The sequence below is a fragment of the Pyrus communis genome, chromosome 8 (genome assembly GCF_963583255.1).
Source record: "Pyrus communis chromosome 8, drPyrComm1.1, whole genome shotgun sequence".
NCBI classification, from domain to species: domain Eukaryota; kingdom Viridiplantae; phylum Streptophyta; class Magnoliopsida; order Rosales; family Rosaceae; genus Pyrus; species Pyrus communis.
This window is the reverse complement of record NC_084810.1, coordinates 14,711,694-14,855,872: the sequence shown is the minus strand read 5'-3', so window position 1 is coordinate 14,855,872 and position 144,179 is coordinate 14,711,694. Positions and strand designations below refer to the sequence as shown.

Genomic DNA, 144,179 nt, shown 5'->3' with positions numbered 1-144,179 from the left:
AGCCAACGATGGGCTTGCTCTTAAAGAGATATTAATTCTTGAATAAAAAATAATATGGGTGTAGAAAGTAAATTGGGTATAGAAAAAAGTTACATGGGTTCAAATAAAATTTCTTTTCTTATAATTCAAAGTTGAAAGAATTCATGTGGGTGTAGAATGTTTATTCACTACCAAAAAAAAAAAACCTCTTTCCCGATGAAAGCCTTTCATCGGGCCAAATAAACTTTCGTTGCCAAACATTTAGCCCGACTGAACTTTGTCGAACAAAATTAGTTGCCCAAACAATGTTAATCCAAGTTTGGGCCAATGAATTTTAGAAGTTGTGTTTGCCCAACAAAACTACCAACGAAAATTCCATTGAGCAAAACGTGTTGACCAACTTGGCCAGATGAAGATAACATGATCGACAAAAGGTTTTCGTTAGTCAACATTGTATTTTATGCACATAAAAAAAATTAAAAGAAGGTTTGCTTGACGTCTTTTCGTTGAGCAAGTAATATAAAGAAAATAAATAAATAATCACAAAATACATTCTCGATGAATGTATTGGTTGGGCAAAATATTTAATTTTTTAAAAATTAATAACATTAATTAATTAAAACTTAAAAGATATCACAATAAAAAAATATTTAATTATATTAAAACTGAAATGTTCAAACAATAATATTAAAACTGAAGAAAAAAAATTACTCTAAGTGGCACATTGGGTCCATGTGGAACTACTTCAATTTAGAAGACATCCATCTTCAGAAATTACAAGCTTTGAAAATGATTGCAGAGTCAATGCTACTCGTCCATCCTTTCCACATAATCTAGAGGGATGGATCAGAGCTTCATCATGAGATGAAAATGTCTCGTGGTAGTTGTGCAGCTTATGCATCCGCTTCTTGAACCGATAAGTCCACAGCCAGGACATGCATGACTAGGACATGTCAATCTTGAAGTTGTCCTCAAATAGACAAAATACAAGTGTTAGTTTAAAAAATACATTGAATAAGTAAAACTAATTAAATATTAATTATAAAAAAATACAAAAACTTACCGAGAACAATGCCATCATTGCCTCCTTCACCTCAAGGGGCAAGCTTCTTCCATTTAGAGGCTTTCATGGGGTACTTGGTGCAGATGATGGCTTCCATCTCGCAACTCAACCGCAAGTTACTTCGATGTCTGCACGCATATGTCGTGGGCCATAAACAACTTGATCATGCCTTGCCTTATGTGGACAGTGCGTGACGACGACATTTGTGGAAAAAATGGCAAATATTTTTAAAAATTCTAATATTCCTAAAATATAAATGATTTCTACAAATTTCTGATATTTAAAAAAAATTATAATATTCCCTAAAAAATTTCTAATATTTTCTTAAATTTTTTAATATATCTAATATTTCATAAAAATTCCTAATATTTCTGAAATTTCCTAATATATCTAATATTTCCTAATTTTTTTTTAATATTTCCAAACTTTTCTAATATTTCAAATATTTCCTACAAATTTTTAATATATCAAATATTTCATAAAATTTCCTAATATTTCTAAAAATTTCATTATTTTTAAATTTCTAATTATTGTAAAAGTACAAAAAATTATAATATTTCATAAGAAAAATTAGAAAAACAATCGAGCCCACCCATCCCACCACTCACCTCATCCCCAAATGTCACTGTACAATTACCATACCTCGCAATTTCGTGAAAATATTTTAATTTCATTAATTTTGGATTTTTGGTTTCTTAGTTAAAGTTTAATTTTTCGTAATTAGTCATTAAAAATTCATAGTCCTTTTGGGAACAATGTTAGTATTTTCGAATAACTTGATCCTACAAATATGTAGACGAAAACCGTGTTTAAAGTTAAATCGATGAAGAAATTAATAAGCAAAGGCAAGGGAAAAAATGTGAATTGCACATCTCTCCATATATGGACCTGATGGCCAAACCGGGCAACTCAATTCCCTGTTCATTTGACCCGACAATCTGCAATAAATTTTCGACACCTTTCCGGCATTCTCTGGCCATTGCAGTTGACATCACCACTTGGGTTCGACTCCCCTCGACCTCCAAATCAAAAATCATCCAAGGTTCGCCCTAATTGATCACCGTATGTGGCTAATTGACGACATGAAAATCCTGAACTCAAGCGATCGATGTTGTCGTCGTTCCAGTTATCTGTCCACCACCACCATCATTTGACAGCCATTGGTTCCAGTAACAAAACCCTAACCTCAGTATGGGCGTTAGTGCATAGGCAGCGGCATAGTGGCTCCAAGATAACTCCAGCCACCTGAGGCATTTTTGACAAATTTCGTCGTCTTCCAGCCACAACTGAGCTTCGACTGATAACAGTCGACAATCTGACCGTTGCATCATCATGAAATTTTAATATACTGTTGTGGGATTAATATGAAGCTCTTAAGAATTTACATATTGGAAATCCAATTAGCAAATCTTCCAAATTGGATCATGTAGGGTGGTTGATCATATTGTTGACGAGAGTTGATTTTTGGTCAACATGTTTTAAATCGTTCTTGGATGGCGGAAGTTAGCATTACTAGAGGTCTGATAGAGCTTAGTGGGCCTACTTCAGTCAATGATGGATCTTGAGGATGTGCACCTCAGGCTACGTGCAGGTGGCACCTTACTAGGATTTACTTATTTATTGAATTCCTATACGAGATAAATGATATGTGTGATTGCGATTATGTAGATGAGCTAGAGATCATATTAAAATTATCTAGTAGAACTTGTATATCTGGGTGGCTAGATATTTGATTGTCATGTGGATTTGACAGTGTATATCCTCACAAAGCAAATCATGTGTGTTGATGTAGATGTAGGATGTATGATGTCTGATGTAACTGCACCATGTGGTAGTGTGGTACATGAATGGTCCTGTCTGATTAATCCGTATTGGGAGACCATACTATTATGTGTATGTTTATGGTCCTACCTGGTTAATTTTTATTGGGGGACCATACGTACGCATACTAGGGATGACCCGCCTGGTTATTTTGTATTGGGAGGTCCTGGTGGATTGTTTGTACAGGCTGAAAAGATTGGATTGGACTATATGGATGTTGAAGGGCTGAAAATGCTTAAACAAGAAGTAGAAGTAGGTTAAGAAGTTGGCAAAGAAATACCACGCCTCTTTGGCATCAGAAGCTGCTATTTATGCAGTCGGCTTGTTGGTGCTCGCTTAGTGACTTGATTTATGCTTGGCATACATTCTTTTATTATTGCGTTGGCTTGTAGATTCGGTGTTTGTAATGAATCCTTTATGGGGTTATGAAGTGCAGCGCCGTGTGCTATTTCTGTTTTCAGTGATGTTGTATCACAAGGCAGGAAATTTCCTACCCTTGTTACTCACCAAGAATCCCTCAAGTCGAAGGGGTTTCCGAGACAAAAGCAATGATCGAGTTCCAACTGAAGAAGCATCTGCCCATGGAACTTGCTGTAGGAAATGTCTCCATGGAAGAGAAGCGGATCTTCCCTGTTCCGGTTCTCTTTTAAAGAACTTCTCTCCTGTTATCTGGCTGAACTTCCGGACAATTCTGTTTGTTATTTTATTGTCAATAACATGTTCTAATGTATATTTATTTTACTTTTATCAGGTACGATGCTTGAACCTGAAGACTACTATGGGCAAACCATTTCGCGTGTATGGCGAAATTGGTCGATTGCCTCTGCAGATGAGATGGCAATAAAACTATTGTAGCCATTTAACTAGCAATATGTGCTTTGGCATAACGATAAGGGTAAGCGTAGTGTATGCATCTTTGGGCTTGTTTGGGATAGTTAAGCAGTTATGCTTTTAAGTGCTTTTGCCAGGTGTTTTTATCAGAACGACGTTAAAATTGTTCTAAAGAATTCAACAGCCTTGGTCGTTGTGGCCACTTTTTAAACGGAAAACCAAAAATGCATTGCACTATGTCATAAGCCTTATGATGGTTGAACGTCCCAATTCTATCAAAACAGAAAACCAATAGCTGATACAGTAAACCAGTCAAGGAAACTAGGCATCTTGTAATCAGTTCAATACATTACATCTTACGCTCGCAAAAACTATTTCGGAACAAAAGCAAAGGACTGTAGAAAAGAGAACACGGCTGCAAGCGAGATATAAATTGGTGCCTGATGTAGAACCATCTGCAATTATCTTTCGATCGCTGCTACATGCATTCAAATGCTCTAACTTGGTCCACAAGAAAGAAATCGACTGGAGAAGTCTGTCAAAATTTTAATAGCAAACTGCTGTCACAATTGATGCTAATTAAAGATTATAAGACTATGAATACAGAGTGTGGGTAGAGTTATTAGTAATCGGATTTGAATAATGAATTTTGATGCAAAAATCTATATGCGAAGATTGTAGAAAAAGGTATGTAGGCTAAAAAATATATTTGTTATTGATACGTGAATGTGGAAAAATGGAAGAGAATGCAAATGGAAGAGAATGCTTATGGAAGAGAATGCAAATGGAAGAGAATGCTTATTTTTTCATTATTTTTCTCTACAAGATTACAAGGATATATATACATGATACAAATGTGTAGGTAGGACAAGGTAGCCGTCCTAGTGTGTAGGTAGGACAAGGTAGGACGGCTGTAGGACGGCTTGACGGCTGTAGGACGGCTAGTGTGTAGGTAGGACAAGGTAGGACGGCTGTAGGACGGCTTGACGGCTGTAGGACGGCTTATTCTTCCAATAATAATATTATATACAATTACACAAGGACTCCAACCATATTCCTTATTTGTCTAACACTCCCCCTCAAGTTGGAGAGTGGATGTCAAGAACTCCCAACTTGCGTAACATACCCGAAAACTTTTCTTTCCCAAGAGGTTTGGTAAACAAGTCTGCCAACTGTTGTGCCGTACCCACATGCTTGGTCTCTATTGTGCCATCTACAATCTTATCTCGTATAAAGTGACAATCCATCTCAATGTGACGAGTTCGTTCATGAAAAACAGGATTGGCAGCTATATGTAACGCTGCTTGATTATCACAAAATAAAATGGAAGGACCATCCAAAGGAATGTTCAAATCCTTCAACAAAAAACGAAGCCAAACTATCTCGCAACAAGCACCTGCCATGGCCCTATATTCCGCCTCTGCTGAAGAGAGCGAAACGGTTTTCTGTCGCTTAGTCCGCCAAGAAATCAAAGAACCGCCCAAGAATACACAATACCCAGTAGTCGAACGGCGAGTGATAGGGCAACCTGCCCAATCAGAATCACAAAACGCAGTTAACTTGGTCTGGTTGTCAGAACGAAATAATAAACCTTGACCTGGAGTAGCCTTCAAATAACGAACAATACGAAGCGCAGCATCCATATGAGATATCCTTGGCTCGTGCATAAAACGGCTTAGAACATGCACAGAATAGGTGATATCCGGCCGAGTGATAGTGAGATATATTAACCGACCTACTAATCGTCGATACTTTTCAGGATCCTTGAGAAGTTCTCCTTTATCAGATAATTTTGTGTCATCCATAGGAAAAGCAATGGGTCGTGCTCCCAAAAAACCATAGTCCTTGAGAATCTCTAATGCATACTTGCGTTGAGAAATATAAATCCCTTGTTTGGAACGAGAAACCTCAATACCCAAAAAATATTTTAAATCACCAAGGTCTTTTATCCGAAAATGATCACGGAGAAAAGACTTCAGAGAATTAATGGCACTAGCATCATTGCCTGTAATCACAATATCATCCACATAAATGAGCAAAGCTGTGAAAGAAATACCAGACTTTTTAGTGAACAATGAATAGTCAGCTTTGGATTGTTGAAAACCGGCAGAAATGATGGCACTAGTGAATTTGGCAAACCATTGGCGAGAAGCCTGCTTAAGACCATAAAGTGACTTGTGAAGGCGACACACAAGATTCTCCCCCTGTCGCCGAAGACCAGGAGGAGGAGACATATAGATTTCTTCATGTAAGTCACCATGTAAGAAAGCATTATTAACATCAAGTTGATGAAGATACCAAGACTGACTAGCAGCAAGAGCAAGAAGACAACTCACCGTAATCATCTTAGCAGTAGGAGAAAAAGTGTCATGATAATCAATACCTTCAGCCTGAGTGAAGCCTTTAGCAACCAAACGAGCTTTGTAGCGGTCAATAGAGCCATCGGAATTGTGCTTGAGTTTGTACACCCACTTACAACCAATGGGAATTTTGCCAGGGGGTAAGGAAGTTAAAGTCCAAGTATCATTAACATGTAAAGCTTGAAGCTCATCAGTCATAGCACGTTGCCAATTGGGGTCAGTGGCAGCCTCGGCAAAGGAGGAAGGCTCCACAGTCCGACTGACAGAGTTAATGTAAGAAAAATGCCTGGGAGAGTAACGGTGATAAGAGAGAAAATTACAAAGTGGATATCGCGTACCTTGTGTAGAACCGGGTTGCGAAGTCGAAGATGGGTGGGATGGCAGAATCACCTGCGAGCAAACGTAGTCTTTTAAATAGGATGGAGGTTTATGGGCATGGGAAGAGGTGCGGGGAAGGGGAGGATTGGTAGGTAGTGGGGGGTAGGGATGTCCGTGGGTAAAAGGGTGAAAGGTAAGGAAGTAGCGGGGGGGGGAAGGAAGGGATACCGAGAGGGCAGGGGCATGGGGAGGAACGGGTAATGGGGCAGCAAGGGAATCTGTGGGAGGCGTGGAAGGGGAAGAAGGTGGAGGAGGGTGAGGCGTCGGGGCAGGAAGGGGTGGGTTATATGTAAAGTCCAGAGAGGGTGGGATGGGTAGGGTAGGCGAAGAGGATGGGATAGGAGGGTGAGAAACGGCATAAGGGAAAGTAGTTTCGTGAAAGATGACGTCTCGACTAGTGAAAATGCGGTGATTGTCGAGATCGTAAAGGGTATAGGCCTTTTGTCCATGAGGATAACCGAGAAAAATGCAACGATGAGCCCGAGGGGAAAATTTGGTGGTGGGAGTGACAGAGGTGGCATATGCCAGACAACCAAAGACGCGGAAGTGGTCATAAGATGGGGTTTTCGAAAAGAGAACCTCAAATGGGGATTTATGATGGAGAAGACGGGTAGGGAGACGATTGATGAGATAAGTAGCGGTAAGAACACATTCCCCCCAAAACTTGATAGGAAGATGGGATTGAAAACGAAGGGCGCGAGCGGTTTCAAGAAGATGACGATGTTTTCTTTCAACAACGCCATTTTGTTGGGGGGTATAAACACAAGAAGTTTGTAAAAGCACCCCATGATCAGAGAAAAAACTACGAAGAGATAAAAATTCACCACCATTGTCAGTACGAATGCATTGGATGGTAGTGCGGAATTGGGTAGTGACATAAGCAAAAAAATCCTTAATTAATTGTTGAGTGTCGGATTTATGTTTCATGAGGAAGACCCACGTAAAGCGAGAAAAATCATCCACAATGGTTAAGAAATAATGAGCACCAGAAAGAGAAGAAGATTGACGATTCGGGCCCCAAATATCACAATGAATTAAAGCAAAAGGGAAAGTGGATGAAATTGAACTCAAAAGAAAAGGTTGACGAGTTTGTTTTGCCAACGGACAAACATCACAAATATGACTAGAATCAAAAGTGCAATTAAGAGAGCTAGATGCTAAAGCTTGCAAACGAGTGGAGGAGGGGTGACCAAGACGCCTATGCCAGAGGGAGGAGGGGATGGTAATGATGTTGCAGAGAGGTTGACGGGTGGGGAGAGAAGAGGTAAGGGCCACAAGGTAATACAGATCGCCACGTCGCTTACCCACACCAATCATCGCCTTCGAAACCAAGTCCTGCAAAACACACCAAGAAGGAAAGAAGGTTATGGAACACGATAATCCATCTGTAAGTTTACCAACCGATAAAAGGTCCACTCGGAAATTAGGGACACATAAAACATCCTTCAAAGTAACTGATGAATTTAAAGGAAGAGTGCCGGTAAAAGTAATGGGAGCGGAAGCACCACTAGGCAAAGAAACAGGCGGCAAATGTGAAGGAGAGCGATTAACCAAACATGAAGCGGAAGAAGTAATATGATCCGTAGCACCACTGTCAAGAATCCATTGACCATGACGAGATGTGACAGGTAACAAACCTTGGGCAAAATCAGTAGTGAGCACGGCATTGGCCTGAGGAGGGGTGGTGGTGTCACGTAGAGCAGCTAGAACACGGGAGTGCTGCTCGGCAGAGAGGTCAGGCATGGCAAGCTGCAAGTCATGCAAAGTGGGCTGGGCCCCGTGCACTTGGTGGGTCGCTGGAGTAGAAGAGGAGGCGGGGGCCTGGGTGAAATTATGGGGCCGGGAAGCAGAAAACCGTGGCTGCCGGGGAGGACTGGAAGGTGCATGGCTGCGGGAAGAACTGGAAGCAGTGGCACGGCGCGGTGGTCGCCACGGTTGGCCATGGAGGGGATGGCCAACGGGATAGCCATGAAGTTTATGGCAGGTGTCTCGGGTATGATAATCAAAATTGCAGTAGGTGCAGTGGAGGGGAGGACGAGCAGAGGAGGGACAGGATGGGCCACGAACAGTCATGGGAACGGCAGAGAAAGCTGCCGAAAAAAAATTAGGGCTAGGGTTATAAACCTGCTCTGTATACCATGTAGAAAAAGGTATGTAGGCTAAAAAATATATTTGTTATTGATACGTGAATGTGGAAAAATGGAAGAGAATGCAAATGGAAGAGAATGCTTATTTTTTCATTATTTTTCTCTACAAGATTACAAGGATATATATACATGATACAAATGTGTAGGTAGGACAAGGTAGCCGTCCTAGTGTGTAGGTAGGACAAGGTAGGACGGCTTATTCTTCCAATAATAATATTATATACAATTACACAATGACTCCAACCATATTCCTTATTTGTCTAACAAAGATGTCTGAATTGAGCATTACCTGGCAAACCTTTGCATTCACACTCATAGTCACATTTTTTTATTTGGTAGAAAAACAAAACACTACTGGAAAAACTCCTCAGCGAACAGTGCGGAGAAAATCTTGAAAATTGAAAAGAACATCGGTGGGAAGGAGGAACAGCCCTGTGGAAGGACTACTAAGTCAGCATATGGAACTTTGAGGAAATCAGCGGCCTCATGATTGTCAACAACAGATCCAGAAGTCCCCAACACTGAAATTTGGAAGAAAGAAAGCTGAAGCAACCTTGTCCATCAGTAACGGAAAATCTTGAAACAGAATTTGAGAAGTGGCATCGAATGAACCTGTCAAATTGTGATCGAATGAACACGTCAAATTTTAGGGATAAACACAGTAGAAGAGGAAACCCTCTTCAGTTTCAGTCACTCTCCAACTTAGCATTACAACAAGAAGTACAGAAAACAATAAAAATGAAATGCAAACAAGATTATTTCCAACGAGAAGAGAGGTCCGTAAAAGTAAGCACTATGAAAATCACTACTTTTATAACTTACAGGTACAGACTACAGATACTGTATGTGATAGAGAGTAGATAATTACCACCAAAAGAAGTTGGACCCCCTAAGATATTTATACGGGTTCCCCATCGATCTCTATGCGAGGAATGTGAGCAATCTTGGGCCAATCTTCCCCTTCACTCTGGCAACGTTGCTGTAGCAAAGGACATTTCTTCAATATCAACTCAGAAAGAGAAGCAGGTAGCCCTTCCTCTGGCAAGCGCTGGAGCTCAGGGCATTCCACAATTGTCAAGTTTTCAAGGGAGGTGAGATGTCTAAACCCCTTGCCGTCCAGATTTGAAAGATGTGAGATGAAGACAGAAGTGATAGTGGTGGGGAGCAGCCCCTCCTCAGGAAACATATCAGGTTCTTCACTGTTTTCAAAGCTAACTTTCAAGTTTCTGAGAGAGGTGAGCGTTCGTAGACCCCACTGCATACGGTTTGCAATGAGCTTTTTGCAAGAAAAGATGGAAAGTGATTTTACTTGTGAAGGAAGTCCTCCTTCGGGAAATGATTCCAATTCCGGGCAGTCTCTAATGAGCATAAAATGAAGAGATGGGAGAAGGGTGTGCATCTGTTCCGGCAATGACCTCAATTTCTCACACCCACAGATCTTTATCTCGGTCAAGTTGGGTGCTCGCAACCCTCCATTGGGGAAACAAACAAAATTTGGGCATAAAAATATATCCAAGTAATTGAAAAATAGGAGACTAGAAGAGTGAGATTCTTGTGAAACAGTAAGGGATTCTAGATTAGTTCCAAACAACTTCAGCTTTTCAAGTTTTGGGAAGCAGTCTAGTGGTAACATTCGGCTTAGCTTGGGACAAATCAGCAAACCGAGCTGGGAAAGATTGGGGAAAGCTCCATCGTCTTCATTAAATCCAATGTAACACCATTCTTGCAACTCCTGCATATTGCAGAATTTCAAAACTTTCAGACATCTAAATGACTTGATTCCACAACTACCGCCGTAGCCATAAAACTCAGGACCTATCGACACCACTCCATTTAACCCTTCAATAGAAAGATCTCTGAGGGAGGGTAGCTGACCCAGTGGTGGCAAGAAGCAACAGTTTCCACAGTTCACAAGTTTCAGACCAACTAAATTGGAGTAAGAAAAATCTCCTAACCAGCTAGGAAATCTTGTACCTCCATAAAAATGGATACTGAGTATTTTTATGTTCGTATGGGGTTGGAGGCTGTCGAGCACTTCTCTATCTTTTTGTGAGTTGTCAGTGTCACCTTCCCATTCCAAACTTAGTTCATTGAGGCAATTCTTGTCCCGTATACTGGCCTCCGATGCATCCGTGACATTGTCAATATGATGAAGCCCTACCATACGAAATTTTCCACACAAATGTTTAAGCTCCTTCAACTCTACAATGTTATGCCCAGTACGTTTGTCTAAGACAAACTCACTTAACGTCCGTAGATCTTTCAATTTTCCAATATGTGGTGGCATCCTTTCTAACTTTGTACCTTCGATATCAAGATGACGCAAGTTGATTAGTGCTCCCAAGTTAGTTGGCAACTGAGTGAGAGCTCGACAATAAGATACCAACAGCGTTTGTAAATTATACAGAGTACATAATGTCTCAGGTAACTTTTCCAGTAGAGTGGAAGATAGGTCCAAGTACCTTAGATGTTTCAAGTTGCTAAACGAGTTAGGCAACTCCTTAATTGTGTAGTATGATAAAGTGAGCACTCTTAAGCATTGTAGCCCTGGCAATAGATCATTCAGTACCGTGTCCAACAATTGAAATGACGGACATGTTGGATTCCGTTGTGGTAATGATAGGAAGGTGTGCAAATACTTTGCTTTATATAAAGCCTCAAATTTCTCATAATCACGACCATCCCTACCGATCAAAAATGAAAAATGACGTGTCTTCCTCACAATGTCGAATGAGTCATTGTCTTCCAACCTCAAACAGAATTCTCCGGATACAAACTTTGCTAAATCGTTGATGAGATCATGCATGATGTAACCATTGTGAACACTTGATGAATGTTGAAAAAATGACCTTGATACTAGCTCATTGAAGTAGTCAACTCCAACTTCTTCCAACGGTTTCTTCTTTTCTTGTCGTAAGAAATCTTCGGCCATCCACAGCAAAACCAATCTTGATTTTGTAAATTCATAACCTTTGGGAAACACCGAACAATAGGCAAAACAACGCTTAAGATGTGGAGGCAAATAATAGTAGCTCAACCATAAGGCTGGCAGAATGTTACTTTCCTTATTTGACAACTCCCATATGTCACTCTTAAGTACATTTTCCCATTCTTTCATACTGAATTTAGAGCGTAAGAGACCCCCGAGTGACTTTGCAGCTAAAGGAAGTCCTTTACACTTTCTAACAATTTGTCTTCCGATTACTTCAAGATTGGGATGCGCGCTAATGACACTGGCATTTTGGAAGGCATGCTTTGCAAATAACCACCAACAGTCTTCCTCGGATATCTGTATCAAATGGTGAGCTGGAAGAGTACCCATCATAGACGCAACGCTTTCATTACGCGTTGTGACAATGATTTTACTTCCATGTGCTCCAAATTCAAAGGGATGCCTTAATATATCCCAGTGAATGTAGTTCTCATTCCAGACATCGTCAAGAACAAAGAGAAACTTCTTCCCTGTCAAAGCTTCCTTAAGTTTAACCTGAAGCAGATTTAGGTCGGCGATATCACAAGTTTGTAATGTGACGAAGCCACATATTACTTGTGTGACTCTAACAATGTCAAATTCGTCTGAAACACAAACCCACGCTAGAAGGTCAAAATGCTGCTTCACTCTTACATCGTTGTATACAAGCTGAGCAACGGTGGTCTTTCCGATCCCGCCCATACCCACTATAGGAATGACACTTATCCTATCGTCGATCACATCATCGGATAACAAAAGTTTAGTGATCCTCTCCTTGTCCTCTTCTCTTCCATACACACTTGAATCTTCCACCAAAGAAGTTGCAGGTAATCTCATCTTTGTTCTATGTGTGACACCTATTTTCAAATCGAGGACATCTTTTTCCTTTGCAATAAAATCCAGTCTCTCAAAAATTTCCTCTATCTTGGGGTCTATTCCTTTGTCAAAAGAAGGAAAGGAATCAGAGAAAAGTTGTTGTACCTTACTGGTGCTACTTCCAGATCGATCAGCTTCCAACTTGCGCTTTAGTACTTCTGTTTTGATGTCACTCAACAGTTCCTCAGCATCGTAGACCGCATCTTTAAGCTCATCGAGCCACTCCTTCACGTCGGAGTTGATAATTTGCTTCTCCTCAGCATCATCAAGAACAACATTAACAGATCGTAACGTGCTCTTCAGCTTGTCTAGTAATCTTTGTGTCTGTTTCTTTCCCCTGATGTAGTCCATGACCTCCCGAGAAGCCATCATACGAAATACCTCCTGAAATAAAGCTGAGAGAAAAGCTCCACCAACAACCTCCAAAGCCATTTTTTTAGTTTCTTGTAATTTGCAAATGGAATTGGGAACTGAAAGAAGGGAGACTTGGAGATGCATAAAACAATGGGAGACTTGGAGATGCGTATAACAAACCACATCCAGTACTTGTCAGACTTTATGTTCCCCATCTTAATAGAATAATAATCAAATGGAGACCAACTAGTGGACTTGGATTGTGTGCTTTTCCCGTTCCATACTCTTCCTATCCTTTTTATTTCTGTGATCACGATTAAATCACGTCAATATTTTATATTTCTATTATTTTTTATCTTATTATTTCTATAAAAATTTAATATAAAATATTGACATGATTTAACCGTGACCACAAAAATAGAAAAGAATCAGAAGGGTATGAGATGTGAAGGGCAAACACTCCAGGTTCCAATGAGTCTACCACTAATATAATAGTGCGTTATTTATTTTTAGGTCACTATGTAATATATAATTATTATTATTATTTTAAAAGAGAGGATGTGATTTCGCCACGGTAACCATCTTTTCAAAAGATTATGTAATATATAACTACCGTTTGTCTATACATTTTGTATGTATAAAGTGTGTATGAACACATTTTTTTAGAAAAATGAAAATGAGAGAGAGGGAGAGAGAACGTGGGGAGGGGGGGGAGTGGGAAGTTTTTGTTTTTGTTTTTGGTTTTTTTTTATTTATTTTTATAAATATTGGAGGTATTTTAACATCACTTGTAAGTGAGGCTTCAATAAAAAACAGTAAAATTTGGATTTGTGAAATTACATTATTGCCCATCATTTTTTTGTGTAATAGAAGACTAATTTGTCTTTTCATATTCTTTTAGTTGACAAAGAGGGTTTTATTAATTAATAAGGTTTTGTACTACGTTGTGATAATAAAATTGAGAAATAAAGAAGTAAAGTGTTTAATAAATTTTAGTTGTAAAGTGCTTTTAGCAAAAAAAAAAAACAAAAAAAAATAGTATTATAGTGTTTAAAAACTTTTTATGTAAATAACTGTAAATGTATAAAATAAGAAGAGAGACATATAATTCTTAATTTGAATTTATTCTAAATACTAATTTATTTCAATTCTTTATTTTTTATTCTTCAAAATATCTGGTATTATTTTGTTAATGTTATTCTTGGATAAATTCACTTAAAATTTTCATTTAAAACCTTTATTGATGAAAACTGGGTTCAGTGGATTTTTATCAGGTGCCTTATCTATCATTTTTGCTCTACTAGTCATCTTCATCATCAACAAATTTCCTGTACTAGTCGTCTTCAACGTCAACAAATTTCCTGGTATCAATAAAGAAGCTTTAATGAAAAAGAATTCTCCAAACATTGTATTAACCAAAAATCATTTAATAATTTTATTTATTGAAAAAAACTTAAAAATAATGAAAAAAACTTAAGTTTTAACGAAAAGGACACAAATTTGAAGATGACACAAGTTTAATATATTAAAAAACAAAATAAAAAAAGTAATGAAAAACTGAGGCACAATCACACTGTCTCTCCTCTCCCTCACTATTTCTTAAACTGTTTTCAAGTGCATTTTCGTCCATGAAGAAAAAGACGGAAATTTGCATCCACAGATACGTCATAGATATGACAATAAAAATATGTACATGAAAACATCCATGATCAAGTTTATTCAAGAGAGAGTTATATTCCTTGTTACAATTAGAGGCAAGCTTTTTGTATTCATCAATTTTCAGCAAAATCTTTGTTTCCTATTAATTTTCTCCTCTTAATTTCTCATTTGAAATTGTAACGGTATCCTAATAGCAGAATACTTGGATCCGTCAATTATTCGGGAGTATTGGAATAGTATTGTATTCGTGCTTCATAGGTAGTAGGGAGTTATATTAAAGGAAAACTAATGAAAATAGCTTCAAAATTTTGAATTTTAACTAAAATGTCATCTTATAACTTTATTTAATGATAAGGATAAATGAAAGAAAAGGAAAAGAAAAAAAATCTACCAAAAGCATGCAAGGCGCACGCCAACTCGTGTTCAGTTTCAAAATTAGTATCCTGTTCAATTTCAGTAATAGTCAGTTTAAGATATAGTTAGTATTCAGTTTAAGAAATAGTGATAATACCATTGTTCAATTTAAGAAATAGTCAATGTTCAGTTTAAAAAATAGTGTAGCACCAATGTTCAGTTTCAGAAATAGTCAGTCGAATCTTGATCTATGCTTTGTACATATCCCGGAGGTAGGGTATGTTAGATATACGAATAATTGGTGACGTCACGTGTCTATTTTGGACGTATGTCGGAATCGGGGCATGACAACATGGGCTGAGGAAGTGGTGTGGCATAGGCCACGGTTTGGGCTACCACGTCTAAGCAGCTTGCGAAAAATGAGGAAACTGCTTGAGTTTGATTTCTTAGCTGCCATAGATGGAATAATCAAGGATGGAGTTGCCAAGATCGAAGCTGCTGAAGATGAAGTAAGCGCGAAGTGGCTGCTGCCCCCTAACCATTTGCTGCTTAGTTGGTCTTCAAGTATTCAATCTTTTGAGCTGTGTGGCCTTCTCACACTAGATAGCTTACCCAGATGGGTGTTGGAGAATTAGTTTACCCTTTTGTACTAGAGAGCTTACCCATATAGGTATCGAGGAGTTTTGTTTACCTTTTTGAACTGAAGAGCAATTAGTTTAACCTCTCACACTAGAGAGCATACCCATATGGGTGTCAAAGAATCGCTTTACCCTCTCGCATTGGAGAGCAATCAGTTTAACCTCTAGCACTAAAGAGTAGACCCATATGGGTGTCGGGGAATTGGTTTACCCTCTCGCACTGGATAGTAGACCCAAATGGGTGTCGGGGAATTGATTTACCATCTCGCACTAGAGAGCATGTAAATCGTTGTCGTGAGTGCAGTTGAGGAAAGCTGGATAACTAAAATAATCCTTAACCTGTGAGGTATTGTTCGGTGATCTGGTTAAGACTTCGAACTACTTATGGAACCCGCGTAAGGGTTTACATAGGAAGCACGGTGAGCTACTCCTAGACTTTCTTTAAGTATTGCACCATCGTTAAATGTTTCGTCGTGTGTCCTTTTGAGGCTTGGTTGGTGATCAGCTAAGAATCTGAATGGATTACAAGCTTCTTCATCGCTAAATCTTTCATTAGCAGGGGCTGCTAACAAACTCTGCTCTGTTATTGGATGCTTTGAAGTTTGGAGTGTCATGGGTTTGGTCGGTTAAGCCACGGGGCAAAATCGGCACGGTTGGGAATCGTGGTGCAAGATCGACACAGTTAGGAGCCATTGCGATAAATCAAGGGTTGTCGTGAGCCGTGAAGCAGGTAGGCATGCTGTGAGTGCAAAACTAGGGCTAGCTTGGGCCATATTGTGCGCTATAAGATGAATTAAACCATTAGGTCTGTGATGCTCAGCTACTGGTGATGTGCTACTTCAGTATTGAACTATCTGAAGTGTTGAGAACAAAGTTTGCCCCTGGTCCTTAAAAGTTGGGCTAGTGTGTTCTTGGTAGTTGGGCTGGTGTGTTCTTGGTAATTGGGCTGGTGTGTCCTTCTGGTACTCGTCTGCCCCCGGTGCGCCATTAGGCTGAACTGTTACGTTTGTCGGAATATAAATAATCTTTGTATCCGACAATCTATGTGGGATAGTCCTGTCTACTTGATCTTGTCAATGAAATTTGACCTGCTTATGTTGGTCATATCGTGTCAAAACGTATCATCAAGCTTTGTTGCACTGGAAATCACGCAATTGTTCGATTATGAGCATCTCCACTTCTTCCTAAATTTTCCTCTAGTAGGGGCAGTGGAGTTTCCGGCTACCCTAGGTCGTGACCTGTTAGTCTAGGCTTCTCTTCCATGTGCTCGGTTCGTCTATGTCGCGGCTGCGGTGCATGTAGTACGTTCCTAGCATGCAAGCAAATTACTTACAGGCTGCTGGTTGAATTTGAGCCGAATTGAGTGACTGCTTATCTTCGTCCGTTGTGTTGCCTACTCCGATATGAGGTGGATGAGGCTTCTTACAGGCTTAACCGCGAATGAACAATTTACCTATAAGGTTGCTCATGTTGATTACCGAAGTATGGCCCCAACTGTGAATGTATGCTTGTCTATGGGCCTAACCGAGAGTGCATGCTCCTCTGTGCACTAAGATGAGAGTATACGTTATCTTAGGGGCCTAGTTGGGAGTGTACACTGCCAGAACACTTGGTTCATGATTAGTCGAGTGGCTGCTTACCGGGATGCTATTGGAGAGGTTTGTCGTCTGCCCTTGTCCTACTTCGGAACATCTTGTCTGGGGCACGCTACATCTTGGTACGTTGCAAGACCTAATTCAACAAGGTAGTCTGTTGCGCAAAGACGTTTGTTAACTTTATGACTTGTCGATATAAGTGTTGTTTGCCATTTGGGGTGGAAGAGCTTGGACTGTATACTTCTCCTTAAGTAGTGGAAGTGTAATGGACTTTGGGTGCGAGATTTAAGTTAGGAATGACAAATTTATGGAAAAATGGGGTGAAAATACCCCCAGTTCAATCGTCGGTCCAGATTTGAAGCCGAGATGGTTGAACTGGTCTTCGACCAGTTGGGATTGCTTAGGGGGCCACGAGAGTGGTTAGGCCTCAGATTGGATCGTGGGAACAGGTCGGGCAACTGGCTTGGATTGCCCGTGTACGGTGGGTGTGGGTGTTAGGCTTGGGCTTTACTCAGGAGCGCGCTGGGCTGGCATTAGCCTTAGGCCTGCGCGAGCGCTAGGCTGCTTTTCCTACCATAACTGCTTGGGCTTGCGCTGCTAAGGTAGTGATTCAGGCCACTCGCATTAGGCCTGGCTCGGCTGCCTTGCAGCGCGGGCTGCAGATTAGGCCTTGTGCTAAGTGGACTAGGCTTGGGCCTACGCTGCTAGGGTAGTGGCTCGAGCCGGCTCGCGCTAGGTCTGGCTCAACTGCCTTGCAGCATGGGCTACAGATTGGGACGTGTGCCAAGTAGACGAGGCTTGGGCTTGCACTACTAAGGCAACGGCTTATGCTGCTACAAAGTGGTATGGGCCTAAGCTTATGACTGCAAGGTGAGGCATTCACCGTGAGTCCCCATCTCGACGTGAGCTGCCACCATGGTAGCTGCCATAGGCATAGCCACGATGGTGTTCCTTAGGGGTGGTGTTGCTCCACTCGTCGTCACATTGAGCCTCATGGATCGTCATGGTCCTAATTCTTGAACGTTGGAATTTTCGTTCGTTGTGGTTTCTGAGTTTTTAGTCATTGTACTTTTCTTTTACATTTTATCAAAGAATTTTTATAAATAAAAATTCTAAGAATAAGAACGTATGAAAAATCTACAAATGAACAAGAAAACAAAAACCTTGAATGCGAAAGTCTTTTACGAGCATGTGAATCAAGACTCTTTTAAAAGAGAATTGGACTTAGGATTTGGAGAAAATAAGGGGCTATATATAAGGGTGTGGCCAACCTTATTAGGAGAATTGGGACTGAACACATTTGGTTGATTTGTGGGATTGATTGCAAGATATTATTTCCATAATATCTTACAATTACTTTAGGCAATTAATCAATTAATTAATTTATTTAGGTAATTAATCCTAATTTGAAAAGAATAATTGGGAGTTACCTTGTGGGTGAAGATTTGATGAGGAGTGATGAGAGGGTTTAAAAGAATACCATTTTGATCACCTTTGACCTCGATTGAGCCGTTATTGTCCATTGTATGCACGTAGGAATCCTGGTGTGCCTCGAGGGTAATTTTATCTTCTTAACCCAAAAGTTCACTGGTAGCCTCTGTGATTTTCTTGATTATTTTTGGCTCCACAGTATTGAATCTTAGTTTTTTAAGATTTTACATATCACAGTGTCGTGTCGTATCTTATCAGCTTATCAATATCCATGTTTCATTACCTACCACAAATTCCAAATCATTCATAACCCCCATTCTTCCAAGGCTCAAATAAAGAATCCCAAATTCAATCTCTTCCCCTGCACACATTGTCGAAGCACACTGCTATAAGTCACCAAGAATTTGCAACATACGATTTGAAGGAAGATAAGGTTTGTCGGTGGTTTAAGGATCCCATGAAAGGGAAGGAAGATAGAGATCCCATGAAAGTGAAGGAAGAAAGAACGGGGACAAGAAAGAGAGAGGGTGACAAACTTATCTAGTTGATTTCTTTCTGGTTCTATACATGCTTGAAACTTCCAGTTCAAATTGTTAGATATAAGAAACTATGGAAACTTCTGGTTCCATGAATATGATTCAATGAGTTTTTAAGCAAAGATGTTTTTTAATATCATATACTTCCACATGAATTCTCGGGCATCATGAATCCAGGAAAGTATTTCTTGCCTAAGATGTCAATGGCAACCACATCGAGTTTTGCTAAGTTCACCATTTTCAAATTCCCAAAAGAAAGAAATTCAAGTATGACAGATCTTGTGATAATTAACTCATACCATAGAAACACATGTCTATACGAAGTGTTAGAACTTCAAATTCTTAACATTATTATATTTTGAACTTTAGGTCAAAACTCTATACATATGTATTTGAAATTTACCTCGATATCGATATTATAAGAACTTTTAAGTTCCTAATTTTGGAATTCATGCACATAGTTAATCTGTGCATGGATTAAGAAGCTTATGGTCCTTATTTACATGAATTAAGAAACTTATGGTCCTTATTTAATAGTCTGTGGACTGAGGTACTTATAGTCATCCTTTCAATTAGGTTGAGGAAGCACTGCTCTCTTAATTGGTTCAAAAACTTTAGGTTTTAAGTTTACGAAAACTTTGCATCCGATCATTTTATATGAAGAGAATCAAGGAACTTCAAGTCCGATCTTTTTATATGATAGAACTTCAAGCCCAATCTTTTTATATGATAAGGATCAAGGAACTTCAAGTTCTAATTTGATCAAGGAACTTCGGGTCCTGTATATACTATAGTACAATAAATAAATTAAAGTAAAGGGTGGTAATTCCTACCACTTTAAATAAATTGCTTTTGAATATGTAAAGATTGTGAAAAGGGCTTTAATTCTGCACCATTCATATAAATATCAAAACTTAAGGATAATAATTGTTATTATAAGAAGGGCAACAATTCAGCGCCATTCATGCATATATATTAAATATAGGAAGGGTGAGGGTGATCAATCTGTACCATTCATATTATAATAGTCCAAAATGGTCTTGATGGTTACAAGGTATTCGAAAGATAGCCCATGTGGTAAAAGAATTCAAATTTAAACTCCTGTGGTGTAGTCCATTAATTTAGTCCAAAATGACTTTTCCATTAAATGTCCGTTAAATGCATAGGTAAACTTGTACTTTTACGTGGTGTTTTGAAAAACAATATTTTAGTAGCAATAAATACCTTTTATTCCAATCAGGATCCTCTCCTGAGCTTAGGAGGCTGAGCCTCCTGAGCAAATCACAGGGGGCCGTTGTTTGTAGCCTTTGGCTTTTGATCCAATGGCCCGTGTGATTTGCTCAGGAGGCTTAGCCTCCTAAGCTCAAGAGAGGATCCTGATCTCAATTCACCCACCATTTTTATTCTGGAGGATTTTATTTTGTTAATTATACTAAAATTTAGAACAAGAAAAAGAATTTAGCTTTGAGGAGAAGGAGGAGGAGGAAGAGTTGTGCTTCCTTATTCTTTGTTAGATTGTTGCCATTCTTGGAGAGAAGTTGTCTTGCTCTCACAATTTCCCAAATTGTTTTCCAAGTGGGTTGGATCACAGCAAGAAGCCAATTATGACCAGCTGCTTCTGGGAAAAGCTGCTTTATCATCCTCTCAAGCAGCTTAACTTTTGTGCTGCCCCAGCCTCTTGAAAAAAATTGAGGGCTCCTCTTTGTTTTGTGCATGAATACACCATAAACATGGTCTATATCAAGAATATAATGTAGTGTTCCAGATTCGCAACACCATTTTTGGGAAAAACCCATAAATTCACACCAAATTTTCACAAAAAGTTGGGGTTTTTAATCAATTTAAACAAAACCCATGTGGGATTATACGGAAATTTCAAGAAACCGACAAGAACCCAGAATCCGGTGTTGGGAAAAATAAGATTTTGTGAATTTTATCATCGGAAAATCATGACTTTAAGGGATGAACAAATTAGAGATTACTTGAAATTTTGATATAAATACTGAAGAACTATGGCGATTGTGAATCGAGAGGCATGGGCGGTGAAGAAATAAAAAACAAAAACAAAAGAGGAGAGGGGGAAGAGAAAGAGTGAGACATACAAAAACAAAAGATTGACACGGTGGATTGGGGACAGTGCCACCTCATGCTTTAACGGATATTTAAGGCCATCTCCAACCGTAGGCTGGCCAGAGGGCTCATTTTAGCCCTCTGGCCCTCCAAGATATTAATATTTTAATGAACAGTATATGGCCATATTTGCCTCCATCTTCAACCGAGGGTCATAGGGCTCGTTTTAGCCCTGTCACAAAAAATCGTCTCAAACTGAGGGCCATAGGGCCAAACATAATTTATTATTTAAAAACTACAACTTAAATTCAAATTCAACGAGACGGAAAGAGCCCCATCTAATTCAACACACAAACTGCCCTGTGCAAACTCTCGCTCTACGCGAAACCTCTCAACAACCTTGAGATTTTTTATTTTCTTTTTCCGCCAACACATCTTCAATTTGGATAAACAACATTGTGAAGACAATCGGCAAACATCTTTAGTTTGGATAACTAGCACTGTTGCCGCAAAATCAATCAACCACGGAGCACCTTCAGTTTAGATAAACAGCACTGCGTCGAGACTGACTGATTACTTATCCAATTCTCGGCCGACAAGGATTTTGAAGTCTTTGTTAGTAGAGGTCATCTCATTAGCTTTCTCGACCAAGTGAGGTGTTACAAGTTACTGGGCTCGGCACATTGAACGCCAAGTTGCTTATGATTGGATATTCACAAGTAAGTGTTAGAGTTCGGTATTTTGACGGCCGAACCACATTCACCATTAAGACATACATCTCTTTCGAGTACTTGTGTTTGTATAGCTTGGTGCCAGTTCAGCGTGCTTATACTCTCACGAATATAATCACCGTGACCAAACTCGGTGCTGACAATCTGTGAACTTCGCAAGACTAGAAGCCTTGTCTTCAAGCTCTAGAACCTGAAGGCCGAGATGTGTTCCTTCTTCAGCAGCAGTCGCAAGATCAAAAAGTCAGCAGCACGCCCAACGCAACATCAACACATTTTACACCCCGGCAAACAAGTTGGCACACCCCGCATACAACCGAATGACGTAGTTAGCTTATTAATTACTTGGCATGCATGCCACGTAAGCTTGGTAGTTTTTAGAGTCAACATTTTGGCACGCCTAGTGGGACCCATTACTAAAACTACGAAGTTCACATGATAGATCAAGATCTCAATCAGGTTCCATTGGACGAGATTTGGCGCCAAGTAACGAATTGCTACAAGAAGAAAGAAAAACTCCATGAGAAGTTGTCTAAAAGATGGGAGCAATTTTTCACTCCAGCCACAATCAAAATTTGGCCTAGGAAAATTGTCAAGACGACCGAAGAAAAACCTAGGCTACCCATTTTTTCGGTCAAGGCTAAAAGTTTAGTTGGCCTAGAAGAAAAAGTTCAAGTTTCAAAGCCAAAAATTGACATAGACAATGATTCATCAGAGAAGTGCTCCAATGATGAACAAGGCCCAGACATAGGCCTAGTCGGAAAAACCATGCCAATCGATATGATTATTGGCGATAAAGCCGATATAGAGAAATCCCGTTAGGCTAAGTTGTTCGAGTTAAAAGCCAAAATTTACAAAATTATTATGTCTGAGGGGCTTAATAATTGTTCAACGCATTTGGCGGCTAAGAATCAAAAATATTTCGCCAAGTCAAAAGTATTTGGAAATGATTCTTTATTCGGCCTAAAGCAAAATCAAATTGAGAATTTTGATATAAAAAATCTCAGCTTGGAATAAAGCATCGTTGCTCTCCTCCTTATCATGATTTGGTCTCTTTTATTTTCTTTCATTAGAAAAAAAAATAAGAAATAAAAAAAAATGAATAAGAATTTATTTTCTTAACCATTCAGCTGCTCAGCTGATGCTTAAGAAAATAAAAGGGGCCGAGCAACATCCCATGCAGCATCGAATCATTCGTTAATCATTCAAGACAAGACCCTCCTGATATGGTTCGGCCACTTTTATTATTTTCTAAAAGAATATGTATATATATGGTAATATGCCAGCTTTTTGTCGAGCTCGGCGAGCATGAGCTGGTGCTCGGCCCATGTTATCGTGGTAAAATTAGGGGACCTTTTTTTTTTTTTTATTTTTTATTTTTTATTTTTTTATATATATATATATATATATATCATGGCATATTCACATTAGAAGGCTAGCCAAAGGTGGTTGGTAATCATCTCAAGTCATAAAAGAATGTGATAGAGATATGCATGGCCAACAAATCATTTCAAGTTGGACAACATCATTTCAAGCCTTGGTTTTAACAAAGTTGGACAACTGAGAACTAGTCCTCGCCGACTTTCATGACACCAAGTATCTTATAATCGGTGGTTTAAATTCATTTTTGAGCATCAATTCGTTTTTGGGTATAGTTCAGTGGTGTCAACATGTTCGGCGATATTAATGTCGATCTTAACAACTTGCCATGAAGCTTTATGAATAAATTATTTTCTTAACCATTCGGCTTTATGGGCTGATACTTAAGAAAATAAAGGGGCAACAACAGGTGATATAATCGGCGGTTTAAATTTTTTTAGTCTTGCCGTGAAAAAGTTTTTTCAGCGTGGTGTTTGTTATCATTCTTATTGCTGCCGAGGATATTGGTTCTCCACGTTTCTCTCTTGTTGAATTTTCAGCACCAAACGCAATCGTCTAGTTTGAGGCTGCTCTTCTTTCTCGGCGAGCAGTCTATGTTGGCGAGACGGGTTTTGATCCCTAGTCGACTTGCCGGCCCCAGTTCTTGGTAAAAGTGTAATCAACGAATGACATTTTACGGCTGGATTTTAACTATTATCTCGGTGTTTTCCTACAGTTCGATGGCGATTAGATTTTGGGGTTGCTTTTGTGCACATATATAGAAATCCAGGGGAGTTTTCTGCCAAATGGTATTTTATTCGGTGATGGTTTTTTTTTTGGCCCTCGACCATATGTTTTCTACGGTCATTCAGAGGTGCTCAGCTGTTGTTCTATTGTTTTGCTTCGCTTCTTGGTCATATTTTTTCTTAATCCAGGGGAGTTTTCTGCCGAATGATATTTTATTCGGTGATGGTTTTTCAATTGGTCCTCGACCATATTTTTCTTTGGTCATTCAGAGGTCCTCGACCATATGTTTTCCTCGTCATTGAATTCTTCGAAGTCGCCTTGAAAGCTTTGCGGAGAAACACCAAACCTTTCACCAAATAGCAAATCTTTAAGAAAAACAAATATCGGCCATCGGATCATGCTTGACAAAGTGGTGCAAAGAGTCCCTTTTAACTCGATGGAAATCTCCAAATCTAAACAGAAAGTCCCCATTTACAACGAAACTGAGAAGTTGCCGAAGAAGTGATGAATCAATAAGTGATCGAAAGATTTGAAATCTCCAAAGCTCTACAGCTCACAGATTTTCGAATCGAACAAAGAAAAAAAAAAATCTGACTAAGAAGTGAAGAAGCAAAGCAAAACAATAGAACAACGGCCGAGCACCTCTGAATGACTGTAGAAAACATATGGTCGAGGACCAACAGAAAAACCATCCCCGAATAAAATATCAGTCGGCAAAAAACTCCCCTGGATTAAGAAAAAAATCTGACCAAGAAGCGAAGCAAAACAATAGAACAACGGCCGAGCACCTTTGAATGACCGTAGAAAACATATGGTCGAGGACCAACAGAAAAACCAGCCAAATAAAATATCATTCGGCAGAAAACTCCCCTAGATTAAGAAAAATTCTGACTAAGAAGTGAAGCAAAATAATAGAACAATGACCGAGCACCTCTAAATGACCGTAGAAAACATATGGTCAAGGACAAACAAAAAAAAACCATTGCCGAATAAAATATCATTTGGCTGAAAACTCCCCTGGATTTCTATATATGTGCGCAGAAAGCAACCCCAAAATCCAATTGCCATCGAACTGTAGGAAAACACCGAGATAATTGTTGAAATCCAGCCTTGAAATGTCATTCGCTTATTACACTTCTACCAAGAACTGGGGCTGGCAAGTCAACTGAGGATCAAAAACCATCTCGCCAACATGGACTACTCGCCAAGAAAGAATAGCAGCCTCAAACTAGACCATTACGTTCGGTGCTGAAAATTCAACAAGAGAGCAACGTGGATAACCAATATCCTCGGTAGCAATAAGAATGACAGCAAACGCCACACTAAAAACACTTTTTCAAGGCGAGACTAAAAAACATTTAAACCGCCGATTATATCACCTGTTGTTGCCCCTTTATTTTCTTAAGTATCAGCCTATAAAGCCGAATGGTTAAGAAAATAATTTATTCATAAAGCTTCATGGCAAGTTGTTAAGATCGACATTAATACCGCCAAACATGTTGATACCACTGAACCAGACCCAAAAACGAATTCATGCTCGGAAATGAATTTAGACCACTGATTATAAGATACTTGGTGTTATGAGAGTTGGCGAAGACTAGCTCTCAGTTGTCCAACTTTGTTAAAACCAAGGCTTGAAATGATGTTGTCTAACTTGAAATGATTTGTCGGCCATGCATATCTCTAACACATTCTTTTCTGATTGAAATGATTACCAACCACCTTGGCTAGCCTTCTAATGTGAATATGCCATGCTATTAAAAAAAAAAAAAAAAAAAAAAAAAAAGAGGTTCCATGATTTTACCACGATAACCTGTGCCGAGCACCTATTCATGCTCGCCGAGCTCGACAAAAAGCTGGCATATAGATATATATTCTTTTAGCAAATAATAAAAGTGGATGAACCATATCAGGATGGTCTTGTCTTGAATGATCAACGAATGATTCGATGCCACATGGGATGTTCCTCGGCCCCCTTTATTTTCTTAAGCATCGGCTGAGTAGCCGAATGGTTAAGAAAATAAATTCTTCTTCATTTTTTTAATTTTTATTTTTATTTTTTCTAACGAAAGAAAATAAAAGAGACCAAATCATGATCAGAAGGAAGGCAACAATGCTTTATTCCAAGCCGAGATCTTTTTATATCAAAATTCTCAATTTGATTTCGCTTTAAGCTGAATAAAGAATCATTTCCAAATACTTTTGACTTGGTGAAATATTTTTGATTCTCAATCGCCGAATGCGTTGAACAATTATTAAGCCCCTCGGGCATAATAATTCCGCCAATTTCGACTTTTAACTTGAACAACTTAGCAGAATGGGATTTCTCTATATCGACTTTATCGCCAATAATCATATCGATTGGCATAATTTTTCCGGCTAGGCCTATGTCTCGGCCTTGTTCGTCATTGGAACACTCCTCTGACGAATTATTTTCTAAGTCAATTTTTGGCTCAGAAACTTGAATTTTTTCTTCTAGGCTGACCGAACTTTCAATCTCGACCGAAAAAATGGGTGGCCTAGGTTTTTCTTCGGCCTTCTTGACAATTTTTCTAGGCCGAATTTTGATTGTGGCTGGAGCGGAAAATTGCTCCCATCTTCTAGACAACTTCTCAAGGAGTTTTGTTTTCTTCTTGTAGCAATTCTTTACTTGGCGCCAAATCTCATCCAATGGAACCTATTTGAGATATTGATCTATCATGTGAACTTCGTAGTTTTAGCACTGAGTCCCACTAGGCATGCCAAAATGTTGACCCTAAAAACTACCAAGCATACGTGGCACACAGACCGAGTAATTAATAAGCTAACTACGTCTTTCGGTTGTGTGCGGGGCGTGCCAACTCGTCGACCGAGTTCGGCCGGGGAGTAAAATATGTTGATGTGGCATTGGGCGCGCTGCTGACTTCTTAATCTTGCGACTGTGGTCAAGGAAGGAACACGTCTCGGCCTTTCGATTCTAAAGCCTGAAGACAAGGCTGCTAGTTCTGTGAAGTTCAATATCAAATTCGGCTTTCAATATGCCGAATGTAGTAACCTGTAACATCTCACTTCACCGAGAAGGCTAATGAGATGACCTCTGCCCATAAGGATTTGAAAATCCTTCTCGACTGAGACTTGGATAGATAATTGGTCGGCCTTGACGCAATGCTGCTTATCCAAACTTAAAGTGTTCCGTGGTCAGCTGATTCTACGGCAACAATGTTGTTTATCCAAACTGAAGATATCACCAATTGCCTTCATAGTGCTGTTTATCCAAACTGAAGATGTGTTGGCGGAAAAAAAAAAAAAAAATCTCGAGGTTGTTGAGAGGTTTCGTATAGAGTGAGAGTTTACATAGTGCAGTTTGTGTGTTGAATTGGAGGGGCTCTTTCCGTTGCCACTGCGGTTTGTATTTATATGAGAAAATTTTCTGTTTCGCACGGCCTGGATAATAAGCAAAGCAATCCTGAAGACTCTGTAATGGAATATTCTAAGAAAAGTCATGACCACAATGCATATCTAGCCGACAAATGGGGACTCTAAACGCTAATCCCGCTCCAACCAGAAGACTCCTTCTCCACGTTATTCGTCTAAATGCACTCAGCGACTTAATTGCAAATGGAAAATTAATTGAATTACCATCTCTGACAACCAATTGCAAAGTGTAATCATTATCCCACCATCACTTCATTACCTTTACACCAAATGGATAAGAATGGCATATCCGCATGCTAATCATCCAATATTAATCGCATCATTGTGGTATTTTTTCCACGTGGCTCTGCATGCAAGCTAAATATGCAACTCTTGCAACTAATTAAATACCATTTGGATAGAACTCTAATGATGCACGACATTTCACATAACCTCCTCTGCATGGAGCTTTACGCCACAACTATGTACGCTTTAAGATAATTACTATGATAAAAAAAATAGTAATGTCAAGAAAAATCTCTGATCATCTGACGGTTGGGAGCTATGCCCATTCAACAACCTTAATTGCACGAGCCGATGATGTAATTTTGAGTCCAAATAGTAGTGCTCTATGACGTTATGCTTTTCACTGGCATGAGAGCTTCTCGTGTTAATAACGTGTTGTGAAATTGAAGGTATGTGGAATAAAATAAATAATACACAATATTTATGAGGTTCAACAAGTGTGCCTACGTCTTTAGGGTAACAGTAGTACTTTATTTCATTATCCGAAATAATAGGAGTACAAAATAACTTTGATTATTTTCTCTCTTCTCTCTAGCTTGCCTCACTGGTTTTTTCTTTTGCATCTCTCTTCATTCTTTCCTTTCTTTCTATCTCTTTTTTTTTTCTCTTTTCCCTTCCTTTCTTCCGTATTTTTCTCACCTCACTTCTTTCTTTTATTCCTCAATATTTTATAGACAAAAATCAAGACCTAACAAACCCATCATATGGATTATTTGACTACATTATGAGAATCAAAGTCATCAAGTAAAGTAAACTTTAATCATCCCCCGAGGTCATTTTCAATAAGCATTCACACTGGCTTTTTAGTGGATATTTACTCCGCTTTTATAACATATACATATTTGTTACATATTACACCCATACTCTATTTTACAAACTATATATGGGACAAAGTGACGATCAAGTTTTGTTTGGGGGCAAATGAATAAAGAAAGTGAGGAGTGTGTGTGTTTGGGCCTTTTGGCTGGCGGCTTTAATGGCTTTCCGAATATGCCAAAGGCCATCCCTTTCGAGTCCCGGGTTTTACAATTCACAACTTCTCTCAGACTCTGTCTATATAAATAGCCCTCATAAACTATGACGACTCCGCCGAATCAAAAACATCCCCACCCATCTGAGTGTTTTCGTTGACCCTCTCATCTCTCCTCACCGAACCCTCCCTCTCACCCGTAAGCCCTCTCTCTCTCTCTCTCTCTCTCTCTCTCTCTCTCTCTCTCTCTCTCTCTCTACATGTTTGTATTTGCATGTCGTATTGGATCTTTGGTATTTGAGATTTGATCTTATTAATGGGTGCTTGTTAATTGGTAATTGTTCTTTTGAATTTGGGTTTTATTTTTGGGGTTCAAAAATTTTGGGGTTTTGCTTTTTAGATGAATAATGATTGAAAACTAAACACAGGGTAATGAAAAGTTGAAAGCCGCAAGGGTTCAAGCACCTTTTTTTTTTTTCCTTAGATCAAAGTTCGTTTCTTTTTCTTTTTAATATCATTTGTTTTGGGTTTTTAGAATATAATTTGTAATCATCAAGGTGTATGTTTTGAACTGAGAATTAGATTCTAGAACAGCCTGAGCTGCAGTTTGGAAATGATATGATTTGATTTGTGTTCTGGGTCGAATTTGGTGAAAAAATTTCGGTTTCGAAATTTTATGTTATGGATGTTTTAAAATGGTTAATGATGGCAAGTGGGTGCCTACCACAATGGTGGAGATAAGTGTTGCCCTTGCACCACGGCATAACATCTATCTATCCATTGACAAAAAATGGTCACTGATGGCATCTGGTTGAGAAGCAAAACCGTATATTTGCGTTTAGTTTTATTTGTAGTTGCTTATAAACTTTATTTTTTGGGTGGCTTTATTGTAAATTTCACTTTTGTGTCTGTCTCCTTGCTCCTTTTGTTAATTAGATGTTGAAATAATATCACTTGCAGCAAATCATAAAGTTGGCGAATTAAAATTTGTTTCATGAGTTCCTATGAGTGCATTAGGCATGTGTTATGATCACGAAGTTGACGGTTTCTTTATATCAGACGAGCTCTCGTGAGAAGGGTTCCAATTTTCAGTGCTTGGTTTGAATAGTGGATGCATACTTTTCGTACAACTTCTAGTTTTAGAAGTAATATAGCTGTTTGAGATTTAAAGCAACAACCTTTGTATGCTAGTTTACCAAAACGGGGGCTCGAGTGAAGAGCATAGATCCATGAGCTTGCTCCTTCTCATAGTGCCCCGGACACTGATTGCCTTGCTGTCTTTCACCGGGGATGGTTTGGTTTCATCCTTTTATGGTTTTTCAGTGCAAACAAGTAATTCTGTTGACTGCAAGTATCACCCATCTTGCTCAGTCGGGGTTGTTGGAGTGACGGTCTGAAATTCAAGAGCAGATAGTGCTGTATAATGCTAATCTGTAACGCATCCAAACTATGGGTAGTGGTATAGGTGTTGAGGGCTGCGGCTGATTAGGTGTTTGAATGGTTTAATTTGTTTCATCCTGTATATATGCATTTACTTGGTTGTTAGTCGATATTGTGTGAATTCCTTCATGTTATAATTTGGTGCTTAAATGCCGTATCCCTCATTTGATATTGTCGTTAACGCAATTTTACTTGTCATAATTGTTAATGATGATGTTTATGTTGATTCACCAGATTCTTTTCTGTGCTTGAGCTTTTACTAATCCTCTTCTCCGTTGGTGTATGAATTCAGGGCTAAGCATGTCAGCCATGGCAACCGTTCAAGTTCCCTCCCAATGCATGTTCAGACATGCGCCCCAGAAGCAGTTCACCAGTTCAATTGTGAAGCTATCTTCTCCCCTTGGATCTGTGAAGAATATCTCCAAGTCCTTTGGCTTGAAGGCATCCTCAAACTTCCGGGCATCAATGGAGGTATACAAGGTGAAGCTGATTGGGCCAGATGGTGTGGAGAATGAGTTTGAGGCGGCGGATGATTGCTACATCTTAGATGCAGCTGAGAATGCTGGAGTTGAGCTGCCATATTCCTGCAGGGCTGGGGCATGCTCTACCTGTGCAGGGAAGCTGGCATCGGGTTCAGTAGATCAGTCCGATGGTTCATTCCTCGACGACAACCAAATGAAGGAGGGTTATGTGCTGACTTGTATATCGTACCCGACTTCGGACCTTGTGATTCACACTCACAAGGAGAGTGAGCTGTATTAGGTGGTTTGCCGTCGGCATAAGTAGAATTGTGAAAGAACGTGTTATTGTCAAGTCTCTCAATCATAGACCTTCCTTTTGTTCTGTTTGTTGTGGAATCGTGTATCGCCGTTAACGTTAACGGTTGCTGTTTTATTGGTTTCTGTCTGTGGCTCTTGAGTTTTTGACACATTTGGAGATACATCAATTTAATGGTTTTATGGCATCATCAATTTAAAACATGAACAAAAGCTTTCACAGAGATAGTCACCTATTGAATTGGGGTCCCAATTATAAATGGAACAGGATCCTATCCGGATCCTCGTTGTGAGGATACTAGGAATTGGTTTATTTCATCCATTCATTAGTCATCTTGTAGTTAAAAATCATTTTGAATTTTTTATTTAAAATTTAATATAAACAGTACTTAATGAAAGTTGGCCGCACAAAGTACGACGAACGGCTAAGATGAATTGATCCTTAGGATCCTCACAAAGAAGATTGGAGAGGATCCTCATCCCAATTAAATCACCTTTAAGATCACTCGATTAATTGACCATTATTCCCACATACAACACCACCATTCATTAACGAAAATTATTTTTGTACTAGTTAGTTGTTAGGAGAGAGGGATTTTGTGGAGATTGAATCCAAATTAGAGCGTATAGACATGATTGTTTTTTACAATTAAAGCTTTCCGTAAGTAAAGTACTGTATGCAGAATTCTTCATTAATTATGTGAAAATTTCAAAAATAAATGTAAGAGTTATTTTCTATTCTGAAACTAATTAGTTATGTGACTAAATTATTTGATATTCATTAGTTAAAAAAAAAAAAAAAAAATTGAATCTAAGAAGAGTACCAAACATGAAAGTTCGAATTAAGACTTTTAGTAAACTTGTAAACCGATCAAATTCGTTAATCCTTATGAAAATATATTTATTAATCTTTAATACTAAACTTGGATGGGATTCAAATACCGAAGTAAAAAGCCCCTTACTAAATTTCAGGCTTGTTTGGAAGTGTTTTAAAATGATTGAAATCGTTTTTGGAAAAATTGATTTTAGGTTAAAAAAGCACTTAAAGTGCTTTTTAGAATTGCTTCTTGCAGGAAGCAACAAAAATGTGCTTCTTGTAGAAAGCACTTGTAGTGCATTTTTCAAGATCCACTTAAGTTTTTACTAATAATTGGTTTTAAAAACATTTTTACCAAAATAGTTTCTTTTTTTATTTTTTATTTTAAAAACTTCTAAACGAGTCATCCATACCTAAATAATTGAACTTAGGAAAACCAATTACTAGAGCTTTGTATTTGTTTAGAACTTGAAGCAAAAGCCCACTGGGCTTGGAACTGCAAATTTCAAATTAGATTTTGGTGGGTGCACCAGGCCCATTCTCGGTTGTAATGGCCAGGCAAGAAATGTGGGTTAAGCCATTGTACGGGTCAATGCCAACAAATAGAAAAAAGAGGTAGAAAATAGAAAATAGAAGAACTAAGGTGTTTTTTTTTCTTCTTCTTTTGTCTTGTCAAACAATAGATTTTGTTATATTAGATGTCAAATTAACCACTGAAGGAATTTGAATCCAGGCCGCCATGCAAGTACAACGTATCTCCACTATAGTAAAGGCCACTTGTGAATAACTAAGGTTGAGTTTGAAAAAAAAAAACACAATATTGTTGGCATCAACAATTTTCGAATGGTCAAAAGTCAACTCACCAATTTTTATTGACAAAATTGTTAGATAATAAGTTAGCAAAATTTCAGGACGGGCTTCACCTATCCAGGCCCCTATGTGGCTCTACCCCGTGGAAAAGTGTAAGACTGTGGTAATTTTTTTTTTTCTTTTAAACAAACGATATCATCTATAATAAGAAAATGAGAAAGTAGGTTAAGCTTTGCAATAGGCTAGCCATAATAATGTGGTTCAAATTCACCTTTGGCAAGAATCGAACCTAAGACCTCTTACTTACAAATGAAGAGAAATATCACTAGACCATAGTACTAAGAGAAATACCACTTATTTTGATTTTTTTTTTTTTAAGAATAAACGATATTCTACATTAACTTATTTTGATCTTCCTTTCTTTTTTTGTTCTTTTTTTTAATTTTTTTTATTTTTATAATAAGCGATATTCTACATTAATTTATATTGAGAGGATAATGAGAATTTAAGTTCAGAATAGAATAAGTTAAAGAAGGCCTTAATCACCAAGATAATTCACTGCTAATGTGGAGCGTAAAATAATCCCAAAAATTCTAGAGGCCACACATGGACTTTTATTCTAAGAAGACAAGATTGCCCTCAATAAATGGGCAGGCTTCTCAGATGCTCTCATGCGTAACTCACACCCCTGGAGATCTCAGCAGCTAAATAGCTCACCTGCCCTGGGCAAAGAATTAAAGATAAGGATTAATTACCCAAATCCTATCTTTAATACATTCCCAATTGAATATTGACTCCAATCAAGTAAGTAATCCTAATTTAAATCAATTAGGGATAATTACTCCATTGTCTAAAGATATTATTTCCTATTAAATATCTTGGGAATATTTAGAGAATATCTCTCCATTAAACACTATATGGCTAGCCTTAGCCCTATAAATACCCCATATTCTACCAAATTTTCAAAGCTTTGGCAACCCTAAAAAAGCCTTAAACACTTTACTCTCTCATTGAAACTAACTTAGGCATCAGAGATCTGTTGACCTAACCCCCTCCCATCTCATGGGTGTGTAAGGCTTAGGTCTCTGATCAAAGGTGCTGATTGTTTTGCAGGTGCATTTTCGTCAAGACTGAAGATGGGGGAAATTTGAGTCGACACATTGGTGCTTTCATTGAGAGCTGATTCAAAATACTCGAAGAAGCCTCTTGCATTTGTTTCTTGAATTTTCTATTACGTTGAATTTCTCACACATCGTAACAATTAATTTTTCTGAAAAAAAGTTTCTTGATCAATCCTTGGAGAAAGGATACAATGGTAGGAAATTCAGAAACTACAACGAACGGAACGCCGTATGTGCAAGGATTTGGACCGGAGAGTGAAGACGAGGACATAGCCCCACGACAGAGATCCTCAAGGCTCAACAGCCACTGTAAGGCCACCAGGCCATGGCACCACTGCGGAGATGCACCACCACTATTGCCGTGACCCAGCAGCCACTGTATGGCCACCAGGCCATGACACCATTTCCATTGCCGCTGCCCTTGCAGCACCGCACCCAACCAAACCCTCGGCATAAGGCCCAGGTCCATTTCCAAGCCTATGGGCAAGAAGCCCGGCCCATTGCGACATCAGGCCTTACTACACAGTAGGCCCAAAACCAAGCCCAAAACGCGGCAGCTCAGTGGGCCTAAGCTCAAGCCACCCAACCAGCAAGCCAAGATGTGGCAGTCCAGCGGCCAGGAGGGCCCACGACCATACATGCCCAAAACGAGTAGGAGCTGGCCCAACGCACCCCGTGACCCGCTCTGATGACCCGGCCCGTGGCCCAATCCATTCCAAGGCTACCTCCAGCGATCCAAATTCTGACCACAGGTCCTATGATAAATTCAGGGTTACTTGCCCCTAACTTTCCTACAGGAACGCCCGCTTTGGGCTCAAGTTTTGTACCTGCAATCCACTATACTTCCACCACCCATGGAGACGCCCATTTTTCAAACTCTTCCAATCCAAATGGCGAGCACCACCTACCACAGCAGGTCGCCAATTTAACGAACGCCTTCGCGCTGCAGACCACCTTGGTGAACCAAATCCTCGAGCTTATCGAGATGTAGCGCGCCCCAAATGAGGTGTCTCGAAGCAGGACAAAGCCAGAAGAATGTAACTCATTCCAGCAACATCAAGGCAAATAGCCGCTCAGCCTGCCACAAACCATGCGTTCATATAGTGTGCACTCTTGTTTAGGCCTTCAGGGAAACGTTTTTTCCTGCCTAAATGCATATAGAAGCGTTCATTCCAGACTCGGCTCACGAGTCAGTGTGCACTCAAGGCTGGGTCCACACTCCGACGAGCGCTCAGGACATTCCAAGCGAAGCGTCCACACGAGCTAAGTCCACAAGGAGATCCTCCCATGAGGCAACGGAGTAGGCAATCGCATGATGCCCAGAGGAGAGCACGAGAGCAGTCCAGCTCGAGTTCCACTGGCAGCCCCCGCTAAGTGCGACGGCGAGCAGCACAACATGAACCACGTGCACAACAACTGTAATACAGACGAACGGGACATGCCAAAAAGCAACAATGAGCGGCAGGTCAGCACTGGGGGCAGTTGGAGGCTCTTCTGCCCTCACCGGGAGCAAATCCAAGAGGAAGTACAAAAGCTTGTAGCAAAGCAGCTGCACGGATTCCAGTGCATTAACACTACCGACGATGTCATTCGTAAAGACGTGGCCAACCTGAGCAGGTCACCCTTTATAGATGAGATCGAGGAGACAAAGCCACCACGAAAGTTCATCCCACAACATTTCACCTTATTTAAGGGATATGAAGATCCGGACAAGCACTTGATACACTACTGAAGTGCCATAACACTCTACGCTAACAATGACGCTCTCATGTGCAAGATCTTTGCCACGACGCTCTAGGGCGAGGCGCAAGACTGGTTCCACACCCTGTCACCACATTCAATCTGGAACTTCAGCGAACTTTCCTTAGTTTTTACTAAGGAATATTCGTCCTACTGCTCGATTAAAAAGAAGTCAGACTACCTCTTCAACATGAAGAATGACCCGAAGGAGTCACTCTGCACATATGTCAAGAGATTTGAGGTGGAGAAGGCAAAGATTGTCGAATGCGATGATAGCATCACATGCTCAGCATTCTGAAAGGGGCTCCCAGCAGATCACCCACTTTTCGAAGAATTGATTATAGGCAAGAACTTGTCCCTGGCAAATTCTTATGCTTTGGCAGAAAAACACTCCCTCTGGGACGAAGAAAAATGCTCCCAAAAGCCGCCTGAGCAGTCGCGCAGAGATGCGGAACCTACTCAGAAGAAGGCGAACGATAAACCGCTCAACAACAAAATCGAGCCAGGAGACAAACGCAAGGACCGGTCCCCAGCAAAGGGAGTCACATCGCCCAAGACATACACCAAGTTCTCGATCCCAATCAACCAGATCGTTCACAATCTTAAAGATAAATCGTGGTTCAACCTGCCGCAACCTATGAAAAAGAACACCTTCAAGAAGGACTAGACAAAGTACTGCACATTCCATAGAGGTCCCGAGCACGTAACCAACAACTGCACCATATGGAAAACGTACCTTGAACAACTTGTGAAGGAAGGCAAGTGTGACCAGTATGTCAACAAACCAACTGCCAGACCAAGGCAAGAAGTAGATGTCGATGCTGAACCTCCAACCAAGACAATTCAAATCAACAAAATCTTTGCTGAGTCTGAGCATCTAGGGGCCACCAATAACTCCAAGAAAAGGAAAATCCAGCAGGCAAGATTGGCTTATCAGGTTCAAGCCATAGATGTTGTACCTGGACCAATCGTCGACTTCACTAAGCAGGACGTTGAGGGAATAGACTTTCCCCACGATGATGCCTTGGTGATTTATGTTCAACTGGCCTACACCATCGTTGACAGAATTATGGCGGACAACGACAGCTCAATTAACATCCTACAATTGTTAGTCATCCAGAAGATGGGTCTGGAAAGCACGATCCAACGTAAGGCGAAGGTCTTGATTGAATTCAACAAACTTACTTCAATCGTCATTGGCATTATCACACTCGACGTCAGCAACCCACCGATTGTCATATCGCAGACCTTTATGATCGTCAGCGACCCATCTCCCCATAACAAGATACTGAACCGACCCTGACTAGTGAAGATTAGAACTGTGACCTCGATTGAGTATCAAAAAATCTGATTTCACATCCCGTATGGAGCAGTCAAAGAGATCAAAGGCGACCAGGCCATATCTATGCGATTCACTGTACAAGTTCTTAAGGAGTCGAAGAATAAGTCATTCGCCCCAGCAATAGCAATTGAAGTGAAAGACGACTCTACCTCTGCCAAATAGCAATTACAGCAGGCAAGTCAAGAAGATGGTGTCAAGGTCGACAATGCCCTGGAAAATGAGTCATGATGGAAACCCGAAGAGGACGTCGAAGACATCATTCTTAACCCTCACCAGCCAAAAAATACGGCTAGAATTGGCTCACGTCTGAGCCCAACGAAGAAGGAAGAACTCACAGCTTTCCTTAGGGAAAATCGCGATGTTTTTGCATGGTCACCCTCTGATGTGCCCGATATTAATCCAACAATAGCTTGCCACAAGCTGCACATTGACCACGCTACCAAACCTGTGATCCAGAAAAGGCAACATTTCACACTCGAATGAGTGACGATTATTGAGGCGGAAATCAACAAGTTACTAGAGGCCGGATTCATTGAGGAAGTAGTACACTCATCATAGCTGGCCAACGTCGTGCTAGTGATGAAAAAAAATGGCAAATGGAAAGTATACATGGATTACACCGATCTCAATAAGGCATACCCTAAAGACAATTACCCGGTTCCCCAAATCGACCTGCTTGTTGACTCAACATCCTGGAACCAGCTGCTCAGCTTTTTGGACGCGTACTCAGGCTACAATCAGATTGCCATGCACAAGCCTGACAAAGAAAAGACCACATTCATGATTGAGCGAGGCATATACTACTACAAGCTTAACCCAACCAAATGCACTTTTGGCGTCTTCTCAGGCAATTCTTAGGGTACCTTGTAACCCAACGAGCAATCGAGGCTCATCCAAGGCAGATTCGAGCGATCCTGGACATGAAATCACCCACGAATCTGAAGCAAATCCAAGGTCTGATCGGACAAGCAGCCACACTCAATCATTTCTTCTTGCGATCCACCGACCAATGTAAGCCATTCTTCAAGGCAATAAAAAAAGGCGCAGAAGGACAAGTGGGACGATGAGTGCGAGAAAGCATTTCAGGAGTTGAAGCAGTACCTAACATCATCTCCACTACTATCTAAGTTGGAAGCAGCAGAGAACTTATACATCTATCTGGCGATATCAGAAGTAGCAGTAAGCTATGCCCTTATATGAGAAGAGTTGAGGGTCCAACTGCCTATATTTTACACATCCAAAGTTCTCCTCAATGCGGAAACCAAATACCCGAAGATTGAAAAACTAATTTTGGCGCTAGTTGTTGCAGCTCAAAAGCTCAGACCTTACTTTCAAAGGCATTCGGTCATCGTCATGACCCAATACCCACTACGATCAGTTCTGCATAGTCCAGACACTTCCCAACGAGTCATGAAGTGAGCGTTAGAACTGGGCCAATACAACTTAGTATACTAGCCCTGCACAGTGATAAAAGCCAAGGTGTTAGCGGATTTCATAGCAGAATTCACCCCAAGCCTGAAGGATGCAGCAACACAGCCCGAAAACGCCTTGGAGGCAGTCGAGCACGTCATAGCCATACAACCTTTCTTAATGGAGATTTTTGGCGTTTGCGAGTTGATGGATCATCCAACCACCAACGATCGAGGGCATGCGTAGTTATCACTACTCCAGATGGCTCAATGCTCTAGCAGGCAATCACTCTAAGCTTCAAGGCGTCAAACAACAAAGCAGAGTATGAAGCCCTATTAGCAGGTCTCCGATTGGCAAAAGACTTAGTGGTGAAAAAGCTCGTGATCTATTCCAATTCCCAGCTAATCACCAACTAAACCTTAGGGGAGTATGCAGCAAAACATCCAATGATGGCCCGATACCTAGAAAATGTATAAGAGCAGCTAGCGACGTTGTAGGTTTACAAACTCACTTAGGTTCCACAAGCAGAAAATGCCTACGCAGACGCATTAACAAGCCTAGGCTCTGCGCTAAACCATCAGCTTAGGCGCTCCATCCAAGTCGAGTACTTGGAAAAGTCAAGCATAGATGAGGAACCAGCAGTTGAGGTGGCACAGATCAGCACAACCCCGAGTTGGCAAAATCCTATCATCTACTACATAGTCAATAAAACACTTCCCCCAGACAGACTAGAGTCTAGAAAGCTTTAAATGAAGGTAACGCTTTACTACATATGGAACGACATATTCGTTCGAAGATCCTTCTCAGGACCACATCTCCGCTGCCTATCGCCTCTTGATGACCTGAAGATTCTTAGCTCGATCCACGAAGGCCTATGCGGAAACCAATCTGGAGGCCGTTCCATGGCGTAAAAAGCTCTTAACGTTGGTTATTACTGGTCAACCATGCATAAGACACCAAAGGGTATGTACAAAGGTGCGATAGCTGCTAACACTTCAACCCCGTGTCCGCATTACCTGCCAGTGAACTCTACCCACAGACAAGCGATTAGTCATTCATGTAGTGGGCAATTGACCTGGTAAGACCAATGCCACCTTCTATTAGAGGTAGAGGCATGATGATCGAAACGACCGACTACTTCACAAAATGGGTCAAAGCCAAACCCATAACTACAACTACCCAGATGGACATAGAACACTTCATATGGAAGAACTACCGTTTCGGCATCCCACACTTCATCGTCATCGACAATGGTTCGCAGTTCGTGGGCAAAGACTTGGCAAGATTTTTCAAAAAATATGGCTTCAAGCAACACATGTCCACGCCTCGATACCCGCAGGGCAACGGGCAGGCTAAGGCGTCCAACAAGACCATCCTCAATTGCCTTAAGAATACCTCTCTAACAAAAATGGCTAGTGGCTAGACAAGCTCCCCCGTGTTCTATGGGCATTTCGCACCACTAAAAGACAAGTAACTGGCGAAACTTCATTCTCCCTGAAGTATGGTTCTGAGGCGATTATTCCTCCCAACGTCGTGGTGCCAAGCATCAACACTGTACTGCCGAATTTCGAGCAAAACGAAAAGGAAATGTCCACCAACTTTGACCTGGCAGAGGAATAGCACAAGAAGGTTATCACCCGCATTGCGGCCTATCAGCAGCAGCTCATCTCCAGCTACAACAAGGGGGAAAAAATCCGACAGTTCCAGCCAGGAAACTTAGTCCTCAAAAAAGCCTTCATCACCGCTCGACGGGAAAGTTCCAAAAAGATAGCTCCTATCTGGGAAGGTCCGTACAAAATTAGTCGAGTAGGCAGAAAGGACAACTACACCCTCACTACTATAAGCGACAAAGAGATCGACAAACAGTGGAATGCTTACAACCTGAGGAAGTACTACGTGTGATCTCCTACTAGTTATTGGACCCCATTCAAGACAAAAAAGTTTGAAGACTTAAGCAGCTCAACGAACAAAACCTCACATGCCGAGAATTATTAGATGTTATGTCATTACTGCCTACGAGCAAAGTTAATAAAAGCCTCTATTTTCAATTAAGATTGAAGGATTTATTCATAAGCCTAGGCCAAATGCATAAATAAATTGACCTACCATGTGACAAGCAAAAGACGCCCGCTGCCCCGCAGACATAGCATAAACTCCAGTGTGAAAGGGTAAACTAATTCCCCAACATCCACATGGGTTAGCTCTCCGCGTAAACTAATTCCCCAACACCCATATGGGTAAGCTCTCTAGCGCGAGAGGGTAAACTAATTCCCTGACATCCACATGGGTAAGCTTTTCAGCGTGAGGGTAAACTAATTCAGGACTAATTCCTCGACACCCACATGGGTAAGTTATTCAACGTGAGAAGGTAAACTAATTCCCCAACACCCACATGGGTTTGCTTTCTAATGCGAGAAGGTAAACTAATATGGAATATCCAGACATGGATGAGTGGTATGACTACTCAGTTTCCTTTGAATACAGCAACCACCTGGGCTGGACGACTCCCAGAATTGGCCACGATAGTTCTTCCCTTAGGATAGACTTAGCCGACTTCAATTCTGCAGAATGCCAGGTCTTTGACTGAAAGAGACGCTAAGTGCAGGACCTCTGCCCATGAAATAGTTCACGTGACTAGATGCTCCATCCTCAACGTGCAAGTCTTCATGAACGTGGCTTGGTCTTAAAGTGTTGCAATACAACTTACGTAACCTGCGGAATCAAGCTATAGCTCAGAAGGATATGGCATCTGAGGCACGATTCCGCCTACACCTCACGCCTAAAATGCCTCTGAGAGCCAGGGATAATGCCTGAAGTGGTTACGTGAGTCGCCTGCTTCTATAAGTAAGACGCCTGGCCGACGACCCAACGGTTGGCAACCCAAGGCAATCCATAAGCTGAGACTTATGCCTACTATGACTACGCGAACTTGCCCACTTACTTAAAAGCAGCACTTCCAGCCGACAGTCTACGGCTTAAGTTTTGTTGGAACAAAGCCGAGGTACCACTATAGTGGATACGTAAACCTCATTTGCTTCTTACGAGAAACATGAGTCTAGCTGATGACTCTATAAGTTAAACACTTCACAATACGCCCTAAGAGGGCCAAGGCTTCAAAAGCCACTCAAAAGCCGAAATACAACCATAGTGGCCACAAGAACTCTTCTGCTTTCTACGCGAACCACATGTTTAATCGTTGGCCCTATAGGTTAAAAATTTTGCAATATGCCCCAGAAGGGCTAAAGCTCACGAAGCTACCTAAAGCTAAGATTCACAGCTATAGTAGCTACGTGAACTCGCCTGCTTCCTACGGAAACAACGAGTTCGGCCGTATGCTCTATATGCTAAAAATTTTGCATTTTTCCTCTTGTAGGTAAAGCTTTATAAGCACCAAAGCCAAAACTAAAGCCTAAAGTGACCATGTGTGTCAACTGCTCCATTGAAGTAGCCAGCTCAACCGCCCGTCTCACGGTAAAGTTTTGCAAGTCTCTTCAAGCAGGCAAGGCCCCAAAAGCCTCAAAGTCGAAACTAAAACCTAAGTAATGACATGGGATTAACTGCTTCATTGAAGCAGCTTACCCAGTCGCCCGTCCTACGGTAAAGTTTTGCAAAAGACATGGCGAAATAGAAGGATTAAGTAAAAACAAGGAAAGTTGTTTATTAAATTTCTAACAAATTAATAAACCAGCTTGAAGGCCAACAAAGTTCAAGCAAAGCAGAACAAAAAGGAAAAGAAGAAAACTCCTAAGTCTAAGCAAAAAGACTACTTCTTGGCAGCCTGTGCAACCACAGATTCCTCGACTGCCATGCCTTCAATAACCGCATCGCTCTTAACAACTAAAGCTTCCATCAGCTTATCCTCAGCTACCCCTACCTGGACTGGCTAACCCTCAACTGCTCCACCAAAGGCAGCCTCAAATGAGAAATCAAGCAGATCAACTGAAGAAATGGAAAAAGTCTCGAAGTCCTTCCCTGAAAACTCATAACCAAGCTTGTAGATGGTTTACATAACCAAGCTTGTAGAAATCGGCCTGACAGGAAGCAAGCGCCACTTCGTGACCAGCTTTCTCATTCTTCAATTGCATATTCTCCTCGACAAGCCTAGTGTGAGCACCCTGTAGCTCATTCAGTTCCGTTTTTAGGTTTTCGCTAGCAGACAATGCACCTTGCTAATTCACTTCCTTAGACTCAAGCTTACCGATAACCTCCTTGAAACGAGACACTTCAGCATGCATGAACATAAACTCATCACCCTTGGCAAAACAAGTAGATCGTACCTCCAAATTGACAAGCTCAAGTTTCTCGACCACCGGAGAAACACAACTGACTTCCTTTTTTGCAGCTTTCAACATCGCCTAAGTTACACTAAGCCTAACATTCAAATGGGGGACCTCCTCAAGAGCGATCTCCAGCTGCAAAGAAGTGGGGGCAAAGACATTAAACCCCTTCAAAATAGTGAGTTCAGATTTGAGCTTCTCAATATTTTCAATAGCCGAGCGAAGCTGAGCTATCAATGCCACTTCGGCCTTCTTAGCATACTTGACAACATCATGATCAACGCACATAGACTCAGCTGCTAAGATCAAAGTCTTATGCATTGTAGCAATCAGGAGAGACCTCATCGAGTATGCAAAACGTTTCGCAAAGGAATCTGAACGGATGTCAACTTTCCCAACATTGTCGACAAACTTGGTGTATGCATCAACATCCACAAGTAGGTCAGCCTTCAGCAGTGCACAAACCTCGGGAAACTCAATAGCCTCAGACTCGGTGGATCTCTCATAATTGCCCATGCGAGCAGATTTCCCCTTCTCAGTAGATGAGTCAGTCATGGCAGAATGAGGAGTAGACCTAGACACCACCATAGCAGCAGAATCCACCTTCCTACTCTTTATAGCAGTGAGCCTTTTAGAAGCAAAACCAGACTTAGCTCCTAACGAACACTTCAATATAAACCTGGATACCAGATGCGTCACCAAACTCTTTCGCTAGGCAAGTCTCTCAGCAATGGATGTGCTTACCTTCGGAGCAGTAGGTTTCACAAGCTCAGGCTCAACGGTCATCTTCGTCCCCTTGGGGAAAGTTAGATCAATGACAAGCTTCTCGGCAGCAGACGAGCTCCTACGAGCAGCATAAAAAGGCATCCGTTTCTTCTCGGTTGAAGACTCACAAGCAGGTGAGGAAGATCTTTTCTTTCCACCCTCATTGGTAGCACGTTTTACAACAGTGATCAGGTGAGCCAACGCTTCGTCCTTTATCCGCTTTATCTCTTCCTTTGGAGGCAGGCCACTTTTCTCCTGACGAAGAGGGCTGAGCAACCAACGCCACTCACGGTACTCATTAGGAATGGCCAAGGGGACGTGCTCCTTCTTCATATCTGCCGAAGTCCTTGGAGTTGAGCCAAACTCCGAATCTACACAAAGTAAGAAAGACATCAATAAATTAAAGTCATGTAGCAGCTCAACAAAAAACTCAAGCAGGACAAGAATGCAGCAGTTCACTTACCACTGATAAAGTTAGTTAGGACATGTAGCTCAAGAGAAGAGTCTGACTCCCACTCTCCGCTCACCTTCAAGGTGTCTTTCGCCTACTCATGATCACCTTTGCTAATAGCATCAAGCAACTTATGGCGAGACCTCAGCTGCCCCACACCTTCCTTGTGGCCGATCTCAGAGAAGTACCAGAATTCATTTATGGTCAAACCAAGATCATAGAACCTGCTCAAGTTCGAGAACCCCACCTTTGCACGAACTGCATTTGGGGAGCATTGAGCAGGCGCACACTTTATGGAGCAGATCACCTCCTGGAAAAGACGTGGCATGGGAAAAGTGAATCCAAGCACAAAATAATATAGATGGAATTTGATAGCTCTCTTCCTAGCAGAGGCACCATCGATGCATGGTTCATGACTGCTATCATCTTTCACCTGCTTGATGTGAACTCCAGGCAGAATCGCATGCTTGTACGCCTCAAGAAAATCTCGAAACAGCTCGTCGGAATTAATCTTGACATGTGCAGCCTTGAAGTAGCCCACCTTGCCGGAAGAACCACCTTGACGGTACAAAGGTGGAGGATATTCGTCACTTTTGCGATCGAAGAAAGACATCTCAAAGTCTCTGCAAAAAGCACAAAGAAAAATATTCAGAGGGCAGCTCGCGAGAAGAGAATTCAAATAATAATAATATGTGTGTGTGTGCATATATATAAAGAGAACCGCACAACCTGAGGGCCCCAGGTCCTTACCCACGCGGCCCAAGCCGCTCGGCCCAGCGAAAGAGGAGGCCTGTGCCTTCTCCCTTTCCTCTTCTTCACGCGCCAAGCACTCCAAATAGGCCCTAAGGCCCACGGCCCAATTCAACAGAGAAGAGGCGAGTGCCCCGCGCCTCTCTCCCTCTCTTCTACAACCCAGCAAGGCCTAACCTCTCTCTCTCTCTCGGCCCAACCTCTCTCGCTCTTTATCACCTACTACAGCAGACCCGAGTGTGCTCCACTAAGCTTAGTCTGTGCCAAGCTCACTTAGAGGGGCTAGAGCCCTACGGCTCGCCCAGCCCAGCGCCCTTGCACTACAGCCAACCCTTGCGGCGCCACCAAGCAGCCTCGTGGCTCCTTGTCATGTGTCACTCACACCCACAGCCCTGTCAAGCCAATTTTTTCAAGTCCCAAGACTCTAAAAAAAATCAAGAAAAAGAAAATTCAATTTTTTCTTACCTTGGTGTGGCACGGAGAAGAAGAACTACAATGAGAGACGACTCTTAGCAAGGTCAAGACGCTAGGGGAGAGGGAGTAAAAATTTCATGTGGCTTCTCTTCCTTGTTGGAATAAAGATTGCTCTTCAAACTTATTTAATCCCCTGCTTAAGGCAAAATTAAATAGGAATTGGGGGTAATTATTTTCCTTTTCCTAGAAGAAGGCTATCTCTAAATCAAGAAAGAAGATCAAGTTCAAATTGGGAAACAACGTCACAAGCCTAAGTAGCTTGGGATTCCTGCACCTACAATCATTTTCCTGCGTGCAGCACAGTAGGTGTGGGGGCATTTGTGGAGCCTAAAATAATCCCAAAAAATCTAGAGGCAACACGTGGCTTTTATTCAAAGAAGACAAGATTGCCCTCAATAAATGGGCAAGCTCATCGGATGCTCCCACGTGCAGCTCACACCCCTGGAGGTCTCAGCAGCTGAATACGACTGCCCACAGCTCACCTGCCCTTGGCAAGGAATTAAAGATAAGGATTGATTACCCAAATTCTATCTTTAATACATTCCTAATTGGAGATTGACTCCAATCAAGTAAGTAATCCTAATTTAAATCAATTAGGGATAATTACTCCATTATCTCAAGAAATTATTTCCTATTAAATATCTTGGGAATATTTAGAGAATATATCTCCATTAAACAATATATGGACGGCCCTAGCCCAATAAATACCCCATATTCTACCAAATTTTCAGAGCTTTGGCAACCCTAAAAAAGCCCTAAACATTCTACTCTCTCACAAAAACTAACTTAGGCATCGGAGATCCGTTGACCTAAACCCCCCCCCCCCCGCCCCACCTCATGGGTGTGTGAGGCTTAGGTCTATGATCAAAGGTGTTGATTGTTTTACATGTGCATTTTCGTCGAGACTAAAGACGACGGAAATTTGCATCGACAGCTAACATTTCATTGATCTTTGACTTTGAATATTTATGAATTTGCGTTGAAGCATAGCCGCACAACTCATAAACACGTGATTTATGCTAACCTACAATTGGACGATATGCGGTTTCCTATAATCACATATTTGTACTCTGCAACTCACATTCGTAAACTTGTAAATTACAAAAACAAAAATGGTGGTTGGGATGTGGCATGCTAGGACGGTGGTGGTCATAGTGGAGGGCAATGGTGGTGGAGAATGTGATGGTGGAATTGATGATGGTAGTGGTAGTGACACGTAATAGATGCCACTTTCAAGTTATGAAAAACATGTATTTTTGGATCATACGCTCCGTCCGTTAATCATGCCCTTCTTTTTGATTATTTTAAAATATGTTTTTTTTAGTATAAAAGGGCGTGATCATGCGCTTTCATAGAGAAATCTGACAAATAAACAAATAAAAGATATGCATTTCAATATAATAATTATAAAAAAAAACTAAAACAAAGGCCGCATACCCGGAAAAGAATCATGACACGTGCCATTGCTGAGCTGTCAACCGACCTTTCTGTTGAACGCGCGAAGAAGCCGCACCTTTCTGTTGAACGCGCGAAGAAGCCGCCCCAAAGCGGTGCTAGACAGACCTTTTATTAAAAGCACCTTTGATCAGCAAAACACACCTTCTATTAAAAACACCATAATTATTTAGAAAAAAAATTAAAAATTAATCATGATAAATTTACCTTTTTGTATCGTATGGTGTTAGAAATAGAATCTCTCTACATTATTTTTGGCTAATGCTAGGAGATCTCATAATTTATTTTAAATTAAATTTACAAACAAATAATGTTGTTGTATATAATTAGATTATTAGTTAAGTATCCATAAACATTTATATTTTTTTATATTAATGATACGTTATTTAATTTATAAATTTTAATTTAAAATTTTAATCTCTCTAATAATATTCTATATTAGTTTGTAATTGACACAGAACAGCACCAGTCTGAGTATACCTGCTCTCCTAGTGTTGGCTTATATCAATGTCATCACTTTGGACATTTGGAATAAAAGGTGACCTTTCAGCTCACACCTTTTCCCCTTTCATAGCCCATTCATAGATTCTCTATTTTCTCACCATCATAAACTGTGTATGCAAATTATACACTTAATCATTCGTCATGTATTATTTTACTTAATTTTAATTTTTTTTTTCAAAATTAAAAAAGTAACGTTTATATTCCATTTTTAACTACATATATTATATTTTTGTGACACTAGTAAACTAAATTTCAACTGCTAAACTCAATCTTATAATTTACATTCTTGAATTTTATTAGTTGTAGTATAAGAACTGTCACGATGCTCGTTTGGAAATATAAATACTAATCATTCACACACGTATGAACGAATATGAACATAATAATTTTTTTGCTGATGTGTATTCAATACATACTTTTTTCACATTAAAATAACACTATATTTTATGAGATGCAAAAGATCGCTTTCATAAATGACGGTTTTTGTTTTGCATAAGTTTTCTTCAACTTGCTTGGCATGGTGGATCTCTGTATTTATCGGACGTTGATTAATTGAAAAAGCTTGGTAAAAGGGCCAGCACGCTGATAGCGAAGCACATGATACCAAACTTGATTGCGTCATATGATAAGACTTCGTTGAATCGTTTTCCCCTGCACTTACACATCGTTCTACACGACAAAAAGAAGATATTTATTCAACTTTCAGATCCTGCTATCGACAATGCTAAACCATAATGCAGTCTATTAGTTAAGAGAGTTTATTGTAAGCGGTGAATTGCTTCAGTGGTCAAGGTTTTTTTCAACTAATTATGTTCTGAGTTTAAATTCGCATTGCCGAGATTAGTCTGGATAGACTAAACAGTGAATTTTTTATTTTGAATAGAAAATATTTTTGAAAATATGTCACACGTTCTGTTTGCATCACGATTTATTAAGTTTGATCAAGTCGAAGGAGTCGTCTACAATTTGCTTATGTTTCCTTTTAAATGTATTCGTTTTCTTTTCAAATGGTAGGGATTTAATGAATTCAAAAAGCTGTTACTTTCCTGAATAGAACTAAATTCATGTTATGTTTCTATTGATTGAACCAAAAATAAGTCAAGATCTGATATGTATACAATGAATTAAGTAAAGTGTTAGTTAGAGGATTCATGAACTCATACAACAAGGTTAGAAGTCAAACCAGCAAAAAAACTGACCCAAAGAGTTCCGTTCTCCTTTTGCATTTGATAATTCAATGGTAATTAATGATATGGACAGTTGCCTATAATCTCATCTCAGCTCCTTCATTATCTAAATCGAAACCTAACTATCACTTAATACTACGATATAGTGTATTACTCTTCACTTGTAAGTAGGAAGTTTTATGTTCAATTCTCGCCAAATACAAATTTGAATCATATTATTGTTAACTAATTGTGAAGCTAAGCACACTCTTTATTCCTTAATGTTGATAAATATTGTTGGTTAAAAAGGAATTTGCAAATCAAACTGCCCAAAGATGGCAAAAGAAACAGAAAATATAGGAAAAATCACTTTGACTTTCCATACGTAACCTAGCCTAGTGGTAAGGGCGCAGATTGCGGTTCCCCAATAAACAAAAAAATGTAGGAGGTCCCGGTTTCGATACTCCGAGTTGATGAGTCTACTTGATAGTGGTCACGGATAGAGTGAAATTCCCCTTAGCCTATTCAGGGGCGGAATAGGTGAATAATTGTGACTTGTCACAAGTTGTCTTTTTTTTTTTTTTTTTTTTTTTTTTAAACAAACGATATTATCTACATTAAGAAAAAGAGAATAAGTTCAATCTCATAATGAATTAGTAATAAATTAATAATGAACAAACAAATTTACCGTGCGGGTAAGTCACCATATCCAACAGAGACTAAGCTGAATTTAATACGTCAAAGCAAACAATTGGCTTTTAAAAATCGCTAAATCAAAAGCCCGCATAAAACAAACAAAATATAAAATCCAAATAAATATTGGTGCAAAAGTTGGAAACTCCTCCACCATGATATAAACGAATCAGTGTGTACCCCAGAAACAAAGCTTTACTTTGGTGTACACTAGATCCTTTTTTCTTTTTGCTCAATTGTGATTGAATGTCACTTAAAGTTCATTTTGGCTTAAATTCAATCAAATTGAAGGTTGTTTAGTGACCTATATGTTTCAAGTGGATAGCAAAATTTACTATGCTAATTAGAATTCTTAATTGAATTGTCGATTTATTTGATATCAAAACAGATAAAAGTGTTGAAACAAGAAATCTGTGTGGGAGTTGCGTTACTCAATCAATCATACACAACTTGTTTTTTCTGAACAAATATTTTTTCTTTGTCATTAGCCCCTACTATTGGGTGACATATCTTTCTACTTGAAAGCAATGGCATGTTCATAATTTTAACTTTAGGGGGAGTCTCTCTGTAAAACGTCCAAGTTTTTTTAGTGAGGCAATTCGTCGAGCAGTTTGTGGGCATGTCGTCATCTGTTGAGCCATGTTGGCTGTATGTCAATCGAGTTTGTCGAGATCCTCTACCTAATGTTATCGAGGCCTCCTGTCAAGATACTTTGAGTATACATTTCATCAAGTAATTAGTGGGTACAAAAAAGGCACATACCATAAATTCAAAGGACTTTACATTTATTTTCCGACCTCTATAAATTCTACAACCACCCTAGTCCCTATATTGATTCGCCCCTGCTTATAAGTTATAAGTAGAATATCTAAAATTTTGTTCCCATAATGAGTTTAATGCTTAATTATATGATTTCACGTTGTGTATAAATTTTTGTAAAATATGTGTGTCAAAACAAAATCTTTTATTCTTTGACCTAAAAACCTTTTCTTGGAAGGCAAAGCGCACGCCTATATATATTAAAGGATATTGGGCATTGCTAGGTGGTAAAAGTTGCACGTAGTTCTTGGGATACAGGCCGCAGGGGCTAGTGGGGGAGGTGGCAGAGTTGCCTTGTTGGAGGTGAAGCACAAGATCCGATCAGTAATGGCAACCTCCACTGTCCTATTCACAATTATTCTGCTCTTCCTCGGTCTCTCGGGTTCGTCCTCCTACTTTCTTCCACCTCCACCTGTTTGGTTCCCAAGAAAGTGCAGGAAAATAAAGTAAACACAGAGAAGAAAAGGATGGAAATTTTGAGCTACAAGTCTCAGATTTTCTTTCTGGGTCCTCTTAAAAGAAAATTTTCTCTATTGGGTCTTTATATATTTCCTTGTTGGCTTTCGTGAAAGAAAAAAGTAACTGAAAATTTGAAAATTTTCTTTTTCCTCCCGTCTAGTTTCCTCTGTTTTCTCACCAACCAAACATAATCCAATCTTCTGTTTTGTGAACAATTTATATTAACCACTCAGTAATCTACGATGGTTTTTTTTGCTTTCTAAAATTCGGTATTAGACATTTGACAACGTATTTTCATCGAATTTAGGATCTGAATTTAGTATCTGCTTTCAGATTCAACACTCCAAGTCCAGAGCCTGAGCTTCGGAATCAACTATGGACAAATAGCCAACAACCTCCCATCTCCGTCGCGAGTGGCCGTCCTCCTCCAGTCCCTCAATGTCAGCCGCGTCAAACTCTACGACGCCGATCCCAACGTCCTCCAAGCCTTCTCCAACTCCGACGTCGACTTCATCATCGGCCTCGGCAACGGGTACTTGCAGAGCATGTCCACCGACCCTCTCACAGCCCAGTCCTGGATTCAGCAGAACGTGCAGCCCTATCTCCCCCAGACCAAAATCACGTGCATCAATGTCGGAAACGAAGTCCTCGGCGGCAACGACACCCAGCTCTGGTCGTACCTCCTCCCGGCAATGCAATCCGTCTACCGCGCCCTCGTCGCCCTCGGCCTTTCCAAACAAGTCGCTGTCACAACCGCGCACTCGCTTACTATTTTAGGAACCTCCTACCCACCGTCGGCGGGGAGTTTCCGACAAGATCTCACTCAGTATATCCAGCCGATCCTCAGCTTCCACTCGCAAGTTAATTCGCCCTTTTTGATAAATGCTTATCCCTACTTTGCTTACAAGGCCAGTCCAAGTGAAGTTTCTTTGGAGTACGCGCTGTTCCAGCCTAATTCCGGCATGGACGATTCAGTCACGAATCTCCACTACGACAACATGCTGGATGCCCAGATTGATGCCGTTTATTCTGCCATCAAGGCGATGGGGTATTCAGACATCGAGGTCCGAATATCCGAGACCGGCTGGCCTTCGAAAGGGGATGCAAACGAGGCCGGCGCCACGCCGGAAAATGCTGGTATTTACAATGCTAATCTGTTGAGGAAAATTGAAGAGAATCAAGGGACGCCGGCGATGCCTAAAGTTCCGGTCGACATTTACGTTTTTGCACTTTTTAACGAGGATTTGAAGCCCGGTCCTACGTCGGAGAGGAACTACGGACTATATTATCCGGATGGTACTCCGGTTTATGATATCGGATTCCAGGGTAATCCTCCTGGAGTCCAGGGTAATCCTCCGGGAGTCCGGGGTCTTCCTCAGCTAACTTTTTCTGCAGACTCGAATGTAAATGTACGTAAACATTACCTTTTGTTAATTATTCTTTCTATGATCTTGGGTTGGAATTAATTTTCTTGAATTTTGAATACAGCGATATATTTATATTAATTTGATATCTAAGCGGAGAAAATTACTACTGTACCGTAATTTTCTTAAATTTCTGAACAATGATGTCTAATGCTATATTTTTCTTTGTTTTTTTCAGGCCATGTCCATCTTCAATTTTCTGATCCTTCTCATTGTGTACTTATTATTATGTGCTTATTAGAGCTCATGTATTTTATGAACAACTTTTTGGGGAGGAAGACATGCAGACGGGAGCAAACCTGAATTCCAGAAGATTTTTTCAAAAGCAATAGGAATTCTAATAGGTTATATTAATAGCTTTAATTCTTCTTATACTGTACACATTTAGTTTCATTGATCTTCTACACTAGTGAGCTAGCCAATAATCTTCCATTAGCAGCTCAATTTTACACAATATTGTCGTTCTCATTGTATTTTTATCGAGATTCACTACTTTGCTTTTGACGTCTTATGTTCAATTTTTTTTTTTCACTTCTATCGAAAAAAAAAAAATATTCAGTATGCGTCTGGTGTTTTATGTTCAATTTTCATTTTTCTACAATCAATTATATCAAGGAGAAAAAAAATTGTGATATGCATGGACTATTTTGATCTAATATAAGATCTAATACAAAATCGAATGCAGTAACATTTTACGATTTATATAACCATCACTATTGAGTGAAATACGACTTCGTTGTTGATGGTGTTGTACGGTGGGAAATCAAATGGCATCTGTGAGGTAAAGGCTGTCAGGTTCTGTCCACTTCATACGTGCACCAAGTAGACTTTTGACACACAAAAATATCAAATTTTATGAGTACAATGCCACATAAATTGTTTGTTTATATGAGCGGAAGCAAATGGTAACGCATCCCTATCCTTCCTTATCATTCCACTTGTAATCATGCATGCGAATCTTTCTGTATAAAATTCTGTATGGCTTCTGCTTCACAAAAGTCCGAATTGGCTTTTGACTCTTCCAAAGCGTTGCCTTATTTTTCAAATTTTAATTTTAGAGCTATCTGAATTATAAAATATAGTCCATATCATAAATAAAACAAAATAATATATAAATTTGTACAGGGATGGAACTAAAAATTTCTTTTGGGGACAACTTGAAAAACAACCAAGGAAACCTTATTAGGGTTTAGGAATTTCAAATGACGACGTATCACAATTCTAATATTATAAAAACTTTAATGTAGTAGTGGAAAGTGGCAAGTTGATGAGAAAAATATTAACACACAAGAGGCGGATGAGGGATTTATCGGTTTCAATGACAGAACAAGAGCACTTTTGATCATATTATGTTTGATATAGAGTAGATGTAGTATGAAGGTATGCTTAATATTAGACGTATATTTTCTTCAAAGATAACACGTATATATATATAATTACAGTATGCAGCTTAATTAACGAATTACTTAATTGGGGACATCTGCCTCCTGTAGGCCTCTATTGGCTTCGTCCATAAATTTGTATACGAGAAGTTTATTTTCAAAACTCTCGAGATTTGTTGTGATAAAATTCAACAATTAATAATACGTAGTTTAATTAAAATAATATCAATGATATTGTTATTGACTCATAATGCGGCTTAACGTCCATGAAATCTTTCGTATGGTCACCAAAATTAAATGAGAATTCAGAAATCCTTATCAACTTAACCTTTGGCGTGTGAACTGTTAACTCAAAAGTGGCAAGAGCTCTTTGTCTTTAACACGGCTCTGCATTTTGTTTTCCTCTATTTGCGGCCTTTCGAGTTATTGAAATCTAAGTTTTTGAACTTACATGCATTAGGGTGACGAAGTTTTTGCTTGATTTTATATATCCTGTCAAGCTTGAGTCAAACTTTGACCACATAATAATTATTATTCTTCAAACTTTGGATATTATTATTTTTTATCATATCCAGTTTAGACCTTCAACTAACTTAAGTTCAACTTGCCATTGTTATTTGCATCCAGTGCTATTCATTTTTACTTGCTTGAGAATTGAGAGAAACTCTCTATTGTAACAAATGTATTGGTTTGTAGATTTGCAATCGATGATTGTCATTTGTTTAACAGTATAACTCGTTCAATAAATATTTGTCATGTGGCTTCATTGATTACAAGATAGTTTTCTCCGCTTGATCACCCTGCTAATTTGTCCATACCTGACATTAGTATTCTCTGCCGCCTGTAATATTTCTAATCCTTAATTATGTGATAACGACGGTTAGAAGACTTGGTACAAATGTAATAATATAATTATATGATAAAAATAGAGGCATTTTTCTTCAGTACTTATGTGCAAAGATTTTCGCCAAAAAAGCAGGCGCAGCGAATATAATATTGTAGATAAATTAAACTTAGCGATCAAGATTGTTCATTAATTATTTGGTGGGTGAAAAAAAATAATTAGTGTTATAATTTTGTTTTACGAATGTAAACAAGATCAAGCAAAGCAATATATAGTGCGGGTCGCTTTCATTCTTTTGCATTGTAGGATTCTCATCAGCAATTCAGCTGCAGCCTGGCCCCCCAAACCCAAGTAGGATAAGCTTTGACAGATACATATATATACACATTGAGCCTACAACACATCGAACTTCAACGATATAAACCATTTATTTTTCAACTTAGACGTTGAACTAATTAGAGGAACCCAGTTGATGAGGCGTGGATCAAGCAAGATATGTGATGTTGGGTTGGCAGTTGACAACCAACTGGATTTTCAGACAGCTTGATCCAACCATTTGGTTTATTAATTAATGATGTCAAATTATAAGAGGTTTCATTTCATTGGTTTTAAGGAAACAGAATACCACATTTAATACAATTCTCCTAATTAAATTGTTAGCCTCACATTTTCTGGTCTTGGATGATTGCGGACATGCCAATACGCGGTCGAATAGGCGAAGTGTGTACTTCATTTTTTTTTTTTTCCTTAACTTCTTCAAACAATTACAGCTAAGGAAGCAACCCCTAGGAGTCAGATGTTGCATGTTGTTGAGGCCCAAAAACGTAAAGAGCAGGCCCAATTATCACGAGAGCCCCAAGTCAAGAGCGAATACATGCAAAGGTGCGGGATTGAGGAAAGAATATATTTACAACCATGTCACACTACATTAATTAAGCCAGATATTTATATAATCACACCATGTCCATGCCTATTTGTCACGCTAAAGTAAGCCCAAGTCACATGCTCGGTGTTTGTCAAGTAAATTATGGTGTAGATGGTTACATGAGTTTATTGAGCCTATGTGGAGTCAAGATTATGGAGGATTTTAGGCTGCTTGGGGCCAAATATCCAAGCCCATAACCCTTGTATCCCACATAGGCAAGCATTGAGAGAGAACATACTTAATTTACCCATTTCCTAGCAAGCTAACCAATCTAATTAGAAAGGAATCAAGTCATATCTCTAAGATCATGTGAAACCCCTAGCAAAACATGCATTTAATAAAGAGAGGTTGACTTTCCCTTCCCAGCTCACACAAAAGTTCAACATGCAAAAGCCATGAGGTGCGCTACCAAAAGTAGTGCTTGTGGAAAGCTGACCCGGGAAAGCAACGCCTTGCGAAGGAAGCATGATGCAGGTTTGACAGGTTGGTAGCACCTAGCCATCTTGCACCGAAATAGAGGGTAGCAGAAGAACTAGGGAGTAGGGAGTAAAGGGGAAAAGAAACAAGCCATAACTAGATATTCCTTGGAAAGGAATCATTCAACTACAAACACGGGTCAAGAATTTTAGAGGGGGATTCAAGATAACAAGGAGGGCCAAAGAAACCCACGAGGCATCACTCTGCAACACGACTCAATAAGTACAAATAGTAGTTTAATTAATTTAAGTAGATACAAATAGTAGTTTAATTAATTTAAACAACACATAGGAGTTGATGTGTAATTGTTGTACTATAATAATTTTCAATGTGGTGGGAACACGACCTAATACATCAAATGTCATAATACAATTGGTTAAAATAAAATTCAAATGTCCAACAAATTATAATATTACACTTAATATACCAGACCATATATTCAACACACTTAAAAATCTCATATTCGGCAGATGGTAAGAAATTCTAGTGAGGGCTTCATGGTTGATCAAACGAGAACCTAAGGCCATCTCAATTGAGGGCCAAATCCCCAACTTAGCCCCTTTTCTCAAAACCCATCTTCAATGGAGGGTTATAAAGAATCTACCCTAAAGGATGTAGGCGCCAATTCCTGAGGGCTTGCTACATTTGCCCCATTGGGTAAGAATGAGTCATCACTGTTCATGGCCCCATAAAGAGAAAAAGACTATCTGGGACATCATATAGCAGTTATTGTGTGCTTCTGGTTGCATGTTTTATCATGCACCCGCAACTTTTTATACACAAACTGACAAACTGTTTATGCAGGCCCAGATCTCTAGCCGTTACAATTTTTTTTTAACGTGAAAACAAATTTTAAATTAAAATTATTTGAAATCTTGCTAATCGGTTCTCATCTTTTTTTTAATTTTTTTAATTTTTTTGGGAAAATATCGGTTCTCATTCTTACACCTGTTATACTCTAAACACGTCTCTCCAAAGATAGATATATTCGGTATACATCTTCTTAAAAAAATAATTTGTTCAAAATATTATATTTAGATAGGTACAGATAATGTTTTAATTAATTTAAACAACACATAGTAGTTGATGTGTGAGTGTTGTACCATGATATTTTTCAATATGCTAATTAAAAAGTAATAAAATATTGAGAGGAATAAAAAAATAGCCCATGTACCCAATGTTCTAAAAGACACTAACTGGTAGTTGGGCGGTAGGTTAAGACCCCTAGTGACTAAGTGGCTAGGCAGACCATGCAGATTTAATTCAATTTATTACATATATATATATATATATATATATATGAATTACAGCCTACTTACACTTTAAAAAAGATTATACTTGTAGTGAGAAATTGGGATAAGTTAAAACTTAAGCCATTTTGGCATTGGCATCATCACACTTGTCTGTGCAGAGAGGGAGAAAGAGAGAGAGAATGCGTCTGTGTGAAGAGACAGAATGAAGAGAAACACGAAACGGTTAGAGAAATAATATGGGTTCTTTTTAATAAACAATTAAAAAAATAATGGAATCCTAAACTCAGAATAGCCTAGCCACCGCCTAGGCCGCCTGATCAGCTTAGGTCACCTAGCCCTTCTAACCTGTCTAACCCGCCTAAGCAATTGCCTACCCCTACTTGATTTTCCTCTACATTTTGACCTTAATCGCATCGATCCTCCACCGCCTAAGTCAATTTTGAGAACAATGCATGTACCATTCAAGATGAAAAATTATAACCCTGCATTATTCCTTAAAGATTATATTTTTAGTGCGCTATATTTAAGAATGGTGGCTAAACATGGCCAAACCATTGGAGATGCTCTTAAGAAGGCCAATGAGATCTAACTAGAGTTCTTTTTTCCTTTAAGCAATGGTACAAGAGAAGGAGAAATTTTTCCAGGTTCTGGTCACATACGACCCCTGGTGTTCTAAGGAATGAAAATTAGACACGTGGCTCTTCCATGTTTCAATTAAATTGCAGTATGATAATTTCTGAGATAGTGGGCCCAGCAAACTAGAAAATAGAAACTTCGTTAAACTCCATCAAACTCTGTCTTTATCTCTGCCTCCTCCTCCATTGCTAATTTCTCAGTTTTGTATAGCTTCTTTGAGTAATTTCTTAGTCTTTTATGGGTATTTATTTTTCTTCTTCTGGCTTTCATACTCTGATTTTCATGAAATCAAACAAGGAGTACTGAATGATTTGGCTTTCATACTCTCATTTTTCTGTAAAATGAGGTTTTTATCTAATTTCATAGAAAGGCCAAAATAACACAACCAAGAAAAATGACAATACAACTCAAAGAAACTGTCTGAAACTAAATCTGAAGCGATTGTTGATAAACTGCAATATAGATTGGTGTCTCTGTATGAGGGCAGGGAAGGCGATCAGAACTAAAGAGTAAGGACAAGAACTAGAGTAAGGGTTCGTTTAAATGTTATTGATGGCAGCAGAAGTTTGGCAGACTTTCTTTTCTCTTTAGTTTATTAAGAATGCAATTTAATTGAAACATGGAAGAGCCACGTGTCTAATTTTCATTCGTTGGAATACCAGGTGTCATATGTGACCGGAACCTGGAAAATTTTCTCCAAGAGAAGGAGATTTGGATTAAATACACATTGTGTCAACCTGGTTGACTCAACCATAGTAACTTCGACATTTATGGAAGTTAAGTTGAAGACTTCTCACTTACAAGTAAACAGAAATGTCAATAAATCATGATATTAAAAGAGCTTAATGTTGATTTAATTACATTTGTTATTCAAAAACTAGTCTTGTGTTCCAATCCAATCCAACATCAATTGGATAAAGGTTGGACTAGAATGGATGCATCAAGTTGAAAGTCAAAGTTATCCATAACAGACGAATGAACATAATATGACATTATAAATTTTACTTTATTAATTGAAAAGAAATAAATATAACAGTCATCGAGAAGGCTATACAACTCGAGGAGACTGCATCTTGTCAGACTTACATTTTACAAAGTTACAAAATGTTCTATTTATAAAAGATATTTTACAAAGTTACAAAATATCCTATTTATAAAGGGTTAGTGCCCAAATTTTATTTATAATTGACACACCTCAACCTGAAATGTCCACTAGGATTCTGAATCGAACTGTGCTGGCCAACACTCGGAGAAGTTTTCTTCAACTTGCTTGGCATGGTGGATCTCTGTATTTATCGGACGTTGATTAATTGAAAAAACTTTGGTAAAAGGTCAAGCACGCTGATAGCGAAGCACATGATACCAAACTTGATTGCGTCATATGATAGACTTCGTTGAATCGTTTTCCCCTGCACCTACACTTCGTTCTAGACAACAAAAAGAAGATATTTATTCAACTTTCAGATCCTGCTATCGACAATGCTAAACCATAATGCAGTCTATTAGTTAAGAGAGTTTATTGTAAGTAGTGAATTACTTCAATGGTTAAGGTTTTTTTCAACTTATTATGTTCTAAGTTTAAACTCGTATTGTCGAGATTAGTCTGCTTAGACTTAACAGTGAATTTTTTATTTTGAATAGAAAATATTTTTGAAAATATGTCACACGTTCTGTTTGCATCACGATTTATTAAGTTTGATCAAGTCGAAGGAGTCGTCTACAATTTGCTTATGTTTCCTTGTAAATGTATTCGTTTTCTTTTCAAATGGTAGGGATTTAATGAATTCAAAAAGCTTTTATTCAAAAAGCTTTTGTAAAATATGTGTATCAAAACAAAATCTTTTATTCTTTGACCTAAAAACCTGTTCTTGGAAGGCAAAGCGCACGCTCCTATATATATATATATATTAAAGGATCTTGGGCATTGCTAGGTGGTAAAAGTTGCACGTAGTTCTTGGGATACAGGCTGCAGGGGCTAGTGGGGGAGGTGGCGGAGTTGCCTTGTTGGAGGTGAAGCACAAGATCCGATCAGTAATGGCAACCTCCACTGTCCTATTCACAATTATTCTGCTCTTCCTCGGTCTCTCAGGTTCGTCCTCCTACTTTCTTCCACCTCCACCTGTTTGGTTCCCAAGAAAGTGCAGGAAAATAAAGTAAACACAGAGAAGAAAAGGATGGAAATTTTGAGCTACAAGTCTCAGATTTTCTTTCTGGGTCCTCTTAAAAGAAAATTTTCTCAATTGGGTCTTCATATATTTCCTTGTTGGCTTTCGTGAAAGAAAAAAGTAACTGAAAATTTGAAAATTTTCTTTTTCCTCCCGTCTAGTTTCCTCTGTTTTCTCACCAACCAAACATAATCCAATCTTCTGTTTTGTGAACAATTTATATTAACCACTCAGTAATCTACGATGGTTTTTTTTGCTTTCTAAAATTCGGTATTAGACATTTGACAACGTATTTTTATCGAATTTAGGAGCTGAACTTAGTATCTGCTTTCAGATTCAACACTCCAAGTCCAGAGCCTGAGCTTCGGAATCAACTATGGACAAATAGCCAACAACCTCCCATCTCCGTCGCGAGTGGCGCGAGTGGCGGTCCTCCTCCAGTCCCTCAACGTCAGCCGCGTCAAACTCTACGACGCCGATCCCAACGTCCTCCAAGCCTTCTCCAACTCCGACGTCGACTTCATCATCGGCCTCGGCAACGAGTACTTGCAGAGCATGTCCACCGACCCTCTCACAGCCCAGTCCTGGATTCAGCAGAACGTGCAGCCCTATCTGCCCCAGACCAAAATCACGTGCATCAACGTCGGAAACGAAGTCCTCGGCGGCAACGACACCCAGCTCTGGTCGTACCTCCTCCCGGCAATGCAATCCGTCTACCGCGCCCTCGTCGACCTCGGCCTTTCCAAACAAGTAGCTGTCACAACCGCGCACTCGCTTACTATTTTAGGAAACTCCTACCCACCGTCGGCGGGGAGTTTCCGACAAGATCTCACTCAGTATATCCAGCCGATCCTCAGCTTCCACTCGCAAGTTAATTCGCCCTTTTTGATAAATGCTTATCCCTACTTTGCTTACAAGGCCAGTCCAAGTGAAGTTTCTTTGGACTACGTGCTGTTCCAGCCTAATCCTGGCATGGACGATTCAGTCACGAATCTCCACTACGACAACATGCTGGATGCCCAGATTGATGCCGTTTATTCTGCCATCAAGGCGATGGGGTATTCAGACATCGAGGTCCGAATATCCGAGACCGGCTGGCCTTCGAAAGGGGATGCAAACGAGGCCGGCGCCACGCCGGAAAATGCTGGTATTTACAATGGTAATCTGATGAGGAAAATTGAAGAGAATCGAGGGACGCCGGCGATGCCTAAAGTTCCGGTCGACATTTACGTTTTTACACTTTTTAACGAGGATTTGAAGCCCGGTCCTACGTCGGAGAGGAACTACGGACTATATTATCCGGATGGTACTCCGGTTTATGATATCGGATTCCAGGGTAACCTTCCTGGAGTCCAGGGTAATCCTCCTGGAGTCCAGGGTCTTCCTCAGCAAACTTTTTCTGCAGACTCGAATGTAAATGTACGTAAACATTACCTTTTGTTAATTATTCTTTCTATGATCTTGGGTTGGAATTAATTTTCTTGAATTTTGAATACAGCGATATATTTATATTAATTTGATATCTAAGAGGAGAAAATTACTACTGTACCGTAATTTTCTTAAATTTCTGAACAATGATGTCTAATGCTATATTTTTCATTGTTTTTTTCAGGCCATGTCCATCTTCAATTTTCTGATCCTTCCCATTGTGTACTTATTATTATGTGCTTATTAGAGCTCATGTATTTTATGAACAACTTTTTGGGGAGGAAGACATGCAGACAGGAGCAAACATGAATTCCAGAAGATTTTTTCAAAAGCAAAAGGAATTCTAATAGGTTATGTTAATAGCTTTAATTCTTCTTATACTGTATACATTTAGTTGCATTGATCTTCTACGCTAGAGAGCTAGCCAATAATCTTCCATAGCCGCTCAATTTTACACAATATTGCTGAATAATGGAAAAAAAGTACACACAATTGTCGTTCTCATTGTATTTTTATCGAGATTCACTACTTTGCTTTTGACGTCTTATGTTCAAATTTTTTTTCTCACTTCTATCGAAAAAAAAAAAAATATTCAGTATGTGTCTGATGTTTTATGTTCGATTTTCTTTTTTTTACAATCGATTATATCAAGGGGAAAAAAAATTGTGATATGCTTCGACTACTTTGATCTAATATAAGATCTAATACAAAATCAAATGCAGTAAGATTTTACGATTCAAATAACCAACACTGAAATACGACTTTGTTGACTCCCTTGTTGATGGTGTTGTACGGTGGGAATCAAATAACCAACGCTGTCAGGTTCTGTCCACTTCAAACGTGCACCAAGTAGACTTTTGACAAACAAAAATATCAAATTTTATGAGTACAATGCCAAATAAATTGTTTGTTTTTATGAGCGGAAGCAAATGGTAACGCGTCCGTATCCTTCCTTATCATTCCACTTTTAATCATGCATGCGAATCTTTCTGTATAAAATTCTGTGGGGCTTCTGCTTCACAAAAGTCCGAATTGGCTTTTGACTCGTCCTTTTGCGTTGCCTTTTCTATTTTTCAAATTTTAATTTTAGAGCTATCTGAATTATAAAATATAGTCCATACCATAAATAAAACAAAATAAAATATAAATTTGTACAGAGATGGAACTAAAAATTTCTTCTGGGGACAACTTGAAAAACAACCAAGAAAACCTTATTAGGGTTTAGGAATTTCAAATGACGACGTATCACAATTCCAATATTATAAAAACTTTAATGTAGTAGTGGAAAGTGGCAAGTTGATGAGAAAAATATTAACACACAAGAGGCGGATGAGGGATTTATCAGTTTCAATGATAGAACAAGAGCACTTTTGATCATATTATGTTTGATATAGAATAGATATAGTATGAAGGTATGCTTAATATTAGACGTATATTTTCTTCAAAGATAACACTTATATATATAATTACAGTATGCAGCTTAATTAACGAATTACTTAATTGGGGACATCTGCTTCCCATAGGCCTTTATTGGTTTCGTCCATAAATTTGTATACGAGAAGTTTATTTTGAAAACTCTTGAGATTTGTTGTGATAAAATTCAACAATTAATAATACGTAGTTTAATTAAAATAATATCGATGATATTGTTATTGACTCATAATGCGGCTTAACGTCCATGAAATCTTTCGTATGGTCACCAAAATTAAATGAGAATTCAGAAATCCTTATCAACTTAACCTTTGTTGTGTGAACTGTTAACACAAAAGTGGCAAGAGCTCTTTGTCTTTGACACGGCTCTGCATTTTGTTTTTCCTCTATTTGCGGCCTTTCGAGTTATCGAAATCTAAGTTTTTTACTTTACATGCATTAGGGTGACGATGTTTTCGCTTGATTTTAAATATTATTCTTCAGACTTTGGATATTATTATTTTTTTGTCATATCCAGTTTAGACCTTCAACTAACTGAAGTTCAACTTGTCGATGTTATTTGCGTCCAGTGTTATTCATTTTTTCGTGCTTGAGAATTGAGAGAAACTCTCTATTGTAACAAATGTATTGGTCTGTAGATTTGCAATCGATGATTGTCATTTGTTTAACAGTATAACTCGTTTAATAAATACTTGTCACGTGGTTTCATTGATTACAAGATAGCTTTCTCCGCTCGATCACCCTGCTAATTTGTCCATACCTGATATTAGTATTCTCAGCCGCCTGTAATATTTCTAATCCTTAATTACGTGATAACAACGGTTAGAAGACTTGGAACAAATGTAATATTATAATTATATGATAAAAATAGAGGCATTTTTCTTCAGTACTTATGTGCAAAGATTTTCGCCAAAAAAGCAGGCGCAGTGAATACAATATTGTAGACAAATTAAACTTAGCGATCAAGATTTGTTCATTAATTATTTGGTGGGTGAAAAAAAATAATTGGTGTTAGAATAATTTTGTTTTACGAATGTAAACAAGATCAAGCAAAGCAATATAAAGTGCGGGTCGCTTTCATTCTTTTGCATTGCAGGATTCTCATCAGCAATTCAGCTGCAGCCTGGCCCCCCAAACCCAAGTAGGATAAGCTTTGACAGATACATATATATATATATATATATATATATATATACACACACACGTTAAGCCCACAACACATCGAACTTCAACGATATAAACTGTTTATTTTTCAACTTAGACGTTGAACTAATTAGAGGAACCCAGTTGATGAAGCGTGGATCAAGCAAGATATGTGATGTTGTGTTGGCAGTTGACAACCAACTGGATTTTTAGACAGCTTGATCCAACCATTTGGTTTATTAATTAATGATGTCAAATTATAAGAGGTTTCATTTCATTGGTTTTAAGGAAACAGAATACCACATTTAATACAATTCTTCTAATTAAATTGTTAGCCTCACATTTTCTGGGAGTCTTGGATGACTTCGGACATGCCAATACGCGGTCGAATAGGCGAAGTGTGTACTTCAATTTTTTTATTTTTTTTTATTTTTTTATTTTTCTTAACTTCTTCAAACAATTACGGCTGAGGAAGCAACCCCTCAGAGTTAGATGTCGCATGTTGTTGAGGCCTAAAAATGTGCAGTGATTATGTGCTTCGACTTGTATGTTGTTGAGGCCCAAAAACGTAATGAGCAGGCCCAATTGTCACAAGAGCCCCAAGTCAAGCACGAATACATGCAAAGGTGCGGGATTGAGGAAAGAATATATTCACAACCATGTCACACTACATTAATTAAGCCAAATATTCACATCATGTCCATGCCTATTTGTCACGCTAAAGTAAGCCCAAGTTACATGCTCGGTGTTTGTCAGGTAAATTATGGTGTAGATGGTTACATGCGTTTATTTGGCCTATGTAGAGTCAAGATTATGAAGGATTTTAGGCTACTTGGGGCCAAATATCCAAGCCCATATCCCTTGTAGCCCACATAGGCAAGCATTGAGAGAGAACATACTTAATTTACCCATTTCCTAGCAAGCTAACCAATCTAATTAGAAAGGAATCAAGTCATAGCTCTAAGATCACGTGAAATCCCTAGCAAAACATGCATTTAATAAAGAGAGGCTAACTTTCCCTTCCCAACTCACACATAAATTCAACGTGCGAAAGCCATGAGGTGCGCTACCAAAAGTAGTCCTTGTGGAAAGCTGACCCAGAAAAGCAACACCTTGCGAAGAAGGCATGATGCAGGTTTGACAGGTTGGTAGCACCTAGCCATCTTGCACCGAAATAGAGGGTAGCAGAAGAACTAGGGAGTAAAGGGGGAAAGAAACAAGCCATAACTAGATATTCCTTGGGAAGGAATCATTCAACTACAAACATGGGTCAAGAACTTTAGAGGGGGATTCAAGATAACAAGGAGGGCCAAAGAAACCCACGAGGCATCACTCTGCAACACGACTCAATAAGTACAAATAGTAGTTTAATTAATTTAAATAGGTACAATAGTAGTTTAATTAATTTAAACAACACATAGGAGTTGATGTGTGATTGTTGTACTATAATAATTTTCAATGTGGTGGGACACCAAATGTCAAAATACAATTGATTAAAAAAAAAATATTCAAATCTCTAACGAATTGTAATATTACATTTAATTTACCATATCATATATTCAACACACTAAAAAATCTCATATTCCGCAAAGATGGTAAGAAATTCTAGTGAGGGCTTCATGGTGGATCAAACGAGAACCTAAGGCCATCTCAATTGAGGGCCAAATCCCAACTTAGCCCCTTCTACCCTAAAGGATGTAGGCGCCAATTCCTGAGGGCTTGCTACATTTGCCCCATTTGGTAAGACTGAGTCATCGCTGTTCATGGCCCCATGAAGAGAAAAAGACTATCTGGGACATCATATAGCAGTAATTGTGTGCTTCTGGTTGCATGTTTTATCATGCACCCGCAACTTTTTATACACAAACTGACAAACTGTTTATGCAGGCCCAGATCTCTAGCCGTTACAATTTTTTTTAACGTGAAAACAAATTTTAAATTAAAATTATGTGAAATCTTGCTAATCGTTCTCATCCCTTTTTTTATTTTATTTTTTTTGGAAAATATCGGTTCTCATTCTTACACCAGTTATACTCTAAACACTTCTCTCCAAAGATAGATATATTCGGTATACATCTTCTTAAAAAAATAATTTGTTCAAAATGTTATATTTAGATAGGTACAGATAATGTTTTAAACAACACATAGTAGTTGATGTGTGAGTGTTGTACCATGATATTTTTCAATATGCTAATTAAAAAGTAATAAAATATTGAGAGGAATAAAAAATAGCCCATGTACCCAATGTTCTAAAAGACACTAACCGGTAGTTGGGCGGCAGGTTAAGACCTAGTGACTAAGTGGCTAGGCGGACCATGTAGATTTAATTCAATTTATATATATATATATATATATATATATATATATATATATATATATGAATTACAGCCTACTTACACTTTAAAAAAGATTATACTTGTAGTGAGAAATTGGGAGAAGTTAAAACTTAAGCCATTTTGGCATTGGCATCATCACACTTGTTTGTGCAGAGAGGGAGAAAGAGAGAGAGAATGCGTCTGTGTGAAGAGACAGAATGAAGAGAAACACGAAATGGTGAGAGAAATAATATGGGTTCTTTTTAATAAAAAATTAATAAAATAATGGAATCCTAAACTCAAAATAGCCTAGCCACAGCCTAGGCCGCCTGATCAGCTTAGGTCACCTAGCCCTTCTAGCCCGTCTAACCCGCCTAATCAGTTGCCTACCCCTACTTGATTTTCCTCTACATTTTGACCTTAATCGCATCGATCCTCCACCACCTAAGTCAATTTTGAGAACATTGCATGTACCATTCAAGATGAAAAATTATAGCCCTGCATTAGTCCTTAAAGATTATATTTTTAGTGCGCTATATTTAAGAATGGTGGCTAAACATGGCCAAACCATTGGAGATGCTCTTAAGAAGGCCAATGAGATCTAACTAGAGTTCTTTTTTCCTTTAACCAATGGTACAAGAGAAGGAGAAATTTTTCCAGGTTCTGGTCACATACGACCCCCGGCATTCTAAGGAATGAAAATTAGACATGTGGCTCTTCCATGTTTCAACTAAATTGCAATATGATAATTCTTAAATAGTGGGCCCCGCAAACTAGAAAATAGAAACTTTGTTAAACTCCATCAAACTCTGTCTTTATCTCTGCCTCCTCCTCCATTGCTAATTTCTCTGTTTTGTATAGCTTCTTTGAGTAATTTCTTAGTCTTTTATGGGTATTTATTTTTCTTCTTCTGGCTTTCATACTCTGATTTTCATGAAATCAAACAAGGAGTATTGAATGATTTGGCTTTCATACTCTCATTTTTCTGTAAAATGAGGTTTTTATCTAATTTCATGGAAAGGCCAAAATAACACAACCAAGAAAAATGACAATACAACTCAAAGAATTTGTCTGAAACTAAATCTGAAGCGATTGTTGATAAACTGCAATATAGATTGGTGTCTCTGTATAAGGGCAGGGAAGGCCATCAGAACTAAAGAGTAAGGACAAGAACTAGAGTAAGGGTTCGTTTAAATGTTATTGACGGCAGTAGAAGTTTGGCAGACTTTCTTTTCTCTTTAGTTTTTTAAGAATGCAATTTAATTGAAACATGGAAGAGCCACGTGTCTAATTTTCATTCATTGTAATACCAGGTGTCATATGTGATCGGAACCTGGTAAATTTTCTCCAAGAGAAGGAGATTTGGATTAAATACACATTGTGTCAACCTGGTTGATTCAACCATAGTAACTTCAACATTTATGGAAGTTAAGTTGAAGACTTTTCACTTACAAGTAAACAGAAATGTCAATAATTCATGATATTAAAAGAGCTTAATGTTGATTTAATTACATTTGTTATTCAAAAACTATTCTTGTGTTCCAATCCAACCCAACATCAATTGGATAAAGGTTGGACTAGAATGGATGCATCAAGTTGAAAGTCAAAGTTATCCATAACAGACGAATGAACATAATATGACATTATAAATTTTACTTTATTAATTTAAAAGAAATAAATATAACAGTCATTGAGAAGGCTATACAACTCAAGGAGACAGCATCTTGTCAAACTTACATTTTACAAAGTTACAAAATGTTCTATTTATAAAAGACATTTTACAAAGTTACAAAATATCCTATTTATAAAGGGTTAGTGCCCTAATTTTATTTGTAATTGACACACCTTGACCCGAAATGTCCACTAGGACTCCGAATCGAGCTGTGCAGGTGACAAAGCCATAAAATATAGTGATGTGGAAAATGTGAATAAATTTAGCCCTAAAAGTGCCTAAGGACCAGAGTGCACTGCGAGAGGGAACGAACCCGTTTCACACGCAACGTCAGAGCATAAGTAAAGTACAGTAGTGTGGGTGCAACATCAGAGCATAAGTAAAGTATAGTAGTGTGGGTAAGGATTATACCCTCAAAGGTAGCCACCTATACTGAGATTCGCCACAAATCCTCGTCGATACGAACATCCAACAGTTAAAACTTGGAGGGGTGCAAATACAAGGGTGAGTGGACCTGAAAATAAAGTTTTTAATAAAAACCTTTTGAAAACATTATAACCCCTCGCCGTAAAACCCGTATAATTCCCCAAAAAATAATAATACATCCGTATATAGAAATCATGCTCGAGAGTAGTGAAAACCAAGTATATGCCATATCAAGTATCTCAGCAATGAAATAAGTAAGCCAGGTGAAATAAATCAATGTAAAATGATATGCCAGCCGGAGTCACCTAACGTGACTTGTACGACTTTAAACCTACACACAAGTCGGAACCACCAAATGTGGTTTGTATGACAGGTTGGGTGTAAATAAATAAGCTCAAGTGCTACGATCACATGAAGGTTGTGCGAAGTATCGCAAGTCACCTACGAGTCAGAACCACCTAATGTGGTCTGTACTACAAGCTGGCACCTGCCTTGGATCCAAGGTAAGTATACGGTGCGGGAGGTGAACGATCATGTGAAGGCCTGGCCTTAACCTCGAGTGAAGCACTAACACGGGGGTGTAGGATAATGAGTGTCAAATGCATCCAGGCATAACCATATACATCACAACCACTAATATCATAATGTACTCACTTGTAGCTTACCTAGGCTCCTCAGCATCATGCAACATTATGCAAAGCTATACTAATGCATAAGATAAAATGTAAAGCAACCATGACATGACATTTTAAATGAAATTCCACTTAAAACCATTTCTGGGAAAAATGGGAAACATATATACGTATATATAGAAAACCTAAAAGCTCACTCACCTGGAGTCCACGCTACAACTCCTTAGCACAAATATCAAGGCATCACGAACGATTGCCACCTGGAACAATTATCAAATCATGTCTTAAAATTCTTATCAATAGAACGTATAACTTACATGTCCTAATTAGGAAGATCCGTATGTCGAATTCTCGATCCGTAAGTTTCTAATATCATCAAATATTACGTATTATAACGTATCAAAGTTTGGTGACGATCCAACGGTCGGATCGTCGATTGCTATAATAATTAAGCAGCAGACTTTCATGGAACTACATGTAAATGACAGAAATTCGTCAATTGGACTTCACCAATGGAATCAGAGTATTCAAATTTAACCTAGAAAGGTCAGGGGATGTCTCGGCCCACGCGCCGTCGCAAGTGGTGGTTGGCCGCCCCGACTTGCTGGAAAATTCAACTACTTCTAAAAATTAGCAAATTTTATAGGAATGAAGGACTTAACGAGTAGAACAAGTTTCATACCTGTGACTACGGTCAATTTGGCCGGGAAATACCTCAAATTCCCTTCGATCCGTCGGAAATCTTATAAAGGGTGATTCTTGATTCGTCCTCAAATCGACTCCGACGCTCCAACCAATGATTGGGCATTATTTCTGGGTTCAAGGAAAGTCTAATGGTGGTAGTTATTGAAGGATTTTGCCTCAAAAATTGGCGAATTGCCACCAAGAACACCATGATGCCGCCGGTGCCATTCTCACGAAAGCAAACCAAATCTTGTCTAATTTGTATGGAAAGTCGAAGAGAGAAGGCTGGTGAGAAGTTCTCAGGTGATAACTCAACGTAAATCGTCGGAAATTGGCCAGAAAACCATCGAAACCCATCAGGTTTCACAGTTTCCGTGGGTCGGGTTGTAGACAACCGGTAGGAATCCATGATCCCATGCTTTTCGCCCTTCTCCTTTCCCCTTCTTTCTTCTTTCTCCATTGGTCACTCACCATCTCTTTCTTTTCCCAGTTGGCTTCACATCCCTCTTATTTCTCTCCTTTATAACCTATCTCCACCGCCCATCTTGTCTTCTTTAAATCTGGGCCACACACGTGGCTCCACCAGATTTTAGTCCAAAAATCTGGATTATTTCAAAAATTAATAATTTTACAATTTTTCCCTTGACTTTAAACGTTAATAACTCCTTCGTTATAATTCCAAATCACGATCCGTTTGCGCCCACATGTTTGTGGAAACAAGTACTACGAGGATACGCCAAGAAATTGAATCTTACGTTACACGACACGGCAGTCAACAAAAGTCAACACTTTGCCTTGAAGGGCATTTTCGTAAATTCACGTTTAAAATTATAAAAATCGTAATAATTGGGGACGGGTCGTTACAATAATAGTATCCTTACATATTAATAAAAAAATATTTTCAACATATCCTAACCGATTATCAAATGGAATTGGTTTGTAAAGTCTGCAATTCAATCTACACTGGATCGAATATAAATTGGTTGAATATTATCAGTTTTGAAACAGATGAACACCAACGTAACGCGGATCGGCAAAATATTAACAAATTCGAGCCGGCGATTGATGAACACCTCTATCAAAAGGTAAGAAATGTTTTCATTTACAAAAAAAAAAAAAAAAAAAAAAAGGGTAAGAAATGTTTTGAAAAAAAGGGGAATTACTTCACATTAAACTTCAACGATCCAAAATGTCTATTTAATAAGTCTCAATACATAAATCATCATTACAAAAATTTAATTCAATCCAAAATTGTTTGCCTATTTAATTATCATGATGAAATCAATGTTTTTTAGAGAACAAAGTGTTCGTCAATTTCTTCGAACTCAATTAGATGCCTCAAATATTTCCGATTTGGCTAATATTTTGCAAGGATGATCTATGAGTGCAATTTAGAAAACAGATAGTTCGGATCGTTAAATTTCAATGCGGTATGAACCTCACAACTAATCCTCATTAAAAAAAAATGAAAATTCCTTCTCTAAAAGGCTTCCTACATCTATATATATACACACACACATACCATAATGCTTCTTACACACCATTTTTACTTTCCACACCCTTGTTATTTTTTAGGCATTGATTATCTTTAATTCATTCGATCCAACGACATGAAATTAAAAAGAATGTGTGATAAGTAAAAATAAATATGTGGATCACTATCCTAGGCCAAATTACTTGAAAAGCATTGAACCAATTCTTGTCTAGGTGGTCCACTGCATAGTCTGCATTTTATTAGTGAACATTTAATTGTATTCATAGTTTCTTATGAAAAAAAAAAAAAAACCTCTCGGTGTTCCGGAGTACTTGGTATTTTGATTGTTTTAATTGTTAAATCTTGATTTTATTTTTTTTAAACAAAAACTTAACAACTAAATAATTTAGAATATCAGATACTCCATAGCACTCAAGAACGTCTCTTCTCGTGGGATGGAATCATATTGCTCCGTATTCGCAAGGAAATGATACACGTGCTTAAAATTATTACTCCAGCCGCCCAAGACTAGATCCATCCTTTCTCATGTGGAATACTGCAACACCGTGACGACCTTTTCAACTACAATTTACAAACGTGTTGGTGTTACTACCGGTTGGCTAAGCAGCCACCCCCATGTGTGTAATTTCAATCAGAATTTTTTTGACTTTACAGCCGTGTGGGGCCGGTTACAACGTTGCATACGAAATGAATGTGGAAAATGAGAAGAGCCATCTCCATATTTCTTCCATTAAGGCCACCAGATTAAGTGATCTGGACATTTAAAATTTCATTCAACGGTCCATCTGTTTTGATCATTTAGAAGTTATAATAATTTTTTGTTGTTGGATGAAATTTCAAAGGTCCGGATCATTTAATTTGGTGGCATTGTGGAAAATCATCTGCAAATGAAAATTTCTAATTTCTAATCACAAACATAAAAAAATGTAAAGATTAAGTGTCGCTAGACGAAACAAAATGAAGGATAATTATTGAAATTAAAAAGTTAAAGCTTTTGAAAGAAAGAGAAGAAGATGCACCAAAGAGCATATAAAATAATCAGACAAAATCAAAGCAAGCATGCAGCAGGAACAAGAAACATGAAACAAACAAATACTTTGTTGGGTAAAAATAGAAACTAGTTGTAGGAATCACTCCACGTGGAATTTAACGATCCGAATAGTCTATTTTGTAAGTTTCAATTCATAGATCATCTTTGGAAAAAAAATCAATTTAATCCGAAACCATTTGCCTATTTAATTATCACGTTGAAATTTCATGGTTTCTTAGAGAACAAAATGTTCGTCAATTTCTTTGAACTCAATTAAATGCCTCAAATATTTTCGATTTAGCTAATATTTTACAAAGATAATATATAAGTTGCAACTTAAAAAATAAACGGTTCAAATCGTTAAAGTTCAATGTAATGTAAACCCATTCCCTTAAAAGGCTGCCTTTTAACCTTAACTCCAAACCGATTAACCGTGAACTCCAAGTGATGTCCATTGAAAAACAAGCACAATTTTTTCATATAAAGGATCAGTAGGATGACCCCTGTTTCAAACAAATGAGGCCAAATGTAACAAGAAGATTAGGAAAAAGAAACGGAAATAGGCGTTAATTACAAAAAAGTTGGAAACGGTAGAATCCTATTTCAAACGAATGATCTCAATCGAATACACCCCCTTTATCGGGCTTGTTTTCTCCTTTTACATCGTATCGACAAAGGTTCAAAATCAACGATCAAATATACAATGCGAACAACTTTTACAATTCAAAGCATAAAGCTTGCCTAATGTACAGTACAAATTCCTCACTAGCAACGAAATACTTAACAAACTAAATACTTACAAAGAGGAAGGCCAAATCAATTATACGACACAAGAAATGGGATGACCATAGACATAAATTCGTCGTAACCAAAAGTTGCCGAACCAGTATACCGCCGATCTTTCTCTTTGAACCTATCGGTCAAACCCTGAAATCAAAATAATAACAATATTTACATGTAATTAGCAAATTCCGGCAAAAAATTCAGAATGAAAGATAACTGCTTCTCTGTCTAACAGCACACTGCATTATCTGCTTAAAGAATTGCATCAAACTAGCAATTTGCTTACCCTCACAATCATCCCGCATCTGCATATCAAACAAAACGCTATGTCAGAAGAAGCATAGCCACAAAATGATTCTTAGGAAGAACTGAACAATTCATGTGAAACTATCTAGGGGTTATGCCAGACGTCTTCCGTTTAGACATGATTTTTACCTGAGCAGTGGTCCTAATTCACATACTAGCAAAAGAAAGCTTCCACTACATAATATTAGAAGACTTACTCGACGAAACTGTCAAAGTTGAGTTCAACCCTGCGCCCACTTCCATCGTCATATTTGGAAATCAAAAGTTGAAGAACAGAAGGTGGCATGGCAAGGCCTAGACCGTAGAGTGCATCTCTCAGTTCCATCGAATCAATCTTTCCACTCCTATCTTTGTCATACCTCTCGAATATGGACTGCAATTTCAGGTTTAAATGATAATTCAGTGTGACAATTTATAGCAAAGCATGTTCTTTTAACAAGTAGAGAGTCACAAGTAGAGTCAGCCTTCTCTGACTCCTAAAAATGGCATTGCAGATTGGCAGTGTATGACAAGATTTGATTGGGTTCCACAAACGAAATTATCAACAACCATATGAAACATATTTAGCAGTTATTGAAACCAATCGGCATAGAGAACTTCATCACTAGGCGATCGTTACAATTTAAATAGTTCTATAGTAGTTTATATAAATTAAGAGTTGAACCATCAAATGAGTACGCCACAATCCTTACAATAGTACCTACTGCATGAGATATATTAACAAAAACCAAAGCATTCTTCAAGCAGAATAAATGGGAACCGAAAGCACCCTAAACCCTAATCAGAAGCAACCATTAAATATCTCAAGAACAGAGACATATCACAAAAGAAAGTAATGGATGATACTTACTCGCCATTGTCCAAGACAAATCCAGAGTGCAGCAAACTCCTTCGGCCCTATATCGGAAAATTTATGACAAATTAATAAAGTAAGAAGAGTTAAAGTAATACAAGGGAACGAAAAACAATCTACTAGCTGAAAGGGGCTATCCATTTCTATCAGGTCAAACAATACAGAATTCTGATTCAATGAAGAAGTTAAAAACCATTGATGCGCACATAGTCAGAAATACATTAAAATTCCCAGCCAAAGTTCAAGTTGGCATTATTTAACAAAAATATATTAATTTTAGTTAAGATTTGGCAATTGAAATGGATCCAAAAACACCAGAAACAAGCAACCCATAAATTCAATTGAGACAGAATCCATATTTATAAAATGCTATCTGAAATTCTAAAAAAATACCCTTTTCAAACCTAACAAATAAGGTTTGAAATTCCCTATTTTTGTTCTAATTTCTAATTAATTAAATTCGAAGAACAAAGAAGGTATAGATTGAAAGGTAAAAAACTCACCGACTCTGAGAGAATCCGTGGGACTTTTGAACAGAAAAATGAGCAGGCGAATGGTCCTAAGGCTAAACCTCTGGTACCCAGAAGACAGAGCTTGCTGCAGCTCGTGCTCGTCGATGTACCCACTCCTGTCCCCATCCACCATCTCAAAGCTTCTAATCACGGCCGGGTCGGTCCCTGCGGGAAAACCCGACTGCCCATATGAAGAAGAAGAAGAAGAAAAAGACGACCCATATGGCTGATGCTGCGGCTGCCCGTAACCATGGGAGTACTGGGGAGAAGAAGACGACGAATTATGCTGCTGTTGGGGCCGCCCGTAACCATGGGGGTATTGGGTGTGTTGCTGCCCGTAGGACTCGGGCTGCTGTTGGGGCCGCCCGTAACCATGGGGGTATTGGGAGTGTTGCTGCCCGTAGGACTCGGGCAGGGATGGCGCAGAGGGCGCGTAAGGGTGAGAGCCGTATTTCCCATTGGAAGCCATTGAAGCAATTTGTTTCTGGGTTGCTGAAATTACACAGATTTTGGGGGTTTCTTTTTTAGGTTGCGAGGGAGGAAACGCTGCGTTTTATAATTAATGCAAGTTATTTACCTGCTACCGTTGTAGCGCCGCGAACCGACGCAAGCAAGCGTGTGGTGGGTTTGTTTCGACGAATTGCGGTCGGGCGGTTTGCGTCCGGTGTTTGTTTACAAATCCGAGTGTTGGACTTCCAACCAACCAGGGAAATTTTGGCGACAAGCTTAACTTACATGAATCATTAGCCATGTGTGCACCGCTTTGTACGACCATCCTTGTGTTTTTGTTCTTTCTCTTCGTAATTGATTACAAGAAATCCCTCAAATGTTAAGCTTCAAAGAGTATACACCAACGACAAATGATGAAGTGAGGGATTCGATTGTGCTAGCAAGATGACTCACTTCTTCAAATAGTATTTTTGGCGACACATTGAAGAGATTTTCGACTAGGATTTTATTTCTTTTCTCTGAGGGACAAATCGAGATCATGCGGGAGTTATGAGAGAACAAATATGGGTTATATATAATATGAAAAACCAATGAAAAATACTTGAAAACTTTGAGTTTTAACGATAAGGACAAAATAAAGGGTAAAATGAATAGTACCAGGATTGACTTTTTAGTGTAAAAATATAATTTTTCGTTAAAGTAAACAGTATTAAAACTTTTCGTTAAAGTTCCCAATATAATAACCCAAGTCGCATCCTACCATTGGGCTTGATGCCAAGAGCTTCACTCTTTTGCTTTAAGTCCACTCCACTAGCCCACTTAGGCTTGTGAATTGGACTCCTTTCAATTAAATAAGCTCAATGCTTATTTTAATTGAAACATGTCTAGTAGGTTGAAATAATTAATTCAATATAATTAACATTTAATTATATATTATTATCATACACGTAACGTCATTAATGCTATCGTAGGTGTGTGACCCCTTGGGTTATAACCAAAACCAGCAGTGAAATTAATTAATAAATTATTTTAATATCATAAGTCATAAATGACACCTATCAGCATATTATGATTACCCGGATTAAGTAGAAGTATACATGATGTAATTGTGATATTTTTTCGAACCTTGAGTTACAATGCAATTCGGTTCTTATCATTCATATTCTGATCAAGATTTATGTGATATGAAATTATGTCAAATCACATATAGATATCTATGTTCACCGTAATGAATCTTATGTTGAAGCAGTTCTTACAAACACAGCTTGATTAATAGTTACTCTGGCTAGAGATTTTTGAGATGGGTCTTCAAGTGACTTCAAGGGATATCTCATTTTATTGAACGATTACTAGAGGGCGATAAATTCTTTATTGCACATTTGTATGTCTCCGTACTCATACACATGAACCATGAAACACACTATCAAGCCCTGCAAAGTAATGATAACTTTAAGGTTAAGTCAAAGTTCATATTATAAGCATAAGATATCCGATGATGAGAACTATTTTCATACTACATCCTGAAGATTTGTAATGTTTGACTTGTGGTAAATATCCATACGTTTAAGTTTCTTGGGTGGTTAGTGGTCATTGAACTTTGTTCGATAAACAAGTACATGTATATTCACAATGTGTCCAACATGCGTAGTACAACATCATGCAACCTTAATTAAAAATAATATCTAAGAAAAACGAAAAGGTAAAACAATAAAAAAGAGTCAATTGACAAAAGACTAGCATGTATGTAAATTTGAGTAGAGTTGATGATTAATTGATGTTAGGATCTGTGTAAGTCGAAGGTCAGTTTTGGTTAAATGATAGGGCTCATGCTTAATTAATCTAAGCACGTCCATGATAGGCTGGCTTATGCTCCTTGGCTAGCTCTTCCTTCCATGACGAGATTTCTGACTGCGATTTCCCATCAACTTAAGACCTGCGAGAACTAAGAAGGGAACCTGTTTTCCAAAACCAATATTGAGAGGGAAACATTAGTCCAAACCCTGACAAAGAAGCTAGGTCTAGGGTACCGTTACATCGTAATAGTAGCATTTTATCTCAATGACACAAAGATATGCATTTTTATTTTATTTTATTTTATTTTGTTTTTAGATGACATTGGAGAGTGCTAGCAATTCTCTCACTTCTACTCATGCCATGAGTATTCCACTAGCACGTAAAACTAAAAAAATAATATTATTTGGTTGACCAACTAAAATTTTCTTTATCCTAATTAGGGATGGTTTTAGTTCGGTAATCGAACCGAAAACGCAAACTGAAAACTTGACTCGACAAGTTCGTAATTTTTGGTTTTACAAAATTCGGTATTTCGAGTTAGTTCAGTAATCGAAAAAGAAGAAAGAAGGAGAAATTGCAGGAGGATTCAAATTTTAGCAACAACCAAGTGCTCTAAACAAGAAACAACTGCAACCACCAAATTCTTAAACCCTAAACTTCAAACAATGCTCTAAATAATTTATCCCAAATTAAAAGCCTAAGTTCTGAAATTCATCCTCAAATCAAAATCAAAACTCTATTTCTCATTAACAAATTCTTAAATCTTGAATTTCATCTCATGCCCTAGTAATGTATCCCAAATTAAAACATAAATCCTAAAATTCATTATCAATTTGAAATAAAAAACTATAATTTCACATTTTGTAATTAGATTGCGAAGAGGAGAGGGAGGTACGGGTTTGAGATTTTTGGGATTGCGGTGCGATTAAGGGCGTGGTGTGGTTAGTCATCATTGTGGTTTGGTGTAGCCAGCGTTTCGACAGTCGGAAAAGAAAATGAAGAAGTGATTGAGAGAGAAGGGGCGTCTGAGTCAAGAGAGAGGGAGTGAGTAATTGAGGTGAGGTCGAGAGAGAGAGAGAGAGAGTTGAGTTTAAACGAACAGTTGAGATTCAATCTCAATCAAATCCAACGGCTAATATCAATTTAATTAAATATAAAATTATATTAAAAACTTTTTCGGTTTGTTTAGGGTTTATCGAACAAACGATTATTGGAAACCAAATACCATATCGAATATTTCAATAGTTTTCTGTTTTGATATTTCGGTTTTCAGTATAATTTGGTTTTGGGTGTTTTGATTTTGGGTTTTTTTTTCTTTTTCCGTATTCAAGTATTTCGGGATTTTTTCCCAACCCTAATAGTAATAAAGGAGAAAATAAATAGTGGGATTTAGTATAATTAAAAGTTTAGTTTTAAGTGCTAGTGAAGTACACTTGGCATGAGAAGAATGAAATGAGAATGTTTCTAGTATTTCTTTCATTAGTATATGACGTCATGGTAATGATGTACATGTGTCATGTAAGTTGCTCTTCTATTCAAGACCATAGTTAGAATTTACTAAAAAAGTTTGGACTAGTGCAATGGCCTAAACAGTCACTTTTATTTGGTTTTGAAGTATTTTGCAACTCAATTATGAGTAGGAGTTACTACACAAAACTCTTCAAGCTTGACTCATCAAATTTACATGTGTCATGTAAGTTGCTCTTCTATTCAAGACCATAGTTAGCATTTACTAAAAAAGTTTGGACTAGTGCAATGGCCTAAACAGTCACTTTTATTTGGTTTTGAATAGTATTTTGCAACTCAATTATGAGTAGGAGTTACTACACAAAACTCTTCAAGCTTGACTCATCAAATTTACATGTGTCATGTAAGTTGCTCTTCTATTCAAGACCATAGTTAGCATTTACTAAAAAAGTTTGGACTAGTGCAATGGCCTAAACAGTCACTTTTATTTGGTTTTGAATAGTATTTTGCAACTCAATGATGAGTAGGAGTTACTACACAAAACTCTTCAAGCTTGACTCATCAAATTTCATGCTTATGAACGGAACCAGTCATTATAGGCCTAGTTTGGTATTATTGTGCTTTTCAAAAAAAAAAAAAAAAATTGCTCATGTTGTGCTGTGAGAATAAACAGCTGTAAAATAAAGTTGTTAAGTGTTTGGTAAACCTTTTTCTGTAGAATTGCTTTTAATTAAAAAAAAAGTAGTGCCTAAGTGTTTGGTATACTTTTATATAAATTGTTTTACATATGTTAAATGACTAAAAAAGATATAGTATTTAATGTGATATAATAATTATGAAACACAATAATGTAGGGGCAAAGATTGTAATTTTGTAAAACATATAGGGGTATACTTGTCATTTGAAAAGTTCATTAAATGGGCATTGGTTACTACACTTTGAAAAAAAAAGAAAAGCATTTTTTTTAGAAGTATGGTATACCATGTTTCTGCTTTTCTATGTTTGTATACTTTCATTGACAGCAGTTTTTTTAAAAAATAATTTTTTTTTGGTTTTATCAAACACATTTAATGTTTCAGATTTTTTAATAAGTTGAATTTTTTTTTAAAGTACCACAATCCCGAACTAACCCATAATCACTTTGCAAGTATCATTTATGTTAAAAATAATTAAAACTAAGGCCTTTTTTTTTTTTTTTTTTTTTTTGGGAAACTGGAAATGTATTAACCAGGTCAAGAGATGTCAAAGAGTACAACGAAAGCCAAACAACGGGCAAACAACAAAAAAACATACAGGAAGTACAAGGGGGTAGAAAACCTGACACTCGAAGCCAAGCTCAAAGTGTCCCCCCTTGCACCCTCAGCACAAAATTAAGGTGGGTAAGTTAAACCATCATTATTCAAGACACGCACTAGCGAAGATGGAGGTCGATCAACCCAAGACACATCACGCATCTCCACACATCTACACGACGCCAAATGGTCAGTTGAAAAATTGGCTGATCTTGGAATCCAAGACCAGCGACAGTCCTGAAAGGCTTCCCCAAGCTTCAAACACTTTGGTAAAATAGGAAAAGCCTCCTATCTTCCATCAGAGATTGTTCCCCGCAAACATGAAATGGTTGCATGAGAATCAGATTCAACAACAACATGGGTCAGCCCTAACGAGAGACCCAACTCATAGCCACACTTCAAAGCCAACGCTTCAGCACTAGCAACACAAGTCGCACTAATCCTCTTCCTACAAGCAACAAAGAAATTATTAAAAGGACCTCGAACCACTGCTCCTGCATATCCATCACCCGTGGCAACATCCCAACTTGCTCAACATTTATTTTGACAAGGAGAATATTCGACGGCATCCAACGAACCTGACCCGCACTACGGGATTGCGGCTGCAATGTACGGATGGAGGAAGCCTGCATGGCATCAGTGAAAGCAACAACACTTGGGGAAATAGCAGATAGTACCTGGATTAGATTGATAGATTTATGGTGGAAGAGGAAACTACACCTTGCTTTCCAAATATGCCAATAGGAGAAGGCAATGAGAGACAAAACCCGCTTCAAATCAGCCTTTGAGGGAGCATTAGCCTGCATAACAGCCTGAAGCCAATTCCCCAAGATGTAACATCCCGCCTGTTAACCCGATATGTTAAAGCAACCCCAAACCAAATAGCTTCCACCCACGGGCATAGGAGAAACAAGTGTTCAACCGACTCCTCATGATCATGACATAAAGGGCAAAGCGGTGAAGGTGCTGATTTTCGGTTATAAAGAGCTTCCATCGTGGGCAGGGCACGATGCAAAGTCTTCCACATAAAACACCTTAGTTTGGGGGGGGGGGGGAGTATTAAGTTGCCACACCCACTTCCATAATAACGCTGGGATAGAGATAGCCGAGGAGAAACTCTGGGGGAGCATATGAGTGACCTGAGAGCACTGCCAATGATATCTGGACTTGACAGAATAAACCCCATTCTGAACAAGAGGACATTCCAATATATCCCTCATCATGGAATCACCAAGTGGAGTTGCCAAAATAGTAGCAACCTCCTTAAACGAGATAAATGGTCGAATAAACTCAATATTCCAGTCCCTAGTAGCTGGATTAATAAGGGAATCCACCGTGGTATTACGGTTAACCTACACCTCCCCTGGAAGGAATGGGGTGACCATCCGGAAGTGAGGGCAACCAACGATCCCGTCATATCCGAATCTGATGGCCACTCATCACCTGCTAGTGGGACCCCTTAAACAAAATATCTCTACCCCCTTAACAACCTCGACCATGCCCATGAAGCCCGTCCTACCCGCTTGGCATCCAAAAATGAACAATGAGGGAAGTAACGAGCCTTCAACATCCTCGCCTATAGGGACTCTGGTTCAATAAACTAAAACAAATACATAAATGGTTCGTTTGTTAACAACAATTTTAAATAAAATAAAAAACAAAAAAACAAAAACAAAAACGGAGGGAAAAGAGTGAGGATTAAGGAATGGCGGGAATGAACACCGAAATTACCATCGTAACCTCGGCCCGCTTTTGATACCTCCGATTGGACGACTGGAGACAAAGTGTGACAGAAAGAATCATAGAAGGGAGAAAGAAGGAAAGGAAAAAAGAAATGGAGAAAGTGGTGGCGGAAGCGGAGGAGCTGCCGAAGGCTATCGTGCGACGGGTGGTGAAGGATAAGCTTTCCCAGTGCCACAAGGGCGACGGCGACCTAATCGTTCACAAAGAAGCGATCCTAGCATTCTCCGAAAGCTCCCGGATCTTCATCCACTACCTTTCCGCCACGTATGCACCTACCCCCCCCCCCCCCTCTCTCTCTCTCTCTCTAGTCTCTCTCTGCCATATCTTTTACTTTTAATTATTCGCAGTAATTGTAATTAATTAGGTTAAATGTGTGATTTGGGTGCAGAGCAAATGACATATGCAGGGAAAAGAAGAGGCAGACGATCAGCGGCGACGACGTGTTGAAGGCGCTGGAAGAGATCGAGTTTCCTGAGTTCATCAAGCCTCTTGAAGGTCAATCGCTTTTCGGTTTTCATTGGTATATGTCAAAAGTTGTGCCCGTGAGGTGTTTGATGAAATGCCTAACTCGCTGGTTTTTTCTATGGATCTGAAATGCGCATAAGATTGATTGCTCTTTGGTTTTTTGAAAGCAAATTCGTTCAATTTGGTTGATTTGGATGCGTGCAGACCTAAGGCCGAAGAATCCCGGGAAGGGTGCAGGAAAGAATGAAGGAAAGAATGCGACGAAGAATGCAGGAAGAAGTGGAGGAAAGAATGCAGGAAAAAATGCGGGAACGTCAAAAACAAAAGAAGTGAAGAAGAAGAGGAAATTGGAAGAATCATCGTCGCGGAAGCAAGGCGGAAAGGATGAGGACAACCAAGATGAGGATGGCAGTGGTGATGAATGAGTAAGCAGGCAAAGAATACACATATTCTGCTAGTTTTCGTGTTATTCGTTTTCTTCTTTGTTTGCTTCTCCATCAAAATCTATGACTGCCCATTTTATTTTCGAACAATCAGCAATTTGGTTATCCTTCAGAATCTTCATATTTTTACTCTTCGAATGCGAATTAAGATGAAAAATGCTTCTGTGAAAGCTACTTGGCAAAGAAAAAGCCACCACCCTCTTCACAGCCTCCAGTTCTTGCATTGTATAAGTAACTTTGTGGTAGTATTTTAGAAAACTTTGACGTACGAACCAAAGATGAACTGGTGTGAGATTTTGCACTGTCCATTTAGAAAGATGAATGAACAAACGAGTAAAGAATGCGAGGGATTGTATCCGACGTTAGTGATTATCGACAATTTTTCATATCCATTGCATGAGTGATGATACAAATGGTTTCACTTGAGTTAACAAATCCGTTTACACCGAAAATGTGTTCATTTAACCAATAAGGGTAAGGTACATAGGTGTGATTGAATGAAGAAATCAGTATGCATATGGGTCTACAATATAAAACCTTGCTGTTACAACTGTATGTAACAATCTTGAACGTGTCGCTTCCCAACTTCTAACCATTACAGGAACAAATCAATACGGGTTATACCTGCGTCCATGCCCAGAATCATTGACGTGCCTACCCTTGTTCGAACTTCCACTACTTCTGTTACCACTCCCACCATTACCCCAGCCACTACTTTGATATGACGGCAAGGGGCGTGGCTGCACACCCGGTTGTTGCCTGCAATGAGGAAAAATGAATTTAGGAAGTGTCAAAATGTTATTTCATGGCCTCTATGTAACACTCCAAGCGATTGATTATGCCATGGAAGAGTGGACACAATTTACAGATAAACTGGAATTTCATAAAACCCAACAGGACTCCTCGATTAGGGCCATTGTAAACATAACTTCCAAAGGTCAAATCCTAACCATCACTAAACTAGTTATATGGATCAATTTGTGGTCATACCAGATACATGTTTCCAATTACTATCCAGGTTGCCTGAATAGAAAACTGGAAAGTGGAAACTAGAGCCGAGAAGAATGAACACGAGAGGAGGGTTTTTAAATACGACTTGTCCAAGTCTCTAGTTTTCAACTTTACCCCATTATTGCAGAAAAATTGAATTGCATGCTTAATTGAAGACTTTCTGCAGAAACACACTCTCCAGCTTTATTTTAGGTAGAAGGGATTAAAGCTATACAAGGAAAAAGATGTATTGTGCTTACATAACGTATCCAATACGTCCATCAGGTAGAAGAATCGGCATCATTGCCATGCCAGCAGGAGCTGGTCCCGGTCCAGACATCAAAGGCTACAATCAGAATTCAGAACATTAGTAATCATGCACCTAAAAGTATTGCAGAGAAGAGTTGGACCCAATAGCATTAGATAACAAATTATTTGCATGTCATGTGCATTGAACAAAGCATGCAGAACTTTTGAAGATCTACAACACATGCATTGGTGCATGAAGGAAAGACGATATACCAAAATCACAACTCAGATTCATAATTCCGAAACAAATGCATTCACATGGTAACCCTAACTTTTTAAATTATAGAGTCATGAAAGGAAAAAGAACCTCGATGCCTAAATCTTAATGCCCAGCCAACTTTTCCCCCTTCCTGTTCTCTCTCAGCTATTTTCCCTTTCTCCACATAGACAACATAAAAGGTGACACAGAAGCAAGAGTCGTTTTTGCCCAATGTCGACTTATATGTTCACCCCAGCCATGAAATTTTGAAAAACCACTTTTTTTCTTAAGTGCTGTGCTCTGAATCTGTCCGCACCAACTACCAAGTCTAAGCCCAAAACAATTTGATTTCTTCATCAGACATAAACACATGCGTAGTTTAGGTGAGCTCAATGAGGTGTTGAACCACCCGTAGGCTAACTGTTTCATTTTTTTATCGCCTGAACCCAAGAGTAAATGAAAGGGTTTTTATCACAAATGGTCCCTTATGTTTTAGGAATCAATGGCTTTCGTCCTTTATGAATCATTTCAATTAATTTGGTCCTTCCTGTTTACTCCCACACATCAATTGATCCCCGCTCCAAATCTGTACAAAATCGGTTAGTGTGCTGATGTGGCACACGTGTGGATTAAAAAAATTAGTTCAAGTAAAAAAATGGTTAAAAATTATAATATAGGAATAACTCTTTACCCGTCACTCACCTCCCTCTCCCACCCACCCAAATCTCACTACAGATTTCCCCCACTGCCTAACACCCCCTCCCGAGAGTCTTGAGTCTTCCTCGTGAATATGTGGAAGACACAAATATATGAAATCCTCTTCTGTTCCTCTCTTTGAGGCTGTTAAGACACCGTCTCCATCTCCAGTTCCATTTCATTGTTCCAGTTTTTTGGGGATGGGGGTTACCGATCTGTTGAATGAGCGAGACTTTAGGAGGAGGAGGAGGAGAGGGGATGGCCTTGAAGGTATTGTGTTCTATTTATTATTATTATTATTATTTATTTATTTTTTTTTTTTTCGTAAAACTTTAAATCATCTTTTACTAGTTGAATATTGTTTAAATCATTTCATTGTTCCAGTTTTTTGGGGATGGGGGTTATTGCTCTGTAGAATGGATGAGACTTTAGGAGGGGGAGGGGTAGGGTGAGGCCGTGAGGGCATGAGGGGGGATGGCCTTAAAGGTATTGTGTTCTATTTATTATTGTTTTTTCATTGTAAAACTTTAAATCATTTTTTAATAGTTGAATATTGTTTAATCCACATGGCAATTAATAAGTGAATTTCTAGGTTCCACATGTGTGCCAAACACAAAGAAAGTTTTGGACGTTGGGGACCAAATTGATGTGTGGGAGCAAACATGAAGGACCTAATTGATTGAATTGAAACATAAAGGACGAAAACTATTGATTCCTAAAACATAAGGGACCCTTTGTGATAAAACCCCGTAAATAAAATATTATGTATAAGTAAAGAAACTCAAACTGCTAACAAAGCACAAAAGGAAGACAAGAAAACCAGAGATGAACAATCTAATATCACGTTCACAAAACCAGCCCCAACAAAAGTTCTAATTCATAGTAAAAGTCAATTGAAAGATTATAATTGAAATCCGTTTAATGCCAAGTAATGATGGTCCATGAGCAATTTATTTGAGGGATAAATAACAAATTCCATGAGCAAAAATGTAAGTTAAATTCAATATTCACTTGACACTGTAAACTAACTAGGAAATCACCATACGTTGGCACACATCTCACCTGTGGAAAACCTGCCGCACCATACCCTGCACCAATACCACCATAGGCACCACCAGCCATACCAACAAAACGAGGTGGATAACTAGGAAGCAACCCTGACCTCTGTGAATTTGATCCACCAGACTTCTGGTCTGCCTGTGGCCTTGCAAGAGAGCACTCCAACAGCTGGCCTGAAAATAGCGAGACCCGTCAAACATTACAAACTACTTTCACCATCTTTAGAATGAAAAAAGCAAACAAAAAAAAAATGCAGAAAGGAATACCATCAAGTTCATAGTTTTCAGTGTTCTTCAATGCTTTCATAGCACTTGACCTCTCTGCAAAATGTACAAAACCAATTCTGCTATTTTCCTGTCCGGATTTTGCAGCTGGCAGAACAACTTTTGTGATTTTCCCATGGTGTTCAAATAGCTCCTTTAACTGGTCTTGGGTCACATTTTTAGGTAAATTCTTCACATAAACTGCCTTCACCTGTATGAGAAAGGTGAAATTAAGAATATGCACCTCACAATCAAATAATTATTAGATCATCTGGAGTTTGAGCTATCCCAAATAGAAGTGACATGACATGCAAACTGGTCAAGTCCAAATTACCACATGCCATCTTTATTTACACCCTCTATCTATGCGCATCTGGAAAGCAATTGTCATTTCAAATTCCTACTAATTCGACAGTTTACCTAGTAGAATTCAGAATATGGCATCTTCATTACTATGCACACCATCATAAATACGTAAATGACTTTATCTCAACAAGTAAAATTCTGAAACCAAAACTATGTGATAGTGTATTTAGATTTTCACCAACTCATACACTGAAAGTTCCGTCAACATTCCAGCTACATAGATCCTCAGATATAACATGTGAAGAAAACAGGAAGATAAAAAGAATATAATTACTCATACACTGAAAGTTCCGTCAACATTCCAGCTACATAGATCCTCAGATATAACATGTGAAGAAAACAGGAAGATAAAAAGAATATAATTACTCAGAAAGAACCTGAGAAGTAGACGACTCGGCATTTTTAGGGTCAGCCCAACTCACTGTGGGAGCATTATTTTCTAGCTTAAATTTTGGGTCCGTCATCTTCTGCCTTGAATAGTCAGCACAGGCATGGTTATAGTAGTCGACAAAAGCAAAGCCTCGGTTGTTGCCTGTATTCTTCATATCCTGTGACAAATGTTTAAATCATCAGTGAATTGAAGAAAGTATAAACCAGTGAATAAGCATAACAACTGATAATGATTACCAGACTTTTTGAAAGATAAGAGTTCAGCCGGAGGATACAATAACACACACATAAGCATGCTATCAAAACCAAAAGTACTGTGTAATCATCACACAAACCTTGACCAGCTCTATAACATTAACTCCGGGCCCAATCTTCTGCACAACCTTCCTTAGATCATCTTCTCCCCAGCTCCTGGGAACATTACCAATGAATAAACGGTTCTTTGCTTTAGATGTCGAACATTTAATTCTTCTACCCTGAGAGAGAGAGAGAGAGAGAGAGAGAGAGAGAGAGAGAGAGAGAGTAAATACAACAGAAGAGTCGCATATTTGGATTGAAAAGAAAATAGCCCAAAGTGTACCAAAACAAAGATGTTAATATGAGAAAATAGAAAAAATCATCATTTTTTTTTAAATTGTAAATCCCTGCTTTTGAGTATTATACGTGCGGTCCTAGTTAATCTGCTCATGCACAAAAAGGTTACTTTACCTTAAATTCAGTGTTATTCAACTCATCGATGGCATCAGAAGCCATTTCCATGTTTTTGAATGTAACAAATGCAAAGCCCTTGTTCTCACCTGAATCTTTGGCTCTCATAATCCGAACCTGTCATTACAAAACAGTACAATATAATAATTTATTTTGTAAAAGGAAAAAAACAAATGTACTTCTTAAAAAGCAAATGAACTAACCTCTATTACTTTTCCCACAGCCTCACAAAGAGCCTTTAAATCCTCTTGAGAAGCATCATGAGGAATGCCACCAATATAAACTTCAGAACCATGTGGTGGAAGGGCAAGAAATTCAGCATGCTTTTTCTTCTCGTCCTCATCTCCAGACCTACTCTGAGATTTCTCGATATCAGTTCCAGTGGGATTATTAGAATCTTCATCCTCCACCTCTTCTTCCACCTCCTCCCCCTCTTCATCTTCTTCCTCTACCTCTTCTTCTTCCTCCACCTCTTCCTCTACTTCTTCATACTCAACCTCTTCATCTGTTGCCTCATCAGGATCATTGTCTCCATCAAGATCAACCTTCTCATTGGATTCTATTGCCTTTTCAGGTTCAACTGGTTTAGCAACCGATGAAGCATTTTCCTTTGACCTTGGCATCTTATGTATCTAATTAAATAAGCTTGCAAGGCAACTGTGAAGAAGACACAGAAGCCAGAAGAATTCATGGGAAGAAGTAAACACATGTTGAAAGGAGGAAAATAAATGAATGGGCAAAAGGCGATACAGCTTATGATTCCCAAATGAACAGGGCTCATAAGAACAAACTCAAAGGGTTATCAATTTGAAAACCGTTTATTAAGGAGCAGTGATAGCATTAACAGTAGCATTAGATACAAGAAAAAGAGAGTTTTGAATGATTATCATGAAGATTATGAAGGTGGTCCAATTATTCGAGAAATGAAAATCTTGAAGTCACAACGAGATTGCTGTCCATGAGAGAAGAAAAAATATTGGCAAGTTTAAACTTATCTGAGGACACATTAAAGATTACAATAAAAAGAGCAGTAACAAAAGCATTATATAAGGGGGGAAAGTTAGAGACAATTGGAGGAAGGAGACATTTATAATGCTTTATGAATTCATGGGTATGCACGGCCACACAATGACTTAATAAAAAAGTAGTGACCAAGAATTTATTTAGATGATTCAGATATAAAAAGGAATGAGACTAGTCCAATTTGACAAAAGCAATACCAGTACCAAACTAAATGTACCAACGTGAGTACCGTCCTGCAATAAAATGACATATAACGACAGAGATGGGATGGAGACTACAGCTACAATCAAAATTCGAAATTCAACAATACATCCTCTCCACCCCTCTTAATAGGTCCTGAAAATTAGAACTTGAACCAATGACATTTTAGCAAACGAAAATACGGGGTTTTACAAAACAATTTATTTGACAAAGACGAATTAAAGTATGTATATCTCTCATGGAATCAAAATATATGTATGTGGGTGTGTGTGTTCTACGTCTTTAGTGAATCATACTATAAGGCTGTGTTTGGTCTTTACGATTGGATTTGAATGGATAACCCACCATATTAAAAGTACATTGAAGGTAGAAGTGAATGATTTTTCTACTTTGAGGGGACGGAAACCTATCGCTTCTAATCCCCACAATTTTGAGGGGGATTGGAATGGATGAGTTTCTTTATCGAGCAATCCATCTTCTACCTTCAAGTTGGACACAGTTTTTCCAGCTTAATATAATATCCAGATTTCTTTTCATTTAACCCCCTGTTCGGATTCCTTTTCATCTAACACATAAATGCCCCACCATAGCTGAGCTAATTCTTCTGCCAACATAAACTAATGCTTCCACTGGACCAGAATCTAAGATTTGACTATACAAAACGGATCTTCCCTTATCTAGCTCAGCACAATCACTAAGAAAATGTGAACGAAAAAACAAGAATTTGAAATGTTTGCAAATACCCACTTGAAATATCCAAAACCCAACTCAACATTCACAACAGGCATCGAATTTCAACAGAAAGTCGCATTATCCAGCCAAGAAACATAAAAGAGAAATGCAGCAGAGAGAGAGAGAGAGAGAGAGAGAGAGAGAGAGAATTGGAGAGGGAAGTACCAAGTGATACAGAGTAATCTGCGTGTGGTGATTACTGTAAAAAGCGAAGTTGGGGATGCTTTGAATCCGAACTTGGCGCTGCGCGGAAATATAATTGAAGTTTGGCTCTGTCGGTTGGGTTTCATATACAGGGCCAATATAATTTTAACCCTAAACACCCTCAATCGTGGCCAAACTTTGGATTCTGTTTCCAATTTGGAGATGTAAAATATTATGGAAGCAGATCCTCCGGACTTACACCTTACACCCCAGATCCAACGGTTGGAGTCCAACCCTTGGCTAAATATGAGTTAAAACCTAAACTCATTTTTGAAGTAAATTTAGCCCAGAATTTCTCCTGAGTTAGTGGGGTTGGCATACCATATATGTGTATTTTTTTAGTTTTATATTTATATATTTATGGAATTTAACGGCTAAAATCTAATTTGATCAAATCTAACGGTAAAAAAAAAAAAAAAAAATCTAACAGTCCAAATTCAAATCTAACAGCTAAAGTAATTTAAAAAAAAAATATGTTTTATGTGTTTCATATTCTTTTGTAGTGTTTCACAAGTTTCATGGTGCTGATTTAATGATTTTTCAATATTTATCGGAATCTAAATATTTTTAAGTTAAAATGTATCTAAAATTAAATTATGATAGTCTACATAATTTTTTTTTTTTTAAAAGTTACTTTAAGAAAAAAAATATCTTAAATTCATTCTTTAATAATCTCGGGCTAAAAATTAACCCAGAAAGGTTGGAGGAAAAAAACTATTTCTAGGTTAAAACCTAAATTTTCCGGGTTAAAATTTTTAGGTTTTAACTTAAGGATTGAAGATGGTCTCAGGAGCCTAGGGATTAAATAATTCTAGCCTTTAAATTTTGATCATGCGGCCAACTACTATTGTACCTTTTAAAAGGCCATGAAAATTTTGGCCGCATGATCAAATTTTAAAGGCTAGTGTGACTTTAATGTTACGTAGTATTTACTTACAAGAGTTTTAGTCGTTAGATTTAATTTACACAGTTATTTAGATTTGTTATTTTCAATCTTAACTTTTCATTTTTGTATTATTCAATGTTAAGTAGTATTAAAGAAATAAACGTGTAACGAAAAGGACTGGAACTTCCAAATAGTACACAATGGAGTTGTAGACTTGTAGTAGAACGTATTGGTTAATTTTTCAGATAAAACATTTCATGCTAATAATATAACAATTTGTAGAATCTTTATTTTTTAAGGTTGTGTTATTAGTATGAGATGTTATGATAACAGTATACTAGTGCATGGAAGATCTTTAACTGAAAATAGACTTGCAACAAATCCATCATTTCGATATATGGATCAGAAAGATTAGTAAAATGTGGAAGGTGACACACAATAGGACTTCTAAGTTTATATTCTCCATATGAAACTTTTTGTTCTCGTACCATTTACAAACTATTTTTTTTTCCCTAAACATAAGCGATATTACTACTTTAATTTATACAGAGAGAATAAGAAAGAATGATGCATTGGAAAGAGAGGGAATGATTTGAACTCCACAACGGCAACCCCTGCAGATGTTCAAAGAAAATAGATAAGCCTTGGAGAAAGAAGAATGTACACGTTCTTTAGAAAAGGAATAAGCCCTCTCTCTATGTCCAATAAATATTTCTAATGTGAAAAACAGGGGCATTGGGCAAAACAATGTCCAAAAAAGAAAAAAGGCTCCCACACACTAGTACAAATGGTAGATGATCCAGAATTCCAAGACAACTGGTAGGAATAGGCAACTTACCCAGAGGCTCGCAGCCTGTAAACTAATTTGAAGATTCAAGCAGTCTGTTAGACCATCTTTAACTGAATGGTCCAGAGGGCCAGAGGGCCGAAAATAGTCCAAAAATCGTTTCTAACTGAGGATTAGGCAGAATGCTCATGAGTCCCACGGAATCTGAAAGGGCCAAAGGGCTATATATTTTTTTTTTTGTCGGATTTCCTATCGATCAAGTAGTGTCAGTTATAATCGACACAAATAGAAGGGAAAATTTTGAATTCAACAGCTAGTTACCGTTGGATTCAATTTTTTTTTTTTGGGCCAAATTTTTTTTTAATGAATTAAAAAAATTCCCCTTTTTTTTCCTATAAATACCTAAGTCATTCCTACACTATTTCTCACATAATTTTGACCCTTTTTAAATTTAAGTTGTTGTAGTTTTTAAATTTAAGTTGTTGTACTTTTAAAATATAAATAATAAATAATGTTTGGCCTTGTGGCCCTTTGGCCCTTGGTTGGAGATGGAGGCAAATATGGTCATGTACTGTTCATTAAAATAATAATATCTTGGAGGACCAAAGGGTTAAAACGAAGTTCTCTGGGCAGCCCTCGGTTGGAGATGGCCTTAGGGCCCAAAAATCTCACGTATAAGTCTAACTACATCTTGAAGCTCGATCATCGTAAAAATGCCATGAGTCAAACTTAAATACATGCAAAGATACGAAGTCGAGGAGTACGTGATTTTATGATAACGCCATGATAATAAAATAATAATTTATAAAATGGACGTTTGTATAACCACGCCAAGCCCATGCAAATTCATGGACATTTATCATGCCAAGCCATGTTACGACATTAATGTTATAACTAAATCATGCCAATCATGCTATATGCTAAAGTGGGCCCAAGCTACATATCAAGGCTTGCCAAATGGATCGTGATGTGGATGGTTACGAAAATTTATTGGGCCTATGTGAAGCTAAGGTTATAAAAAAATTTTGGACTGCTTGGGAGCACTAAAAGACCAAGCCCATAATTTTTGGTTTCACGTGAGTAAGTCTAAAAGAGAATAGACTAACTTTCGCCATCTCTTGCATACCAAATTGGGACACTTAGGAAGCAACCAAAACCCAAAGCCGAGTTGCTTACAAAATCACAATAAACGTGCATGCAAAAAATATAAAGAAAAAAGCATATAAACTGAAGTAGAAGCTTTATTACCATTCTCAACATTCATCTTATCACAAGCATAACCCTTGCCCACAAATACATCCTTTTTGGTGGTTATATATTGATCAGATTTCATGGTTTGTTTAAAACCATCCTTATTAAGAAGATAACTCGACATAAGATTTTTCCTCATAGAAGGAGTATGAAGTACATTTTTCAAAATCAAAGTCCTTGCAGATGTAGATTCGAAATCAATCTTGCCACTTCTAAGCACTTGAGGAGTAACCAAGCATAAATGCATGCAGCTCCTTATAAGGAGTATATTTTTTGAACCAACCTTTGTTAAAGCAAACATGTCTATTGGCTCTAGAATTTGCCCACCATCCTTCATCACTTGTAAACATGTTCACATCAGTAATCATTGCAACAAATGGTTCTTCGGTGACATGAACTTGAGGATTAAGCTCATGTTTCAAATATTTGCAAAACCGAGCAATATTTCCACTCTTGCAAGTTACAACAAACATAATAAGATGAAGAAGATTGTTGGTTCTTACTCACATAGCTTGAGTTTCCTTTATTTTGTTGGTAATATTTTCCACATTTCTTCATATTTTTATTCTTAGGTTGAAATTGACAATTATAATGGAAAAAAATGATAATAATTTTATGTTTCTTATCATCCTTAGTGAATAGCCTAATAAACACAAATTAACAAGAAAAAAAAAATTACAAAAGTTACAAAAAATGAAAGGCCAAAGACTGCACCTTAATTTCCCACTAACCACAAATAACGATAAATAAACTTACTTCCCCACTAACTACCAAATAATGACAATTATAATTAATTTAATATTAAAAATGAACCAACAACTACTAATTAAGAAAACACTATTTGAATTCAAGCAATATGGGTTACAATTTGAAAACTGAGTTATATATGGGTCCCAACAGTTCCAAGTGAAAGCATAGCGAAATTTCATGCATCAACTCTTTCCAAAGGCGAATTTGAACGACATTATTACTAACTCATTATGAGGTTAAACTCATAAAAAAAAAATACTACTAATATTAAGTGACAACATTTCTCACTTAATAAATTAACTTAGTATAACAATGTCGGCCTAAATCAAAGATTTGTATTCCCCTTTCCGAGGAATGTGTGCGTGTTAATTAATCACGAAGACAAATGCTCCAAGCAATCACGTATGCATGCGACCAACCGTCAAAGATTCGCTTTCCTTTTCGAGGAATGTGTGTGTATTAAATACGAAACCTATAGACGTAAGTACCCATCATTGAATGCACAAGCCATAACTTGATCTCATCCTTCTTATACCTTCTTATGTGTAAATGTTTAATTAAGTTGATCATTAATAACTATGTCTTTTAGTAAGCAATTCGATGCACCAGCGGTCCTTCATCCTGGCACGAGACACGGTTCGTCGTCCCATTCTCAAAATGATGGAGGCCTGAATCCGCCAAATGTTCAGAGTACTCTATGTCATTCTGGCACGAGATGCGGTTCGTCGTCCCATTCTCAAAATCATGGAGGCCTGAATCTGCCAAATGTTCAAAGTACTATAGGAAGGGACAAGAAGAAATCTGAGAAAAACTAGCGAAAAATCATATATACATAGCTGCTGTTGTGGGTTGTACATAAGACATTAGTAAGTAAATGAGCACAGTTGCATATATATATATATATATATATATATATATTTACAAGGGAACTGTTATTGGCACTCCCAAAATCTCAATCCACACTCCTTCTATATTTCTGATTTATTTATTACTTTTAATGTCTACAATCTTGAAAACCTCATTAAGTATGATGACATAAATATGGGTAAATATTTATAGGGAGTTGTAAAGACCTTTTGTGCTCTAGAAGCAAGTAATCTTTTACTCTCGAGTCTAGCTCCATACAGAATCGGTGGTTGTTTTATCAAGTCAGCCATTTCTGCGACCTTAGACTTTTTTCCTCTTAGTCTTAGCAAAATTCTTCATTTTTTTTGGGTAATTCGTGGATGAAAGCCTCATTAATCTTTCATTTGGAATTGATTTTGCTGACGAAAAAAATTGGAGGGATTTCTGGTAGATTTGTTTTCTTTCTAGATTTCCTATGAAACAAATAGCATAGCAAATGTTACAAATAGCATCTTTCTTACTTCTTTTCAACAAAATAAAATTGTTGTTAAAGGCAACAAGTAATCCTTCTAAAATACAACATAATAGTTGTGGTTATCACAGTTCATATCTTGAATATCATAATGAGAAATAATCTCATGTTCTTTTTCTAGAATTTTAACCATGTCAATGGAAGGTTAAATAATTCTAAACATAGCATCCAAACATATATATCAGCAATTGCCTCCACATCTTAATCAAGCACAAAATATGTATCAGCAAAGTGCAAAACCTGTATATCATAATAAAATATACCAAAACAATTAGAAAAGATATATAAATACGTCCTATATATTTAAACTCCCATTAAAATACTAATGATTAAAGGTGTAGCCTATTTGCAGACTTTAGTTGTTCCACATACAAGAGAAATTTCAATTGAGGGAACACAAATTAATTTCAAGTCCCAACCAAGATGAACATGATTTAAAGTAATGCAGCTCTATCATTGAGTTCGCAGGTCCGACGGTTGTGGCCAACAATGTTACAAATCCTACATTTTCGAGAGTTCTCAACTATCTCAAACGACAAAGGCTCACGCTGTGTAGAGTTAGATTCCTTTCTCTTCTTCGACTTTGATGGATGATGCGAAAATTAACTTAACACACAAATTAACCCTTTTTTGACAATTGTAGCATATAAATAAGTAAGGATCGTTCTTACACCGGGGATTAGGAGGGCTTGCTAAACACTCTAAACTGACTCAAATAATTAAAACTAACCTTTAAAACACTTAACTCACTTAAAAATACTGAAAAAAGTTCACAAGACTCAAAATAAGCTAAAAACACTCAAAACTACCTAAAAGCACAAACTGGGCAGTTTTGAGTCTAAACACAAACTTGGACGAAATTTGGTTCTAACTTGACACAAAACTCTTAAAAACACAATCTAAAACATATTTGAACCAATTAGACACTCTAAGACAATTGGGGATTTGATTTTTGACGAAAATCAAACAAACAAAACAAATATGTAAACTAGGCAGATTTAGGCGAAATTGGTAGAATTAAGTGGATGGTGAGATGGCTAGGAGGTTTTTCTCCACACATGGCATACTTGCATACAACACAATCTTCAGTTGCTTATTCAATGAATTGTGAACCTCAACACCCCAAGTTAATTAGGTACGCTTAAATTAACTCTCAGATTTCCCTTAGGTCATTGAATTGAATGGAATTAGCGCATTGCAATCAAATTATTCCTTAAAAGTTTTCTATATGAAAGCGCATAATAGAAAGATAATCAAAGATCATTAGGTGCTATGGAGATCATAGGTGTTGACGAGGCATTCGTAACTATGAAAGCGCATGATACTTATGCCAAGAATTTACTTAACATAATTGTGACCAACAATCTTAACTACTCATGAATATAAGTTCCCAACGATTAGGTGAAGTTTCCTTATACCCTAGCATCATATTTATGCATGCAAATTAAGTGTGCACTCTCAATTCATATACATAAACAAGTTTTAATTAAAACAGATAAGCAAATTGAATTCATCATTCATGAAATCACAACTGAAAGTAATCAAATCAAATCATCATGCAAATATAACCATGGTTTTGGTTTCACGTGAGTAAGTCTAAAAGAGAATAGACTAACTTTCGCCATCTCTTGCATACCAAATTGGGACACTTAGGAAGCAACCAAAACCCAAAGCCGAGTTGCTTACAAAATCACAATAAACGTGCATGCAAAAAATATAAAGAAAAAAGCATATAAACTGAAGTAGAAGCTTTATTACCATTCTCAACATTCATCTTATCACAAGCATAACCCTTGCCCACAAATACATCCTTTTTGGTGGTTATATATTGATCAGATTTCATGGTTTGTTTAAAACCATCCTTATTAAGAAGATAACTCGACATAAGATTTTTCCTCATAGAAGGAGTATGAAGTACATTTTTCAAAATCAAAGTCCTTGCAGATGTAGATTCGAAATCAATCTTGCCACTTCTAAGCACTTGAGGAGTAACCAAGCATAAATGCATGCAGCTCCTTATAAGGAGTATATTTTTTGAACCAACCTTTGTTAAAGCAAACATGTCTATTGGCTCTAGAATTTGCCCACCATCCTTCATCACTTGTAAACATGTTCACATCAGTAATCATTGCAACAAATGGTTCTTTGGTGACATGAACTTGAGGATTAAGCTCATGTTTCAAATATCTGCAAAACCGAGCAATATTTCCACTCTTGCAAGTTACAACAAACATAATAAGATGAAGAAGATTGTTGGTTCTTACTCACATAGCTTGAGTTTCCTTTATTTTGTTGGTAATATTTTCCACATTTCTTCATATTTTTATTCTTAGGTTGAAATTGACAATTATAATGGAAAAAAATGATAATAATTTTATGTTTCTTATCATCCTTAGTGAATAGCCTAATAAACACAAATTAACAAGAAAAAAAAAATTACAAAAGTTACAAAAAATGAAAGGCCAAAGACTGCACCTTAATTTCCCACTAACCACAAATAACGATAAATAAACTTACTTCCCCACTAACTACCAAATAATGACAATTATAATTAATTTAATATTAAAAATGAACCAACAACTACTAATTAAGAAAACACTATTTGAATTCAAGCAATATGCGTTACAATTTGAAAACTGAGTTATATATGGGTCCCAACAGTTCCAAGTGAAAGCATAGCGAAATTTCATGCATCGACTCTCTCCCAAGGCGAATTTGAACGACATTATTACTAACTCATTATGAGGTTAAACTCATAAAAAAAAAAATACTACTAATATTAAGTGACAACATTTCTCACTTAATATATTAACTTAGTATAACAATGTCGGCCTAAATCAAAGATTTGTATTCCCCTTTTCGAGGAATGTGTGCGTGTTAATTAATCACGAAGACAAATGCTCCAAGCAATCACGTATGCATGCGACCAACCGTCAAAGATTCGCTTTCCTTTTCGAGGAATGTGTGTGTGTTAAATACGAAACCTATAGACGTAAGTACCCAACATTGAATGCACAAGCCATAACTTGATCTCATCCTTTTTATACCTTCTTATGTGTAAAAGTTTAATTAAGTTGATCATTAATAACTATGTCTTTTAGTAAGCAATTCGATGCACCAGCGGTCCTTCATCCTGGCAGGAGACGCGGTTCGTCGTCCCATTCTCAAAATGATGGAGGCCTGAATCCGCCAAATGTTCAGAGTACTCTATGTCATTCTGGCACGAGACGCGGTTCGTCGTCCCATTCTCAAAATCATGGAGGCCTGAATCTGCCAAATGTTCAAAGTACTATAGGAAGGGACAAGAAGAAATCTGAGAAAAACTAGCGAAAAATCATATATACATAGCTGCTGTTGTGGGTTGTACATAAGACATTAGTAAGTAAATGAGCACAGTTGCATATATATATATATATATATTTACAAAGGAATTGTTATTGGCACTCCCAAAATCTCAATCCACACTCCTTCTATATTTCTGATTTATTTATTATTTTTAATGTCTACAATCTTGAAAACCTCATTAAGTATGATGACATAAATATGGGTAAATATTTATAGGGAGTTGTAAAGACCTTTTGTGCTCTAGAAGCAAGTAATCTTTTACTCTCGAGTCTAGCTCCATACAGAATCGGTGGTTGTTTTATCAAGTCAGCCATTTCTGCGACCTTAGACTTTTTTCCTCTTAGTCTTAGCAAAATTCTTCATTTTTTTTTGGGTAATTCGTGGATGAAAGCCTCATTAATCTTTCATTTGGAATTGATTTTGCTGACGAAAAAAATTGGAGGGATTTCTGGTAGATTTGTTTTCTTTCCAGATTTCCTATGAAACAAATAGCATAGCAAATGTTACAAATAGCATCTTTCTTACTTCTTTTCAACAAAATAAAATTGTTGTTAAAGGCAACAAGTAATTCTTCTAAAATACAACATCATAGTTGTGGTTATCACAGTTCATGTCTTGAATATCATAACGAGAAATAATCTCATGTTCTTTTTCTAGAATTTTAACCATGTCAATGGAAGGTTAAATAATTCTAAACATAGCATCCAAACATATATATCAGCAATTGCCTCCACATCTCAAACCAAGCCTGAAGCCTGTTTCCATTTCCTTGATAATCAAACTCTAATCTTCAATTGCCTCCACATCTCAATCAAGCACAAAAATATGTATCAGCAAAGTGCAAAACCTGTATATCATAATAAAATATACCAAAACAATTAGAAAAGATATATAAATACGTCTTATATATTCAAACTCCCATTAAAATACTAATGATTAAAGGTGTAGTCTATTTGCAGACTTTAGTTGTTCCACATACAAGAGAAATTTCAATTGAGGGAACACAAATTAATTTCAAGTCCCAACCAAGATGAACATGATTTAAAGTAATGCAGCTCTATCATTGAGTTCGCAGGTCCGACGGTTGTGGCCAACAATGTTACAAATCCTACATTTTCGAGAGTTCTCAACTATCTCAAACGACGAAGGCTCACGCTGTGTAGAGTTAGATTCCTTTATCTTCTTCGACTTTGATGGACAACCTTTATGAGCTTGAATAGTAGGCTCAAGAATTAAATGAAGAGAAGCACAAAGAAACTGGGATAGCTACCTTTTGGTACCTTCTTTTTCAGAAATGGGCATTTTTTCGTACTTCGATTTAAAATCTACCAGAAGATCACTTATTTCATCTCTATCACCATCCAAGTTAACATCACAAACATCAAGTTAACATCACAAACATCACTAAACGATCTTGTATCAATCCTCCATTGCTCATGTACGTCATTCAATTGCAATTCAGTTCTCATTTCTCTAATCATGTGTGCACAAGGAAGGCCCATTGTTTTAAAAAAATGGCCTTTACACCGAGATAAAACATCAGTGGATTTTGCTAATCCATATTGCTTATCTAACTCATCCAGTGCAAACATAGATACATGAGTAACAAGTTCTTTAAAGAAGGGAATTCGAATTCTATGTGACACACAAATCTTCTCACTTGAAAGTCGAACTTTGATTTCTTGAAATTGATTTTCAATAGCAAGACAAATCTTTTCTTGCACCTCACGAAGGCCTCCAGTTGAAACTTGAAGATACTTTTTTAACATTGCATGTGCACCTTCTGCTCTTGAACTAACACGATTACCAAAGTGCATAACCTGCTCAGTCCATGCACTTACAAATTTTTCTTTGAAAGGTAGCCATATAGTTGTAATATATTTAAGAACAGAATTATTGTACTTGTCCTTGTATTTTACTTCAAAACAACTCCAAGCTTCGTTGAATGATGATTCATTAAGAGACTGTATTAAACTAGTCCAAGTGGATATGAAATTAACCTAATCATCTTCGTTTTCAAAATGAGACTTACAATTTGTAAGAATATTTTTCTCAATATGCCAGACACATAAAATATTTGTAGTTCTAGGGAAGACACTTTCTATAGCTTTCATCAACGCCAATTCCCTATCTGATATAATCGCCACTGGATGATTATCAATTCCCAAGAGTTTACTAAACATTGATAGCGCCCATACATAATCCTCTTCCTCCTCCTTTTGCATGAAGGCAAAACAAGAATAAAATGATGTGTTGAAACTTGAGACCCCTATGATATCCAACAATGGCATCTTGTACTTATTAGTCTTATAGGTGCAATCCATCACAAAAACATTTGAGTAGCTCTTAGTCATTGCAATTGAAATGGAATGGGCAAAGAATAAATGAGTCAAATGATCATTCTGATCATACTCAATGTTATAAGTGAAACCACCTTGACCAAGTTCATCCAACAAGGCTTGAACAACTGTACGTCCTCCTAAACTCTGCTTCAAAATCTTATACCTTTCATTATAGACACTTTGAGAAATTGCTTGAAGATTAGGATTACTTTGATGAAGAAGAAAGAATCTGGCGAGGTGGTATACCAGCCATAGTCATTTGTTTAATGCGCAAGATTTCGTCTTCTGAAAACCGACGATAATAGGGATGCCCAGACATGTCAGTTGAAGGATCATGGTTATGTGACAAATTTTTTATGTCCACCTTCCAAAATCCTTCTTGTTTCTTCTTTCCCCAAATTTCAAAAGGACAATTTATCAATCGAGATGCTGTTTTCCTTTTCTTATCCTCTAACAAAAGATTGGTGTTTCGATAATTACCACCTCTATCACAACCAATGATAACATATTTATCAGCCTTCGATCTCCGAATCACAGTTGCATACCCTTGCTTTAATGCAATTTCACGAACAATACCAAGGAGGTCTTCCCGACTTTGGAAGTTCTTTTCAGTCAAAGAGAGCATTGTGTCGTGTTCACTGATCTCTACTTGACTCCCTAGATAAAAATAAACTTAGTTTTATAGCATGTGAACCATTCATTTCAACATAATATACAGTAACTTACTAACAATGGAAGCTATCATACTAGTTAATAAAACAAAAGAAGTTGGTCGAATGAGAAGTCAATTGATAAGGGAGTAGAACTCATTACATGAAAAGTAAATCAGGGTTAAAAAAACAAGCATTCAAAGGGCAGCAACAAAAAAACTTATTCATGAAATTGCATTGCACCAATAAATAAATTTGTCTACTGGAAAACCCCAATTCTAATCCATGAAATTGAATATCTAATTCATGTTATTGAGATTGAAATACAAATATGTTCAAACTCATAATGAAACACCTATAACACTAAAAATAATTAAACGAGTAAATAAAAAGGAAAAAAAGTCATGAGAAGACATACCATGAAAATTTGATTCAAGAGAGTTAGAAAGATTACTCAAGTCTGACACTTCTTCCATTTCACCATTGTAAATTTTGTCAAAACTTTGCAGTAGTATCGGGTCCATATAAGGTTGTTTAGCCATGAATTACCCAAAAAAAAAAATGAACAATTTTGCTGAGACTAAGAGGAAAAACGTTTGAGGATGAAGAAATGGCTGACTTGATAAAGCAGCCACCGATTCTGTATGGAGCTAGAGTCTTTTGCATATATGCTCAGACTCGAGAGTAAAATATTACTTGCTTCTAGAGCACAGAAGGTCTTTACAACTCCCTGTAAATATTTACCCATATTTATGTCATCATACTTGATGAGGTTTTCAAGATTGTAGACATTAAAAGTAATATAGGGGTAAAATTGGAAATCACGTTAAAAGAATTAAAATAAATAAATCAGAAATATAGAAGGAGTGTGAATTAGATTTTGGGAGTGTCAATAACAGCTCTCATTTACAAACTTGAAAGATCTTTGTACCAAGTAATGTATACAAAAATTTGTTCAAGATAAATAAGCACATTAAAATTTCTTAAGTTCAATTAATATTATTTTATTATGAAATGGGTAGGTTCTGCTAAGAACAAATATTGCAAGAATGTAACAAAAGAAATAAATTAATATATTCTTTCATTTTGTTCTACAGTCGATGTTTCTCAATTGATTATATTTAAGAATCTAGTAATCCAAGTGTATTCTCTTTGATAATGTTTATACCGCATTTTAGTTTTGAGCCTCAACTATTCAACGGGGAAATATCAAATATGTAAAAGGAATGACATGTTGTAATTCATAAAAGGGTAAATGACGAAAACGACCTTAACTATTGATATGACGACACTTTCATATCTCATCTTTTAAAAGTGACAATGTCAGACCTCATCTTACGAATTTGTGACAATGTCAGACCTCTGTCAGTTTTTCTGTTAATTTATCTGTTAAGTGTTGACGTGGCTAGAGACGAGGGCCACTCACTAATCCAACTGGATTAAAATATAATTAAATATATTTTTAATAATTAAATATTAAAAAATTAAAAAAAAATTATATAAAATCCTTCCCACCCGTCCCCTCCCCCCCACCACACACACACACACACACACTCTCTCTCTCCCCCTGCAACCTACATCCCTAAAATCCCAAAATCCAGAAACCCTTCCCACACGTCCCCCACCCCCCAACCTTCCTCCACTGCCCACCCTCTTTAATCCCAAGGAGGTGGCTTCACCCGCAGGTCATCGAGCTGGTACCTGTTCATGTACCCAAAAAAAATAAAAAACCAGTTCGTCTTACCCACCTGAGCCCACATCCCAAAACCCAGAAACCCTTCCCACCGGTCCCCCACCCCAACCTTCCTCCACCCCCTACCTTCTTCGATCCCAAGAAGGTCGATGATCTTCACCCGTAACTCCTCTTCATGTACAAAAAAATAAAATAAATAGTTTGTCTTCCCCACCCGAGCCCTCTCCCAAATCAGACACACCCATTCTCCCCACACCCTTCTCCCCACCCGAGCCCACCCCTAAATCAGAGAAACTCCTCTCTCTCTGATCCTTAGCCCTAAATTAGAGACACTTCATCTCTCTCTCTAATCCCTGCACCATCTGGATACAAAGGGTGAGGTCAAAGTCGAACAAGACCGCCTTCTTTAGATTTGGGAGGTTTTATGAGATTTTGGGTTTTGAGATTTGTAATGGGTTTTGGGATTTTGGGGATGCATGTCGCCCAAAGAAAGAGAAGAGAGAGGCGAGAGAGCGAGATGAGAAATATAGGGTGGGTGGTGGAGGAAGGTTGGGGGGGACGGGTGGGAAAGGTTTCTAGGTTTTGGGATTTTAGGAATGCAGGTTGCAGGGAGAGAGAAGAAAGAGAGGCGAAAGAGAGAGAGAGAAAGAGAGAAAGAGAGGAGAGGGTGGTGGGGGGGGGGATGGGTGGGAAGGATTTTATATAAAAAAATAATGGGTAAAGTACAAAAAATTACCTCAACTATTGGTGTAGCGACACTTTCATACCTTATCTTTTAAAATTGACAATGTCATACCTCATCTTTAGAATTTGGTCCAATATTATACCTTCCGTTACTTGGCCATTTACTTTTCAGTTAAATGCTGACGTGGCTTGATTTGGGGCCATTTTCTATTAAAAAATTATTAAAAACTAAAAAAAAATTATTTAATATTTTTAAATATTAAAATAATAATAAAAAGTACAAAAAAAAAAATAAAAAAAAAATTAACCCTCAGTTCGTCCCTCCGCTCCCCTTCCCCTTCCCCCTCCCCCTCCCCCTCCTCTCTCTTCTCCCCATCTTCATCTTCTTTCCCCCACCTGCAAACCCCAAAAAAAAAAAAAAAAAAAAAAAAATTCCAATTTGTCTTCCCCCGCACCCATACTCAGTTTCCCCCTCCTCACCCCCTCTTCTCCTAGAAATAAAAAAAAAAAAAAAAAAACCCAAATCCCGTCGGCAGGAAGATGGGTGGGCAGAGAAGGTGGAGGATGGTGCGGAAGAGGATATGGAGAATGGATGAGAGTGGTGGATTTGGGGTTGACAGGGGGTTGGGTTGGGGGGTAGGGGACACTTTGGAATTTTTTTTTTCTTTTTATTTTTGTCCTCCTTCTTCTTTCTGGGTTGTAGAAGGTACACGAACTGGGTTGGGTTGAGTTTTGTTTTTTTCTTTCTTCTTCTTCTTCTTCTTTTTGGGTTGCAGGGGGTTGGGAGGGGGGAACTAGGTTGGGTTGGATTTATTTTTATTTTTTATTTTCATCCTTCTCCTTTTCTTCCTCTTCTTCTTCTTCCTCCTTCTCATTCTCCTTCTCATTTTTCTTCTTCTGCAGGGGGTCGTTGGTTTTCAAATTTTTTTTTTCTTCCTCTTTCTCCTTTTTTTCCTTTTCTTCTTCTTCTTCTTCTTCTTTTTCTTCTTCTTCCTCCTTCTTCTACAGGGGGGTTGATGGGTTTTCAGAAATTTTTTTTTTCTTCCTCCTTCTCCTTCTTCTTCTTCTGCACGCAGGGCGAGGGGTGGGGGTGGTTGATGGGTTTTCAATTTTTTTTTTCTTCCTCCTCCTTCTCCTTCTCCTTCTCATTCTTCCGTAGGGGGGTTGATTGGTTTTCAAAATTATTTTTTTTCCTTCCTCCTTCTCCTTTTTTTCCTCTTCTTCTTCTCCTTCCTCCTTCTCCTTCTCCTTCTCCTTCTTCCGTAAGGGGGGTTGATGGGTTTTCAAAAAAAAAAATTTCTTCCTCCTTCTCCTTTTTTTTTCCTCTTCTTCTTCTTCTTCTTCTTCTTCTTCTTCTCCTTCTTCTTTTTTTTTTTTTTTTTTTAACTTTTTATTATTATTTTAATTTTTTTTTAGTTTTTAATAATATTTTAATGATTTTTTAATAGAAAGTGGGTCCCGAATCAAGTCACGTTAGCATTTAACTGAAAAGTAAACGGCCAATTAACGGAAGGTATAACATTGAACCAAATTCTAAAGATGAGGTATGAAAGTGTCGTGACACCAATATTAGAGGTAGTTTTTTGTACTTTACCCAAAAATATTTTTTTTTTAATTTTTAATATTTAATTATTAAAAATATATTTTAATCCAATTGGATTATTGAGTGGCCCCCGTCTTTAGCCACGTCAGCACTTAACAGATAAATAAACAGAGAAACTGACGGAGGTCTGATATTGTCACAAATTCGTAAGATGAGGTATGACATTGTCATTTAAAAAGATGAGGTATGATAGTGTCGTTTGACCCATAGTTGAGGTAGTTTTGTATAATTTACCCTTCATAAAAATATGGATGGCCACTCATCCATTACAACTCATCCCACTACCACTCTACAACTCATCCCACTACAACTTTATCTAAAGCTTTGCCTATAAATGGATGAGAAGGAGGAGAGCATACACACACACACACACACACACACACACACACACACACAAAACATAGGGATGGAACAAAGAAAATAGGAAGAAAGAGGAAAGAAAAGAGAGGAAGAAGAGAGGAGAGAATAAAGAGAGTTATCCTTGTACTCCTAGTATTTCACATAATAAATGAAAGCAACACTGCAGCTTCGACGACGTACTCTAGTCACACTAAACGTAGAGATACCTCGTAAATATTGTGTCTTGTTTCTATAACATATCAAATTTTCAGAAAATTTTTACGGTGAGATTGTTGCAGATGTCTGAAACACCAACCCAGTTTCCAATTTCCGCAGAAAACTAGACAACCACTTTATGAGTAACAAAACTCTGTTTTCAGTAGCTCAGATCGAAATTGTTTCTTCACAAACATTGTTCGGTATCCTCTTATCCATATCATACTAAAATTTGAACTAAATCTAACTGTTTGATCTTCCCATAAGTTGCAGGCTCCACTCTTGACTCCAAAACTTATGGGAACCGTTTTGACCCTTTTGAAACTTATTGGAGGAGGAACACCAATTGAGACTTATTGTTACTTCACTTCTTGCGTAACTATAAATACTTAAGGGTTGTAAAAATGAAATAAAATAAAAGGGATGAAACAAAAGGAAGTGACATACAAAGAAAAGGAAAAGAAAAAAAATGATGGAAACTTAATCATCGCCCCTTTTCTATTATTGCTTTATTTATGTGAATGGTGTTGGTTTAAAGCCCTTTCACAAGTTCCATTTACTTAAATGCAATCTATTTACAGTGAATGGAATTATTGCTTTTTGCTTTAAGTTTTGATTTCTTTATGTGAATGGTGTTGAATTAAAGCCCTTGTCACAAGCTTTATCCACTAAAAGTTAATTTATTTACCATGGCTGAAATTACCGCCTATTGCTTTAACTTATTTATTGTACTTCTTTTTTTTACGATGAGTATATACAGGATCCGAAGTTCCTTGATCAGATCAGAACCTACAGTTTCTTGATCAAATCAGAACCTGCAGTTTCTTGATCCTTAACATATAAAATGATTGGACCCGAAGTTCCATCATGTAAAAAGATCAGGCATGAAGTCCCTTGATCCTCAAGATTGGGCATGAAGTTCCTTGATGAGTACCATAAGTTTGAAGTGCCGCAGTGCCACAACTTAATTGCAATAAAGGCCATAAGAGTCTCAGTCCACAAACTATTAAATAAGGACCAAAAGTTTCTTGATTCATGTAAGTGAAGCTATAATCCATGTATATTTGCTAGAGTTTACATCTCGAAGTTTTTTATGATTATTGCATGTCACTGGGCATTGATGTTGAACACAATGTTCCTCATGTCCATACTCAAAATGGTTTAGCATAAGCATTTATTAAGCGGATGAAATTGTTTACACACGCTCTGCTCATGAAAATGAAATTGCCAGTTTCTACATAGAGACATGCCATTTTACATGATGCATTATTAGTTCGGTTGAGATCTGTTGCCAACCATCAATACTTCTTAGTACAACTCGTGTTTGGGTACCAGTCAAACATTACACATTTACGAGTTTTTGTTTATGTTATCTATGTGCCTATTGCACTGCCACAATGTACCAAAATGAGGCATCATTACAAACTGGGAATTTATGTTGGATTTCATTCACCATATTTTATTCAATATTTGGAACCCTTGATTGGGGATATGTTTATTGCACGGTTTGTGAACTTTCATTTTAATAAGACAATTTTCCCACCGTTAGGAGGAGAAAAGACAATTCCAAAAGAATGACGAGAATAAAAGACCATTCCAGAAGAACGATGAGAATTATCGTGGGATGTACCTACTTTGTTTTATTTTGATTCATGAAGCAATCAATGTGAAAATGAAGTGAGAATAATTGAATGATGCAACAATGTGCCAATCAAATACCAAATGCATTTAATGATGCAACGAAAGTGACAAAATCGCATATACTAGTTGCAGATGTGCCTACAAGAATTGATGTCCTTGTTGGACAAAATAATGTGGCAGCAAATGATTTATTTGTTGCACGCTTGAAGCATGGCAGATAATGTGGCAGCAAATGATTTATCTGTTGCATGCCAGAAGCATGCCAGACCCTCAAACTCAAAAGATTCAGTCATTCGAAAGAAGAAGAATATGACACTACTGAACTATTGCATTCCCGAAGCATAATTGTTGCATGCCGAAAACATGACAGTCGTTGCATGGATACACGTCCCAGAAGGACAATCTGCAGACATAGGAATTTTGATGTCTCATGCATCAAGCATGATAGACGTATAGGTTCCAATGGCTTAACTCCCGGAAGTGAAGATTAAAATCCAAGCTCTATAACGCTCAAGAAGAGGTTATGATCCGTATTCTCTAAACTGTGACTATCCTAAAAGAGATAGTGTAATAATGCCCTTGAAGAGGTAATGGATATCCAAAGAAATGAAAAGCTTTTATGCATGCACATGCACATGAGAATGTGGGATCACGGATTGATGATAACCAATGGTAATTTTGATTTTTACAAGTGCTACTAAATTCATCACTGAGCTGTGCTGATATTGAGTCCCATTTTTTTTCGTCGACAAAAGGAAAAGTTATCAACCAAAAATGGAGAAAGGCAATTCCATTACAATTTTGTAAGAATGTGGAAAAATGGACCTATATATATGTATATGATACAAATAGTCAAAAGATGTTGAATCAAGGAGGTTACATATGGGCATTTCTAATACAGTGAAACACACTCACATGATATGACACAAGGTTAGTAATTGAAACCTGAAATTATACTCATGTAAATGATTTCACATGAATGGAGAATTATATACATGGGAGTAAATTGCTTTGTATAAGTTCTAAAAGGGTAATGTGTCATAAAGTGTAGAAAATCCATGAAAGATTCAAATTGCTTGAAGCCCTAGAAGGGTAAAGCATAAATTATGTACTTAATATGAATGAATGGTATAAATTACCTTAGTGAGTACTTTCATTATGATATTGTTGCAACATACTGAAATCTCTTGCAAGAGTTGATGATATTAGATTGGAACTAGAATATTTCAAAGGTTCATTGATTTATATTCTTGGAACTAGAATATTTCATTGTTTCCTAATCTATTTATTGATCATGGAACCAAAATTTTCCATGGGTTTCTACATCTAACAAGCTGGAATAAAGGTTTTCAAGCATAAGGGAAGAAATTTTTACACATACATTACTTGGCAAAACCCCAGAAGGAGGAGGCACTGAAGACAGATCATCTAAAGCCTTAAGTACTTGGCAAAACCCTAAAAGGAGGAGGCACTAAAGACAGATCATGTGGAGCCTCAGTACTTGGCAGAAGTCCAGAAGGAAGACGCACTGAAGGTTGATTATTTAGAGCCTCGATACATGGTAGAACTCTATACGGTGGAGGCAATGGTTGCCTTTATAATAGAGCCATAAACATCTAATGATCACTTTGAATCCAACTTTCAGAGACTTGTAGCTAGTCAAGCTTTCTTTTCATGCTCTTTCAGTAATTATTTGCAAGCATATACAACTCTCTATTCTCGTGCTCGAGCACTATGATCTCTTGTCTAAGGCTTGCTACCTCAGCCATTAATGATTCGACTTGGCAAGTTTGAGCAAGTAAACGTTGGCCCATATTGGATACAGAGCTCACACACTGAACACTGAAAGCTAGAGAGTCTTGAACAACCAATTCATCGGACCGTTTTGAAAGTATCTTGTTCTCCTTAGGAGTGAGAAGATTCCTAACTACCATTGTAGCGGTTATGTCATTCTTTATCATAGAGTCCCCAACCGTAAGAGGACCATTATAGGATAAGAATGATGGGTGTCATATATTGTCTTGAGGATACATGTTTGCATATTTCACAACATTCAAATTGAAACAACAATCAGAAAGGCAAGCCATTTTTAGAAATGATGAAGGAAAAAAGAGGTCAGATATATTGAAATCTCATAAATACAATAAAAAGGAAATTTCTACATGCAACAACTTTTTGAGTATGCTTTTGAACACAGTTGATGCTTCTATAAAAGAAGAGGCAATAGGGTCACTTGTTCAAAAATCGAAGAGGCATCGCTCTCTAAATTTCAAAAGCCAGATTTTCCTAAATAAAGTTCGTTGACACTTTTCAGACACAGTCTCAACTTTTCGGATATCACAGGCAACTTTGTCAAAGATCTCTGACAAAGTTGAAACGAGTGAATTTTGCAGTTCCCATTACATCACTGTTGCTGACAAGCGTAAAGGAACAGCACCACTACTTGCTTAAATCCCTATATATGTTAACATCCGTCCTTCATGAGAAGGCAAACCTGCAAGAATACCTAACTCTTCCTCCTATCCAAGAATGCATTTTCAACGAAGCCTCTCGAAATTCTCAGTTTTCTTCCTCTCCGAGAATACCTCTTCAACCAAGTCACTCAAAATGGTCAACTAATTTCCTCAACAAGAAAATAGTTTTGAGAGAGAAGTTTTGCATCAGTATCAAAATTTTATACTGTTTTCTTCAATAGCAAAAGTATCTCGTATCATGCTTTTTCCTTGTCTTTTCCTTTGCCTTTGCTCTTACTTGCAAGACAATGAGAAAGAAAGCAATCAGTTGAAACTTGAAATCAAAATTCCACTCAGGAATTGACTGCCTGGGACCTTTCCTTGATTGCTGACCTAGCATTACTCTCGAGTAGTCATCTTCAATTGTTGATATGTCTCGAATTTCCTCAACAAATACCTCAGAACGGTTGATATGATGTGGGCTCTTTACATTCAAGATGCCAAACATAGATGAGTCACTGAAAAACGATGTTTTGAAGGATTAGTCAAAGGCAAAGGTTGCGCATCACTTCTGCTATGCAAGAGATTGAAGCAGAAGGATCAATGATGAGCCCACAAAAGTTCAAGTATGGCGTTGATACACATCAGCCTAAACAATTTTGAAATCAGGGGGAGCATCCAAAATAGATCAAGATTTTAACGAGTCAATCGAAGACTTATGGCTATCTAAGGGGAATGTTGTGATTCATAAAAATATGGATGGCCACTTATTCATTACAACTCATCCCACTTATCCATTACAACTCATCCCACTACCACTCTACAACTCATCCTACTACAACTTTGTCTAAAGCTTTGCCTATAAAATGGATGAGAAGAAAGAGAGCGTACACACACACTCAACATACGGATGGAAGAAAGAAAAGAGAGGAATAAGATAAGAGAGAATAGAGAGAGTTATCTTTGCACTCTTATTTTTTCACATAATGAATGAAAGAACCACTGCTGCCCCCGAAAATGTACTCCAGTCACATTAACTATAGAGGAACCTCGTAAATATTGTGTCTTGTTTTATTTATTCCATTGCTGTGACATCCCACATCGCCCAGGGGAGTGATCCTTAAATGTATATTCCCATCCCTACCTAGCACGAGGCCTTTTGGGAGCTCACTGGCTTCGGGTTCCGTAGGAACTCCGAAGTTAAGCGAGAAGGGGGCTAGAGCAATCCCATGATGGGTGACCCACTGGGAAGTTGCTCGTGAGTTCCCAAAAATAAAACCGTGAGGGAATGGTAAGCCCAAAACGGACAATATCGTGCTACGGTAGTGGAGTCAGACCCGGGAAGTAGTCCCACCCGGGCCGGGATGTAACAATTGCACACACACTGACGATTGTACAACAGGTCAAATAATTACTTACGTTTGTGCCATCCCTTAATTTTGTTGTGCAATAGGCCCTCAATTTTGTATTATTTACGTTTGTGCCATCTTTCCAATTCAAAATCCCATGCCTAATAAAACTGATTGAAAAGGTTGGATTTCTGTGCTGTTCGGTTCATCGTCCGACGCTCTCTGAGGTAAAAGCACCTTCTTCTTCTCTCACTCTCTTTTCAATTTGAATTTTGCTCTCTCTCTTCAATTTGAATTCTACTCTCTCTAGAACTTCAATCTCTTTGTATTTCTTGAAAATCGTCCTTATTTTGCAGATTGAACTGAGAAATTTGAAAAACCCTGTTCGAGATTTTGCTTGAAATCATGGTTTGGGGTAAAATAGCAGGGTCAGATCCAGTACTCTGAGAAGTACTACAATGATATCTATGAGTACAGGTGCGCCCCTTTCTTCTTCGTTTTCTTTTGATTTTTCTTCATTTTTCAAGTTCTTTTTGCATTTTGATAAACATTTTGTTTATTTTCAATGTTGGTACAGGCATGTGTTGTTCCTCAGTACGTGGCTAAACTGCTCCCAAAAAATCGGCTTCTCTCTGACGTAATTTATTAGGGTTTTCACTTTCTTTGATTGTAATATGTCGTTTTGAGAAATACTTTGCAATTTGTTTCTGTTATTTTAGGTTTTGTGTAATCCTGGAATCTTTCCTTTTTCTTCAGGGAGATTTGGGTTTTTCGGTTTTGTTTACGGTTTTTGAATGTCCATGAATTTTGAATGGTGGGTTTCTGTAGATTTTGTTATTTGAAGAGGGAACTATGGATTGGTTTGTTTATACATCCGCTTCTTCTCAAATGTTCAAATGTATACATTTATGTATGTTTGTGCATCCACTTTCGTATACGTGTGTTAACTGCCCGTAAATAAAAGACACCCATTTAGATTTGGTCAAATGAATAATGTACGTTTACGAATCGGTCATTTCACACATATATAGGGAAGCGAGCGGTTATATATCTATATCAGAAAAGAAATCCGGTTTTTAATTTAAAAGGTAAATGGTAATGCTAAAGAGACTAAAATTTTGAACCAAATTTGCAGACCAAATGATGTGCCACCTATCAGAAATAAGCACGTTAAATAACGCTTAAGTAGTAATCCAATCATTAACAACCATATCATTTGGTTTGCAAATTTGAAGGCATTGTCAAATTTCACGATCCAACTGTCAAACTTGTTTGTATATGCACTACTACAGAAAAGTGTTTTTTCAAGGAAAACCAATTCATTGTGCAAAGGTCGAGAAGCAAACAATTGTACGAAGAAGACAAAAGTTTTGGCACACATAAAAGCTTACGTGATGACGCCTTACAACAATGCAACATTGCGTTAAGGTTGAGGTAAAAAAAAACAGGCTTCGTTACAAAAAAAACTGTGACGAAACATGTCATTGGGTAAACCAAGACGCAACGAAATATGTCCTATCATTTTTGGTTTTTAAGTATTTTTATTTGTAAATACTTTGTTGCATAAAAGTACGCGTGATGAAAATCTTTATGGCATTAAATTTAATGCGACGAAATAATTTTGTCGGGCAAAATATTTTTTTAATTTTTTTTTAATATATATATTTTTTATATAGAAAAAGCAATAAGATTAAAGGTAATGTCCACGAGTACAACCCGATTGCATGAGATCAAATAAGAGAGCCCTATGAGCAGAGCTAGGGATATAACCTTCCCAGCATGAAGATTACAATAACTAAAACCCACGTCCGTGATCGCATCCGCCACGAAGTTGGCCTCCCTATAGATGCGGCTCCAAGAGATATTCTCAAACCAGCTAGCTAATTGTCTGATGTCTTGTATGATGAAATGTAGTCTCTAAGGAGTAGAACATCACCCAATGATGGACTCTAATACTCAAGTCTAAACCAAGGATTTGTTCATTAGGTAGGAGGTTAATGAGAGGGAAAGGAAAAACCCAATTATAGGTCCAAAACAAGATACTCTTTCCATTTCCTACTAACCACCTATTTCTTTGCTCAATAATGTGCCTAACATTAAGGATTCCTTTCCAGGCTTGGGAGTGGTTTTTCCTAGTTTTGCAATTAAGGAAGGATTAATTCCTTAAGTATTTCATTTTAACAATTTGGACCACCAATTGTCTTCCTTGGTTAGAATTTTCTAGCCAAGTTTAGCAAGGCAAGCATTATTGAAGTGAATACTTTTTCCTATGCTTAGGCCCCTCAAATGCTTGGGAAGACAGACTTTGTCCCAAGCAACAGGGTTCACCTTACTCTCTTTCCCCCAAAAGAATGATCTACTATCTTTCTCAATGGTTTTAATAACATTTTCAAGGCATTTAAAGCAGGAAATCATATGATTTGGAAGACTAGCAATGTTAGCCTTAATAAGGGTGAGTCTACCAGCTTTAGATAGGGTATTAGCTTTCCAACTAGGAAGTTTGTTTTTAACTTTAAGAATTAGCTCTTTAGTATTTATGGGGTCTTTCCAGCAAATGATATCATGGATGCGCAAATATTTGTCAATTGTAGTTTTGTGTTGGATTTGAAGGATGTTAACAATATCATTTCTAATTTGATTAGGGGTGTTATTTGAGAAATAAAGAGATGACTTATGAAAATTGATTTTCTGACCTGTGACATTTGCAAAATCATTTAGGACTTGTAGGATGTTCCTTGTAGCTTTCCATGTGGACTTCGCGAAGATAAGACAATCATCTACAAACATAAGATTAAAGACATTAAAGCCTTTAGGAAAGGTAAGCACACCTACACTGGACTTTTGTAAGTTCCCTAATTTATTTAGGTGTCTAATTAGAAGTTCCATACAAAGAATAAATAGGTAGGGGGAGAGAAGGTAACCTTATCTAATGCCTCTAGAAGGGTGGAAATATCCATGAGTTTTGCCATTGATGATGATGGACAAAGACGAGGAAAAGATGCATTCAAGAATGAAATTTATCCAATGATTGTTAAAGCCAAATCTATGGAGAACAATTTTAATGTAGTCCCAACTAATGAAATCAAAGGCTTTTCCAAGATCAAGTTTAACTGCCGTAGCACCAATTTTGCCTTTTTGTTCTTAAAAGAAGAGAAATGCTCATGACCTATGAGGATGTTATCATGGATAAATCTACCAACAACAAAGGCTCCCTGGTTTTTGAAAATATAGTCAGCAATAATTGGTTTTAAACGATTGACCAAAACCTTGGTGATGATCTTATAGGTTACATTGCAAAGACTTATAAGACGAAATTGGCTAACCAACTCAAGATTGTCAACTTTTAGAATTAAGGCAATGTTAGTGTGATTTATTAACCTAAGAGAAGAGTTGTTGTTAAAGGAGTCCTTAACAAGGTTGCAAATAGAGTCACTTACAATATCCTAGCAATTTTGGAAGAAGATTGCATGAATGCCATAGGACCCGGAGCTTTAAGAGGGCCAATATTTTTAGCAAGATTCCAAATATCCTCGTTAGTAACATCTTTTATTAAGCTTTCATTTTGAGAAACAGAGATACACAGGTTAACAATATGAATGACATTCATAATATTCTCAGCCCTAGGTCTAGCACTAGTAGTGAACCGCAGTTTGAAGTCTTGCACAAAAATTTGTTCGAGGCCATCACCTAGGTACCACCAAGTACCAACATCGTCTTTAATTTTGGAGATGGTATTTCTTTTCTTTTTGATGTTAGTGACAATTTAGAAGTATTTTGTGTTTTTATCTCCCAGTTGAAGCCAGTTAGTTCTGACCTTTTGAGCCCAGAAGATTTCCTCGTTATTGAGGATAAGATCTAAGTCCTTAATGTTCAATTCTTTATGGAAGGTATCCATGCAAAAAGGATTATTCATATTTTCATTTTTAAGATAATCAAGTTCTTTACGAAGAAATTTTTTTTCCTTTTTTTTTTTTTTTTTTTTTTTTGAAGATTACCAAAAACTTTCTTATTCCAGTTTTTTTATTAAGAACTTGAAGTTACTTAGGCAATTTCTGATCTTATCATTAGGATCGGAAGAGTTGAAGCTCAGCCACGCTTTTTTAACTCTGTCTTTAAAGTAATTGTCAGATAGCCACATGGCTTCAAACTTAAAGCAGGGACCTCAAGGGTTGTGGTTATAAGTGCTACTTTCAATATTAAGAAAGATAGGACTATGGTTAGAACCAAAAATAAGGTAGTTGTACAGTTTGGCATTAGAGAAGTGATTAATCCAGTTTGCATTAGCTATGGCTCTATTGAACCTTTCGAAAATAAAAGAATTATCCTTACGACCATTACACCAAGTAAAAGGTTGCTAAAATTTTGACAAAGTTAACCATATGAGAATTTGAATCACAGATACCACCAAATTTTTCACTCATCGAAATGATATTATTGCAGTCTCCTATTAAAAGCCATGCATAATTAGAAGGATTATGAGTATTGAGATTAAGCAGGTCATTCCAGAGATATGGTTGTAGGTTTTCATTTCAAAATAAGCAGAGGCCGTCAGCCTTGCCCACCCTATCAGCAGCGAAAACATTAGAGAAATACTTGCAAAAAACAGACTTAGCAACCTTATTAAAGCTAGACTTAGGCTCCATGACACAAAAAACCTCAACTTTAAGTAAATTACTAAGAATCTTAAATTTGGGAGCAAATTCAGGCCTGCCCTAGCCTCTACAATTCCAAGCCAGAATCTTCATCAATCTACATCCTCAAGGTTGAACCTCGAACCAGCTGCTTCATTACCTTCATTCCTTACCCTTCATACCTCAGTCTCTTCAGCAACTTCCAGAAAAAACCTCATCCTCCACATCAACAGTGTCAATCACTTTTTTTTCCTTTGTCCTTAATAGTTGCAGGACTTCCTTGGTTAGCAGCAGTCATGACCTCAACATCTTTGTCACTAGCAGGCCTCCACCTAGGCACAAGGTCAGCCTTAGACTCCCAAGTCTTATTTCCTCTCACAACATTATCATAAGTCTTTCCATCTCTCCTAATACCACCTATGTTCCTGCTGGCACTCATGTTCTTTCTTAAGAGAACCGTAGACCAGCCCTCACTTTCATTCATAACATGATCTTGAGAATGATCCCCAAGATCAGGGTTGTCACCCTCCCTAGTTACAACCTTATTATCAACTAAGAGCGGATGCGGAAAGAACATCATCACACCCTCGTGCAACTCATTCCTAGTTTCATCACTAATAGGGACTTCACACTAGTACAAAAACATGTTTGGGCGACGGAAACTTGCGTGACGCAGCAAATTTTGTCACGCAAAGTATGTTTGCGGGACGTTAAATTCAAAATGTCGCGCAAAGTAGCTTTGCGCGACAACACTTTGCGCGACGCATTCCTTCGTCGCGCAAAGTGTTGTCACGCAAAGCTTGCGACTTCGGCTACGTCGCGCAAGATTTTGACGCCAAGCCAAGAATGCTTTACTGCTTTTTCCCCAACTTTAGCTCTAAAAAATCATCAAAATCAGAGTTAAAACTACAGTTAAATCGTGCTTTTTTGTTTATAACTGTCGAAAAGTTTTGTCCCGTTACTTGATCTCTGAATTAGTTCATTGTATTCATATAGGGTTAAGGAGTGTAGCCGTAAAAAATCATCAAAATCGGAGTTAAAATAACTATTAAATCGTGATTTTTTGTTTATAGCCATTGAAAAGGTTTGTCCCGTTACTTGATATCTGAATGTTTGTTATTTCGATTTTTGGTGTATGTGATCTCAAAGTATATACAAACAAGTTTGACGGTTTGATTGTTGAAACTAGTTTCATAGAATGCGTTTCCCATTAAGTTCAATGGTATATATATTTAGAAAGTATATTTTAATTTATTTATCTTGTACTCATAAACAAAAGGACAAAAGAAAGAAAGAAAAAAAAAAAAAAAAGGCACTTTGCGCGACGTGGGTACACTTGCGTCGCGCAAAGTGCTTTTTTTTTTTTGGCTTTTCTTTTGGGGTTCTTGCATTGCCTTTTTCTTTTGTGGTATCTACTTGTGTAAATGTTTTAAATTGACGATCGAATTAGTTCATTATATTCATATAGGGTTAAAGAGTGTAGCTCTAAAAAATCATCAAAATCGGAGTTACAACTACCGTTAAATTGTACTTTTTCGTTTATAACCGTCGAAAAGTTTTGTCACGTTACTTGATTTTTGAATGTTTGTTTTTTGTGATTTTTGGCATATGCGATCTCAAAGCATATACAAACAAGTTTGACGGTTGGATCGTTGAAACTAGTTTCGTAGAATGCGTATCGCATCAAAACAATAGATTCACTAACACTTGGAGTTTATTAATACTTCCGTTAAGTATAACATAAGATTTTGTGGTATCCACTTGTATAAATATTTTAAATGGACAATCGAATTAGTTCATTATATTCATATAAGGTTAAGGAGTGTAGCTGTAAAAAAATCATCAAAATCAGAGTTAAAATAACTGTTAAATTGTTATTTTTCGTTTATAGCCGTCAAAAAGGTTTGTCCCGTTACTTGATATCTGAATGTTTGTTTTTTGTGATTTTTGGCATATGCTATCTCGAAGCATATACAAACAAGTTTGACGGTTAGATCGTTGAAACTAGTTTCGTAGAATGCGTATCGCATCAAAACAGTAGATTCACTAATACTTGGAGTTTATTTATACTTCCATTAAGTATAACATAAGATTTTGCGGTATCCACTTGTGTAAATGTTTTAAATGGATGATCGAATTAGTTCATTGTATTCATATAAGGTTAAGGAGTGTATCTGTAAAAAATTATCAAAATCGGAATTAAAATAACCGTTAAATCATGATTTTCTTTTATAGCCGTCGAAAAGGTTTGTCCGGTTACTTGATATCTGAATGTTTGGTTTTTGTGATTTTTGGCATATGCGATCTCGAAGCATATACAAACAAGTTTGACGGTTGGATCGTTGAAACTAGTTTCGTAGAATGCATATCGCATCAAAACAATAGATTCACTAACACTTAGGGTTTATTTATACTTCCATCAAGTATAACATAAGATTTTGTGGTATCCACTTGTGTAAATGTTTTAAATGGACGATCAAATTAATTCATTGTATTCGTATAGGGTTAAGGAGTGTAGCTGTAAAAAATCATCAAAATCGGAGTTAAAATAACCGTTAAATCGTGATTTTTCGTTTATAACCGTCGAAAAGTTTTGTCCCGTTACTTGATCTCTGAATGTTTGTTTGTTGCGATTGTTGGCATATGAGATCTCGAAGTATATACAAACAAGTTTGATGGTTGGATCGTTGAAATTAGTTTTGTAGAATGTGTATCCTATCAAAATGATAGATTTTAATAGAATTGTGACAAAAACATTTTTGCGCGGGCAAGAAATTTGGTCGCGCAAAGTATGCTTGCGCAACAATAAGCACACAACGTCACGCAAAGTGCCGAACGTCGTGCAAGATTTTGGCGCCAAACAAAGAATGATTTACCGCTTTTTTTTCCCAACTTTACGCAACGCATGTGCACCTACGCCGCGCAAAACCGCTTTGCGCGACGCATAGCTTCGTCGCGCAAGGTATTGTCGCACAAAGGCAGTTTGCGCGACGGTTTATGCGTCGTGCAAGATTTTGGCGCCAAACGAAGAATTCTTTACCGTTTTTTTTCCCAACTTTGCGGGACTCAGGTGCACCTACGTCGTGCAATGCAAAGCTGTTTTGCGCGACGTAGGTAGCGTCGCGCAAAGTCAACAACTTTTTTTTCTGAAATAACCACACTCAGAGGTCTTTTTCTTCACACTCAACCTCTCGCTTTCAGATTCTCTATCTCTCTCAACCCTCACCATCTTCACCTTCAGGTATTATATTTATTTGATGAATTAATTAACTATTTGTTGATTACATTTATGTTTGGATTTTTTTATGTTTGTGTATTTATGTTTTTCTTTAATTATCTTTGTCAATGCTTATTTTTAACAAGTTGAGTTTTGGTTTTGAACAATTGAATGAGTAGAATGAATGAGTAGGAGTATGAAGGATTTTGATAGGTTTAGGGAAACAAAAGCTAAGAAATTGCAAACTACGGAGTTAACTTGATCTAATTTAGGGATAGGTTGATGTGTGCTAAAAAATGGATAGATTTCATTTCTCACCAAATTGGGAGGAGGAAACTAGAATGTTAGAGATTTAGAGAAGAAGCCAGTTTACAGCTTTGTCAAACCACTGTTCTATTACATGGTTAGTAATAATTTTAGGTGTAGTCTCTACACTTTACAATTTAGAATATATGGTCTCATCATATAGGTCCTTAAAAAATAATTTTAAGGCAGGAGTGGAAGGCATAAACAAGAAGTTAAAAAGTTAAAACTGTGGAACATAGAAATTTTGGGTGATGTCAATATGGAATTGTCCCATTTTTTGGTTTAGAAGGATTAGTAGTTTGTAGCTATTTTATTTAGTTTCATTAATTATTGTGATTTAATTTATTTGTATGCACATATTTTTGTACATCAAGTACAAAATTGTTTTGTGTTTTATGAAGTTAATACTACTTAACTTCGTACACTTATTTCAAGAAAAGCTTAGTTTTCCGTTTGAGAATTAGTTGGATTTCGTGTATGGATGCGAAAGCATGACTGCGGTCCAATTAATTCTTGAATTGTCCCATTTTTTGGACAGTTTGGGAATGCATAGTTATGTGTTGTAGTTTGCGGATCATGGATTAGGTTTCGATAGTGCAAATTTTGGTAACATTTCTTGATGTTCTTCGAGTACACGGTGGATATTATGTATCTACGGCGTGCACTTGAAGAACTGTAAGGAGATGCTGCCGAAATTAGCCCACATCGAAATTTAATTCATTGGAATCGTAAATTACGGCACATAACTGTGCATTCTTGAATGGGATAAGGCCCTTACCGGAGGAATAAGGTAACAAGACAATAGTTGAAGTTGTTGTAATTCTTGTACTTTTATTAGGATTGCAGACAAAATGGACAGACAGTGGATACATAATCATAATAGATGTGCTGTTGAGTACTTGGATGGAATAAACGAGTTCATTGAATTCGCAACTAGACATAACCGAGGTTTAACTCCTATCCGATGTCCATGTAAGAGGTGTAACAACTCAATGTGGGAGACATTTGAAAATGTTCAATTTCATTTAGTAAGAAATGGGATGATGGAGACCTATACTACTTGGTATCATCATGGAGAACGATTAGACCAAGCTTCGTCTTCATACGTGACACGAGTGGAGACCATTGAATCTAATGTGGAGCCTAGTGAACAAGTTATGAATATTCTAAATGATGTTTATCCATATGCCTCGAGCAACACCAATGAGGAAGGGGTAGATGACGGACGTCCAACCATGGATAGTGAGGCATTCAAAAACTATGAAAAACTATTGAAAAATGCCAAGCAAGAATCATATCCGGGTTGCGAGAACTTTTTGGTGCTCACGGCAATTGTGGAGTTGATGCATGGCAAGATCAAGTTTCGTTTGTCAAACAAATGTTTTGATTACTTTTTGGGAGTTATGAAGAGGATGCTTCCAAAGGAGAATTGCTTACCTGAAGATCATAAAAGTGCCCAAAAAGTGTTGAAGGGTCTCGGATTGGGGTACGAAAAAATTCACGCATGTGTAAATAATTGTATATTGTTCTATAAAGAGAACAAACAGTTGGATAAGTGCCCTATCTGCAATGAGCCGAGGTTTAAAATGACATCACTAAATAGAAAGACCAAGATTCCACAAAAAGTAATGTGTTATCTTCCATTGAAGCCTAGGTTGCAACGATTGTACATGTCGATGCATACCGCAACAGACATGAGATGGCATAAAGAAGGACGGGTAAATGATGATGTTATGAGGCATCCTGCAGATGGAGAGGCATGGAAAGAATTTGATCGGATGTACCCTGATTTTGCAGCTGACCCGCGCAACGTTAGATTAGGACTTGCCACCGACGGATTTAATCCGTTCGGGGTTTTAAACCAAATCCATAGCACTTGGCCGGTCATCGTGTTTCCTTATAATCTGCCGCCTTGGAAGTGCATGAAAAAAGAATACATGATGTTGACTCTATTAATTACTGAAGATCCAGGAAAGTCCATTGATGTTTATTTGCGGCCGTTGGTTGATGAGCTAAAAGATTTATGGGAAAATGGTGTTCGTACATACGATAAGTATACTGGGTAGATGTTCACCATGCGAGCGGCAGTGATGTGGACAGTAAACGATTTTCCCGCGTATGCAATGGTTTCTGGGTGGATGACTAAAGGTTATTTGGCATGTCCAATATGCAAGGAGAATGTAACATCGTCTTGGCATGCGAGAAAAGTTTGTTATCTTGGTCATCGTAAATGGCTCCCTTGGGACAACGAGTGGCATCAGAATGATAAAGCCTTCCATGGTACAAAAGAAACTCGGCCAAGACCAAGAGAATGGTCCGGAGATGAGATGTTGGATCAGTTAAACCGTTTGGAATTTGGTCATTTCAGCAAAGGGGTCAATAAGCCCAAACCAACTACACGTATGAACTGGATGCACAAGAGTATGTTATTTGAGCTCCCGTACTGGTCAAAGTTAAAATTGAGACACAACCTAGATGTTATGCATATTGAGAAAAATGTGTTTGATACTTTGGTCGGGACAATTCTAACATTGAAGGAAAAATGAAGGACACGATCGAAGCTCGCCTCAATTTGGAACGAATGGGCATTAGGTCATCCTTGTGGATGAAGAGAGTCGGTGGTACATTGAAGAAAGGCCATCCTTTTTTTACAGCGAAGCCGAATGGGAAGAAAGAGTTTTTCAACTTTATTTCTTCTGTAAAGTTTCCAGATGGGTATGCTTCTAATATCTCACGTTGTGTGAATGTGCGGGGGTGTAAATTTTCAAACATGAAGAGTCATGATTGTCATGTGATACTCCAACGCCTTCTTCCGATTGGTATTCGACACTTATTGCCTCTTGATGTGGTGAAACCAATCGTGTTGTTGTCGAGATTTTTTTCGCAATTGACTGCAAGGTGTTTGCGGAAGTCAAATGTTAAACAATTGTAGGATGACATTGTGAACGTCTTATGCAAGTTCGAACAGATATTTCCCCCAGCTTTCTTTACAAGTATGATTCACGTGATGATTCACTTGCCAAATGAGGCATTGCTTGCCGGACCAGTGAACTGTCGATGGATGTATCCAATAGCAAGGTACTTAATTAAGCATATATATATATATATATATATATCTATATATATATATATCTATATATATATAACAGATTCATGATAAACGAACACTTTGAATAATTTGTAGCATACCTTTTATTTGTGCAGATATCTTGGTGAGTTGAAAAAGTGTGTCTGAAACAAGGCAAAGCCTGAAGGATCACTTGTGGAGGCATGGGTCGCATATGAGTCACTTACTTTTTGTGCAATGTATCTTCAAGATGTTGAGACAACTTTCAATCCTCCTCAACGCAATAATGATGGTGGTGTCAGAAAAGAGAAACTATCTGTTTTTGCCCAAATTGCGCGACCATTTGGCGATCCTGTAAAAGGCGAATCGTTTACCAAAAATGACATGGAGGTAGCGCATTGGTTCATACTCAATAATTGTGACGAGGCTTTGCCATACCTTGAAGAGCATGAAAAGTTGATGAAGCGGGAACATCCTTCACATTTATATGCCAAGAAGCACTGTGACTTGTTTCCTTCATGGTTTCACGCACATGTAAGTTGTATGTGATTTGAATAGAGCATATTTTCCAACTTGTTCATACCCGTCTTTAAATTTGGTTACACTAATAGGTTAACTTTTTGTATATGTTATATTAGATGAACAAATTGAAGGAATTGAATTCACCCTCTTACAATGAAGAATTATATAACTTGGCAAGAGGACCGCTTCACGTTGAATTATTCTTAGGTTGTCATGTCAACGGGATCAAGTTCTTGGGGGCAACACATGATGACAAGTCGTGTACTCAAAATAGTGGTGTCCATGTCCCGGGTGCGGGCGACAGTGAAGACATTGACTTTTATGGCAAACTAACTAGTGTAGTACAATTGCTTTACAAAGATAGGTGTCAAGTGATACTGTTTAAGTGTCTTTGGTTTGATACAAATCCACATAACCGAACGAGTGTTAAGCGAGACCATGGTTTCCTATCAGTAAACACTACAAGACATTGGTATGATGAAGACCCAAACATTTTGGCAACTATGGTGAAACAAATATTATATCTAGATGACCCTAAAGCCGGAAATGGATGGAAAGTTGTTCAGAAGATTGATTGAAGAGGGTTATATGATATTCCAGAACTAGATCATGATGACAACGATGACAACATCGCTGACCAACAGTTATCATCTTCGATAGAAATTGGTGAAGAAACACTCCGGGATACTAATATTGTCCAAGAACCGTTTGACATAGCTGGAGTTCCTGAATTCGAAATATCAATTGACCTTGGTGATCTACCTCAATACAATGCACCGGAAGAGGCAAACGAAGATGAGGATGAATGGGAATTTGGAAATGATAGTAGTGAGGATAGTGAGATTTATTATTGTAGTTCAGATGAGGATTAATATAAACTTCAAAGGGAAAAAGCAGGAGGTTGAGGGTTTAACACCGCTTTGCATCTACCCACACTAATATTCCCAACAAATTGTCGTTTTATGATAGCAGTAAGTTTTATGTTTTATGTTAGCTTTGTATTTGTTTTACTCTTAGTTGCATTGGATAATTGCGTTATTTTGATACCCCATTTATTTCTTTCTAGACTGTACTAAAAACATAAAGATACGATGGTTGTTGCTTCCCATCTTTTCTTCCAAAAATATGTTAGGAGTGGATACTTTGAAGTTTGTTGCCTCTTATGATTCTCTTCTTAAGTTGCGAGTGTGCTATTCTACTATGTTAACTATGCATGGTTCTTAAATTGTAACATAACAGAAATTGCCTTTCCTGTTACTAACCCTTTTTAAATGCAAACATGTACAAAAATTGCCTTTCCAGTAGAATAGCAGTGCACCATGTGTTACCCCTGCAGGCTATGGATCCAACGGCTGAGACTTTGAATTACAATTAGGTATACCAAATGTTTCTTGTTATTAACTTAATTGTTGATTAGTGCTTCTTGATTAATTGCTGATTAGTGCTTCTTGATCAACGTTGATTAGTGCTTCTTGATTAATTCCTTAAAAGCGCGTTATTTGTGAAACACGTTAAATTATATTTAATTATGTAGTCTTTACATACACATCACCATCAAATGGTGGATAATTAAATCGAGATGGGGAAATTAACATAAGTAATTTTGCACACACATTTGAGATTGATGCGAAATATATAAGCACACAAATTAAAACCCTCTTTTGACAATTGTAGTATATGTATAAGTATGGATCGTTCTAAACCGGGGATTAGGAGGGATTGCTAAATCACTTGAAAACTGACTCAAAAACGTAAAACAAAGGTTAAAACACTAAACTAGACTCAAAGAATGCAAAACTAAACACTAAAACACTAAAACAAACCAAAAGACTCAAAACAGCACCAAAACACTCAAAACTGCCTTAAAAACACAATCTGGGCAGTTTTGAACACCTACACTAATTTGGACGAATTTGGGTGATAAATTGAATCAAAACACTTAGAAACACAAACTAAGACACTTTCTAACTAAATTGAAACACTAAAGTAAAGGGGGATTTAGTTTTGACGAAATTAAAACAAAGAGCACAGATTGTAATAAAAACAGATTGTAAATACGAATTTGATGAAAATATGGATGGAATGCTAGCTAGAAGGTTCTTCTCCACACATGTCACACTTGCATACAAGATGATTTTCAGTTGGTCTTTCGATGAATCATGAAACTCAACACCCCAGGTTAATTAGGTTCGCTTAAATTAACCTTCAAGTTCTCCTTATGTTAATGAATTGGATGGGACAGCGCATACAACAATTCAAAACATTCTCCAAAAGTCCTTTACATGAAAAGCACAATAAAGATACAATCAAAGATCATTAAGCAACATGAAAACTATAAGTGTTGACGAGGCATTCGTTACTATGATGAGCATGAAACTAGTGCCAAGAATTCATTTAACGCGATCGTTTATAAGCGACCTCCACTACTTGTGAATATAAGTTTGTAACTATTAGGTGAAACTCTCTTATATTCTAGCATCATATTCATGCATGAAAACTAAGCGTGCACTCTCAATAAACATACACGAATAAGTTATCAATCAAGCAGTTAAACAAATTGAATCCACAACTCATGAAATTCCAACTGAAGGTAATCAATTTATATTGCAAGTATATACATGGTTTTGAATCACCCCCTAGCTAACTAGGGGGTTAGCCTCTCATGTTCATAACAAAACAAAGGAAAAGAGAATTAAACATTGAAAATAAAAGATAGATTACACCTAAAAATGTTTCAACACTCCAACTTGAATGCATAAACGTCCAAGGCTTTGTCTTCCTTCTTCTTCTCCTTGCTAAATCACGGCACAAACTGCTAGGGTGGTTTTGTGGATGATTTTCTTAGTTTAGGAAAGGAATTAACTCTAAATCTTTCAAGAATAAGAAACACAAAATCAGAAATTGAAGGGAATAAGAAGGTGACTTGCGGCAAAGGTTTGTAAGAAAAGGAATGTCATTTATTTTCTGAAATTAGGCAAGAACTTAGGAATATAAAAGGTATATGAGTTATGGCTGAGCTTGGTGTGAAAAAGGAATGTGTTTAAATGGTTTAAAACAGGAAACAAGGCCCTTCCTTGCACAGCAAGGAAGGGAAACACAAGGGGACACACGACAATGACTTTTATTTTGCAAGGGACATTGTTTTGTGACCTAGAATAGGTAGGAGCCTTTGATATTGCTGAAATATGGAGTCCTTAAGGATTAGGAAAGATTAAACCAAAATAGGAAACCTTGGCTTAACTTTCCTACTTCAAGTAGGAAACCTTCTTTGACTAGGATTCCTCATTTGATTAGGAATCCTCTTGTGATTAGGAATCCAATTTCGTCTATTCCTTTTGCTCCAAGCATAAGCTATCCATTCCAAGTCCAATTTTGCTCCAAAATGCTCCAAAATGCACCTTATTGCTTCCTTAGCCATATGAACCTAAAAACACACGAAAATGGCTTAAACTACTAAAACAACTATGAATTAACAATATAAATGCACGAAAACAAGCTAAGTAAGTTGCCTAAATATGCTCGTATCAAATTCCCCCACACTTAGCTTTTGCTAGTCCTCGAGCAAAACAAAACAAAAGAACGCACAAACAAAATAAAACACATACTAAACCTTCCAACATGTACCTCAGGGATTTCCAACGAACATGACACACTAAAGAACATCATTCCCACGGTTTTTAGCTTTCTTTACACTTCAACAAACACTTAATCATAGTTACCACTTATTAGTTCACATTTAATCAATTAAAACAATGTTTTGAATGTAGTAACATGCCTTAGAGAATTCCCTCAATTCCTCACTAGAATGCACTCTATTTTCACACAAATTTTCTAACTTCACACCCTACACTAAGTATATGTGAGAAGATTGATTTAAACATGAAGACTAACACTCACATATGTTATATCAAAGAAGACATTTTCTGGATTTACAACAATGACATGAATATGATCTCATGAATGGAATGCTACTACTTAGAACGAGAACCAGTGATTCCATATGCTCATACCAAATTCAAACTCCACATATTGAACACATAACATCAAGATAGAAGTTGAGGGTTGTAACGGGGCTAAGGGTAATGGCTAACAAGGAAAGGCAAAGGATAACAAAGGTTCTTAAAGCAATAGGAAGCAAAGTAATGAAATTGACACTTAAACTCACTTTTAATGGCAGAAATCAACTTTTAAACACAAGGGAAGATTCATGCAACAATTAGGGTCAAATTCACTCTTTTGGACCCTTCCTTCAATAACCAACACTTGTGAGAGCATTCTCACTTATTTTTCAACTCTTTTTCTTTCTTTTCAACACTTTTCTATTTTCTTTTTATTTTTCCACGAAATTTTTTTTTCTTTATTTCATTCTTTTGCCGTGCCTATCATCTTCCCCCACACTCGTTTTCTGCAATATATTGATCCAAAGGAGTTCATTCTAAGTCATGCTTCACTATCCTTTAAGAACAAGGGTATGGAAAGTCCTAATCTAGGCTAGGTAAGGATAATGTGGCTAACAAAGAAAATAGGCTTGTAAAAGCTCAAAAGGGGGTAATCCTACAATACATGTGAAAAGGGATAGGCTTTTTGGCTTTGGCTTGACTAACAACTTCATCTTATCGTATGTTATGCAATCAATATCATGCTTTGAATGAATTGGGCATGAGTTCTAGTATTTGGAACTATAATGAAATGCATTCCAAGTAGCAACCAAGCAAAGAATAATGAGATCATGCAACGACTTAAGGAAACAAGAAATCACAGATTATACTCTCCAAAGAACGTTATAGGCTAAAGTCTCTCAAGGATGTAGCGTTAGTTTGAGTTCCTTCCTTCAAGCATGTTACAAAAACTGATTTTCTCTTTGTAATTACATGTGAATTCATAAGCTATAACCAAAACCAAGCATAAACCAAAGCATAAATCAACTTCCAGCCATGTGTACAACATTCTTTAATAGTCATGTGATTTAAAACCAAATCCTCATCATTGTGTTGGAAGGTGACCTAAAACACACACAAACACACAAAAACAACTTTAAAACAACTCTTTTTGGGTTTTTCAAAACAATTTTTCAAATTTTTATGGGATTTTCGAATTTTTAAGTCAACACACACTAAAACACTCTAAAATAGCTTAAAAACACTTAAAAACAGCAAGGAACAACATTGGAAGTTATGAGTGATAAAATCCCACGAATTTGCATCAACAACACTTAGTTACCCCCCCCCCCCCCCCCCCACACTTAAATCAAACATTGTCCTTAATGTTTCAAGCAGAATGTAAATAACAAAGAGAAGAGGCTAAGGACGCAAATCTGGTTATGGAGTGTAAGTGCCATCCTCTCCTTGGTGATTGCATGGGTTGCCTCCCACGAAGCGCTTGCTTTAACGTCTTGCAGCCGGACGATGGTATGCTCATTCCCCATTGGAGCCCACGGCATGCAATGGGATCTCCTCCACAACATGCTCAACAAAGTTCTCATAGTAGGGTTCAATGAATGGGAGGGGATAGTGATCCTCCCTGATGGTGGTGTTTTGGTTCCGAAAGTCCATGTAAATGCTCCCACCACCTTTAAATCGGTTGGGCACCTGCACCAAAGAAGGTAACAACCTATTAGTTGAAATGGGAATTGAAATTGGGATTGACGACTTACAAACATATTGTGGTGAAGGCTCAAAATCGGCAGCCCTATCAACAATGTCACCATGGCTACTTTCGGCCATATTAGGTCGTTGTAGGGGAATCACTCCAAGTTCCTCTCCAATGGTGGTTCTTGATACATTCTTCTTGATAAGTGTGGATCCTTTCGGCCCTATATCCTTATGCACATCAAAGGCAAAACAAGAATGACTATCATTAGGATTTTTAATAAAGTCATAAACATTGAATTTAATTATATCACCACCAAACTCCATTGTTAGTGCTCATTTGGCCACATCAATCTTTGTTTGGGCTGTTTTCATGAACGGTCTTCCAAGTAGGAGTGGCAAGGGTGGAGAATGAACCGAGTCGTCCATTTCAAGCACATAAAAATCCGCCGGGAATATCAAGTTATTCACTTGCACTAAAACATTTTCCAAAACTCCCTTTGGATAGGCATTAGATTGATCGGCCAATTGAATAATCACACCATCATTTTTCAATTCACCAAGGTTCATGGATGCATAAATAGAGTATGACATGACATTAATTGAAGCTCCTAAGTCTAACATAGCATGTTCAAACTTAGTTTGGCCAATAATACAAGGAATTGTAAAGCTACCTGGATCTTTGCACTTTGGTGGTAACTTTCTTTGTAAAATAGCGGAAACGTTTTCACTTACCCTCACTACCTCTTTATGTGAAGCCCTCTTCCTTGTAGTGCATAATTCCTTCAAGAACTTGGCGTATTTGGGCACTTGCTTTATGGCATCTAGGAGCGGGATATTGACTTGAACTTTCCTAAACGTCTCAAGAATGTCTTTCTCATGCTCCTCCTTCTTTGTTTGCAAAAATCTGTGAGGAAAAGGAACATTGGGTGGAACGGGGTTAGAATTAATCAATTTTGAGCCCAACTTACATTTGGTGGCCGAATGGGATGATCATTAGGGTCCCTAGGTAGTTGCGGCAAGGGTGTTTGTACCCTTGCCATGGGCTTGCTTGCATCCTCCTCTTCATGTTGCAGCTTCCCTTCTTCATTAGGACATGTTTTGGATGGTTTGGATGTAATGCCAACTTCTTTTCCACTTCTCAAGGTGATTGCTTTGGCCGTTTCGAACCCTCCCTTTGGGTTTGGAATGGTTGAGCTTGGGAGCTTTCCTTGGTCTCGGAATTGCCCTACAAACTCCACAATCTGCCCAATTTGTTTCTCCAATTGATCCACCCTCTTGTCTTGGTTTTGCATGGCCTTGGCTTAATTCTCTTGCCCCTGAGACAAATTAGTTAGTAACTTGAGAGGTGTATCGTTGTCTAGGGATGTACTTGAAGCATTTGGGGCAGATTGTTGTGGAGCATGTGTGGGTGCGTATGGCTTAGTGAAGAAACCCGGGGGTTGTTGTCTAAAGCCTCCTTGTTGTGGTGGTTGTTGGGGCTCCCTCCACTTGAAGTTTGGGTGGTCTCTCCAACCTGGATTATATGTGTTAGAATATGGATCGTTCTTTGGTTAGTTTTGGCCTTGAAATCCAATTGCATTTGCGCTTTCCCATCCACCATTTTCAATTAGTTGTGGGCACTTCTCAGAAGCATGTTCTTGGATAGAACACACTCCGCATACAATTGGTCCTTGCATCCTCATTCCTTCGGCCATCTGAGACACAATGGAAGTAAGATTAGCTAATTGTGAATGAATGTCGAGTGTGGAACTTACCTCATGAACTTGCTGCTGTGGGGGTCCTCTTTGGCCTACTCCTTCGTATTGTTGAGCGTTCAACGCTTGATTAGCAATTAAGATCTTGGCAGCCATGGGTGTCTTATCCACCAATGCTCCACCCGCCGAGGCATCGAGCATTTGACGTTCAATTGGTAGGAGCCCCTCGTAGAAGTATTGTAGAAGTAACTCCTCTTTCATCTGATGCTGTGGACAAGAAGCAACAAGTGATTTAAAACGTTCATAATATGTAGGAAAAGACTCACCTTCTTCTTGCTGAATTCCACTTATCCTTTTACGTAGAAGGATGATTCGAGAAGTTGGGAAAAACTTCTCCAGAAATGCCCTCTTCATACTCTCCCATGATGTGACGGTTCCGGGAGCTAATTCATACAACCAATCTTTGGCTTTGTCCATTAAAGAAAATGGAAAAGCCTTCATCTTCAAAATACTTCCATCGACGTTGACAGGAGTCATGCTTGAACACACCACTTCGAATTCTTTCAGATGCTTGTTCGGATCCTCCATGGACATCCCATGGTATTTTGGAATGTGGTGGTGCAAACTTGACTTCAACTCGAACTCTTCGGTCTTACCTTGGGCAAGCGTGGGATATTGGATACACAAAGGTGTGGCATTATCCAATCCCGAAGCAGAAAGCTCCTTGAGTATTCGGTTGTCCACGGCCATGCCTTGTGTTTCTTCAAAAATCCTTGCCGTGGCCTCTTCTTCCTCTTCTAGGACTTGTTCTTCAAGGTCAAGTTTCGGGCTTGGTGGATTTGATTCGTGTTGCTTCCTCTTTCGTCTCAAAGTCCTCTCGAAATCGCTGTCAAAGTCCAAGATATGCTCACGAATCGGTTGAGAACTCCAAGTCATAAACTAGTACCTAAAACAAGAAAAACAAAACAAGGTCAGAAACTTTAACAAATTAAAATAAACAGAAAGTAAACAATCCAAGGGATTAGCAAAGTTGCTAATCCCCGGCAACGGCGCCAAAAATTTGATGCGAAATATATAAGCACACAAATTAAAACCCTCTTTTGACAATTGTAGTATATGTATAAGTAGGGATTGTTCTAAACCGGGGATTAGGAGGGATTACTAAATCACTTGAAAACTGACTCAAAAACGTAAAACAAAGGTTAAAACACTAAACTAGACTCAAAGAATGCAAAACTAAACACTAAAACAAACCAAAAGACTCAAAACAGATTGTAATACACTCAAAACTGCCTTAAAAACACAATCTGGGCAGTTTTGAACACCTACACTAATTTGGACGAATTTGGGTGATAAATTGAATCAAAACACTTAGAAACACAAATTAAGACACTTTCTAACTAAATTGAAACACTAAAGTAAAGGGGGATTTAGTTTTGACGAAATTAAAACAAAGAGCACAGATTGTAACAAAAACAGATTGTAAATACGAATTTGATGAAAATATGGATGGAATGCTAGCTAGAAGGTTCTTCTCCACACATTTCACACTTGCATACAAGATGATTTTCAGTTGGTTTTTCGATGAATCATGAAACTCAACACCCCAGGTTAATTAGGTTCGCTTAAATTAACCTTCAAGTTCTCCTTATGTTAATGAATTGGATGGGACAACGCATACAACAATTCAAAACATTCTCCAAAAGTCCTTTACGTGAAAAGCACAATAAAGATACAATCAAAGATCATTAAGCAACATGAAAACTATAAGTGTTGACGAGGCATTCGTTACTATGATGAGCATGAAACTAGTGCCAAGAATTCATTTAACGCGATCGTTTATAAGCGACCTCCACTACTTGTGAATATAAGTTTGTAACTATTAGGTGAAACTCCCTTATATTCTAGTATCATATTCATGCATGAAAACTAAGCGTGCACTCTCAATAAACATACACGAATAAGTTATCAATCAAGCAGTTAAACAAATTGAATCCACAACTCATGAAATTCCAACTGAAGGTAATCAATTTATAGTGCAAGCATATACATGGTTTTGAATCACCCCCTAGCTAATTAGGGGGTTAGCCTTTCATGTTCATAACAAAACAAAGGAAAAGAGAATTAAACATTGAAAATAAAAGATAGATTACACCTAAAAACGTTCCAACACTCCAACTTGAATGCATAAACGTCCAAGGCTTCGTCTTCCTTCTCATTCTCCTTGCTAAATCACGGCACAAACTGCTAGGGTGGTTTTGTGGATGATTTTCTGGGTTTTAGATAGGTTTATGGAGGTATGGTGGTGCGGCAAGGCTTAGTGGTGGTGTAGGGAGGTTTGGATGGAGGTTTTTAAGTCGGGGAATGGTAGGAAATTGGATGGAAGTTGCGGATTGAAGGTGGGAGAGTGATGGTGGCTGCGGCAGAGATGTGGAATAGAGATTAACCCCCTAAAGGTGCGGCACAAGGATTTATATAAGGGAGAAAGAACCCTAAGGCTTTATTTCTTAGTTTAGGAAAGGAATTAACTCTAAATCTTTCAAGAATAAGAAACACAAAATCAGAAATTGAAGGGAATAAGAAGGTGACTTGCGGCAAAGGTTTGTAAGAAAGGGAATGTCATTTATTTTCTAAAATTAGGCAAGAACTTAGGAATATAAAAGGTATGTGAGTTATGGCTGAGCTTGGTGTGAAAAAGGAATGTGTTTAAATGGTTTAAAACAGGAAACAAGGCCCTTCCTTGCCTTGCAAGGAAGGGAAACACAAGGGGACACACGGCAATGGCTTTTATTTTGCAAGGGACATTGTTTTGTGACCTAGAATAGGTAGGAGCCTTTGATATTGCTGAAATATGGAGTCCTTAAGGATTAGGAAAGATTATACCAAAATAGGAAACTTTGGCTTAACTTTCCTACTTCAAGTAGGAAACCTTCTTTGACTAGGATTCCTCATTTGATTAGGAATCCTCTTGTGATTAGGAATCCAATTTCGTCCATTCCAAACATAAGCTATGAAATAAAGTTGAGTGAGCAATTTGCGAAAACTTAGAACAAACACAATTGGTTCCGTATGCTTCATCAAGCACAAGGGCAATGCAAAAGAAAGCAAAAAAAAAAAAAAAAAAAAAAAAAAAAAACCTACTTTGCGCGACGTCAAATTGTATACCTACGTCGTGCAAGTTGTGATAATTTTAGCGGTGCCATAACGAAAAATAGGCGTTTTTTTTTAAATTTCCAAGAGTTTCCCGTAGACCTCACATCCCTATTTCCACCCTCTTTCCCGTACAATTCTCACTTCCCATAGATGACCTCTCTATTTCCCATAGATCTCTCTTCCCTCTCACAAGCTTTCCCGTAGATGACCTCTCACTTCCCTATTTCCAGTAGACCTCTCTTCCCTCTTGCGTGCTCATCTCTCCCTCTCCATTTCTCGTAGATCTCTCTTCCTTCTCACAAGCTTTCGTCTTCACAATCTCGAATCCAACGCGAATCTCGAAGCCAACGCGAATCAAGTCCCAAAATCAAGGTAAAGGTTTCTGATTTTCAATGGGTTTTTGTTATTTAGGCTCAAATTGCATGCTATTTAGGATTTCTGATAAAATTAGATGTTGGTTCTAGTTTGCAGAGGGGTTGATGGGTTGCAAGTAGAGAGAGGGATCTATGGGAGGGAAGAGAGGTCTACTAGCGCAGCGCCTCAACTGAAGGTCCTTCTTCTTCTCCATCTTCATTCTTTTGGCCCTAAACTCCAATTTTTGTTTTGTTATATGCAAACAGGGTTTCTGTAAACAGGGGTTAGTTGAAATCGGATATGAACTTTTTTTTTTGCTTTATTCTTCTTCTCTTCCCCTATACTTCCCAAAATCCTAATTTTTGTTTTATACGTAATTTTTTTTATGGGATTTCTCATAATGTCAAATTTCAATGTAATTTTTGTGTGAAAATTTTATTGCTTTTTTATGATGTCGTCTTGGTTGATTGACATTTGCTTATTTGAAATGGGTATGTTAAATCCAAGTACTGACATTTTACAACTTATAAGAAAACAAAAAATTGAGAGTGACGAGGCAGCATATAGTCCTACAATGAATAAGTAATTGGCTTTGGAATGAGCATGCTCTTATGAAGGGAAAAGTAAGGCTCACCAGATTTTGTCACCTCAACGTTTGTTTGTATACTTGTTCTTTTATCCTTGATTTTGTAAACAATTGATTTTGTAAACACAAGCCGTCATTAATAAAAACAAATCCAAAAGAAATCTGGTCTAAAGCAAAAGCTATAAAACGAGCATAGTGACATGTAAAGCTTAAAGTGAGAATGATAAAAGAAGTCGATGTTCACTTTGAAAAAAAAAAAGAAAAGGAGAATTTGCATAATAAGCGGACAAGAACTGGGGGAATTCTTTCCTACAACTTCATAGAAAAAAGACCTCTGTTTCATCTGAAACTTTTCAATTGAAGAGTTCATTCCTAACATATAAATAACATGAGATGAACCTACACCTCTAAATATGAAGGATGATTAACTCTAAAGCCGTTTTCAATTTGCCAAGGCTTGCCTTATGAAATGGTTTGATAGCAATTAAATAAAATGTCATTGTTTCTTTTGCAGCAGCGTTTTTTATTATAAGTCCCACTTATCTTCTTAGAATGAATTTCCTTCTTCTTAGTATAACATCGGCAACATTTTTGATTATAAGTCCCACTTATCTTCTAAGAATGAATTTCCTTGTTCTTACATAAAAGCCTCAAACTGGTTGTTGCAAATGCGAGGAAGATGGAGTGTTGTTAACTTTGTAGCAAGTGACTTCTTTTGTTTGAAATTTAATCTCATGTTTCTTGTATTTTTAGGTCAACATTAACAAATAGAAGAAAGAAGCATTCCAGATTCTTAAACTTGAATTGGATGTGGATCCTGAAAAGAATCCTCATTTTGATCCGGATGTGGGCATGAGCAAAAAATTTTTTAGGCCAAAGAGGATGGAAAATGACAAGAGATGTTGAGCTTTTAAAATAAAGGTATTTATGGACATCTAAACCATCCCTCAATTACAAAAAATCCCATACTATATGTTTGCCTATTTCTAAGGGAACTACTTGCATGCCTACAATTTCAATCACGTATATTGAAGAATTTGATGATACTGTTTTACGAATAAAGAACAAGATATTAAATCCATGCAACCAAATCCTAAAAATAGTCCCAGTTTTCCCTTACTTTACGAATTCAATGAAGATATGTTGGGGCTGCATGCTTTTGTGCCATTCTCAAGCACAACCACTTCAACATATTTCCCTTAACTTCTTTAACCCATTCGATCATTTTTTGAGTTATGTACCTGTCCTTTTGTAAAAAAAATTTCCACCTCCGTACAGAATAAATTTGGAGAAGCACAAGCCAAAAAGCAAAGCAGTGCTGGATATAAATCCAAATTTGATAGAAGTAGGAGACAGAGTTATCACCAAAGAAAAACCAAAGGATCCAATTCCAGAAATCAAGTGGTGGTAAGTAGATTGCCTTTTCATTTGTTGTGGCATGTGTCTGGTTGAATAGCTTGTATGAAGTAAATTGTTTTTGTACGGTACTTTGATCATTTAGTCTAATGAAGTTTTGATACCTTTGATTGATTACAATGTTTGGTAATCCTAGTGTCGGATTACCCATTTTTTTTTGTTTCACTTGATGCACTTTTTTTTTGTTGGCTATGAAAATGGATAAGTAGTTTCCTCATGTTTTGAAATTAAGAATGTTGGTAACCTACTTACTTACTACTTTGGCTACTAATTGATTAGTTTCAAATGCAAGAAAGGATTAGTTTCTAATGTTATAATTTTATGGTTCAAAAAGTGTATAGATATCGCGGTTGATCACTCGTCGTCGGAGTGTGACCAATGAGCCTCCTGCATTATCAACATCTACTGCTCCAGGCGTGAGTGCTCCATTGATTAGGGAGCCTACACCCCTTACTGAGGCTACTCCTATGGCGTCCCAGGTGCCCGTCTCATCGACATCATCAGTGTCAGTTTAGCCGCTTAGTGCACAACGGCCTCACCGACGTTGCCGCGAGCCGGAGCCTTCTGATCACACTTCCTCGGCATCTAGAGTTGAGGGTGAGGCCTCCCAGCTAGGTAGTTTTTTCTAATTCTCGATCACTACGTTGTATTTTTCTTTTATCATTTTAAAATTATTATTTTTATGATGGTGAAAATTTGCTGAAATGTGAAAATATGATGGGGGTTGTGAATTACTATTTTAAGGTTTTGGGAAATACTATACTATTAGGGGAGGTTATGTCGAATTTTCTGTAAATTTAAGCTTAGGGATTTCACCATTTAATTATTTTTGGCCAGCTAAAAAAAAACACCAGGGGGCCTAATCGAATGTTGAAGGAGGCACAGAGCGTACGTCTGACCAGCTTCAGGATCAAGATTGAGTATGACCCGCGACATCGTGGAGCGGCTACCTCACAGCAGCATAACAGCGTCACTAGTAGTTGTGGTGTTGTTATTAAACAAAATTGTCCTATGCAGTGGGAGTATTGGGCAGAAATTCCCGAGGGGACGAAGAAACTAGTGTGAGAAAACTTGTCAGTTAGTATATTAATTTTTAGCCTTTATCATATTTTTAATTTTGTTTACAAATATTAAAAAATAAAAATATATTATCTTAATATTATTAAATTTCTTACTATTATTTTATTATTTTTCATATTCGCAGGTCAATTTTGATCTTGACGACATATCCCCTGAGGTCATGGCCTACTTAGAGGAGACCTTAGCAAATCGGTACAAACATTGGAAGAACTATCTTCACACGCATTTTAAGCGATGGGATGATCCGGAGTTTGCTTGCCTACATGGTTACCCAACCGAGTTGCAGGACCGCCCGGAGGATTGGGAGTGGCTCTGCAAACATTTTACAGACCCAAAATTTGTGGTATGTACATAATATTTTAATAATAATTTATTATTGTTTTAGTTATTTTTTAAAGCTTCCTTTATTAATTTGTTTTAAATAATCGCACTAACATGTATATTGTGTGTTTAACAGAAGAAATCTATTGCTAGCAAGATAGCTCGGGACTCAAAGACACTTCTCCACCATTCTGGTTCGAAGCCATTTTCGTATAGGCTTGAGGCACGACGTCAGGTTAGAGTATATTAATTTTGAAATTTTATACTATTTATTTATTATTATTGATTAATAAAATTTTCTTAATGTTTGTTTCTTCAGGAGGGTTCTAAGTTCCCAGAGATCGACATGTTCGAGGACGTTTACGTTCGACCTGGTGATGAGATAGCTAAACAGCTTCATGTAAGTATATGTAATTGTTATTATTCTTATATGTATGAATCGTTCAAATATTATTTATATTATGTTATTAAACATTATATGTTTTTTCCCTTATTATTACAGGATGCTATGGTGGAACAGCGCACTACTGTTCTCCAAGAAGCAACATCATAACTTCCCCCGGAGACCTCGATTGAGGACGCCACGATACCCGAGGATGCACGTTTTCAGATCCTGACTAATGTCATGGATCAAAACTACGGTCGTCGTCCTGGCAAAGTTGTTCGGGGTATGGGAAAAGCGCGAGTTCATGAGACAAGTGCCTCTTCTTCCAGATCGAACACAGGAGAGGTCAGTGCATTGAAGGAGTAAGTGACAACCCTAAATGGTCAGCTTGCGGTCCAGAGCGAGCAAATGAGGGCCCGGGACGAGCGGATGAGGGCCCAGGGCGAGCATATTAAAGCCCAGGGCGAGCAGGTGAAGGCCTATGCCGGACACATTAGAGACCTTATACAAGCCATACAGATGTTCGGCCTCCAAATCTCACTACCCGTACCTGATCTTCCTACACCTTCGACTTCTGAGCCACTTTGCCCTACCGATACCTAGTAGCTTGATGTATCAAACCTAAAAGACTACTTGTAGTTTTTTCTTTTTTTTTGTTTGGACATTTTGTATGTATATTTTCATATATTTATAACTAAATACTTTTCGTTGGTTAATTAATTATTGTTTAGAGTTTAATTAAGATATTTATTAAAAATTAAAAAAATAATTTTTTTGACCAAAACAAAAAAAAGAGGTTTGCGCGACGTAGGTAGAATCTTCGTCGCACAAACCTCTTTGCGCAACGCAAGACCCTACGTCATGCAAAGTGGCTTCGGGCGACGCACGACCCTAAGTCGCGCAAAGCCACTTTGCACGACGTAAGATCGTGCGTCGCACAAAGAGGTTGGCTCGACGTAGGTAGAATCTTCGTCGCGCAAAGTGACTTTGCGTGTTTGCGCGACGTATCACTACATTGCACAAAGCCACTTTGCGCGACGCATTACCCTACGTCGCGCAAAGACACTTTGCGCGACACAGCCCACTACGTCGCGCAAAGCCACTTTGCGCGACGTAGGTAGAATCTTCATCATGCAAACCCCTTCTGTCATTGCCTTGCCGCAATGGTTAGTGCGCGACGAAGGTACGTTGAGCTAAGTTTTGCGCAACGATTTTTGACTTTGCGCGACAAAGGACTTGCGTCGCGCAAAGTGTTTTTTGTACTAGTGTCAGTAGGGTAAACAGGAGGCTGATCTTCAAAAATTCTATCAACTAGCAGGCAATCGTCATTATCCTCTTCTGTTGGGCAAGAGTGACCATCAACTCTTCTCATTCCGCAGTAAAAACAAACTTCAAAAAGCTTCTCATAGCCAAGAAGCACCGGGCAATCATCATCATCATTAAACACCATGATATGCTTGAGGGAAAGCCTAAGATCCACCTCTAGAAGCAAACGGACAAAAAGCCCGTTCAAGCCAGTGAGGGTGGTGGGGTCAACCCTAATAAACTTCCTAACAGGTTGAGTAATCACTTCTAGAATTTCCTCATCTCTATACTGGACTGGTAGCCTAGGAATTATAACCAACACTTTCAGATTGGACATCCAAATCCCTATGAAGGCTCCAACTTTCCAAATGGAAGATATGGCCCCTAACGTACTAAGGCCTATTGTCTAAAACAAACTCGAGCTCCTCTTGATCAGTAAACTCAACAGCATACCACCTGTGCCCAAAGTGATCTAGGTAGAAAGGGTTCTTAACTCTAGACCCTAGGTTAAGTTTAATTTCCACTTAATGGTTCTAGCATCAAGTTGTTTCCCCACAAGCTTGCCCATAAGCACCCTGTTTTCCATGTATTGGACATTAAAACTAGAGTTAGGCCTGGCAATTTTTGACACGACCCGATAACCCGACACGACACGACACGAAATTAACAGGTGTTTGGGTCGACACGATAACGAATCGGGTCTTATCGGGTAACCCGATAAGCACCTGTTAAGATAACGGGTTGGGTCGGGTATACACGTGGGTAAACACGATACACGATAAGCAGAATATTATTTTTATAATTTTATAACCCTAAAAAAAATACTGTAATAATTATATACATTAATTTTACAATTTTATACCCCTAAAAATTATAATAAATATATATATATATATATATATTAAATTAACTATAAAATTTATAATTATTATAATTATTATATATACTATAATAATTATACCCCCAAAATATTAAGTCTATCTATACTAATTATATATATATATATATATTAAATTTTATAAAAACTATAATGCATATTAATTAATAATTTAATATGCATGAATCATGATCATGCATTTGCCAACTTGCCGCCCTTTTTGAAAAAAAAAATGGAGGGAAAATGAAAATGTTAAGAAAAGTTGAAAATAAAACAAAAAAGTGAGGGAATTAGGGAAAGATGTTGGAGGGAAAAGTGAAAATGATAAGAAAAAGTTGAAAAGGAAACAAAAAAAAGAGGGAAAAATGAAAATTAATAGAAGTGGTGAGAAATTTTTTTTTTTTTTTTAAGTTATTAACTTTTTATCACACACATGACTGTCATGACATATCTCACTATTTTTATAATGACACACGTGACACGTGATGTATGTACTATTCCGTGTATCAGTCAATTATAATTTATACGTACAAAATAAATAGATTTAAATCTACTTAATAAATATATATATATACACACACACACACACGGAACTTGATTGATGGCATACGAATTCTCCAAAACTAATTTCAACGATCTCAACCGTCAAACTTGTTTGTATATGTTTTGAGATCACATCAACAAAAAATCATAAAAAATAAACATTCAGAGATCAAGTAACGGGACAAAGCTTTTCAACGGTTATAAACGAAAAATCATGATTTAACGGTTATTTTAACTCTGATTTTAATGATTTTTTATAACTACACTCCTTGACCCTATATGAATACAATGAATGAATTCGATCTTCAATTTAAAATATTTACACAAGTGGATACCACAAAATCTTTTGTTATACTTAATGAAAGTATAAATAAACTCTAAGTGTTAGTCAATCTATCGTTTTACGAATTCTCCAAAACTAATTTCAACGATCCAAACCGTCAAAATTGTTTGTATATGCTTGGAGATCACATCAGCAAAAAATCACAAAAAAAAAACATTCAGAGATCAAGTAACGGGACAAAGCTTTTCAACGGTTATAAACGAAAAATCACGATTTAACGGTTATTTTAACTCCGATTTTGATGATTTTTTATAACTACACTCCTTGACCCTATATGAATACAATGAATGAATTCGATCTTCAATTTAAAATATTTACACAAGTGGATACCACAAAATCTTATGTTATACTTAATAAAAGTATAAATAAACTCTAAGTGTTAGTCAATCTATCGTTTTACGAATTCTCCAAAACTAATTTCAACGATCCAAACCGTCAAAATTGTTTGTATATGCTTGGAGATCACATCAGCAAAAAATCACAAAAAAAAAAACATTCAAAGATCAAGTAACGGGACAAAGCTTTTCAACGGTTATAAACGAAAAATCACGATTTAACGGTTATTTTAACTCCGATTTTGATGATTTTTTATAACTACACTCCTTGACCCTATATGAATACAATGAATGAATTCGATCTTCAATTTAAAATATTTACACAAGTGGATACCACAAAATCTTATGTTATACTTAATGGAAGTATAAATAAACTCTAAGTGTTAGTCAATCTATCGTTTTACGAATTCTCCAAAACTAATTTCAACGATCCAAACCGTCAAAATTGTTTGTATATGCTTGGAGATCACATCAGCAAAAAATCACAAAAAAAAAAACATTCAGAGATCAAGTAACGGGACAAAGCTTTTCAACGGTTATAAACGAAAAATCACGATTTAACGGTTATTTTAACTCCGATTTTGATGATTTTTTTATAACTACACTCCTTGACCCTATATGAATACAATGAATGAATTCGATCTTCAATTTAAAATATTTACACAAGTGGATACCACAAAATCTTATATTATACTTAATGAAAGTATAAATAAACTCTAAGTGTTAGTCAATCTATCGTTTTACGAATTCTCCAAAACTAATTTCAACGATCCAAACCATCAAAATTGTTTGTATATGCTTGGAGATCACATCAGCAAAAAATCACAAAAAAAAAACATTCAGAGATCAAGTAACGGGACAAAGCTTTTCGACGGTTATAAACGAAAAATCAAGATTTAACGGTTATTTTAACTCTGATTTTGATGAATTTTAACAGCTACACTCCTTGACCCTATATGAATACAAAGAATGAATTTGATCTTCAATTTAAAATATTTACATTAGTGGAATTTATATACTTAATAAAAGTATGAATCAACTATAATATTAATAATTATATACATTTAATATTTGTAATAGATTAGTAGTGTATGTATTATTTTTTTTTATTAGGCTTTCATTTTCGAGTGTAGATATAGTACTTGAACGAGAAATGTTTTAATGTTTTCAAGTAATATTTATGTCGCAATGTGTGGTATGTGCAAATTGTAAAAAAATATATTTTTTTCTTAACGGGTCATAACAGGTCATAACGGGTCGGGTCACTTTACCCGTTGGGTAAAGTGACACGACCTGTTAAGGACCCGTTAAGATAACGGGTGTGACACGACACGACCCGTTAAGATAACAGGTGTTACACGAAAACGACACGAACACGACAGACACGACCCGTTTGCCAGGCCTAACTAGAGTACAGGTTAGTGGTGACCCTGGTAACCCCATTTTCGAGAATGAAGGTACCCCTAGCATCCTCCATAACAACAGGAGGCTGACCAGGTTGGGGGGAAGCAAAGCAGGTAACCTAGGAGGGGAGCCTAGGGTTAGTGGGGATTCTAGGCTGCTTAAAGGAGGAAACATCAAGTTGGGAAAGCACAGTCATGATAGGAAGGCATGCAAACACAAGAGGATAAAGGACTAGAAGGTTGAATGTGGAAAGCAAAGCAACAGAGTATATATTTATAATAAACCAAAAAGGTAGGAAGACACCTGGGAGAAACAAAAAAAGGAAAAATAAGCAGCTGAAACAAAGAGCCGCAACACATAAAGAAACTAGGAAGGAGCGAGCAGTTATCAATAGATAGCTTATACAAGTAACACAGGCCACACATAACATTGGGAATAATAAAAAATTGAGTGATTAAAACCTACCGATTAAAATTATCCGCTAAAAGATAATGATTGCAGATCCAATTGCATTGAGAGATGTAAGCATATCGAAAGTTGCATTTATTGGGAAAGAGATTCATACCTTGCAAATTAGCATGCCTAATTCTTGAATTAGCCTGATGTAATATCTAGCACGGGGTGGTTAACCATCGTCGATTAACAATTATAAAGGAGTTACCCCACACGCAATCACTCATCGAGAAAAAGAGGATGTGGAAATCCTCCATCATTACAAAGAGGGTCGATTGTAGTTCCCAGTGAAGCTTGAACAAAAACTCAAATTTGCTAGGGTAATTTACTCTAAAACCAAAAATTTGTGATAAACAAATTAGCCAACTAGTTAACTGACTAATTATCACAAAGATTTTGTAAATAATTTGGTTAACAATGTCATGGAGGAACCCTAACCATAACCCTAGAATTGGCCCTCTTTTACCTCCCTCGACCTTTTGCGTCCTCGCATTTTCTTCGGGCATTTATTGTCAAGCATATATTAATAATTTTTTTAACTAATTTAAGGCTTATTATATGAAACAGAAAAAAAAATAATTAATTTAATTATTACTTATAATATATGTCAAAATGTACCTACAAGTAATAAGAAAAGTTATAACATCCTAATCACTGGCAGATCCATTAAGAGGAAAGCGGGGTCAGTTGAACCATCGAACTCCCGTGCATCTCCATAGATGAGTTGGGTGTTATCCCTTTGAAGGTTGGAGTTGTCTTTTGTGCATGTGCTCCAGTTGCTTGATAAAATTCCTGAAAGAGGAGTTGTCGTTCTTATTATTTGAAAAAAAAAATCAAATTGGAAATTATAATTTTGATATGCGATCAATTAGTGAATTTTCTCAATGGAAGGAATTGGTAGTCTTGCAAAACAAATGGTGGAGATGGGGAGTAATAGAGTATATAATCATGTGTATTTTCTAATCACAATGTGAAAAGTTCATTGCGTAACTGAATGGGAGATCAATGGTTGAGTGATAACATGGTGGTTTATATTGAAAGCAATGTTTTTTCTTTCATTGATAATGAAGTTATAATACATCGTTTTCAAAATATGAAATGCGTCGTGGAAAATTGTAACTTGTATTGTTATTTGTTTTATAAATTATACATGTCGATTCAAGTTAAAGAAGAAATAAGACTTTTGTTCAAAAAAGTTTGAAATAGGGATTGGTCTGCCTCACAGGTGAATAAAATGTCCCAAGTGTTGAATGATGGAATTATGGTTTAAGGTTATTATATGTCTAAGAAATGTTTGTGGACTTTTACAAATGATCCTCTTGTGGGACCATGAATTTTCTGGGCCCATGATACGTGAAAAGAAAGACCGAAATGCCAAAAGCCCAAGGAGCGTAGTCAGGTAGGATAGGCTTAGGCCTATGAAGATATTACTTGTCTCCCAAGTAAAGGAAACTAGTTAAAGTCAATTTATAATACCTTAGGGATTAGGCAATATAATCATGATTCTAAGAAGATTCAGTATCTTATCTTAGATTTTCTTCCAGATAGTCTCCTGATTTGATTAAGATTACTTTCCTTACAAGAACTCTCAGGATCCCTACAAATACACAAGCCTGCAATTTATCAAGGAGGACATATATGTCTCTCTTGATCTTTTAACATATATACATATATTCTTTCTATGCCTAACATAGGCCATTATACCGCCATCCATGCGTAGACACGTCCATGGAGAACTCATCTCCCAATGCTCCGCCATAGGCTATTCATCAAGGATGGTTCACACCATTTTTCCTTAGAACTGCACTGGTGGTTTGATTCTCCTTTAGGTCCTCAACTTCTACAATCAATGTGGTGACTTGTTCGAGCTCCCTCTGGTAGAAGATAAGGTTCTAGTATTATGGTGTCGCACTCCCTATCCCTAAAAAATCCTATGAACGAGAGTTTGATCCAAGGTCTCAGTCATGATCTGAAAACCTGCATCCTCGGTCGGAGTCACATTCTTAATATAGGTATCAGGGAGAAGCTGCAGTGCCACCTCTTAGAGAAGAGCATTGCTTATCTTCACCATAGTAGCCTATCATAAGAAAATACATATTAATATTTAATTAATATTTACAACATTTCTAAATGAAAGAAAAGTAACATTTAGATAAACTTACATGGAGCTATTGTTATATCTTGTCCCCAAAATTAGTATTTTATTTTATTTTTGACGTATTACAGAGATTTATTTGAAGTTAGTTTGTTAATTCTCCGATTTTGAGAAAAGTGAAGTGAGGGGGAACTTTAGTCATTTTCCATTTTCTCGACCTTTTTGATCAATTCTTGAGTTGCTTAGGTAGAGCTTAATTCCACAAGCATGTAGGAGCAAACATATCTTAATTCTGAGTTAGAACGGAGAAGTTACGAGTCTCAGAAGTAGTGAGACCTTTTAGACATGTGGACTTACTAGTAGTAAGTTTCCAAAGTGTAATCTGCCTAAATTAGCAGGTTTCCATTTTGGGAAACCTAATCCATAACCTAGAAAACCCACCCAATTGACCCTCGTGGCCCATGAACTTCTGACACCGATTCTGGTCACCTCTGGTGGTATTTTTTTACGCCACCACCACCATATTGAAGCTCTCACTTCCCTCTACAAAACCCACCTAACAACCACCTTGATTAACCACTGTATATGGGTGTGCGAGGCCATAAAAACCGATGAAAACCAACAGTGCTTCGGCCACCCTTTTCATTTTTTTGGTGAATTGGCAAAGCAATGGCCGATTCCACCACTTG

General features: G+C 37.7%; 9 protein-coding genes and 1 long non-coding RNA gene across 11 annotated transcripts; 6 read left to right on the top strand and 4 right to left on the bottom strand.

Moving 5' to 3' along the window:
* Positions 1–3,945: 3,945 nt before the first annotated feature.
* On the bottom strand, positions 3,946–12,954 carry LOC137742734 (putative disease resistance RPP13-like protein 1). The gene is made up of 3 exons (XM_068482677.1): positions 9,448–12,954; positions 8,869–9,191; positions 3,946–4,229 (listed from the first exon to the last, which is right to left on the bottom strand). Exon 1 carries the CDS (start codon positions 12,922–12,924, stop codon positions 9,478–9,480), a length of 3,447 nt encoding a protein of 1,148 aa, XP_068338778.1. The 5' UTR covers positions 12,925–12,954; the 3' UTR covers positions 3,946–4,229; positions 8,869–9,191; positions 9,448–9,477.
* A 15,684-nt stretch (positions 12,955–28,638) lies between these two features.
* LOC137742019 (ferredoxin, root R-B1-like) lies at positions 28,639–30,908 on the top strand. The gene is made up of 2 exons (XM_068481750.1): positions 28,639–28,765; positions 30,299–30,908. The coding sequence occupies exon 2, from the start codon at positions 30,307–30,309 to the stop codon at positions 30,766–30,768; it is 462 nt and encodes a 153-aa protein (XP_068337851.1). The 5' UTR covers positions 28,639–28,765; positions 30,299–30,306; the 3' UTR covers positions 30,769–30,908.
* Positions 30,909–39,109: 8,201 nt separating this feature from the next.
* Positions 39,110–39,642, top strand: LOC137743007 (uncharacterized). Its single transcript, XM_068482931.1, has 2 exons — positions 39,110–39,379; positions 39,523–39,642. Exons 1-2 carry the CDS (start codon positions 39,110–39,112, stop codon positions 39,640–39,642), a joined length of 390 nt encoding a protein of 129 aa, XP_068339032.1.
* A 9,753-nt stretch (positions 39,643–49,395) lies between these two features.
* On the top strand, positions 49,396–51,779 carry LOC137742601 (glucan endo-1,3-beta-glucosidase 14-like). Its single transcript, XM_068482509.1, has 3 exons — positions 49,396–49,758; positions 50,169–51,244; positions 51,438–51,779. The coding sequence occupies exons 1-3, from the start codon at positions 49,704–49,706 to the stop codon at positions 51,498–51,500; spliced, it is 1,194 nt and encodes a 397-aa protein (XP_068338610.1). The 5' UTR covers positions 49,396–49,703; the 3' UTR covers positions 51,501–51,779.
* Positions 51,780–58,699: 6,920 nt separating this feature from the next.
* On the top strand, positions 58,700–60,815 carry LOC137743419 (glucan endo-1,3-beta-glucosidase 14-like). Its single transcript, XM_068483306.1, has 3 exons — positions 58,700–58,865; positions 59,276–60,360; positions 60,554–60,815. The coding sequence occupies exons 1-3, from the start codon at positions 58,811–58,813 to the stop codon at positions 60,614–60,616; spliced, it is 1,203 nt and encodes a 400-aa protein (XP_068339407.1). The 5' UTR covers positions 58,700–58,810; the 3' UTR covers positions 60,617–60,815.
* A 10,956-nt stretch (positions 60,816–71,771) lies between these two features.
* On the bottom strand, positions 71,772–74,355 carry LOC137742765 (probable calcium-binding protein CML48). The gene is made up of 6 exons (XM_068482712.1): positions 74,229–74,355; positions 73,643–74,143; positions 73,137–73,183; positions 72,484–72,659; positions 72,267–72,285; positions 71,772–72,124 (listed from the first exon to the last, which is right to left on the bottom strand). The coding sequence occupies exons 2-6, from the start codon at positions 74,118–74,120 to the stop codon at positions 72,014–72,016; spliced, it is 831 nt and encodes a 276-aa protein (XP_068338813.1). The 5' UTR covers positions 74,121–74,143; positions 74,229–74,355; the 3' UTR covers positions 71,772–72,013.
* A 6,073-nt stretch (positions 74,356–80,428) lies between these two features.
* LOC137742277 (DNA polymerase II subunit B4) lies at positions 80,429–81,494 on the top strand. The gene is made up of 3 exons (XM_068482102.1): positions 80,429–80,661; positions 80,786–80,892; positions 81,067–81,494. Exons 1-3 carry the CDS (start codon positions 80,489–80,491, stop codon positions 81,285–81,287), a joined length of 501 nt encoding a protein of 166 aa, XP_068338203.1. The 5' UTR covers positions 80,429–80,488; the 3' UTR covers positions 81,288–81,494.
* A 177-nt stretch (positions 81,495–81,671) lies between these two features.
* On the bottom strand, positions 81,672–88,583 carry LOC137742276 (heterogeneous nuclear ribonucleoprotein Q-like). Of its 2 annotated transcripts, none has more exons than XM_068482100.1 (9): positions 88,407–88,583; positions 86,489–87,237; positions 86,286–86,402; positions 85,913–86,053; positions 85,565–85,735; positions 84,825–85,032; positions 84,562–84,731; positions 82,556–82,641; positions 81,672–82,064 (listed from the first exon to the last, which is right to left on the bottom strand). In XM_068482100.1, the coding sequence occupies exons 2-9, from the start codon at positions 86,906–86,908 to the stop codon at positions 81,914–81,916; spliced, it is 1,464 nt and encodes a 487-aa protein (XP_068338201.1). In that variant the 5' UTR covers positions 86,909–87,237; positions 88,407–88,583; the 3' UTR covers positions 81,672–81,913. The 2 variants fall into 2 exon arrangements, with proteins under 2 accessions (XP_068338201.1, XP_068338200.1); XM_068482099.1 differs by having other exon boundaries at positions 86,489–86,942.
* An 8,011-nt stretch (positions 88,584–96,594) lies between these two features.
* Positions 96,595–99,809, bottom strand: LOC137743006 (protein FAR1-RELATED SEQUENCE 2-like). The gene is made up of 3 exons (XM_068482930.1): positions 99,431–99,809; positions 98,875–99,321; positions 96,595–96,767 (listed from the first exon to the last, which is right to left on the bottom strand). The coding sequence occupies exons 1-3, from the start codon at positions 99,807–99,809 to the stop codon at positions 96,595–96,597; spliced, it is 999 nt and encodes a 332-aa protein (XP_068339031.1).
* Positions 99,810–132,162: 32,353 nt separating this feature from the next.
* Positions 132,163–135,747, top strand: LOC137741487 (uncharacterized). Its single transcript, XR_011069303.1, has 7 exons — positions 132,163–132,365; positions 132,458–132,543; positions 133,687–133,854; positions 134,212–134,340; positions 134,684–134,964; positions 135,187–135,410; positions 135,554–135,747. It is a non-coding gene; the product is annotated as an uncharacterized lncRNA (long non-coding RNA).
* Positions 135,748–144,179: the final 8,432 nt, after the last annotated feature.

Excerpts from the sequence above, each read along its gene's own strand:
- LOC137742734 (XM_068482677.1), bottom strand. The coding sequence starts at position 12,924 with ATGCATCTCCAAGTCTCCCTTCTTTCAGTTCCCAATTCCATTTGCAAA.
- LOC137742019 (XM_068481750.1), top strand. The coding sequence starts at position 30,307 with ATGTCAGCCATGGCAACCGTTCAAGTTCCCTCCCAATGCATGTTCAGA.
- LOC137743007 (XM_068482931.1), top strand. The coding sequence starts at position 39,110 with ATGCCACCTTCTATTAGAGGTAGAGGCATGATGATCGAAACGACCGAC. Across the intron at positions 39,380-39,522 it reads AGGGCAACGGGCAGGCTAAG|TATGGTTCTGAGGCGATTAT; the intron begins GCGTCCAACAAG and ends TTCTCCCTGAAG.
- LOC137742601 (XM_068482509.1), top strand. The coding sequence starts at position 49,704 with ATGGCAACCTCCACTGTCCTATTCACAATTATTCTGCTCTTCCTCGGT. Across the intron at positions 49,759-50,168 it reads GCTCTTCCTCGGTCTCTCGG|ATTCAACACTCCAAGTCCAG; the intron begins GTTCGTCCTCCT and ends ATCTGCTTTCAG. Across the intron at positions 51,245-51,437 it reads CTGCAGACTCGAATGTAAAT|GCCATGTCCATCTTCAATTT; the intron begins GTACGTAAACAT and ends TGTTTTTTTCAG.
- LOC137743419 (XM_068483306.1), top strand. The coding sequence starts at position 58,811 with ATGGCAACCTCCACTGTCCTATTCACAATTATTCTGCTCTTCCTCGGT. Across the intron at positions 58,866-59,275 it reads GCTCTTCCTCGGTCTCTCAG|ATTCAACACTCCAAGTCCAG; the intron begins GTTCGTCCTCCT and ends ATCTGCTTTCAG. Across the intron at positions 60,361-60,553 it reads CTGCAGACTCGAATGTAAAT|GCCATGTCCATCTTCAATTT; the intron begins GTACGTAAACAT and ends TGTTTTTTTCAG.
- LOC137742765 (XM_068482712.1), bottom strand. The coding sequence starts at position 74,120 with ATGGCTTCCAATGGGAAATACGGCTCTCACCCTTACGCGCCCTCTGCG. Across the intron at positions 73,184-73,642 it reads CACGGATTCTCTCAGAGTCG|GGCCGAAGGAGTTTGCTGCA; the intron begins GTGAGTTTTTTA and ends TTTCCGATATAG. Across the intron at positions 72,660-73,136 it reads TTTGTCTTGGACAATGGCGA|TCCATATTCGAGAGGTATGA; the intron begins GTAAGTATCATC and ends CTGAAATTGCAG.
- LOC137742277 (XM_068482102.1), top strand. The coding sequence starts at position 80,489 with ATGGAGAAAGTGGTGGCGGAAGCGGAGGAGCTGCCGAAGGCTATCGTG. Across the intron at positions 80,662-80,785 it reads ATCCACTACCTTTCCGCCAC|AGCAAATGACATATGCAGGG; the intron begins GTATGCACCTAC and ends ATTTGGGTGCAG. Across the intron at positions 80,893-81,066 it reads GTTCATCAAGCCTCTTGAAG|ACCTAAGGCCGAAGAATCCC; the intron begins GTCAATCGCTTT and ends GGATGCGTGCAG.
- LOC137742276 (XM_068482100.1), bottom strand. The coding sequence starts at position 86,908 with ATGCCAAGGTCAAAGGAAAATGCTTCATCGGTTGCTAAACCAGTTGAA. Across the intron at positions 85,033-85,564 it reads CCGAGTCGTCTACTTCTCAG|GTGAAGGCAGTTTATGTGAA; the intron begins GTTCTTTCTGAG and ends TTTCTCATACAG. Across the intron at positions 82,642-84,561 it reads GTGCGGCAGGTTTTCCACAG|CCTTTGATGTCTGGACCGGG; the intron begins GTGAGATGTGTG and ends TTCTGATTGTAG.
- LOC137743006 (XM_068482930.1), bottom strand. The coding sequence starts at position 99,809 with ATGCTCTCTTTGACTGAAAAGAACTTCCAAAGTCGGGAAGACCTCCTT. Across the intron at positions 99,322-99,430 it reads TAAACAAATGACTATGGCTG|GAGGACGTACAGTTGTTCAA; the intron begins GTATACCACCTC and ends AGCAGAGTTTAG. Across the intron at positions 96,768-98,874 it reads GAAAAATATTCTTACAAATT|ATTCAGGCCTCCATGATTTT; the intron begins GTAAGTCTCATT and ends AACATTTGGCAG.